At 44.9% G+C, this 144,179-nt stretch overlaps 2 protein-coding genes across 8 annotated transcripts; one reads left to right on the top strand and one right to left on the bottom strand.

Annotated features, from left to right (window-relative positions):
• Positions 1–30,501: 30,501 nt before the first annotated feature.
• Positions 30,502–78,642, bottom strand: Rprd1b (regulation of nuclear pre-mRNA domain containing 1B). Of its 4 annotated transcripts, XM_052726187.1 has the most exons (8): positions 78,378–78,642; positions 71,218–71,347; positions 62,469–62,602; positions 56,858–56,970; positions 54,882–55,008; positions 49,668–49,843; positions 37,790–37,885; positions 32,861–32,956 (listed from the first exon to the last, which is right to left on the bottom strand). In XM_052726187.1, the coding sequence occupies exons 1-7, from the start codon at positions 78,526–78,528 to the stop codon at positions 37,832–37,834; spliced, it is 885 nt and encodes a 294-aa protein (XP_052582147.1). In that variant the 5' UTR covers positions 78,529–78,642; the 3' UTR covers positions 32,861–32,956; positions 37,790–37,831. The 4 variants fall into 4 exon arrangements, with proteins under 4 accessions (XP_052582145.1, XP_052582146.1, XP_052582148.1 ...); XM_052726185.1 differs by lacking the exon at positions 37,790–37,885 and having other exon boundaries at positions 30,502–32,956; XM_052726186.1 differs by lacking the exon at positions 37,790–37,885 and having other exon boundaries at positions 30,502–32,956; positions 56,858–56,964.
• A 304-nt stretch (positions 78,643–78,946) lies between these two features.
• Tti1 (TELO2 interacting protein 1) lies at positions 78,947–131,347 on the top strand. 4 transcript variants are annotated; one of them, XM_052726184.1, is made up of 9 exons: positions 84,070–84,148; positions 86,511–86,553; positions 102,364–104,706; positions 109,647–109,835; positions 113,152–113,300; positions 116,514–116,654; positions 118,737–118,941; positions 119,238–119,325; positions 119,439–119,568. In XM_052726184.1, the coding sequence occupies exons 3-9, from the start codon at positions 102,405–102,407 to the stop codon at positions 119,446–119,448; spliced, it is 3,084 nt and encodes a 1,027-aa protein (XP_052582144.1). In that variant the 5' UTR covers positions 84,070–84,148; positions 86,511–86,553; positions 102,364–102,404; the 3' UTR covers positions 119,449–119,568. The 4 variants fall into 4 exon arrangements, with proteins under 4 accessions (XP_052582141.1, XP_052582143.1, XP_052582144.1 ...); XM_052726180.1 differs by lacking the exon at positions 119,439–119,568 and adding an exon at positions 130,697–131,347 and having other exon boundaries at positions 84,072–84,148; XM_052726181.1 differs by lacking the exons at positions 84,070–84,148; positions 86,511–86,553; positions 119,439–119,568 and adding exons at positions 78,947–79,061; positions 130,697–131,347.
• Positions 131,348–144,179: the final 12,832 nt, after the last annotated feature.

The following is a 144,179-nucleotide window of genomic DNA, read 5'->3' as shown; positions in this document are numbered from 1 at the left end:
GTCACAGAGATTGGAGGCAGATTCACCTTCATGGCACTCTCCAGAGAGCCAGGCATTGAACCCCAGGATCTGCAGGTCCAGCTCTCCCTAAACCTTGCTGACCTCACAGTGCATGACTTTTTCCCACTGTGTAAGACAATATGGCCTTTTGGAACCTTAACTTAGCCTTGTACCCTCCTGATCCAGGCTTGCCCACATTGTTCCTCCTTTGGGATGGCTTTTCTTGTCCTACCCAACCCCTAATTGCCCTTTAGACCCGAGCTTGAGTCACTTCCTCGGAGGAGCTGTCCCTATCCAGCCAGTTTTGAGTCCCTGTGAACACATCTTTCTGTTGTCACAGAACCTTCTGTAGGTACACTTTCTTTTGTCTCTCTTTGTCCTCTGGTTCTCTCCTTCCCTCCCTCCACCCCCTCTCTCCAGGGTTTATCTATGTAGCCTTGGCTGTCCTTTGTAGACCGGACTGGCTTTGAACTCACTGAGATCTGCCTGCCTCTGCCTCCCGAGTGCTGGGTCTAAAGGCGTGCACCACCACGCCAGGCTAGCACTCTTTCTTTTGGAGACTGGTCGTCACATCTGCCTCAAGACTGCTAATACCAGATGAACATGGACCGTGGGTTTTTCCTTGTTTGATTTCATGGAGTCCAGGCTCATCTCAAACTTACCATGTAGCCAAGGATGAACTTCAACTTCTGATCCTTCTGCCTCTACCTCCTGAGTGCTGGGGTTCTAGGTATGCACCACCAGTTTCTGTTTACAGGGTGCCAGGCAACACTCTGCTAACTGCACATCTCAACTCCAACTGTGTTTAGTTTTGCTAACTGTACCCATCATGCCACCTGCCTAGTGGCTGTTTAAGAAACATGGATGTGGTGGTATTGTGTTCCCCAAAATATTGTGCACCCTAATAAACTTATCTGGGGTCAGAGACAGAACAGCCACAATATTAAACATGAGGATAGGCAGTGGTAGCACACGCCTTTAATCCTAGCATTCCAGAGGCAGAAATCCATCTGTTCAAGGATACAGCCAAGCATGGTGACTCACACCTTAAATCCCAGAAATCGAGCCTTTAATCCCAGGGAGTGATGGTAGAAAGCAGAAAGGTATATAAGGTGTGAGGGCCAGAAACTAGAAGCATTTGGCTAGTTAAGCTTTTAGGCTTTCAAGCAGCAGTTCAGCTGAGATTCATTCTGGATGAGGACTCAGAGACATCCAGTCTGAGGAAACAGGATCAGCTGAGGAATTGGCAAGGTGAGGTAGCTGTGGCTTGTTCTGCTTCTCTGATCTTCCAGCATTCACCCCAATAATTGGCCTCAGGTTTGATTTTATTAATAAGAACTTTTAAGATTCCTGCTACATCTGGCGCCCAATGTTTGTGGTATGAATTCATGAAAAAGCAGCTTGTCTGTGGCCTTGTGGGCCCTAGCTCAGGCCCGAGCTACACTCGCCTGGTTGTGGTGGAACACACTGGTTGGATTTACTGAAGAAGGTAGAGGCAGGAGGATCTGGAGTTTGAGGCCAACCTAGGAGAAGCTTCTGCCGGGGCCCAGCCACAAACAGTGGTGGGCCCATGGAGGCAGTGGCTGCTGCTCCAAGTTGCTGGCTTCTTCTCATCGTGTTGGTGACTGCGGTGATGCTGCTACCTGGGACAAAGGGTTTACTGTTGCTTGTTCAGAGAAGAATTGCCAGGACCATCGTGTTACAAGAAAGCATTGGCAAAGGTCAGTTTGGAAAAGTTTGGCAAGACAAATGGTGGGGAGAAATTGCTGTGAAGATATTCTCTTCCAGGGAAAAACATTCATGGTTTCGAGAGACAGACATTTATCAGACTGTGATTACTCCAAACCACAGAGGAGGTACAAAAAAAAAAAAAAAAAAAAAAAAAAAAAAAAAAAAAAAAAAACAACCCTGCAGGGAACCAGGACTACGCCTAACAGCAAGTTTAAAATCTTCAAAAGCATGACAGGACCCCACAACGATGATTCCACATGGACTATGGTAAAGCCATTAAGCTGATTAACACCATGGAAAGATTGACTTTGGACTACAAACTGTTTAGGACAATTTCGAGATGGCTAGCTGAGATGATCCAGCCTAACAGACAACTTGAACAAGGACTTGAGACAAGCCCTGCACTTTCCCATTATGCAAAGACTGGACAAATGATACAGGACTTGACAATTAATCCCAAAATTTTCTTTTCAGGATCCCCTAAAGATGCCTTCATCCCCAGAAAGCAGGAAGTAATTTTAAGAAAACGACGCCCACATTCCCAAGAGGTGGGGGTTTTTGGTCGTTTAATGAGTTTTGGATATTGTCATTGTTTACAATGGATGGTTACAAGTTGTTAATTGTTAACGGTCAAGAAAAAAGCTGAACATGGAGATTAGATTCAGAGGTTTTGTTTAAAAAAAAAAGGAAAAAGAAAGAAGAGAATATAGATATGAGGTAGATCATTGACTCTACTCTGAAAAAAAAAAGATAAAGAAATAATAGGATAAATGGGTAGATCACTGAATCTACACTAAAAAGAAAAAGGGGAAGATATAAAAATGACAAAAGGAGCCGGGCGGTGGTGGCGCACGCCTTTAATCCCAGCACTCGGGAGGCAGAGCCAGGCGGATCTCTGTGAGTTCGAGGCCAGCCTGGTCTCCAAAGCGAGTTCCAGGAAAGGTGCAAAGCTACACAGAGAAACCCTGTCTCGAAAAACCAAAAAAAAAAAAATGACAAAAGGTAGATTACCGAATCTATTATGAAAAGAAAAAATACTTTTAAAAAGGAACTACTTGTTTTAAATAGGGTAAGTAATGAAATTTTTTTGAGTTTATCAAATGTTACTGTACTGGACATTGTTAATATATATAATGGAGTTTTTTTGTCTGAATCTGTCAAATGTTAATGGACTAGACATCGTTAATGTAATCTTGACTGTGTATATTGTATATAAGTATTGTATATACTTATTGGATATAATTTTTCTTGTATTAGTTATAAGCTTTTTAAAATTTTAGACAAAATGGGGAAATGTGGTGGTATTGTGTTCCCCAAAATATTGTGCACCCTAATAAACTTATCTGGGGTCAGAGACAGAACAGTCACAATATTAAACATGAGGATAGGCAGTGGTAGCACACGCCTTTAATCCTAGCATTCCAGAGGCAGAAATCCATCTGTTCAAGGATACAGCCAAGCATGGTGACTCACACCTTAAATCCCAGAAATCGAGCCTTTAATCCCAGAGAGTGATGGTAGAAAGCAGAAAGGTATATAAGGTGTGAGGGCCAGAAACTAGAAGCTTTTGGCTGGTTAAGCATTTGGTTGGTTAAGCTTTCAGGTTTCTAGCAGCAGTTCAGCTGAGATTCATTCTGGATGAGGACTCAGAGACATCCAGTCTGAGGAAACAGGATCAGCTGAGGAATTGGCAAGGTGAGGTAGCTGTGGCTTGTTCTGCTTCTCTGATCTTCCAGCATTCACCCCAATAATTGGCCTCAGGTTTGATTTTATTAATAAGACCATTTAAGATTCCTGCTACACATGGACAATAAATTTAATTTAAAAATGAGTACAGCGGCACATGCCTGAAATTGCTGCACTTGGAAAGCTGGAGTGTGTAGCTGAAGTTTTCCTGTGTCCTGGCCGTCCGGCAGTCAGTCAGGACAAATCTCTCTCACCTGCCAGTCCCACAGCTGCTCAGACCCAAATAAACACACAGAGGCTTATATTAATTAAAACTGCTTGGCCATTAGCTCAGGCTAACTACTGACTAGCTCTTACACTTAAACTTAGCCCATTTCTGTTAATCTATATGCTGCCATGTGTTCCGTGACTTTACCTGTGTGCCATTACATTCTGCTCTCTGGATGGCAGGCTGGAGTCTCCTCCTCAGTTCTGTTTTTCCTTGTCTGCTTATTCCGCTGATACTTCCTGCCTGGCCACTGGACAATCAGCATTTTATTTATCAACCAATCAGAGCAACACATTCACAGCATACAGAACATCCCACAGCAGAAGTGGAAGGGCCACAAGATCCAGGCCAAGTGGGTTCCATAGGGAGATGCTGTCTCAAACAAACAAATCAAACAGGCCTCAGAGGATACCTCAGTTGCTAAAACTCTTGTATTACAAGCACGATGACTTGACTCTAACCCCTAGGCTGGTAGGTCAATAGTAATCTCAGGTCTAGGGAGGCAGAAAACAGGCCGATCTCTGCAGCTCGGTGGCCAGCCAACTAAGTCTTCTGGGAAAGCTTCAGCCAGTGAGAGACCCTGTCTCAAAAAAAAACAAAACTGGTGGATGGTACCTGAGGAATGACATCTGAGGCTACCCTGTGGCCTTCACATACATCCGTGTGCATCCATTCACGCAAGCATACTCACACACCACTAACATGCTCTCTCTTACACACATGCACAGTTGAAGTCATTCTGAAGACAAAGAACAATTTGGAAGATATAAGTCCACTAGAATGACACAACTTTGGGGTGAAGAAAGGATTCAGAAACCGGCTGTCTCTTCATGTTTAGGAGAGGAAACAGACCAGAGACAGGATGGGGCCACCAGTGCCACGGTCACTACGGCTCTTGACAAGAAGCCAGGCCACTGGTGTGATCAGCTCCCCTGCTAATTTCCATGTCACAATACCCACTGTATCCACTGCTCCCCAGCCTTCACTGTGGGCATCTGACAAACGCCAGCAGATCACTCTGTCAGCCTTCAGCCTCTGGCACAACGTCTCCGCGAGCCACTGACAGAGTCTCCTCCCGGTAAATTCTCTCTGTAGTGTTGGCAGTACCTAAAGGCATGCAGCCAATCAGGAAACAGTTGTTTTTACCCCAATCAAGAACCAGCTCTATGTTTATAAATGCCACCCTTTGAGTTCCCTCCAGGAAGGTTCTAGACCTGTAGAGTTGGTTGGGGCCTGGGATATTCTAGGCCAGCTCCACAGGGAACCATGATCTCTGAAAGCAGGGCTGTGCTCCAAGCCTGGCCCCTCGCATTCAGGAAGGACGGGACTCAGCTCTGCTTAAAGGCTAGCGGGTTGTTCCTAGAACAGGGTCCTTCCCAGAGCACAGTCCGTTGTATGGATCTCTGTCACTGACCCCCAGACGAGGGGACCCACTTCTAGGAAGAGTGGAGAACTAGTATTCTGAAAGTGTTTTCACATGCAACCCAGGGTTCCAGCTTCCCTTAGAAAAATGAGACCATCTTGAAATGTAATCAGGCTTGCCGACACTTGGCTGAACCGAGCATGCCTGGCTATCCAGGCAGCCACACACTGTCCTTGTTCTCCAACTTGCTTGCTTCCTTCTTTCGTCTGTTTATTATCATGGAGGAAATGGATGTTGTTTAAACGCTCATACAAAGTAACGGGTTTTGTTAGGACACCCTCACACAGGCACGTCAGCTCCTTGGCTCACATCTACTCCCGTTATCCATTCTTGCTCAACCCCGTTTTCCCTCCTTCTCCCCGAAACGGGCCCTCTTCTGCCTCTGTCATGCATACACAGACATCTAGATTCTATGTACAAGAGAAAACACTCTTTGTCTTGTGGAGTGGGTGTGTTTCACCTAAGAGCACACCCACTCCCCTGCAAGTCCCATAATCTTGTTTTTCTTTATGGCAGAATAAACTCCATCTTGTGCGAGTACCACATTCTCCCCATCCATTCCTTATCCTCTCTTTGGCCTCCCCGGCTCCAGGGCATTTACAGCCTCTCTCCCACCACAGCTGAGACTCTTTTTCTTCCTCTGAACCTTCTTCTTGAGTTTGCATTGGCTTCAGTGGATGCCCCTAGTAACACGGAGGTCATTACCACTTTGTCCCCTGGTAATGGTGTATATAATTGTATATAATGGTAATCGTTGGAGGGTGTGGGGAAGGAGGGAGAACATGGCTTATCTGAAACGGGTCACGGCGAATGTCGTTCCAGGCCTCATAAACTTTGATTGCCTCATTGCCAGTGTCTCTTGCTCATGTAGACTGAGGCAGATAAGAAAGCCAGCACTGGGGATGACTTAGACTATGACAATGAAGTCCAGATGCAGCTGCGCTCTGGATACACCAGGGCCACGTCTGGATGGCCCTTCTGAAGTTCTGCAGGCAACCTCAGCAAATATCAAAGTGTTTGGAGGGCCTCCTTTGGATTCTTGAGCAATGACCAAGTTTCCCATATGGTGCCGATCTGGGCTGATTCTCAACCTTGCCAAAAATGGACAGATCCTGAGCAATGTCAGGGCACTGAGCATTTCATCAGGGGGCAGCCTGGGAAATCTGTGTGGACACCCTTTACCAAGTTCTTGGTGAGCATCTACCTTTAAAATGGAAGTGGTTTTGTCCCTACCATGCTTACCAGTCATCCCTATCTCAACGGAATCGTTAGGAACCTGGACTGTTAGATCTGGAAGGGGCTGGTGTATTGCTGTCTGTTTAACTCCCTGTGAAGAAGAGGCTCCATCAGAGGCCCTGGCTGAGGGCTCAGCAGCTCTTCTCCCTAGAACTTGAGCTCTTGGTTCCAGTTTTATCTTCCAGGTAAGAGCCACCTGCCCTCTGTGACATACACACACGCACACCCCACTTGCTTTCTCTTCCTCTGCAGGCTATGACCTTCCAGGTCCTCCAGTCCTTCCTTGGAGGTCTGGCCACCCTCCAATGACTGGCTGGGATCCCTTTCAGCATCTTGTCACAACAGCTGTGACCTTAAAATATGGAGTTCTTACAGCAGTCTCTCTAGAGGAGAAAGGCTACATCCAGCCAGAGCTCATCCCAGGCTATTCTGCCCCAGAATTCTGTATCAGCAAATAGTTCCCTCAAAATCTATGTAGCTCAGCTTACGTGAGCAGTGCGAATCCAAATGCCTGCCACATACACCTATGTGATTGAATTGATCATCATTTTTATCGTTTGGATAACAAAACCCACACAGAAGCCAGTTAAATGATGAGGTTTGGATTTGAACCCACTGGGATCTCAAGTCAACGAACACTTGCTTGTAACTCCCTGTGAACTGCCTCTCTGCACAATGTACAGTGCTCACCTCCAGAGAGGGCTTCCAGGGAGGTCTGAAAATACTTAGTATCAGTTCTGGAGTCATTCAGTTGTGACTTCCACTGGAGTCCAAGTTTAAGGCTCTTTGCCTTAGCCTGAAGCATTCTGAGTGGACTAATCTGGTTTAAGTGAAGTGGAAACAAATCCCTCAGGGAGGCAATGTTACTGAGATCCTTTCTAGGGAAATGAAATACATTTGAGCCTAGTTTTGAGCCCAGTGCATATCTAGAGGCTGTTTACACAGTAGGTCCTTGGGCCACTGCTTTACACAGTAGGTCCCTAAGCCAGAGAACAGAGACATGCCTGCTGTAAGTACCTGAGAGTCTGAAAGTGCATGTGTTGGAAACACATGAAGACCTCATTAATTAATAGCAGATTACTCAGGACCATCGGAGTCTCTGCTGGCTTGAAGAGCCTGTCACTTGAAGCCAGAGTTTGCAAAGCCTGCCCTGTGAAGGGCCCCTTCAGAGGGGACTGTGCCATGCTGTAATTCACTGCCCAGAACTGGTCCCAGCCAAAAGGTCGTAGGGGAGCAATGTTCATCACAGAAGCTGAGCTGACTGTTCTCCTGTAAAATACTGTTCCACTCAGTACTTTTGTGTGGTGGTTTGAATAAAAATGGCCCCCATAGGCTCATAGCGAGTGGCACTATTAGGAGGTGTGACCTTGTTTGAGTAGGTAAGGCTTTGTTGGAGGAAGTGCATCGCTGGAGGGTGGGCTTTGAGGTCTCAGAAGCTCAAGCCAGGTCTAGCAGCATTCACTTCCTGCTGTCTGCGGATCCAGATGTAGAACTCTCCGCTGCCTCTCCAGCACCATGTCTGCCTGCATACCGCCATGCTTCCCACCATGACGATAATGAACCAAGCCTCTGAACTGTAAACGAGCCACAGTTAAATGCTTTCCCTTACTAAGAGTTGCCTTGGCCATGGTGTCTCTTCGCAGAAGTAAAACCCTAACTAAGACACCGTGCGGGGTGTGTTTCTTGGCATCCACACCGAGGCTGATATTCTCAGATCACTGGTCTTCATGGCACACACAGTGCTAACTGCTGTCATCCACCCTGGGACGTGGCAACAGGACTCTTACGCTTGATAAAGTATTTTAGAGTATGTGGGCCATACGCTGTCTGCCTCAACAGTCCAGCTAGCCCATAGGGCAAAACAGCTGTAGCCACATGTCAGTGAACAAGTGGGCCAGGTGAGGGCAGCTGGCTGGTCCCTGTGCTGTGCTATGGAAAAGGCATCGTTGAGCAAGTCAGGTCTCATACGGGCTGGGCCACCTCGGAGGAATTCCACAGCAATACCCATAACTGCCATGAAGTTAAGAGTCATCACACACACACACACACACACACACACACACACACACACACACACACACACACCACAGCACCAGAAAGAGGATTACAGCCTGAGCCCTCTTACCATAAAACCATGTCTACATCTACCTCATTCCACCATTTTGAAAGTGTCCTGGCCTCTCTGATCTTGCTTTGAGAAGTGAGCAGGTCACAGCCCTTTCATGGGAGAGACAAGGGCTCTGGGGGCACAGCAAGGGCACCAGACATAACCTAGGCCCCAGAATCGATTGATAACTGTCAGCTGGACTGGGGATGTGCCTCAGTGGCACAGCACTTGACTGTCAAGAGTGAAACGCTGAGTTCCGTGACCAACATATCACACATGTGCACACCTATACATCCCTTCACACACACACACACACACAAATACATACACATACTCATACACCCCTACATACACATACATACACACATATTCCCCTATACATGCACCTCTACACACACATACACATCCCTACATCATACACACACTTGCACACACACACACATATACATCTACACACAAAAATTATACCTATATGCACACCCCTACACACATACATATATGTGCACACACACACACACACACACACACACACACACACACACACACACACACACACCTGCACACACACTGTGTTGCTCAGCAGCTGGCTTTTCCCTCACAACACTAACAGAAATACAATGGTCTCTTTTAGAACAGTGGCCACCCACGTTACACGAACATTACACTAGATAAGTCGTGTTTTATCACACCACTTACCTCCAGCTGGCTGTAACAACAGGGAAATAAATCTGGAGGCAAGAATCAGCTACGGGAACTCAGAAAAAGATTTCTTTTCTTTGAACCTCACTTCCTCCTTCTGTAAAACAAAAGGTTGTGTGTTTTTCAAGTCTAGTCTCCAACTATCTACAGAGTAAGACAAAAGGAAAGCTGGAGACAGGCGGGGCTGGGTGCTGAGTTTCATCCTTCACACTCTTGGGTGAGTGATGACCTCTCAGGGCCTCTGTTTCCCCATCTGTAAAATGGGACTGTTGTGCCATCACTGCAACACCCACCTCCCCAGTGCAGAGGTGCCCAGCACTCATCTGTGCCTCATTTAAGCCTGATCACCTTCTTTCTGGTGTCTCTTGAGAACTTTATAGTTGGCATTTGTGTGTTTGTGTGTGTGTGTGTTTGGGTGTGTGTCAAGGGGTATATGTGTGTATGTATAGGGGTGCATATGTGTGTGTGTGTGTTTCAGTGTGTGGGGGTATAGGGGTGCATGTGTGTGTGTAGGGGTGCATGTATGTGTGTGTGTGTGTGTGTGTGTGTGTGTGTGTGTGTGTGCAGTGTGTGCAGTGTGCTTGCCCATATATGTGCATGTCGAGGCCAGAGGTCAGTGTTGAGTGTCTTCCTCTGTTGTTCTCCACCTTTAAAATTTCTTTACTACATTTTATTTACTTGTGTGCATGCCTCACCCACGGCGCTATCTCCTGAGCCAACCTCTTGGTTGGTGAGGCAGGGTCTTTCACCGGGAGCTCACGGTCTTGCCTAGACTGGCTGTCATGGAGCCTCTAGGGCCTGACTGTCCCCCAGGGCTAGGGTTAGAGGCATACACTGCCTCATCTGGCTTTTACATGGGTGCTGCTAGTCCCAACTTAGGTCCTTATACTTATGCAGCAGGCTGTTTACTATCTCCCCAGCACTGGCAGCTGGTGACTTTGACAGAGTCTGAGCAGTCTCTATTTGGTTTTGTTGCTTTCGCTCATTACATCTAGAAAGGCTTTACCTGAAGCAAGGACACTAAGATTTACTCACCTTTTTTTTTTAAACTAATGGTTTCATAGTTTGAACTGTTTAGCTCTGCATCTGAGTAAGTTTGTATGTGTGGTGTGGAGAGCTCTCACTTCACTCCTTGGCCTGCGCATATCCAGTTATTTGCTGAAGAAACTCTGCTTTCCCATCCAGTGGTCCCGACCCTGTAGCTGCCAATCAACTGATCACAAAGCACAAAGCGTAGGTTAGTTTTGGGATCCGATGGATCCATCAAACCTAGGACAGTACCTTGGAGTAAGTTATAAATTGGGGAGTGGCCTGTTGTGGGATGGTCTGTATGTCAAATGTGTTGTTGATTGGTCAATGAATAAATCACTGATTGGCAGTGGCCAGGCAGGAAGTATAGGCGGGACTAACAGAGAAAAAAATTGAGAGAACAGGAAGCTGGAGGGGGAGACACTGCCAGCCGCCATCAGGATAAAGAAGATGTAAAGTACCGGTAAGCCACAAGCCACGTGGCAAGGTATAGATTAATAGAAATGGATTAATTTAAGCTGTAAGAACAGTTAGCAAGAAGCCTGCCACGGCCATACAGTTTGAAACCAATATAAGTCTCTGTGTTTATTTGATCGGGTTTAAGCGGCTTGGGACTGGCGGGTGAGAGAGATTTGTCCTGACTGTGGGCCAGGCAGGAAAACTCTAGCAACAAATGGCGCCCAACGTGGGGCACGAACCCACGACCCTGGGATTAAGAGTCCCATGTGCCATTTACCTATGCTCTATACTTCTCTGGATTATAGTATGTGTTTCTTGCTTGATATTGTTTCCATTGGTTGTAGTTCCATCTTATCTAGGTCATTATCCCTCATTATTCCTGGACTATATTTGATAACCATTCCTTTGTATATAGTCTTGTATTAGGTTAAAACTTTCTTATTTAGACAAAAAGGGGGAGATGTAGTGGGTAGCCATTCCAGCTTTGATCTGGAAGTTCCAACCCCCATTGAGACTTCGGCAACTGTCACGCCTACAAGGCGGGGTGAAAGGAGGCGCCTGGGGACCTGAGATCTGGATCGGCGGGCTCTCTCTCTGTTGCGGGACCCCGGACTGGAGAGGTGTACCAAGCAGAGCTCCAGAGAACACCGCTGGACTGCGATACACCTTCCCCAGACTCCGCGACCTACCTATCCCTTAATTTGTAAGTTACGCCATTAAATAAATCTCCTTTTAACTACGTGGAGTGGCCTTAATAATTTCACCAATATCTGGCGCCCAACGTGGGGCAAGAGTTTCCACCTAAAACCTGAGAAAAAAGATTCTAAAACGGAGCTAAAAACAGCTTCCTAATTGTCTCTTTCAAATGAGCGGCAGCTGCCGGTTTGAGCTACTGGCGGGTTGCGGGCGTGCGAGCTCGACCTGCAGTATGGCGGGAATGAGGCCTCTACAAGTGACACATTAAACTACATTGTGGATTTAGCCTTTGCTAGTACAAAACAAAAAAAGAGGTTTCTGGGCTACACGCTGCTTGGATAAAAGCATAGACCCACGATAGCTCCCAGAGCTGGTGGTAAAGTACCACGCCATGTTGGGAAGCTGCGGTGGGCGGAGCCAGCAGCCACAGCTGCTGCAGCTTAAAACAATAGATTCACAATAAGACAGATTCAGCTGTAATAGTTTAAAATGTGTGTAAAATATACGTAGGCTTGAAAGAGACAAAAAAAAGGTGATATATACAATATAAAAACAAATACATGGTTTTAAAAAATAAAGTCTTTAAAGAGACAATAAAATTAATATAAAAAATAAGCCATGTAGAGATGACTATTACACAGAGAGTCTGGATTGTGTTGTCTTTAGGATTCTTAACTACAGAGAGATGTTTGATTGTAAAGGAAGCTGAGTTAAACCAGTACGTATATTTTAAAGATACTTTGACTTCAAAATTTGAATGTAAGGATATGTTGCTTTGAAAAAGAGTCTCTTTCATTTCCACAGAAAGCAAGAGGCTATGGATTTGTTCCAGAGTAAGATACATCAGGTTTGACTAGCCAAGACCCCCTAAAAGGTCTCCGATGACACCATGGCCCAGATGATCCAACATCCAGAACCGTTTCAAGACAACTGGCTCAGACGATACAGCCTCACGGACTACTCCATGATCCTAAAATTTTCTTTGTTTCCCCAGAAGATACAGCGCCCCCCTCCAGCAGGAAGTAATAAGAGAAGCTATGCCCAAATTCCCAAATATACCAAACTAACTTTAGAGATGTATAAAGGTTAAAACCTTCCTTTTTAAGAAAAGAAAAGGGGAGGTGCTGTGGGATGGTCTGTATGTCAAATGTGTTGTTGATTGGTCAATGAATAAATCACTGATTGGCAGTGGCCAGGCAGGAAGTATAGGCGGGACTAACAGAGAAAAAAATTGAGAGAACAGGAAGCTGGAGGGGGAGACACTGCCAGCCGCCATCAGGATAAGGAAGATGTAAAGTACCGGTAAGCCACAAGCCACGTGGCAAGGTATAGATTAATAGAAATGGATTAATTTAAGCTGTAAGAACAGTTAGCAAGAAGCCTGCCACGGCCATACAGTTTGAAACCAATATAAGTCTCTGTGTTTATTTGATCGGGTTTAAGCGGCTTGGGACTGGCGGGTGAGAGAGATTTGTCCTGACTGTGGGCCAGGCAGGAAAACTCTAGCAACAGTGGCCAGCTGTGGTGATACACACCTTTAATTCCAGCACTGGGGAGGCAGAAGCAGGCTGATCTCCGTGAGTTTGAGGCCAACCTGGTCTACAGAGCAAGTTCCAAGACAGTCAGAGCTATGTAGAGAAATCCTGTCTCAAAAACAAACAAACAAAAAGCAACCAAATAAATAAGTAATAAATAACTTGATAGTGTTACTGAAAAAGAATTACTTAAAAAAATTACAAATCCAGCTGAGATCCCCATAAGGAGCCCATGGGATCTGTGGGTCACTTTGGGAAGTACTGGCATCTAGACAGTAATGTCTTTCAATTCGTTTTCTTGTGACAGTGTTTGTTATTTCCAGAGAAGAAGCTTTATGCTCCTGTGGGATTTATTTGACTTCATGCTTCTTTAAGTGGAACTGTTTTCAGATTGTTCATTATTAACAATGAAAACACACTGATATTTGTGTGCTGCAGGATTGTTTACCCTGATGTCATTGTTTATTAACTTTTTGAAATGTTTTATTAGTATGGGGCGAGTTTGCATGTCAGCTGTCTCCTTTCACCTTTGCGTAGGTTCTAGAGATAGAACTCCAACGACCAGGCCTCCCTCTCCTGCTGAGCCATCTTGCTGGCCCCTGGTTATTAAGCCTTACAGATAAGTTGGTGGGTTATCCAGGATTTGGATGCATGTCATCAACAAGTATTCATTGTTTTACTTTTTTCCTTTCCTTTTATTTCAGTTTTGTCCCACGAATGTTTAGTACAACACTGGTACATGTGAGAGAGGACATCTTTGTCTCATCCCTAATCTTCTCCTCCAGTCACTCTTTACCTTTCCTTCCCGAGACAGATCTCTCACTGAGCCTGGAGTTCGTTGATTCAGCTATGTTGGCGCTGGCCAATGAGCTTCAGTGATCTGCCTGTTTCCAAGCCCATCCACCTCATCCCAGCACTGGGCCTTTTGCATCACAGGCTTTTTTATGTGGGTTTTGGGGATATGAGTTCAGGTCCTCAATGCCTGTAAACTGAATTTTCTGATGTGGGTTTTTAGGCTGGAGACCTGCTTTTCTATTCACAGTATGTGGAATGTTCCTGAGAGTTTGACAGCTTGCGCTTTCATTTTCATGTGAATACTTTCTAGTTTACCGTTTGATTTCCTTTTAATGCATGTGTTTCCAGATATTGAAGGAGGAATTTCTTTTTAGTGTTAATTTCTAATTTAGATCCCTGTGGTGGTTTGAAAGAAAATGGCCCCCAAAGGGAGTGGCACTATTGGGAGGTGTGGCTTTGTTGAAGTAGGCATGGCCTTGTTGGAGGAAGTGTGTCACTGTGGAGGTGGGCTTTGAGGTCTTTTGCTTAAGCTTTGTGTTACAGTCAACTTCCTGTTGCCTGCAAGATGTAGGACTCTCAGCTACTACTCCAGCACCACATCTCCATGCTGCCATGCTCCCCACCATGAACCTCTGAAACTTCAAGCAAGCTACCCCAATTAAATGTTTCCTTTATAAAACTTGCCATGGCCATGGTGTCTTTCCACAGCAATAGAAACCCTAACTAAGATAGAAGATGGTACCAGGAGTGGGGTATTGCTATGACAGGCCTGATCATGTCTTTGTTTGGAATAATATGGACTTTGGGAGCTTGGGTTAGGAAAGCAATGGAAAACTTTAAGCACTGCTTAACGGGCCATACTAGCAAGAGCAGGAAGACAATGGTGTTGAATGTGATTTGATGAACTGTGGGGATCAAGAAGTTTCAGAGAATGTTAAGTATGTGACCTTGAGACTGGTCTTACTATATTTTGGTGAAGAAAGTAACTGCTTTTGGTCATTGTCCCAAGAGTCTGAATGAGACTAAAGTGAAGAGTTTTGGATTAATTCCATTGGCAGAGGAAATCTCAAAACAGCCTAGTATAGACTCTGTGGTTATTAATGGTAACTCTAATGAAAATTCATAATGAAAAGGAGCAAGCTGAGCAGGGTAAATTACAAAATGTAAATTTTGAGGAGAAAAAGAGCACCAGGAAGTGGAATGAAGCTAGATCCTCTGTTCAAAGAGATAAATGAACTAAGAAATTGAAAAAAGGGAGTAGTGACCCCAGGAAAAGATCCCACCCAGCTAAGTTTCCAACTTGTGAAAAGGAACTAAAGAAAAGCTTAGAGTTGGTATGGTGGTGCATGGTTTTAATCTCAGCACTGGGAAGGCAGAGGCTGGTAGATCTCTGGGTTTGAGGCCAGCCTGGTCTATGGAGCACGTTTCAGGAGAGCCAAGCTGTGAAAGACAGAGCTGATGAAGATGTAATTGATTGAGGGGGCCATGCAGCCCCAGCAAACAGCAGAACTTGTCAGCTTCAGCCACATGGTTCTGGCTTTAGAGTTAAGGATAGAAGAAAGGGGTTATGGAAATCGCCTCTGCACCTAAAGAAAGCTGCTGAGGCCAGGCATGTGTCGGGGTGTCCCTGAATGGAGAGGCCCAGAGAGGCCATTGCATGAAGCTCTGAAGTTGAAGCCTGGATTGTCTTGGAGACCCCAAGATGTTAGAGATGCCAGAGTCATGGGATACCTGTTGAGGAAAGCTGCTAACAGGGAGTGGAACCAGCTCATGAGAGAGAAGTGTGTTGCAGTCAACAAAGATGAAAGATCTGAGGAGCACTTTGACATCAGACATGGAGATGCAGAGTTTGGAGTTTACCCAGCTAGTTTTTGGTCTTGCTTTGGTTCAGTATTTCCTCACTATGCTCCCTTCCCTATGCTTTAGAACAGTAATGTATATCCTGTGCCATTTTATGTTGGAAGTATGTGATCTGCTTTTTTATTTTAATTTTATAGGGGATTAGTTAAGAGATTGCCATGAATCTCAGAAAATACTTTGGACTTTGAAACAAGTTTGAGACTGTTATAGACTATGGGGACTTTTGAAGTTGGACTGAATGGATTTTTGCATTATGATATGGCTACAAGCCTTTGGGGGCCAGGGAGTGGAATGTGATGATCTGAAATAGAGTGCCCTCCAAAGGGAGTGACACTATTGGGAGGTGTGGCTTTGTTGAAATAGGTGTGGCCTTGTTGGAGGAAGTGTGTCACTGTGGAGATGGGCTTTGAGGTTTTTCCTTAAACTTCACTCAGTGTCACAGTCTCTTTCCTGTTGTCTGCAAGATGTAGAACTCTCAGCTACTAATCCAGCCCCACATATGCATCACGCTGCCATGCTCCCCATCATGATGATAATGGACTGAACCTCTGAAACTGCAAGTGAGCCACCCCAATTAAATGTTTCCTTTATAGGAGATGCCATGGTCATGGTGTCTTTTCACAGCAATAGAAACCCTAAGACATTCCCCAATAAGAGAACATGCTTCCTATTGCTTTTAAATATTATTAAATTTTCAGGGCCTAATAATACATACCTTTAATCCCAGCACTCAGAAAGTAGAGGCAGGTGGATCTACATGAGTTCAAGGTCTACATAGTGAACTCCACGACATCCAAAGCTACATAGTAAGACCCTGTCTCAAAAAAACAAAAACAAACAAACCAACAAAAAGATTGTATTTGTTTTACGGCTTTAACTGTTACTTTGAGAGTTTGTATTCTGCAAGTTGTTGGGCAAAAGCCCTGGAGAAATGACATTGAGTCAAACCAGTCAATGATACAGTTTGCCTCCTTGCATAGGTCCACTCAGGCTGCCATAGCGAACACCATAGACAGTGTGGCTTGAACAACAGAAATGTATTACTCTTAGTTTTGGAGGCTGGAAATCCAAACATCAGGGCTGCAGTGTGGCTGGGTTCTGGAGAGAGATCTCTGCTAGGCTTGTAGATAGTACCTTGTGTTATGCCCTCACCTGGGAGGCCAGAGAGAGGACACAAACTCTGTTTAAAAATGAAAATATTTCCAGCACAAGGTTATCTTGGCAATCGGGAGCCAAGGAATACAACAAAGTCACAGCATGCAACAAACCTCACACAAGCAATTTATTGGGGGAACAACACGGAATGGGAATTGAATGGGAAGAGAGACAACAAAGGACTGGGCGAAGGGGAGGGCTTTTATAGGGTTTTTGGAGCTAATGGAAAAGTATAGCATAGTGGGGAAATATTGCTTGGCTGTTAACTCTGAAACACTGTTTGGCCATTAATGCTGAGTCATGGGGGCAGGGATTTCCAAATCACAGAAGTTCTGAGTCAAGCCAAGGGCAGGGTGTTTTTTTCTTGGCCCTTTTACCCTGCATCCCTCCCTTTTTGTTTACTATTTATAACTAATCAGAAATCAGGAAAGAGGGCAACATTATCATTAGACTACTTCCTGTTGTATGGGGGATGTCAAAGTCCTTGGGGCAAGATTGATCTTCAATATCAGGGCATAATCGGGGGTCGTAGGCCTCCGATTCCATAGGTAGGGACGATGTATTTCCTTCTGTAACTACTTCCTACTGAAACTAGGATGTCGTTGTCAGGGCCGAGGAAGGCTGGAATGCTAGTCAAAGGCGGGGAGGGGATTCAGGCAATGGGGCATTCATCAGAAGCATCTGGTTAGCTGATGTAGCTGAAGATGGAAATATGCTGAGACAGATATAGACTAGGGACAGAAGTTAAACTTTAGGAACATAAAGGAAAATCATCATATATTTGGAACTTTCAGGCCCATAGTACTGGTAGTTGGGGTAGGGGAAATCTCAAGACCAGGGAGAGAGATCTCACTCTCAGGAATAGGCAGATGGAGAAACTTAGGTTGTACTTATCTGATGTCCAGTTGACCTGTGAGAAGTGGATCCAAGTCTCATGACTCCCCCGATTCTCTGAAGCTTATGTGAATTTTTTGTTTACTAGTATTACCACTGTTTGTAATCTGCATTGAAATCCACATTGTAGAAAAAGCAGCTAACAAGTGTTGGTAAAACAGCTGGAGTAGACTCAGGCCTTCAAGTCATAACAGAAGCTTTGACTTAAAAAGCATGAATATGCTAGGTGGTGGTGCATGCCTTTAATGCAGGCACTCAGGAGGCAGAGGCAGGCAGATCTCAGTGAGTTCAAGGCTAGCCTGGTCTACAAAGTGAGTTCCAAGACAGCCAGGGCTGTTACACAGAGAAACTCTGTCTGGGGGGGGGGGGGGGGCGCGGAGCACTAACAATTTCCTCTCTCCAGAGGGCTGGACATATAGATGGGATAGAGATGTTTTTAGCCAAATGAGAAGCATCTTTAAGTCTATACTTAGGAGGCAACTGTCTTAGTTAGGGTTTTTATTGCTGTGAAGAGACACCGTGACCATGGCAAAGCTTATAAATGAAAACATTTAATTGGGATAGCTCGCTTAAAGTTTCAGAGTTCAATCCATTATCATCATGGCAGGGAGCAAGGTAGCGTGCAGGCAGACATGGTGCTGGAGTAGTAGCTGAGAGTCCTATATCTTCCAAGCAACAGGAAGTTGACTGAGACACTGGGCGGTATCCTGAGCATAGGAAACCTCAAAGCCCTCCTCCTCAGTAACACACTTCCTCCAACAAGGCCATACCCACTCCAACCAAGCCACACCTCTTAATAGTGCCACTCCCTATGAGATTATGGGGGCCAATTACATTCAAACTACCACAGCAAATAAAGGAAATTTATAATCTCGAGCTTGTGACTAACAATAGCAGTCAGTGTTTTATCAGCTTATCAGAACTCAGTTGATGAATATTAAAACTCTGGACCTTCAAACCAGAGGGGACAGTAATCTGAAACATTTTTCATTATCTTAGATCACTTTCTAGTATCTTTACAACTTGCATTACATACCTTAAGACACTAGCTTGTACATCCTCAGATACATTCTCAGACCCTGAGAGCTTACTTAAGCTTTTATATCCTTAGACCTTTATTATACTTTCTCAGGCCCCTACTGCTTACTTATAACACTTTCTTAGACCATCATTGTTTACTTAAGCTTTCACATCCTCCATCTAACCATTTACCAGAGACATGGATAGTTATTACTGAGAGCAGTCACTGCAAAGCAAGCTCCTTTAAATCCTTCTGTTTTGTTTTGCTCTCTTTCTCTGTCACAGTCAGGTGGCTCCTCTGTCACAGTCAGGTGGCTCGCCTGACACAGGACAGAAATTGTGGAGGAAACCTTGGGTCTAGAGGTGCGGGGGGAGGCCACAACCCAACTCCAGAGCCAGCTTTCCAATAAAGCAGAGCAACTTTACTATTATCCACACTCAAAAGGCATTCGAATCTCTGCTAAATTGAATCCAGTGACCAGAAAACTCAGAGATAAATTCTGAGCCCTGGACCTCAAAAGCGCCCAAGGCAAGTGGTGACTGGTAACAAAAACACAAAACACAAAACACAGAAAGCTCACACATGCAAAGACCAGTCATAAACAAAACATGCTGTAGTCACCATCATTTATACATTCAACTGAGCCTGGCCCATTTTTGTTCGGTTCTCATGTTTAACACAAGACTTATGAACACACTGGAAAACAGACCCATCTGCACACACAAAACAGACAGATGAACCTTTCCAAGCAACAAGAACTGGGTGGGTGGGCGACATCTCACGTTTTTCCCTGGACAGGAGTGAAAGGGTTTTATAGTTGGTGATGAGATGGGAATGTTTGGCGATAGAGGGGTTTTGGGTGTCTCATACTTGGGGATACACCTGGGAGACTAGCAAGGGAAAAGGTGTGTCAGATTGTGTGATTTGGAGGAGAAGGAGAGGGGAGGGGAATGGCTGGCGAGCCTGGGGTCAAGCAGAATGGGAAACAAAGGAAACAGAGGCTCCCACTTGAGCTAGGAGGTCTCTCCCCAGCAAGGGACAGATTGGTACCACCAGGAAGGAATTGGTAAGGGGAATACCCCTAAAGATACAACTGAGTGGTGGAGTTTGGTGAGGTTGGTAAAGCTGTCCCCCCTACCCTGATAATAGGGGAACAAGAAGGGGAGGTGGGCTCCCAAAACTCCGTCAGGATGGAGTAAGTGGCCCTGGTGTCCAGAAGGAAGGAGATTCATTGCCCTGATACCACGATGACTAGCCATCATGGAGTTGGCAGTGGTTGGGCCAAGGGAGCCCAGGCGCCCTCAGTTGTCCATGCCCCGGCCTAAGAGGTTGGCTAGAGGGCGATCTGGGCCTGGTGTCCCGGCACTGTGAGGGACTTGAGGGCAGTCAACATGATGGCATCTTGGACATAGTTGAGGTGTGAGGGCTTGGGCAGGACCAGGCCTAGTGACCCCCCACCCCAACTACATTTGAAGCAGGGACCCTGAGGTTCTCGTGCTTTGAGAGGCAAGGGAGCCTGGACAGTTGCTATGGGCCGCTGAAAGACCTCAGCCAACATCAAGGTTTTTTTTTTTTTTTTTTTTTTTGGTTTTTTGAGACAGGGTTTCTCTGTGTAGTTTTTGTGCCTGTCCTGGATCTTGCTCTGTAGACCAGGCTGGCCTCAAATTCACAGAGATCCACCTGGCTCTGCCTCCTGAGTGCTGGGATTAAAGACGTATGACACCACCGCCCGGCAACATCAGGTGTTTTTGTTTTGGGCTTTTTTCATCTCTCCCATGATACACCTTGAAGGCCACCACTAAGACCTCTGCCTTTGAGGTCAGGAGCCCCTATCTAGGCATTTAAGTTTGGTCTTAATGTCAAGCAAACTCTGAAGAAGAAGTAGGTCATAAGGAATTGTTTCCAATCTGGGATCTTGGGATCCAGATTGGTATATTGTAGGAGGGTCTTTGTAAGGTGGTCCAGGAATTGAGACAGGTTTTCTTGTTTGTCCTGGATGACCTCTTGGACTTTTTCACAATTTACCACTTTTAGGACAGCTTTATGGAGCCCAGTCAGGAGGCAAGTTATGAACTGATCTGTAGCTAAACTGCCCCCTCTCCCCCTGTTATCGTAATTCTATTCAGGATCCCGGTCAGGGACTGCCTCAGCCCTGGCTGGGTGGGTGATGCTAGTTTAACGGATTTGTCTGCATGCACCCTAGCACATTCCCAGACTTGCCAGCACTCCTCAGGCAGAAGGCTGTTGGTGAGAATCATATAACCATCATGGAAGGTGAGGTTGGAAGACTGGGTAATATACTGGAATTCTTTAATAGAGGTGGAAGAATTAGCAGTATAGGACCCCAATACTTTTCCTATCTGAGAGAGTTTGCTTATTGAGAAGGGGACATATACCTTGACTAAGCTATCCACCCGGGGAACTTCCTGCAAAGGAAAAACCATGGCCAGGTTAAGCCCAGTAGGAGGAGGTAGAGAGGGCTCCATGGTGGAGCCGGAATGAGCAGTGGAAGGAGTAAGGGCTGCCAGTGGGGCTGAAAGTGAATGCCAGGGAAACATGGTTAGAGTGGCATGTCACTGGAGAGGGGCCATAGGAGGAGAAGGAGCTGTGGGTTGAGGTCGGTAGTACAGAGGCTTGTTAACTGGATTGAAAGTGGGGGAGGAATCATCTGGTTCAGGCTTCATGGCTAGGAGGAGCTGGGTAAGGGAAACAGAGAGAACAGAGAAAGGGTTGGGAATGGAGATAAGAGAAAACTTGGACATAGGGAAACTCTTTCCATTTCTCTGATTGCCCACAGTAGTTGTAAAGGTCCCAAATATTGGGATCTAGGGTGCCGTTAGACAGCCATTTGGATTGGCTATCTCAGGGATATTGAGGCCAAATTTGATGGCAAAAGTGAATAAGTTTAGGGCCTTTCAGGTTGGGTGTCAGGTGGAGAGGCTGGAGGTTTTCTACGAGGCACCCAAGGGGGAATGAGAGGGTATGGATGTCACCGTTCCCATGGATGACCCTTAACACTGAGTCATGGGGGCAGGGATTTCCAAGTCTCTGAGCTCAGGGTCAAGTCAGGGCCAGGATGTTTTTCTCTTGGTCCTCTTACCCTACACGGTGGTCAGCTTCTTACAAAGTTATTAATCCCACCATGAGCTAATGACCTCTGTCGGGAGCAGAATAAAATTCTGAGTAAATGTGTATTGTTGACAAGGGCACACCCATGCGGAAGACTTCAAGGCCTCAGTTCCATGGGTTCCCCACATGCCCAGGCTCAAGAGGAGCAAAGGTTTCCTGGGGGAGCGGGGGTCTGAGTATGTGTGTTTGTGAAAAAATGATCAGTGTGTGCAAAGACTGCAACTGCATGCAGCTCCCTCCTCTAGGTCGTTTACAGCGGAGACTGCTCCCTCCAGAAACACCCCACTGAGACTAGCTGCCCCTTCCCTCCCCCTCCCCTCCCACCCCCACATCCCTCTTCCTGCCCCTCCCCACGCTGCACCAAATAAATGCACCAAGGTTCCAGGTAGTGACACCTGACCCCAGCTTCCCTGTAACTGTGTCTGTGTGTCTGTCCTTTCTTCATTCCCCTAGCTGTGTGTTTGTCCTTTCTTTATTCACTAGCTGACCCTAGTCAGGGTTCCAGGACCCAAGCTGCTTGGATTGCAGCACACTTCCCTTGACCTTATTTTCAGATATCATCACTCTGGGGACCAGGGTTTTAACATCCGAGATGGATGAGTACACAAATATGTATTCCCTACTCATTCCATCAATCACTGAGAGTAGGTATTGACATCTCCATTATAATAGTATATTCGTCTATTTGCAATTTCATCAGCTTTTGCATTATCCATTTTCAAGCTGTTATTAAATGCACAAATGCTTAGGATTACATCTCCTTTATCCTTAGTTTTTTACCATTACAAATGAACTGTTCTAACAATAGTAATATTCTTTTCTTTGATGCCATTTCCCCAATGTTATTACCCAGATTTGCTCAGTATAAGCATGATATATATATTCTTACTCCTTTAAAAACAACCAGAAAAAGACAGTCTCATGGATCTCAGACTTCCCTGGAAATCAGCAAAAAACAAAAAACAAAACAAAACAAAAAAAACAACCAATCGAACAACAAAAACAAAAAAAATCATCTGAGAATGATGTTGAATTTCTGATTCCTCTGCCTCTGTCTTCCCAGTACTGGGACTACAGACATGTGGAGGTTGAACTCATGGCTTCACACATGCTAGGTAAGCAGTCTACCTACTTATTTACATTCCTGGTCCCTGTTCTTTACTTTGAAACTACTTGTGTCTTTATAGTTAAAGTTTGTTTCTTCCAGGCAGCACATAGTTGGGTCTTGCTTCTGTCCTTGGAGATGCTCAGACTGCTTGCATTATCTGTGATTACTGACATGATTGAGGGTATCACATAACAGTTAATCCTTAATAGATTAGTTATTTTTCATTATTAATTTTTATTTAAAATGTCATTTAACTAATAGGTAGCACCCTTACTGAAGGTTGGTAGAGATAAGTTTTTAAAGTGTGTTTGGAGTTAGTTCATGAATATTCTTGAGTTTTACATTATACCAGGAAGCCAGGCTCCATGAACATTTTTATGAAGTACTGAGTTGGGAAGAAGATCTTTGATCTTTAAGATTAATCTGGGTTGACTAAATCATCACATGACCAAGTAAACTTTTAAATTCCCACTTCAAAGTATTCAAGACTTTAGCACCAGATGTGGTGGTACACATCTATAATTCTAGAACTCAGAAGGCAAAGACAAGGGAATTAGAGGCCAGCCTGGACTACATAGTAAGACCTTGTCTCCAGAGTCCAATATTGGGGCATAGCTCTCAGAAAAAAGGTCAAGAGTTTGAAAAGAAAGCCAAACCATTCAAGGGGAAAGAATAGTGTCTTCCACAAATACCACTAGGACCGGGAAACAAAAATAAAAATTGACCAATGGGATTATATCAAACTTAAAAACAATCAACAAAAGACAGCCTAGAGATTGGGAAAAAATATTTGCAAACTATTCATCCAGCAAGGGATTAATGTCCAGAACAAACAAGTTCAACAACAAAACAGTAATAATCCAATTAAAATTTGACAAGTGTTCTGGCTAGAAATCTCTCAAAAAACAAAGCCAAAAAAAGAAAACAGACTCTAAAGTAGTTCACAAACATATGAAAAAAATATTCAACACCATGTGTCATGAGGGTATTGTAGATGAAACCCACGAGATGCCACTTTGCCCAGTCAGAATGGCTCTTACAGAAGAGAAAAACATAATACATGCTGACGAGACGTGGAGAAAGGGGAGCTCTCGTACACCGTTGGTGGGAACACAAAAATTAATACACTCATCATGGGAAACACCGTGGAGGATTCTCAAGATAGGGCTGGCAAGACAGCTCAGCATGTAAGGGTGCTTGCCACCCAGGCCTGGAGATCCAAGTTCAAGTCCCAGAACCCACAGAGAACCAACTTCACAGAATTGTCTTCTGACCTCCACACGTCCGCCATTGCACATGCTGCTCACAATACACACATACACATACACAACAATAAATACAGTTATTTAAAAGAAACTAAGGGACTGGAGAGATGTCTTAGTGGTTAAGAGCATTGGCTACTTGTCTGAAGGACCTGGGTTCAATCCCTAGCATCCACATAGTGGTTCACAACTATCACAAATGGATGAAATGTGTGTGTGTGTGTGTGTGTGTGTATGTATGATGTGTTCACATGAAAAAACAACTATTGCATGTTCTCATTCATATGTGGATGGCAAACCACTGATCTCACAGATGTAGAGAACAGAATAGTGGCAGGAGGTCTGGAGACAAATGACTGACAGGTTTGGGAGCTCAGTCAGAACAGAGAATAACCGCTCATGCTCAGTGTCATAATACGATGACTATAACGGACAACATTTAATGGCATGCCTCAAAATAGCTAGAAGAGGATTTTTAATGTTTTAAAACACACACACACACACACACACACACACACACACAATATTTGAGGTCATGAACACACTCACATTGCTGGGAGTGGTGGCACACATCTTTAATCCCTGCACTTAGGAGACAGGCAACCTACACAACCATCTGTAGTTCCAGTTCCTGGAGGTCTGATGCCCTCTTCTGACCTCAGAGGGCACCAGGCACACATGTTCTGCACAGACACACATGCAGGCAAGGCACTCATAAACATAAAGAGACAAATAAATACATACATAAATAAAATATTAAAAACTTTTAAAAAATGTGTCAACTTGGTTAGGCTGCAGTACTGATACCTAGACACTGTTCTGGATAGTTCTGTGAAGGTATTTTTTAGTTAAGATTATACTTGAAACCAGAGTTTGGGCAAGTAGAGTAGGCTGCCTTCCAAAATAGGTGTGGGCCTCACACGGTCCACTGCAGGCCTTAGCAAAGGACTGATGGTCTCTGTGCACAAGAAGGAACCATCTATTAAAAAACAAAAGCCACCCCTTCAGCCACCTCTCTCCTCTATCTCACATGTATATGCATTTATAATGGTCATTTACTATTTATAAAGATGATATTAAATCTTAGGAGAACACAGAGGTAAGTCTTCATGCTCATGGGTTGGCTAGTACATGTAACAGGGAGACTGCGGAAAATCGCTGGTTCAGGTGGAAACAGTCAGATGCTGTGGAAAGCTACTCAAGTTGACTAATCTTGTCACCTTGACTGGCTGGAAAGCAGCCTGCATTCTCGATTCTGAGAGCCTTTCAAGAGACCGCTGGCTTGTGTGAGGGCGAGCAAAGAGTAAAGACCCAGCCTGAATGTGGATGGTTCCACTCAACAGACCCAGATGGGACCAAAAAGGTAGGAAGGAAGCCGCACATGCGCACTATACTCTTTCTGAGCGAGTGCATCTACTGTGGCTACATCACCTATGGATGTCTGACTCCTTTAGCTTTTGAAGTGATTCAAACCAGTGACTCTGGGGAGCCTCCGGATCTTCAGCTTCCTTCTGGGACCGTGTCAACTTGGTCCCTCTTTTTCTGAGGCTTCCAGCTTCTTGGGGGTGAGTAGATCCTGAGTCTTCTGGCTTTCCAGCATACATATAGGCACAGGCCAGCCAGCCTCCCACTGTGTAAGCCAATTTAAAAGGTTCCTTTTACATTCAATCTACTTTTACAGATTCTAGTCCTCAGAGAACTCGACTAACACATTCCACAAGAAGTTAAGCAAACAATTACCCTGTGGCCTGGCCATTGCACTCAGAGGCACATACCTTAAAGAATTGAGAACAGGTGTGCAAACCAAAACATGAGTTCACAGCAGCTCAATCAACAAAGCCAAGAAGTAGAAAAAAGAAAAACAAAAACCCAAAGGTCCACAACAATGTGGCATGTCTGTACAACAGAATGTCACTCCACTCTAGAAAGGGAATGAAACCTGGCACCTGCTACAAATGCAGGTAAAACAACCAGGAAGTACTGAGCCAAGTGAAAAGAGCCACACAAAAGGCCACATTTGTATAATTCTATTTATTTTAAGTATCCAGATTAAGGCATTTCATAGAAATAGAAAGCAGACTGTTTGCCAGGGGCTGGGATTGAGGGGTAGTGGGAGTGGCTGCTTCATGGGTATCTGCTTTCCTAAAGTGGGGTGAGAATGTTCTGGAACTGCATAGTAAAGCTGGCTGCACAACATCACAAATGCAGCAAATAGCATTGAAAATGGGCCGGGTGATTAATCATGCTTTGTGTATCTTACACAATTAAAAGAAGTATTCACATTTACACAGAGAAGGGTAGTTTGTGAGCTTACTAACAGCTTAATGTTGTCGAAATGAAATTGAGTAACAGAAACAGAACAGTGAACGGACAATTGAAGGCCCTAAAATAAACCACCAACATGGTAAACCAAAGGTTGGTAGGACTCCAATGACAGTGGCATTGTAACCAATGAGTGGGCAAGTGTAACCAGAGGCTTTCCTCTGTCCCCGTTCTGCAGCTGCTTCCAAATAATCACTCAGAGGCTTATATTAATTATAAGTGTTTGGATGATGGTTCAGGCTTATTATTAGCTGGCTCTTACATTTAAATTAACCCATTTCTAATAATCTATTTATTGCCACATGGTCCATGGCTTACCAGTTCTCTGGCATCTCATTCCTTGGATGGATGGATGGCATCTCTCGACTCCACCCTTCTTCATCTCCCTCTTCAGTTTGAATGTACAGCCTAACCTTATTCTGCCTGGCTATTGGCCAAAAGAGCTTTATTTATCAACCAATGAGAGTTACACATATTCATAGCATACAGAGAGACCATCCCACAGCAGGCAAGTGCCTCCAACCAAAGGAAAACTCAGGCCTCCACACTTCACTGGGGAGTAGTAACGAAGATGTGAGCTGTCCCAGCTCAGCTATTGACATGCACAGAGCTAAGGGGCAGTGCAAGAGGTAAGGCTGCCCCAGGTCTGCTGCAGGTGAGACACGAGCATAGGGCAGGGAGACCCTTCCAGGGACTGAGTGGTGTCAGGGAAGGGAGAAGCAAGAGACAGCCCTTTCTGAGGGGTTGTGACATGACCTGGGTTGGCCAAGGCTCCACAACTTCCTCTGGAGTGTTCTCACACTCTTCTCCCAGTCCCCCATGTTCACCCCATTGCAGGCTCTCTCAGAGTGATGCCCTCTCCCTGGCTCTTAGTTCATGCATGGTCCTTGTCCAGTATGTCCTGACAGAACATGCTAGATTGTGACCACTGCTCTCCTCCACTTTGCCCTCACAGACTCCAGGAGTGGAGGCCTCACCAGGCTGGGGCACATCTTTTTTTTTGATCCTCATCTGTGCACCTAGGCTGTTGTGGAATATTAGTTGAAGATGTGTTACACTTACTTATGCGTGGAACATTCGTTTAATGATGCAAAGATGTGTTGCATTCTTTTATGTTGCATTTGTTCAACTCTGTGAAGTTGTGTTACTTTGCCTGTCTAAAACACCTGATGGTCTAATAAAGAGCTGAATGGAAAAGAGTCAGGCAGGAGAAAGGATAGGTGGGGCTGGCAGGCAGAGAGAATAGAAGGAGAAATCTGGGAAGAGAAGGTCAAGGAGCCAGAACAGGAGAGGAGGACATCAGGGGCTAGCCACCCAGCTACACAAACAGCCACAGAGTAAGAAGTAAAGAAAGGGATATAGAATAGAGAAAGATAAAAGTCCAGAAGCAAGAGGTAGATGGAATAATTGAAGTTAGAAAAGCTGGCTAGAAACAAGACAAGCTAAAACCGGGCATTCACAAAAAAGAATAAGCCTCCATGTGATTTATTTGGGAACTAGATGGCGGCCCCCCAGAGTAAAGAGTAAAAACAACCTACTACACTAGCTAGCTACTAGCACCACATAATTTAGTTTTTGCCAGGCAGGAGTGAGTCATCATAGTCCACTAGACTGCCACCCTACAGGGCCCACTCAGCTCATGGAGGCTTCATATCTCAGTCTTGGGGGAAGAGGCTGTTGGCACGCACTGCTCCCTGGTGGGAGACTCCACACACTGACCAGCGGTGCTCTTTGAAGGAATCCTCACCCTGATATACTCCTTTGGTTCTAATGCCTCACCCCTGGGGGGGGGGGGTAGAGGGGTATGGGGTTTTGACCCCTTCCTCCATAAGTACCACCTATGGTATATAGCCTCCCAACACACCTTACTTGTAACCTCTCATCACACATGCATGTAAATACATATATTATTTTACAGTCACTGAGCTCATGTGTCCCAGACCCTGGCACTAATCCCATTTGACATTGTGCTTAACGTTATCAATAGGTATATTTGTAACTGCCTTATCTAGTTCATAACTAAGAACTCATGCAGATAACCAGCATTTAAAAACCTATGGAGGGCATTATGCAGGCACTGAGTTCACTAGGAAGATTCTCAGTAGGCAAAAATGCTCTGAAAGCCCAGGCATTGAACTTCAGACCTTGAAAGGACCTTAGCAGTTACCTGGGCAACCTACTCGTTTGCTGTGAAAAGCAGCCAAGGGCCTAAGTGACTGGGAGACCTACCCAAGGTCATCACAGCGAGAGACAAGATAGTTAGCACTTTTCAAAGCCACCTCTTTGTTAAAAAAAAAGATGAATTGATTCATAATGCTAATTTTAATATTTATCAAACCAGTGGTAGGAATGAATTTTTAATACAAAATAACTATTTTGGTCTAAAAAATTGAACAAACTGGGCTTTCAACACTACATAAAGCTGTATGAATCCAACCTACTGTGCAGGGGAATAATGGGTTCTTAATTGAATCTGTGCCTGAGAGTGGAAGAATGATTTTTAAGTGGAAAACCTCACAGAGGCGGAGAGAAATAAGTTTAGTCAGATAAATTATTCTAGGAGAAAGAGCAAAACCAGGCCAGAAAATGGCTTTTTCTAAAAGACCCAAATAAACCCAATGCAGCTGACAGCTGGCAAGTCACAAGCACTCACCCACCTTCCTGGCCTCGGCAATGTCATTTGGTCCTCATTCCTGTAGATCCAAATCTCCAAGGTGTCTGTCATGGAAGCCTGTCTAGCAGGTCTGAGACTCTACTCACTTATTTCATTTATATTACCAGCATCCCAGGACATCCTACCCAGAGTTCTCAAAAGCGATGCAGGCAACAACTACCCTCAGCTTTCAGGGCTAGCAGAGAGCTTGGGAATGATCTAGTACCATACAGCTCAGAGACAAGAAAACGGAGGCCCTGGGAGGAAGGTACCCAGCCCAGATAGGTCACATGGACTTAATGGCTCTAATCACCCAAGGTAAGTGTTTTGGCAGATTCGTCAACTCCATCTCCAGCTGTGAGGACCTGAGAGCCATGTTGTAGTCTCAAGTACTAATTAAAATCAACAGAGAATTATGGACATACTATTTATAGGTAGGAGTGAAGGAATTAACAAGATCATAAAAGCTGGGACACAGAAGACCCTGTCTACTGAGATTCACATTTTACACTCAACTTTTATTAAGACAGAACATAGGGTGAGGGTTGGCGAAGAGCTAGATTGATGGCTCGGCAGTCACGAGTCATTGGAGCTCTTGCAGAGGACCCAGGTTTGATTCCCAGGACACAAAGGATCCAATGCCTTCTTCTGGGCTCTACAATCACCAGGCATGCACATGGTGCACATACATACATATAAGCAAAATTCACATACATTAAAAAAAAAAATCTAAGGGGGGAAAAAGGACGCAGGTAATATGTAGTCTCAACTTTCCTGGCAATGAATAGAACTTTAGCTGTAGTTAGTCTTGATGGACCATAGTTACTAAAGTCTCTTGCATCATGACAGAAACGTAAGCCCACACCTGGGAGGTAACACCGCCATCACTTAGGAAGATCATAACCATCTTCCAAACACATCGGCTGCTTCAGAGCACCCTGTTTCCAAGGCCTTCTTTATTATTTTGAGTTTTAACCAATAATACCCAGTCACCAGGTCTTCCACTGGGTGTCAGCACTGGAACGGAAACCCATGAAAACCTTTTAAAAAGATGGTGTTTTGATTATTTGCACGTTTCCTACAGCAGCTCCACCATACTGCAAATCAAACAGCTCCCATGAGGCCTGGCAGTGTGAATGAAAATGGTGCAGCCAAAGACCTCCCAAGCTGCTGGTGTGCTGGGGGTAGTCACTAGCTGCTCTCTGCCAGTCTCCACTCCTGCACAAGGATGAAATGTAGTTGGCTCTCTCTGCAGTGTGGACTGCTAATCCACTGGTCAATCAAGCTCCAAGAAAGAACTGAAAAGAAGTTCATCTTGTTATTTTATGTTTGTGCCACTAACAGCCCCAAGGGGGAGAGTCTGTGTAGACAGAGCGTTCTCCATGGATGATCACTAACCACTACACAAGGCAGGGAAAAGAAACATCACATAATGTTGTTCAACAACACCATCTTTATTCAAAAATATATATCTATGAGACATTTCAGAATATACTGCTGTCACCAATGGCAGCCTATACTTCTAAATAAAGTCCTAAATTAATATACAAATTTAAGCTTTAAAAATATCCTTTAAGAAAAACAAAAACAAAGAAAGACTGAAGACTTTCTGAGGAACATGACCCTAAAGGAAAGATCCTTGAGGCCTATGGATGTCCTAAATAAACACAAAACCAGAAGTCACCCATCCCACCCTCCAGATCAACTCTCAGGGACAAGAAGTTTCATTTAAATTAAACAAGGGAAGTAAGCACACAGCTGGGAGACCGGGGGTGAGGGTGCGGGTATGACAAGGAAGATTAAAAAACTGAAGCATTTCATTAAAACGAAACCAACTTCCTCACAGTTAGTCTGCTAGGAACAGGTGTTAGGAGGCCAACACATTCATTTACATAATCGCTACAGGTTCACTTCTTGATCTTGCTGTAAGAATTATGCACTGCTTGCTGGTCAGAGATGCCAAAGGATAAAACACAGCAGTGAGCTAAATCCATTATGTTGTCATCTTTCCTCCTAGTGAGCAGAGAAGAGCTGCTACAGTCTTTTGGTCTGGGGCTGTGGGAAAGCAGTGTCTGAGGAAGGTGTTGAGAAACGGTGTGGCCACGTGACATTTCAGTGGCACCCCGTGTGGGGAGGTGTCCCACAGCAGAGACTGGGATTTCACTGAGTCAGTGCTGTCCTGTAGCCTTGGGGAAAACAATGTGGACAGACCAACGGGCAGAGGGAACGAGGGAACGAACGGCAGCCTGCACTCAGTGAGAACAATGGCTCCAACAAGACCAGGCTCTGACGGGAACTCAGTACCACCACTGTCACCTTACAGCAGAGGACGGCTTCTCAGACTGCGGGCTGCCCAGACTGCCGGCTGCCGACTTGGTGACACACAGGCTTGTTTTAACATGTAAAACGAAGTGTGCCTGTTTTGGTGATCCTGAAAACAGCAACTCCAAACAATGAAGCTTCTCAGGCCCCCTTCACTGAATTCCTTCTTATGGCCTTTGGACTTCAGCTTCGGGTTAATTCCTATTACACTTGTAGGGCAAAATGGCTTCTGCCCTTTCCACTGTCAAAAACAAGCCTGCCAGATTAGAATGATTTTTCAGGTCCAAGCCTGATCTTTACTAACGTAAGATAAAAATCCTAACTACATCATTCAGTCATAATGTCAGCTGGCATGATAATGGAATTAGAACCCCAAATTAGCCTCCCTATGTTCCCTTCCTCTGCTGGAGGTGAGCTGTTTGTATGAATACTCCTCTCCTTGCATGGGAACATGGACACACAGAGTGGCATGAAGTGCCTGGTGTGCTCAGTGTCCTATCTGCAAACTGATCAAGTTTAGTCACCATACAGTGGATGAATGCCCACATGGTGGAGTCAGTGTATACTCCAGTCCCCAAAAGAAGGGTAAAAGCCCAGACTCCACCTGTGGAACATCCATCGGTGAGGGCATGCCAACCCAGACAGCTGCCTTCACAGCACCAGGGGCCAGAGGGCCCTGCTTTAGGGAGGTGCTCTGATACTGGGGACCCTTGAGAAGTGTGGCATGGGAAGGCTGTGGGGAAAACCAGGCAAATGACTTGTGATCCCTGTCACTCTGTACCTGTACTGTGACTTTATGTCCCAGGTCAGCTTTGAATCTTATTACTAGATTCTCTAGATTGCTCGAAAAACAAACACACCTAACCTTGACAACACTTCTCTAGTAGTTGGGTCAGGAAGGGTCAGCAATTTGGCAAACTTCTTGTGGCAAACTGCCTAACGGCTGTGCTGCCAACCTCATGGGCAGATGGTAGCCAGGAGAGCCAACGCCTGAAGCCTGAGTCCCTCACTGGGAGCCTGTTCTGAACCTGGCCAAGCCCAGCTCAGAAAGAGGCTACCTCCATGACATGTGCTGTCACTTGGGGCAAGATTCTCTTGAAAGCTTCCGGAAATACACATGATTTTCATGGCTTATGGGTGTAAGAGAGAGCTAAGAATGGAAACGCAACAGGGGCATGAGAACATGAGTGGAGGGAGAATCAGTATTCTTAGCAAACACGAGTCAAAACTGAGTCCATCTGCACGGTTCTGAACTGTGCTCAGGAGGGAGCTGGAGAATGAGAAGTCAGGGTTCCCTGCTTCATTCCTGAGGCGGATGCTGGCTGAAGAGATGGAGCCAGGGCCAAAAGGCTGTCTCCAACAGTGACTTGCTTCTTTTCTCTGGCAAACACGGGAACCTGGAGCATGATACCTGTCCTAGTCAGTTGAGAAGAGGTCACCAGCAGAGGGCAGAGGTGCCAAGCCCCCTGTTACATTGGGCAGCAGCGAGAGGTCTGGCAAACTCTGAATGTGGGACTTGAGTTCCTTGCGGACCTGGGTTACTCGTGCGAGCTTCTGTTTATACTCCTAGAAGACAAGGGAGACACTGGGTTATACTGTGCAGGCAGCTGGGCTAGCCAACAGGCCAAATCAGCTAGCCCACCCACTGCTCTGCAGTCCCCAAACAGACAGGCCCTGCTCCTCCGGTCTATCACCACACTGCAGCTGCCAACCACCCAAAGGTCCAGCTTATTAAAGAAAGAACCAGTTTGCCAACCTGCTGAGAACCTGTGGAAGAACATCCAGCCTAGCACATGAAGTTGGGAAGTAAAAAGCAGTGACATATTTGTATTCTTTTAACTGGTCCTCAACAGTTGTATAAAAATACAGGTGCTCACATGTTCTTGAGATTTGAGGGCTTCATCTACACCAGTGGTTCTCAACATGTGGATCACAACTCCTATCTCCAAAAATATTTTCATTAAGATTCTTAACAGTAGAAATGAAAATAACTGTATGGTTGGGGGTTACCACAACCGCATTGAAGGATCACAGCATTAGGAAGGTTGAGAATCACTGCTCTTAACAAAGCTAGACAAATCATTATAAAATATTTACATTACACAATTTTTGTGTTAAAAGCTTATAGACCACAACAGACTGATCACTCATAAACAAACTCCCCACATGATCAAAATACCCACCTGTCACCACCTGGATCCAAGACCCCTTTACTGCCATAATCCTTGAAAGGGCCTCCTAGGAGTCTGTGCTAGTTTCTCTAGGAATGCTGCCAGTCTTACCTCCAGAGTCTAGTCCTCCCATACCCTCCCACTGAGAAGGTACAATGCTGTGGGATGGTCTTTCTGTATGTTGTGAATATGTGTTACTACTATTGGTTAATGAAGAAGCTGCTTTGGCCGATGGCAAGACAGGTTATAGTCGGGTGGGAAATCCAAGCAAAGATACAGAGAGAAGAAAAGCAGAGTCAGGGGAGACGCTGCTAGCTACCAGAGGAACAAGATGTAATAGAACACAGGTAAAGCCACAAGACATGTGGTGATACACAGATTAACAGAAATGGGTTAATTTAAGATGTAACAGCTAGCTAGCTAGCAATAAGCCTGAGCCATAGACCAAACAGTTTGTAATTAATATCAAGCCTCTGAGTGATTATTTTATAAGCTGCTGTGGGGCCAGGCGGGACACAGAAAAGCTTCCGGTTACAGTACAATGTGCCCCACCATCCCCACAACTGCTCAGTGCCCAAAGCATTTGATTGTCACTGATTCCAAACTCACCCTCCCCTCCCTGCCCCCTCTGCACAGACCACTGTCCATATAGTCTATTCACTCAGGACTCCCCCCCCCCCCCAAGGCTTGTAGGGCTCTCCTGCTTCTCTTGGTCCTAGCAAAGGCTGCTTCTGTCCCTCTACCTACTGGCTGAGCTCCACCTGCCTCAGAAAATCCACTCAGTGCCTAGAGAAGAGGTGTCCCACCCATACCTTTGCTCTACAGACCTCCTGTGCTGGGTGAGCACTAGAGAGCCCAGAAGCTGTTGCATGTTCACTCACCTCAGTCACATCAGACTTCCACAGTCCTCTACACTATGATCCCCAGTGAGAGAAACAGGACAGTTTTTTCTGTCCTCCACTCACAAATACCTCTGATACATCTATATGGGAAACCAATGGGCTATGTGAGGTCTGAGGCTTAGAGACTCCTAGAGGCTTATTTTTCCCCCACAATGCATTTTATAAGAATAAGGAAGTTCCTGAGGCCGGGCCCATGCTGCTTGAAGACTTCCTTAGAGAAGCCTCACACACAGTACTGGTTAAGACTCAGGGCCAGGGGTTAGCATGCGTTTGCCTGTACTATCCTGTTTAAGACATGTTTCCTTCTTCCCTGCCCAAAGTGCAGACATAGCCTTTACCACCAAGCTCTTCCTTTAATTCTCAGTTCTTTGGGGGGCGGGGGTAGGTGAGTTCAAGACAGAGTCTCACTATATAGCCCTTGCTTTCCTGGAACTCACTATGTAGACCAGGCCAGCCTCAAACTCAGAGATCCACCTGCCTCCGCCTTCTGAGTGCTGGGATTAAAAGCATGCACCACCACAGCCAGCAGTAATTCTCAGATCTTCAATGCCAAATACCTAGGTACACTAGGGAGGCAAGCTTAAGGGCTTACGTAAACTATTAATGAAGACTCTTCCATCAAATCAGAAAGCTCTGGACCTATATGCCTCTCACTCCACACCCACCACACCCCACAGTGCCCAGTACAGTAACAAACATGGGTATAGAAATCTTCTTCAAACTTGACTTCAGGTAGCACTTTCACTCCTGCAATGGAAGCTACCTTCAAACATGGGCTCTCCAAGGCCAAGGTCCCCTCCCTTTGCTTGCACCAACATTTAAGGGACATTTGCCAAAGGCATCAAGCCAATGGTCTTTTTCTGGACATGATGCATTACTAATCACAGCACTCAGAAGGCTGAGGCAAGAGGATCACAAATTTAAGGCCAATCTGGGCAACAGAGAGATCCTGTCTCAAAAGCAGAACAAATCAAAGACCTAGCAGGTCAAGAGGTTTAAATAATCAACAGGGTGAGCAGGGATAGCCTCTGAGTTCCCAAACACAAGTCAAGACTGCTGACTGCCTTAGAACAAGGGCCCCACAGAAGGATCCAGCTTAGTGACTGACAGGTGACCAGGTCAAGCTGTAGCTGTTGTCTTATAGGTCACTGGGCAGATTTGAAGAGTCAGGCTTTCCAAATAAAGTCAACTATAAATGCTATCATGTACTAACAAAACATTCAAGAACAAGCCCAAGCAGGACAGTGCCGCGCACCCCCCACCCCCGCCACTAGCTGCCTTCTCAGTTTTCTCTGGTTCTGAGCAGGGACAACAAGTGCTCAGGAAATCTAAGAATCTCATTTCACAACGTACCAGCCAGCCTTTCCTCCTGGCAGTGTGTGGTCCTTAAGCTGCTGCTAAAAGACTTCCTTGGAAAAAAGTGCCCCTGGCAACTCCTGCCCACTTCCACAATGCCACCTGTGGTGATTTGAGTAAGAATGGCCCCACAGGCTCATATATTTGAATGCTTGGTCACCAAGGAGTGGCACTACTTGAGAAGGACTAGGAAATGTGGCCTTGTTGGAGTAGGTGTGGCCTTTTGGGGGAAGTGTGTCACTGGGGGTAGGCTTTGAGGTTTAAAAAGCCCATGCCAGGCCCAGTTCTCTCTCTGCCTGCAGATTAGGAGATAGCGCTCAGCTACTGCTCCAGTGTCATGTGCCCCCATGCTCCCTGATAAGATGACAATGGACTAAGCTTCTGAAAATGTAAGCAAGTCTCCAATTAATGCTTTCTCTTTTAAGAGCTGCCTTGGTCATGTGTCTCTTCACAGCCACAGCACAGTGGCTAAGACAGCACTCAGACCAGCTTCCTATGAAGAGGCCCACTCAAGTGAAATGACTCCCAAAAGGTAGAGCTTTTCTCTTCTCTTTAGCACAAGAGCCACTCAAACAGGGCACAGACAGAAGCACAGGCTATTTGTTTAGAGGCTCCTGTGCTTGTGTGTGATCCTGACCTACCACCCATGCCTCCCTGCTTGGTCCAGGCTCTTGAGAAATTAGGAGCCACACCATGCATACCCCAGGATGCTGCTTCTGCAGTGCCCTGACAGCTGTGTTCTCTCCTGCAGTTGCTACCCTCTTCCTTTACAAGTAGCCCCCCGACCCCAAGAAGCCAAGGCAAACCCCAAAGCCCTACCCCTGTCCTTCCCACTTGGGCATACTTCAGCCCCGGCTATTGCAGCCAGCCTGTTCACCAAACATCAGTGCAGAGACCTGAAACAAGTCAAGTCACACCTGACCTACTGCCACCACCCGAGTCAAAACCCAGGGGCTATGATAAGCTTCCAGGGTTTCTGTGGCTGCCAAGAAATGTTTCACATGTAGGCAGCCTAAGGTGTGTTCTGAGATAATGCCTAGGATTTATGCTCCTGGCAAAGCTTTGGAGTCTTGCCTCACAGCCACAAACTCCAGGAGAAAGTGCATTAACATCCCTGGCTGACACTGTGAACTCAAGCACATGGCACATGGGATGAAGTACTGAGGGAGCAGGGCTTTCCACATTCTTTGCCTTTTATGGCCAGGGCAGTAAGCCAGACCTGACATACTGCAGATGAGCTCTGGGATAAGGGGGTTAAAAATGACAGGGCTGACAGCTCAGTGACCTTTCTACAGGAATTTCATTTTTGAAACAAACAGAATTATAAGCGTTTCCTCTAGCAACTCATGTAAGAAATGCAGATCAGAATGTGAGCATTCTCAAGCTCATTCTCTCCCTGGCTGCACTATTTACATTAGTATGAAGATTGGGCAGGCCTGAGTTGCTGAAAAGTAGCAATGAGGCCCCATGACTGTCTCCTTTATCACATTCGGCTGTGCTATGGGACAGAAGACACGGTTCCTCTAAGGTAAGAATCATGAAGGAATATCACGCACAACACAGTTCATGAAGGGCCTTGCTTTAAATAAATGAGGCACCAGACCAAGCTTAACTCCAAGAGCCACTTTGTTACAGGAGAAACTGGCCTTCGAGGCTCTGTGGTAGAATACTTGCTTAGCATGCACAAGGCCTTGGCTCTAATCCCAGCACCAGGAAATGGAAAAAGAAAAAAGGAAGTAAACTTTTACCTGGATATGATTTAACCTAACCCATGTCCCCCCATGGCACCAGAAGGCTTAGCCTCCATTATGGCTCACATGACCTGCACTTACACTCACAGTCTTAGTAAGCAGCTCCATTCAACCATCCATCTGGCCATGTATATAGCATGTATGTCTTTATATTAGACATAAGAATGCTGCTTTAAATTTTCTGTCAAAGATCCATGTGGAACAAAAATCATCACTAACCTGTACCTCTCTCCCAGCCAGCTCCAGGGCAGTCACCACATTTCAAAACGATGCCCTCTGGGAGCCACAGCAGAGCTGGAGCTGCTGAGTAAGATGCTGGGGAAGACACAAGGAAAAGGGGAAATGTGGCTGCACCCCCCGAGCCTGGGGCCTGGTCAGCTTCATTACTAAAGCCAATGATAAAAGTGCACGCAAAACCTTCCAAGAGGACAAATGGCAAGACGGCCGGCCACCAGGGGAACACCTTTGAACCCCCATCCATCCATCCATGCATCCATGCATCCATGCATCCATGCATCCATCCATCCATCCATGCATCCATCCATCCATCCATCCATCCATCCATCCATCCATCCGAGCATCTTTCTGTCACATGGCAGGGAGTTTCTTAAACACTGGAACATACAAACTTTGTCTGGGTGCTTCTTTTCCCCCTGGCAACCCTCAAGTTTCTACTGTCACCATAAAACCCCCAGTCTTGGGGCAAGAGAGAGGCTTGGAGGTGAGAGCACTTGCTGCTCTTTCAGAGGACCTGGATTCAATTCCTAGCACCAACATTGTGGCTCACAACCATCTGTAACTATTTCAGAGAATCTGACACCCTCTTCTGGCCACTGTGGGCACCAGGCATGCACATGATGCACAGACATACATGCAGACAAAACATGCATACCCATAAAAAAGAAAATAATGAAAAAAAAGTCAGACAGGGATTTGCACGAACAAAGGACGAATACAAAGTTATATGCCTACACATACATTAAGAACACTGTAAAGGACAAAAATAAAATTAATTTTAGGATAAGGCAATTCTTCCTCATTTTAATGTGGTGATAAAACTAAACATTCGCAATTTAAAGTCACACTTAGTAGTGTTAGGCCTTTAATCCCAGATACTTGGGAGGCTGAAACAACAGGATCACAAATCCAAGGCTAGCTTGAACTACAAATTAAGTTCAAGGTCAGTCTGAGTAACTTACTAAAACCCTGTCTCAAAATTAAAAAGATATTAAGAGGGCTGGAGACACAGCTCAACGGCTGAGTGCCTCATGTTCAAGGTCCCACATTTAACCTCCAATAACTTAATAGAAATCTGTAAAAAATATTGATGACTCCTGGGTCCTTCAAAATGCAGGTGGTTGTGCAATGGGACCCCTCATAATATATAATACCAGTAAAATACCAGTAAAATCAAAATGCTAAAACAGTTTTTTTTTTTTTGAAGATAGAGCTCTAGGTAGCTCAGGTTAGCCCTTGCTATATATCTAAGGATGACTTTGAACTCCTGATGCTCCTGCCTCCATCTTCCAATTCCTGTGATTATAAGCCTTTAATAGGAATGGGAACTGTGGGTGGCTAGGAGGCTTGGACAAAACTAGTATGAATTAACCGATCTGAGGAGAAAAGAATAACTAGCCCTCCTAGTTTCCATTTATGAGCAATATTTAATCTTTCTGATTTATATGTTAAGAGACATGTAGATTTGAAGAAAAAGAATTATTAATGAAATACAAAATCTTCTTCTCACAAACCATTCAACTGTCCTTACAGTCAAGCAAATTTACCAGACACTGTCTTGAGAGTATGAAAGGCCATTTGACCAGAGGCATCCTTTCTTCTCTAAAGGCCTACCTCTAAAACTGGGGGGGGGGGGGGGGGGGGATTTTTTTTTTTTTTTTTTTCAGCTAAGTGACATCACACCCAGATCCATGCATCTACAAGCCCGGAGAGAGGAAGGAACTGGTCTACAAAGTAAGCCCAGACCTCATAGGAACACCCTCAGAATAGAGAAAGTTTCCTGCCAAAGATAAGGCTCTTCAGCATGCTTAGAAATTCATCAAGCTATGACCAGCCCTGATTGCTGAGCTAAAGGGAGCTAGAGGTATGAGAATGGTGATACAGACAGGATTTAGACACACAGGGGAATAACTATGAGTCCACAAGGGATGGAGAGCTCTGAAGGATAAAGTGGAAGCAGAGGCAACATGCACAGGGAGGGCACTTGGCTTTACAGGGTGGGGTCTGAAGGCATGCTGCCCAAAGAGGCAGTGAGGTACAGATAGATGAAGTCTTAGTTAGGGTTTCTATTGCTTTGAAGAGACACCATGACCATGGCAACTCTTATAAAGGAAAACATTTAATGGGGTGGCTTATAGTTCAGAGGGTTAGTCCACTGTCATCATGGTGGGACATAGCAGCATGCAGGCAGACATGGTGCAGGAGAGGAGCTGAAATTCTACATTCTGATCGAGAAGCGACAGGAAGTGAACTGATACTGGGTGTAGCTTGAGCATAGGAGACCTCAAAGCCCACCCCCAGAGTAACACACTTTTTCCATCAAGGCTCCATCTTCTAATAGTGCTACTCCCTATGAGCTTATGGGAGCCAATGACATTTAAACTACCACAGATGATGAGCAGAGACTAACAGGTAAGGGGAAATAGTGCAAAGTAAAGGAGAAGTATCCCAAGCAGGTGGAGGAAATAACCTGCAGAAAACCAGAGATGAGAGATCAGCATGGGCAAGAATTAGGCTGGTGGGGAAGGGGGAAGGCAAGCCATGAGTGATGGGGGGGGGGGGGGGCAGGCCATGGCAGGGGTTGGGGGAAATTGTGATTTGGATCATTTTAGAGGCAACAAGAAGCCACTTAAATGATTAGATAGGGAATGGTCTGCTTAGAGCTGCATTTTGAAAACATGAGAGGGTTGCTGTATGAATAACAGATTATAGGGCCACAGCAAGTAATCAGCAAGTCAGGCTACAGCAGGGAGGTGACAGCAGAGGTGGAGACAGCCAGTCAGGGAAGGCCTGGAAGAGGCCATGCAGCTCCTAGCACAGGAGCACTGTGGGGCAGGCAGAGTCTCTACAGAAACAGCTCCCAGCCAGACTCTGCCCCCCCCCCCCCCCCAAATCGAACTCGGTGAAGAAAGCAGCCACCAGGGACAGCGTAGAGAACTGGACCAGCTCACTCATGACCACTGTGCTGGTCTCAGGGGCGCTCAGAGGCCTTCCTTGCTGCTTAATTTTGTTGTGTTGAAATTTACAAAGTTACTGTATATGCTAAATTAAGAAAAGAGAGCTAACCACACTTTCTCCAAAGAGAGCTTTAAGATAAAGGACCTAAAACAGGAAATGAGCAAACAAGGAGGTAGACAAAGCCACAGTGACCTGGCTAGTACCTGATGGTACACGGAGCCATCCTGAGTTTCATTTTTACTCCTTGGAGTAACCAGGAAGCTGTTGCCCTACACAAAAAGACTGTTTCTGACTTTGTTTTAAGCCCCACCTTCTGTTGTGAACACGTTTATTTATTTTTAAAAGTGTGTGTGTGTGTGTGCATGTATATGAATGCTGTTGCCAAGTAGGCCCAAAGAAGGTGTCAGATCCCCTGGAGCTGGAGCTACAGGCAGGTTATTTTTTTAATTTTTAAATTTAATTATTAAATTATATGTATATGGGGGGGTACACATGAATGCAGGTGCCCTGGGAAGCTAGACCGAGTGTCTGCTGGAACTGGCATTACAGACAGTTATGAGCTGCCAGGACCTGCTTGGGTCCTCTCAAAGAACAGGAAGTGTTCTTAACTGCTGAGCCATCTCTCCAGCCACTTACAGGTGGTTTTGAGGACCCAATGTAGGTGCTGGGACACAAACTTGGGTCCTCTGCAAGGGCAGTCCACACTCTGACCAGTGAGTCATCTGTTCCTTCCCTTACTTTAAAAAAAAAAAAAAAAAAAAAAAAAAAAGGTAAGTCATTATGTAGTGCAGGCTGGCCTTGAACTCATATCACAATCCTCCTGCCTTAGCCTTTTGAATACTGGTATTCTAGCCATGTACACTTGTCATTACAGAGACATAACTTCTGAGATTACAGAGCATACAACCATCCTCCAGTTTTCCCCTTTCCAAAGCACCAGTCTGAAGTGGGGAGTAGAGGTCCAGCTTAGCAGCAGCAGGACATTCACCAAAACTAAAATAGCACACACTCACTGGGGCAGTTAGCTACCATAGCTCAAATGTCTGTCATCTGAACCCTGCTCTTAAAATTCTGCTCACTCAAGTCAATGTTACAAGTATCTGTCATTTTCCCACAGCTGTCGCAAATGTAAACAAGTTCATTTAAAAGCCAGAAGACAGCCCACTTTGTCTAATTAAACGCCTTCACAAACAAAGACTCCCCTTACTTGGGGAGAGCTGTACCTGGAGGTTTTGGAAGAGAACGAGAGCTCCTAAGACAGGAGTGCAGTTGGGGGAAGACACTGAAACAAACACTCTTCAGTGTGCACAAAGACACAGACACCACACGCTTCCACACAGACACCTCTAGAAATCTAGAGGACAACCATCAAACACCGAGTCGGCAGAGAAGGTGCAGGCTGAAATGGAGAGGCATTGAGGAGAACAGTGCTCACAAGGGACCACAGGTATCCAAACTGCTCACAGCTTCTGTTAGCAAGGAAAGTAATTATGCAAAGTAAAAAACAAGATTAAAAAACTCTAAACATCACCCCTTATTTCAAAGGTTTCTCTTAGGGAGAAATGCCTCCCCATGTACAACCCAGGCTGGCACGGACCTGCAACTTAAGATTCTCCTGCCTCAACCTTCTCTCACTGTTGGAATTACAGGTGTGTTCCACCATGCTTGGCTCTCCATTTTAACTTTCACAAAAAAGAAAAATAAAGCAACTAGACAAAAATTAACACAAATTCTTTGTAGATTATAAACTAACGAGATTATGATTCTTTCCTTACATGCATTATCTGTTTCCTCTGATTTACTATTTTTACAATCAGAAAAAAAAAGAAAAAACAGAGTATTTGGAGTGTAAGAAGGGCTGAGTACCAGGCAGGAACTGGGGGAGCGACAGAGCCAGTCTGCACCTACACACACCTATGTGCCATCTACACCAGCAGAAACTCACCAAGGCTGCTCAGAAGGCAGCTCCAACAACGGGCTAGGGGGTGCAGCTCAGGGCCCAGCACTTGCCTAGCGTAAGTGAGGTCCTGGGCTCACTCCGAGCAACACATATACTCGCACTCACACACACACTACTCACATCCTGCTAGACAGCTGCTCTGTATATAAATCTGGCCTACACTATAAGGGCTAGCCAAGTGAAAGGATTAAGAGGAATCCAATACCCCAATGTCTAGTTCCATGTCACTCATGGAACCCCAAATATCAACTCAACAGGAGTCCACAGAGATTGGAGGGAACCATGAAGAGAGGAGGGGGGAAAAAGGGCCCCTAACAAGGCAGGAAGCAAGCCACGGCCTACTACAGAAAGAATCTAGGTACCAGGCCCCGTGATCACCCTTCAGTAACTGTTCTAACTGCCCTTAGAGCCGATAATGCTGGCCTAGTGAGGACAGAGCTGTGTGCTACAAGGACAGACAGGTGGGGCCAGCTTGAGTCTATCTCAGGCAACTTGGCTATTCTGACATGCTCTATGTGGGCCAGCTCTAGTCATGTTCACTAGGATCAGGAGATCATGTACTGACACTATGACCTCCTCATATAAACCTCAAGCTTAATTCTTTTATGAAAAACAAGGATTAGACTGCCTGCATTTACTGTGAGGTACAGTGAGATAAGATAGTGACTTTGATCCCGTGGGAAGGAGAAGAATGTATTTCAAAGCTGACAAAGGGGAGCTCTCTATCTCCACCTACTGTTTGTCCCATGGTTGAAACAAATGTTTCTAAACATCTGCACCCTGAAGAGGAGGAAGAGAGGCTGCCAAAACCAACAGGCCATCAGTGTGGTTTAGAAGCCCCTAGGCTGGAGCCAAAGAATTTCTCGAGTTGTTAAAACCTGCAGTACACAGAAATACAAAGAGTCACATGGCAATGCTGGATTCTACATATTCTGCCCTCCCAGCTGTGTTGTCTGAAGTCAAATTCTTAAGGATTCATTACAGGCCAGAAGAGGTGTGGAGAAACAGTAATACCCTAAGTTCATTTCTCCCCTGCCACCAGACCGTGCGCATAGGCACACGGAGGGCAACAGGGAGCAGAGTGGATTCTCAAATACTCACAGATCACTCTAGGAATGCTTGCCCGCCATCACAGCCACTTCCCTGCATAAGGTATCACTGCTCCACAACAAGATGTTTTGGAGATTGTCTAAATGACTCAACTCTAGCTGCTCTTGTAGAAGAGTAAGATATCTTCCTGTTGTTTTTCTCTTGGAATGAAGACTCAAAAACCAAACATTACAAACCTGAATGGAAAGTTATGAGATGTGTGTGTCCTGGGTTCTATTCCTGCCCTGTGGCTAGTTCCCTCCAGGTCTGAGTTTCTTCACCAATTCAAAATCATACCACATCCTGTTAAATAGACACCCACAGCCCTGGGAGCTTTGCTGAGGGTACATATGCAAGCCTTCTAGAGATGAGGAGTGACATTTCTACCCTCAGTGTGTGCCAAGGAGACTTATGGTGCCTAGGCAGGGCTTTCAAAGTGCCAACCACATCAGTAAGTGACACTCTGGTATGCTTATTAAAATTCTGCAGCAGAGATTACAGCAGGCTTAATGCAAGGCCATCTAGCTCTTGTTTACAGACCAAAAAAGAAGGTCCCACCACCAATAAGGATTAAATGCCGTAAAATTCAAATGGCTCTTTTTTTCTTTTGCAGAAATTGAAATGATGATGGGAAATTCTTAAATTCATATGGAATTTTAAGAGGTTTTACATAAAACAACACGGGAAAAAAAAAGAAAACAGGCCAGGTGTGGTGGCACATGCCTTTAATCTCAGCACTTAGGAGGCAGAGGCAGGTGGATCTCTGTGAGTTAGAGGCCAGCCTGGTCTACAAAGCGAGATCCAGGACAGCCAGAACTGTTATACACAGAGAAGCCCTGTCTCGAAAAGCCAAAAAAGAAAGAAAGAAGGAAAGAAAGAAAAGAAAACAGATTGAAGACTTATGCTTCTCACTTTCAAACTTCCTACAGAGCTACATGCCAAAAGTGAGGTACCATCATGGGACATACAGAGTTCATCTATGGCCAATGGTGTTTTGACAAGGGTGTCACACATTCAATTGCAGGAAGGAACAGTCACTTCAACAAATGCTGCTGGGCAAATGGACATCTACACGCAACAGGAATTGGTTCCCTACCTCACACCACATACATAACTAACTCAGAATCGATGACAACCTGAATGTAAGAGTTCAAGACACCAAAACTCCTAAAAACCAAAGGAGAAACCTTCATGTCTTGGCATTGGGCAATGAGTTCTTAGATACAACACCCAAAACAAGAGCAACAAGGAAAAATGAAGAGTACAATTAGAACTCATTAAAATACAAACAACTTTCAGAACAGGAGAAGATATTTGCAAATCTTATCTGGTAAGAACACACCTATCCAAATACATAAACAACGCCGGAGACTCAAACTGCAAACAGCCCAACTTGAAAGTGGACAAAGGGACCTGAACAGACACACTTCCAACACTGACAACAAACGGTCATGGAGCAAGGAAGGTCATGCTCACTGCCACTGCTACTCTGGGAAACACAAATCAATCACCACAGGTACAAGCTCACATTCTCTAAGTTGGATAGAAGCAAGAAGCGGTAAGTATTGTCAAGGATGCGAAGAAACTGAGGCCTGTACATTAGTGGTGGCAGCAGAAAATGGAGCAGCTGACACCAGGTAGTGGTGGCACACATTTTCAATCCTAGCATTTGAGAGGTAGAGGCAGGTGGATCTCAAAGCCTGGTCTACAAAACAAGTTCAAGGACAGCCAGGGCTACACAGAAAAACCTTGTCTTGGAAAAAAAAAAAATGAAAGAAGAGAGAGAGAGAGAGAGAGAGAGAGAGAGAGAGAGAGAGAGAGAATGTGGCAGCTGTTGAGGGAAACAGTTTGATGTGTGTCAAAGATTAAACGCGGAATCACCATTTGATCTAGCAACCTCAATCCTCATATAACACACACCCAAGAGAAATGAAAAGATGTCTACAAAAACTTGTACATCACTGTCTACAGCAGCATTATTCATTACTCATAGTAACAGAAAAGTAGATGTAATTCAAATGCCCATCAATAAAAAAGAACAGACAAATTGTGGCAGATCCATATAATAGCTAATGGCTATTACTGTTGCACTAATTACCAATATTTGCACTAATATTCATCCTCAGTAAGAATGAAGTACTGGTACATGGTACTTTGTGGATAAACCTCCATTTATTACCTAATTAAAAGAAGAGGGCACCAGTATATAAAACCCCCAGGGGCAGAGAGGGTAAGGGCAGTGATGGAAATGTTAGGATAGCTGCTCTATACTATGAAATACTAAATGTCACTGAAATGCAGGCTCTTTAAAATGGTTAACTTTATGTTATATACATTTCATCTCAACTTACAATTAACCCTGTAGCTAGGGGTGCATCTGGAGCCCTCTCGTGTCTGTCAGTCTGTGTACCATAGCCACCTCTGTCAGCCTAGGTCACGGGCACACACGTGACTCGGTGCACCAAGCTGCTGTGCCAGGAGGTGAGTGAGACTGCAGGCACCTGGCCATTTCATTTTTTCTTTCTTTAAAGCTTGTACCCGTGGCTTCTCTCCTCAGCCTCCTTCCCCTCCTTATCCTGGTGGCTCTGATGAACATATGCGCACACTTTTCACCCAAAATGACAAGACAGGAACTCTGAACAACCTGTTCAGACTAAAGCTTGGGAGCTTTAAGCAGTTGCTTGGCCTAAGAGTCACCTCTGTCAGCAAGAAACAAAGTCCCCTTTGTTCTGAGAAGTGATGTCTAGAGCTGTTCTGGTGCGCCTTTGGCTCTCACCTTTTTGAGCCAGCCTAGCTTTAGGCTCCACACTATAGCTTGGCTTCTGAACTGTTAGTAACACTGGTCCCTTCCACAGCCTTCTTTCCCATGTCTAGGTTTTCTCTGTTTACAACACAAAGCATTACAGATTTTCATCAGCTTTTCCTTTAACCTTGCTTGGAGTTTAAGGGAAAAGTGGTACAGCAGTGTCAACCATGACACTCAGAAGCGTTAAAATGTATCATCTCTAAATGAACCCTAATTCTGCTTAAAGGAGAAAGGACAGGTGCACAAGAGCAACAGTAGGCTGTTCTACCACGGTCACCTTTACCAAGTTTCTCTGCAGCTGGACAGTACATCAAATCTGTTAAACCACTTAATGGAACCTAGCGAGAACTCTCTTTCTAGGAAAAGGTGACTTCCACTGAGGAATCTGAGTCAAAGAACAAATATATCCCTAGTGCCGTGACAGCAGCCAAAGAGCATAGTGTCCACCAAACTTCAGGAGACCAGCTGGAGGTGTCTGGTGTTCCAAAACAGCTCCTGCATTTGATAGTTTGTGTACATCCTTAATAAACATCTGATGGAATTAATATTACTAATAACAAGATTTTTCTTGGTCTGTTTGTGTGATGTGATGAGCTGGAAGATTCTCCTTCCTCTAAGCTTTCTCACACTCCCCTTTAACCCCTTGCTTCTACAGTTCTCTCGCTGGAGGGCAAGTCATTGAGGAGAGTAAGCAGGCTTCTGGACATCAGGGAAACCCTTTGCTCCTGAGAAGCCTCTGGCTGCTCCCTTTTTATAAACATGTTTCTTTCCTTTAATTACCATTTCCTTTTACAAAAAGGCTTTATTTCCTACCAGGGAGTATCTTAAACCACAACCAGAACTGTCAACTGTCTTAACTCATTTGGTTTACCTATGCTGCTGACACCAGACTGATGTCCTTGAAATGCAATTTCCTTCTGTGAGCCAGAATGGGTCCTCCTCCCCTCTAGACTCTGACCCAGAAGCTACTAGACACTCACCATAAAGTTCTCAATGAAAGAGAAGAAAGATGCTTGCTATCTAGAGGAAAATACAAAATTAACAAATAACATACAAAAAAACCCTTAAGTGTTAACAAATTTGAGCTGTGGGGAAAGACTCCCAAGAAAACACCTATACACCCACAAGTCTATCAACTGTAGCCTTTACACACTGAAGGCAATGGAAGGTTTCCAACAAGATTTAACAGCCTTCTGATTCGGCAGTGTTGAGGACCAACCAATACAAGAGGAAGGTGGAGGGGCTGCAGCACTGAGGCTTCGCTCCAGCTGCACACTGGCTATTACCGTCACCACCAGGACAGAATGAAGATCTGCCTATTACAAGGGGTGAGAGAAAACTGTAGATTCAGAAGAGCAGACTGTTCATGTGTTTAACAAGCACAAATAAAGAGCTAATACCATTCATCAGCCTCTTACATTTTATCTAGTCATCTGCTTTTTAAAATGTAGCAAACTTCATTTTATTTTCACAGTGAATGTTCTTGTCCAGTTGGCTTGTTGACATGGTTTGTGACAGGAACTCTCAGTTCTGACTGCCTTGCAGCACAGCACCGGGTTCTTCCTACTGCCTCCTCAAGTGCTGGGTTCCAATGCCATGCCATTCTGTCAAAGAGCAACAGTGGGGCTGCAAAGCTACAGAATGGACTGACCTCTGACCTTCTGTGCCTCATAACCTCCTGGGGCATCCAGCAAGCTACATGTTGTGCAGACGGCCCCCTATGAAACAGACAGCTAACTGCAGCTGGGGAAGAGACAGAACAAAGAGTTAACAGGCTCTCCCAACAGTCTCCTTCTCAAAGACTGTCCTCTATGGTGGCTTGCCGCGTTCCACCCAACAACAGCTGCTCATGATAATCAATGTCTGACAGATCAGAGAAAGCCCTTAATGTGTCGCCAAGGGGCAGTTCAACAGATGGCATGATGACTTACAACCAGAATCATTAATTACAATCTCTTATTAGTCCCAAGGTACAGTGCTGAAATGCTTCCTCAGTGAAAGATGAGCGCTTCAGATAAATGGCCGTCTGCTATTGCTGATGGAGTTGCCTTTAGGAGTTCTGGTCAGTGCTGAATCTACAAGAAAGCCACACTACTGCTCAGCTCTCCTACCTTCCACTCAAGCTGGCTAGGCTTTTGAAGTCCCCAGCACCTCTAGCTATTATAGTTCCCATAATCATTGCAGGTAAGGACACGGCATTCCTTCTCTAGTCAGCTGACCAGAGAATGATAAAAGCGACAATCATTAGAGCTAGCTCAGTGCTCCCTCCCTAGTGGAAGAAGGGTGGTCTTCCACTTCCTTATTTACGGAGGGGCTTCGCGAGGTGTTTCTTGTGATCATTATGACTTATTCTCTAACTCAGACCCCTCTTCCCATCCTAGAAACACAGAGAGGAGAAACTCCAAAGAAACAAAATCTAACAATGGAAGGCAGACAGAACCCCAACAGCCACACCCCTGTCTCTGCTCCCCAGGAACAAGGAGCTAAACTGAGTTAAGAAGCAGATGGTGAGGGGATGATTCTAAATCCTTTCTTGCTGGAGACACTGAGACGCATGCTCTCAATGCTGGAAAAAGGGGTTCCTGCCCACAGTTTGAATCAGGCTACATAAACATGACTGAACTTGTAGAGTATGTACAGGAAGAGCTAGTAGGCAGGTGACTTACTGGCAAGCACGTGTATATGTCAGAAATAAACCTTGAAAACAACTCAGATTCTCAAATATAACCAATTAAGTACCCTTTAGTTTTGCTGACCCTTCTGCAGCTCAACTTACAATTTTTCAACTGTAACACTAAACTGAAGCAACCTTAAGATCCTAAATGCTGTGACTAAGAGGCCACTGTTTTCACAATGTGAGTTTTTCTTTCCTGGACATGTAAAAACGTGACTTCAACCCTTAACTAGGCTCCAGTAATTACAGTTATCTGATGGATGCTGCTATCTCATTTGCTTTCAAAAGATTCAAAAAAAGGTTAATCTAGGAATAAAATGGGGTGTAGGAAGGGCAATCCAGGCAGTTGGGGTCTGCTCTGCAATGTACTCACTTCTAGCTTTTTCTCTTTTTCTGACAAAACCTCCTTCTGGTTCTGGGTGTACTCCACCAGCATCCGAGCCAGCTGGCGCCGGTCTTCCAGTTCTGCTGCCAGGCGCCCGTTATATTCCGCTAGTAACAGACATGCTTCATCTACCGTTTTTGAAAGACGTTCAGCAGCCTCTTTGTCTGAGTACAAATAAGAGCAGAAAACAGACAACATACAAATCACATAGGTATGATTGTAAACATTCCTGAGAGAAGGTTCACAGAGTCCCAAAATAAACCAGAACCTGTGAACCAACAATGCTGGCTAGCCAAGAATCCAAAGGTGCCAACTCTGTCAACAAGACACATTTCTGAATTGCCTGAAGTGAGGCAACGGGATGGGGCAGGAAAGCTGGCAGGCTGAAAAGCACTTCCAGCAGAAAGCTCTCCAAACCAAACCAGCATACAGATATTTAGGGTCATCTGTGAAATGATTTCCCTAGCCTCTGAGACGATGTGCTTTTTCTTCTGTTACCGCATTAAGAACACTCTGTCCACTGCTCTGAAATGACAGAGCAGGCACTCACATCTTGGGTGTGGAGAGACTGAGAGAAAACAGAAGTTGTCTGAGAGGCTCAGAACGTGGTCTCAGAAGCTGATCTGCCAGGCCTCTGTTCACTAGAGAAAGAGCCTGGCACCTGAGAATGAGCTTTTCTCCTACACTTGCAAAATACAGGGTCTGAAAAGGAGGAAAGGCCTTTCGAATGTATCTGGAACATGATCCTCAGGGGAAAGTTCATAAAAATACAAATAAGAAGCCATGTATGGTAGGTCACACTTGTAGGAGGACTGAAGAAATTCCAAGTAAGCTGGGTTACACAGCAAGATTCTAAAAGAAAAAGGAAAAAGGAAGGGAAGGAAGAGGGAAACATCTTTTTCTTACATGTGCAAAAAATTTTGTGTTGTATTTTTAAAGTGTGGGTCATCATTGACCAGACTGATTTCATGTCCTAATAATGGCCTGTCACCCATGCTTTGGGGAGAGAAGAGCAAGCCCTGAATTCTAAGGAAGGGGATTCTTAGAAAGTAGTGCTAAACAAAGGCTGGTGTAGCAAATGAGCAGAGACAAAAGGATTCAGATGCACAAAGAACTGCAGCAATTGTGTGGTGGGGGCATATGCATCTTGCTTTAAAAGGTCTTTTGGGGGCTGGAGAGATGGCTCAGTAGTTAAGAGCACTTATTGCTGTCGTAGAGAACTTGATTTGGTTCCCAACACCCATATCAAGTAGCTCACGATCACCTCTAACTCCACTTCTGGAGGATCCAAAGCAATCTCGGCATCTGTATACATATGGTGCACATAAATCCATGCAGGCACACACATACACATAAATAAAAAATAAATATTAAAAATAAATAAAAGCAAAAAGGTCTTTTGGATGAAAATAGCAGGTTGATGCTTTGAAGCAAAGGACACCAGAGCTGACAGCCAGCAGTTACATAGACAACCCAATGACACAAATCTGGGGCTCTCGGCATTCTTCGAGGCAATGGAATTAAGGACTTTCTAGCACAGAACAGCTATCTGGTCTTACTTGCCTCTGTGAACACCAAGAAACGAGCTGCTGAGGGCTCCCCAACTGGGTCTGATGGCCAAGACCAGGCTTTCCTCCCTCCTTGGGTTAGAGAAAACATACTTAGGAAAGAGTGAGCAAAACAAGGTGGGAAGAGGGCCTACGACAGGGAGCAGGGGATCAACGCAGTCTCGACTGGAGATGCAGCCTGGGAACAAGCCTGAGTGACTGCGTACAGCTGTCAGTCCTTGACTACTGATCTCTTTATAACAGTAATTGCTAGAGTACCTGGGGCAAAAAATGTCAAGGAAACACTAATTTTTAAGATTTAAGATAAAAAAGAATCAATTCTCACCCTCAAGAACTTATATAAGAAAAGCAGATCATTTACACAAGTAATTGGAACCCAGAAACAGCTTTTTAATCACTCAAGAGTTACACAAAGCCACACTGGCTGGGAATCAGGTCAGTGTCTTGCTCAACCATCATCAGTGAAACTTCCTCCTGCAGAACTAATAGAGAACCACAACTGGACAGTGTACTGAGAGAGCTTTGGAACACCCAGGCCTAAATGGGATGTCTTCATCAAACCCCTTCCTTTAGGGCTCAGGGAACCCTGAGGTTATAAGAGTCAGTGGTGATGGAAGACACCAAGGAAACAGTGTCTTCCAAACACAACAGGACTGATGCACAAATGAACCCAGAGACTGTGGTAGCATGCACTGGACCTGCACAGGTCCAAGCCAGATGGGGTCTCAGTGCTGAGAGTGAAAGTGGACAGGAGGCCCCATTCCTAACTATCTCCAAGTGTCAAATGCTTGAAAAGGAAAGATCAGTTTTTTCCAATTAGAGTCTCACTGGACATACAAACCACATTTAAAGACAGGACTCATGCCCAGCAGCAGAAAGCCAACACAAGATGAACGCAATGGTACTTTAGATGTTTTGTCCTGTAATGCTTTGTTTGGCATAAATATACATAGACGCACATGGTTTCTGATTTTCTGTTTTTATATGTTTTGTTTATGTGTGTGTCTGTGTGTATGTGTGTTTCTTAGGCTTTTTTCCTTTTTAAATTGTGGTTTATTTGTTCTTTTATTTGCCTATTTGCTTTCTGAAGAGAAAAAGAAGGTGTGGAATTGATGGGTGGAGAAATGGGGAAGATCTGAGAAGAGGTAAGAGAGGGGAAACTGTGATCAGAATATATCATAAAAAATATTTTCATTTAAAAGGGGGGGTTTACACAAAAACTGCAGTCCAAATGCAGAAGCAGATCTTGCCTGGGGCTGACTGTGGCTGTGCTCTGGCCCGCCCTCCCTATGCCATGGTGAGCCTCCTGAGGCCAGTCCTCCACCTGGGCTCAGGAATCCTGCATTCCCGGGTGACTCACTCAAACACTCAGTTTCTGGTAGTCCCCAAGTTTCCCCTATCTCCTCCATTTCTCTCCTTTCTTAAGCACACCACCAGCACAGGAGGGAACCTGTAGCTGTCTCCCTACGAGCTATTACCTCACTTCCCTGCTCCCCTCAACAGCAAACTCAAGAGGCCCTTACAGTCCCTGTAGGCCCTCTCTCCTATGTCAAGAAGTTCACCCCAATCAGCAATCAGCCTTCCAAATTCTCAGTGCACAACCTTCTAATCACTGTGTGAAAATATATTGCTGTGATTGGTGTAATAAAAAGCTGAACAGTCAATAGCTAGGAAGAGGTTAGGCGGGACTTCCAGGGACAGAAAGGACTCTGGGAAAAAGAAGGGTGGAGTCAACAATGAGACTTGGAGGAAGCAGCATTAACAGGATGGAGAGAAGAGGTAACAAGACACGCAACAGAACGTAGATTAAAATAAATGTGTTAATTTAAGTTATAAGAGCTAGTGGGACAAGCCTAAGCTAAGGCTGAACTTTCACAATTAATAATAAGTCTCCAGATCATTATTTGTAAGCTGGCAGCCCAAAGCAAAGTCTGACTACAAATCACCTAGAAAATATCTGAGCTCCTCCCACGTGCCTTGGTTTTCAGACAGCAGGGGACAAAAGACAAGAAACACTCTCTGCCTTCAAGTCCGGGCTCCTATGGGAAGGGAAGTCATGCACAGTACTGTATTGTTCATCAGCTGAAGATCAGAACTACAGAGGAGTAGGGCAATGGGAGTGAGAGGACCAGCATTTTCAATAAGGGCTTGGGAGAGGCTTCATAGAGGTGGTAGGAAAATACAGACCCAAAAGAGGGGAGGCTCAAAGATTCCCATAGCAGAAAGCTTTCCCTGATCACCTTTATCTCTTTCAGTGATTCACTGCCCACCAACTCTGTCTCCTCCTTCTTAACATTTTATCCTTGACAGGCTATGGATATGACACCAGGAACATCTGCTATACAGTGAACCTCAAAGATATCCCAACTGAAGGAAGTTATTGCCTCAGTAACTTTGACTTCCTTCACATGAACATGGACAAAGCCAGAGAAGCAGCCAGCTCAAGGGGCTGGAGGGGAAATGACCTGGAGAGAATGGGATCAAAGTATTGGGCTTTTGCAGTGAGAAGACCATTCAATATGCAGCCTAGGTTGGAATCCCCAAATCCACTGCATGTGTGATCTTGGCCAAGATATCTAACGTCTCAATCCTTTCTTATATATGAGAATACACTTCTTCAAAGACTATCACGAGGCATAGAGTGCCAGGCACAGAACATGCTTTTTAAAAAATTTGTTCATACTTTACTCCCTTCTTCAACTGTTTATGGAGAAAGCAAGAACAGTGTCCATTCCTCTATTTAACCAAAGGTGATTGTGATGAGCTCAACAGCACACCAAGAATTCTTAGCACTGAATCACCTTCAAGCTTGTCAGTGTGCAGTGCAGTAAACAGCACACCTATATACCATACCCTTTTTTTCCTCTTAGCAAAGGGTTCATCCCTTCCTGGCCTCCAGTGTGCTATACATTTGCACCATGTTGTCTTATTTAGAGGGTGGCCGATTATGACACCGCAGCATTTCTGCTGTAACTATTCAGATCACTACTCATTCTGTTTCAAAGGCTTCCTTTGTTGTAGTTTACTTTTATCTATTTATTTAAGATTTTTGTTTGCTTGTTTTTTATTTGTAAATGCTTACATGTAAGTGCTTGTCTGCATGCCTGTAAGTACATCACTTGTGTGTCTGATGCCCAAAGAGGTCAGAAGACAGCATCAGATGCCCTGGAACTGGAGTTATGGGCTACCATGTGGGTGCTGGGAACCACACCCAGGTCCTATGAAAGGGCAGTAAGAGCTCTTAACCACTGAGCCATCTCTCCAGCCCCAAGATTTATTTGTATTATTTTTATTTATATGAATGAGTGCATATAAGTACGTCATATGTGTGTAAGTGTCCATGGAGGCCAAAAGAGTACATCAGATTCCCTGAGCTGGAGTTGAAGGTATTGTTAGCTGCCCAATGTAGGTGTCTGAAATGGAACCCAGGTCCCCTGCAGGAGCAGGAAGTACTCTTAATGTGGAGCTACCTGTCCAGTCCCTCCAAGAACTTTCTTGTTCAGCATGCTGAATGGCTTCACATGCCAAGATGGCAGAGCACCCATCATCACACAGAAAGTCTCTCTCTGCCTAGGATATAGCATGACTACAAATGGCTCCTTCTTTCCTATCTTTCACCTAACAACCTTCTTACCTGTTATTTTTTCTAGCAGTGACACATCCTGTACTTCTTGGGGCAGGGAAGCAATCTTCTGTCGAACAGTAGCATCCCCTGATGCAGCATTTTCCAGATCCTGCAATGCTTTGATTAACTCCTCAGTCTATAAAAGGCAAAGAAAATATATAATCCATTAAGACATAATGGGGTTAAAGAAAATTAGCTAGAGGCAAATTATAAAAACAGCCATTCTTAGTATTAAAAACAGGTCAAAAGTCACACAAACAACTGTTGTTAGGAGCAGGACTTTGTGGATGGAAATGATATGGATTCGAAAGGACAAAAAGTTAATTGTTCTAAGTCTACACACATAAATAAACCTCTATAGAACTCTATTTTTTTTTTTAATTAAAGGGCATATTTTTGGCAACTTAAGAATATGGACTCTAGTTCATGCCGCTTAATTTCAAGTGAAGCATTGTTACAGTATGAAACAGTCTATAATAAAGAAAAAAGACATAAATACCAGATGTTGAACAGGTGGGTGTTGGCTGATTAAATTCTTTCTAGAGTTTGCTTTACGAAGTAAAGATCACCACTAATATTAAAATGTCAAATGAATTAACTCATTAGGAGTTAAAACAAGAAAAACATATTCTGTGTCTATCAAAGGGGCTTCATCAAACCCTGAGAAAGCACAGAGTGCTGCTAAGTGGCAGATCACAGTGACCCAAGAACAGCCGGCTGTGGCAACAGTCAGATCACCCTAAAAGTTGACAATCCAAACTCCTCTCCTTTAAAGGTGTTAGATGCAAAGATAGGGCCTAACATTGCTATTACTTAATCCTGTCTAAACACTATACAACACACACACACACACACACACACACACACACACACACACACACACACACGCACACTTCCTAGTTACCACATCCTGACAATATCTACGTAGAATACAGTGAGGTTGACAGGAGGTAAGTCTCATCCAACAAACAGGACATGGACAGCCAAGTATGATGGCATGCACTTGTCATCCCAGCACTGGGGAAACTGAGGCAGGAATATTGGTTTTTTGTTTTGGTTTTTCGAGACAGGGTTTCTCTGTATAGCTTTGCGTCTTTCCTGGAACTCACTTGGTAGCCCAGGCTGGCCTCGAACTCACAGAGATCCGCCTGGCTCTGCCTCCCGAGTGCTAGGATTAAAGGCGTGCGCCACCACCACCCAGCTGGTTTTTTTTTTTTTTTTAAATAGGGTCTCATTATATAGCCAGGCTGACCTTAAACCTGTGATCCTCCTGCCTCAGCCTCCCCAGGGTTAGTATTACAGATATAATGTGCTATAACAGGAAGATATCAAGTTTAACGCCAGCAGGCATTACATAGTAAAACTCTTACCTCAAAATATTAAAAACAAAACAAACAAAAAAGCATGGACTCTGAATTGTGACAGATCTGAATTCAAATTAAGATACTTGGCAAATTACTTAAATGCTATTTAATCTCTTTTGTGTGGCTCATTTTCTTTGATGGTAAACAGATGAACCAAACCAAACTTGTTTCATAAGAGGTTATCTAAGGCAAATGCATCCTTAAATGCTAACTCCCTGTTGTAATTCCTGTAACAGAGGCTATCATGCAGTAAATTCACTATTGGCAGTTACAAAACTGTCCTTAGATAGTAGTAAGCTGTTTGCTTAAACAAGAATGCTATTAGCAACAGGCACAGCAAAGTACTTCAGAATATCTTTATCATGCCATATAAATCTGCTTTTAAAGAATATTTTTCATTTTTAGGAGACAAAACCAATTCCAAATATTTTATAAAACATAAACCCATTGTAAAGTCGTGGTGTGAAAGGCAGGGTGAAGTCTGATGTCTGAGAAGCTCTGGGTGGGCTATTGTATCTTCAGCCCTTTGACAAATCACACTACTAGTAACAAGCGCCACCTCGTGGTCATGATCTTTCAATTAGAGGTCACCTGGAGTCACTTTGTGCTGGGGTCACATACCAAGAGGGGGCCTGCGGAAGGATCTTGGGGAGAGTAACTTCCAGGGTAGTCATCATCTTCTTCCTCTTGGATCTGCTGAAAAGTTCGTTTCAGAGACTTCTTCTCTTCTGTTGCTAGGAAAATGTGACAAATGTGAGCTGCATGTCCTGCCCAAACATCCAGTGTTCTGTACAATGACCACAGGTAAATCGAGGGTGGGGGTGTGCACTTTCAGAGATGGCTTCATGCTAACTTTCTTGCTAGTTATTTTAAATGGGTGTAACTCCTTATGTTATTGAAGAGACAAAAAGTTCCCAGTATGTCATCTAAGATTGACTCTTTGAATCCAAGAAAATGCTCCTGGAAAGCATCTAAAACTGGTATGTCCCAAGCTACCATAGTTAGAAACTTCCTTCCTTCCTTCAAAAGAAGTAAACAGTAAAATGGTACGAAGCAGGAGGCGATACAATGAAGTAAACCAACATGTATGAGGGGCACAGAGAACACACTGCATATTAAACAGCTTTATTCTTTCCAAGGATCATTTTGGAAAAAAATAGGAGGGACAAAACTGTCAAAGATTTCAAGTACAAATACTCTTTGAAATTTTTCTTTAAAACCAGAATAAATCTAATTTTACTGTACAATAAAAAAAAACCATTACTGAGAAACGTGATTGATATTACTGGAAGAAATTACTTAAGTTCTCATTCTAGAATTAACTACTTTTGAGGCTGGCAAGGTACATTCTTTATTATCTGTCCCCTGTGCTTTTACATGATTATGACAGATGTGTTAATTCTAAAATCATTCCTATTGCATCACATCGGGCAACACAAACCAAGCACAAACAACTGGGGGAAATAAGTCTAAATGATAAATCTGTGTAGAAAAGAAATATTGGACACCAAGTATGTGCAGAGCATTGCAATGGTTTCTTTACCTTCATCTTTCCAACAACTCTGACAGAACATTCCATTACAAGCAGAAAAAGACCTAGGGAGGTTAAACAACTCCCTGGCACAACACTCAAGTCCGTACTCTTCTTGCAAACAACTAAGCACAAACACCTTTATCTGTCAAAAAGAGAGTACCAGGCACCCGCCTCAGAACCTGTTGCACGTACAGGGTAACTCACAAGGAAGGTGTGCACATGTTCACTTAAGTCTCTTCTGGAACCAAGGATGCAGTTCCTGTTTTCTATCTTATACATGAATTGGCTATGTTAGACAGGAAGGCCAGTCAATAGCATAAACTGTTTTGTTTTGTTTTCTTACAATTTGTTTGTGGGAAGGAAGGGAGAAAATAACCAGCCACAGTAATGACAGAGGCTGTCCCTGTTTCACACAATGCTACTATGGAGAACAGCTCTCACAGTTTAGTGAAATGACACCAGTCCTCAGCAGTGCACTTCAGGTCTCACTGCCAGGCGTATCAACTCTAAGTCCTGGGATGAAATCATTTCTCTAATGGTTCAGCACCCAAATCACAATCAATAACCAATCATTTCCTTTCTGCAATGTCTGTCAATGACAGTCACTGTGCACTGGTTCCTCAGCCCACAAGGATGGGAGAGTAGATAATTGTGTCATCCCATTTCTCAGTGATAGATACCATATCACATTTCATAAAAATAATAAGTAGAGAATAAAAATGAAAGCACAACAAAGCAGCTGCAACAAAAGCCATGGTGAAACTGAATCTGAATGGCATTAAGAGGAGCTGAGAAGTAAGCACTTACTCAAGTGCTTACTTTTACCCTGCAGAGGAGCCTAGAGATGCTGTGAGGCTAACACTGCACAGAGGGACCCAGAGATGCTGTGAGGCTAACACTGCACAGAGGGACCCAGAGATGCTGTGAGGCTAACACTGCACAGAGGGACCTAGAGATGCTGTGAGGCTAACACTGCACAGAGGGACCTAGAGATGCTGTGAGGCTAACACTGCACAGAGGGACCTAGGGATGCTGTGAGGCTAACACTGCACAGAGGGACCCAGAGATGCTGTGAGGCTAACACTGCACAGAGGGACCTAGAGATGCTGTGAGGCTAACACTGCACAGAGGGACCCAGAGATGCTGTGAGGCTAACACTGCACAGAGGGACCTAGAGATGCTGTGAGGCTAACACTGCACAGAGGGACCCAGAGATGCTGTGAGGCTAACACTGCACAGAGGGACCCAGGGATGCTGTGAGGCTAACACTGCACAGAGGGACCCAGAGATGCTGTGAGGCTAACACTGCACAGAGGGACCTAGAGATGCTGTGAGGCTAACACTGCACAGAGGGACCTAGGGATGCTGTGAGGCTAACACTGCACAGAGGGACCTAGAGATGCTGTAAGGCTAACACTGCAGAGAAGCTTAGGGATGCTGTGAGGCTAACGCTGCAGAAGGACCTAGTGATGCCAAGTTAGCCGCAAAAGTGAGGAAAGAGGATGTCGGTGGAAGAAGTAACTCCACAGAAACACGTCACACTAAAGCAACTTTCAGAGTGTATCGAGTGACAAACGCCTGCAGTCTCAGCCACACAGAGGCTGAGACATCGATTCAGAGTTCAAAGCTAGGACTATACAGCAAGACCCTGTCTCAAAATAAAGTAAAAAGGGCAGAGGATGTCAACTCACTGGCAGAACACTTACCCGACACACATGAAGCCCTCTGTCTAATCCCCACCCTTCAAAAAACATTAAAATTAAAAAGGATGTCTCCCCGTTTTAAAACACAGAAGGCAAGGCTGTTCGAACCACTCTTGACACATTGGTTACAATGAAAGTTACTTTATTTCAGTATTTCTACTTTCTGTGTTTCTCCAGCTCTAAGAACCGAACTCAGGGTCTTGCCCTTGGAGGCAGGCCCTCTGTTGTTCAGCTTCATCCTAGACAATGGTTTACTGAGACAGGATCTCGTTGTGCAGCTCAAGCTGGCCTTCAAGTCCCATCGTAGCCCAGGCTGGTCTCAAACTAGCAATCCTCCTGCCTCTGTCTCCTGAGTCCTGGAACTGTAGGAATGTGCCACTGTGCCTATCGAAAGCAACTGTTAGTTCTACTGTCTTTTTCTTTTCACTATACATTTGTAGTCAGTGTTTTTTTTTAAAAAAAAGGCACAGAATTGTTATTTTCTACACGTATTATTAAAGTTCTTTTTGCATAGTTTCAATTTACATGATCACTTTATAGTTGTGCCGCTATACGATAATCCTTCTGTACACTGTGAATATGTATTACTCTCATTGGTTAATAATAAAGCTGGTTGGCCTATAGCAAGGCAGGATAAAGTTAGGTGGGACAATCAAACTGAGGACTGGGATGAAGGGTGAAGTTGGGGGAGATGCCAGCAAGCTGCCCAAGAAGCAAGATGCTAGAGGACAGGTAAAGCCACGAGTCATGTGGCAATACATAGATTAATAGAAATGGGTGAATTTAAATGTAAGAGCTAGTTAACAATAAGCCTGAGCTATCGGCCAAGCATTCTGCAATTAATATAAGATTTTATGCATTTATCTGGGACCGGGTGGTCAGGACAGAAGGGCTCTGCCTCTGTTTATATCTTGCAAAGCAATGATTGATACACTGTTAAGTGGCAAGTCCACTAGCATATGGTTTACATATGAAATACCCAATAGTACTCAATGCACAGCAACTACTTAACGTATGGCGTGTGGTATGACCTCCACACACTCAGCCATCACAGCATAAAAGTGTCATGTAAAAGGAGTGGCCACCAGAATATGAATATAAGATCAAAAGAAAAATCATAATGTGGTGGCACTGAAGAGGTGGCTCAGTAGTTAAGAGCATTGGCTGTTCTTGCAGAGGACCCAAGTTCTGTTCTCTTTACAAACATGGCAGCTCACAGCTGTAACTCCAGTTCACATATACATAATTAAAAATTCAATAAATAAAATAAATAAAAATAAACCAATAAAAATCTTTTTAAAAAAGTTCCAAAAGAAATCTTTTATTGTAAAGTCAAACTCTATGAGTTGCCTGAAGATAATGAATTACCCATGAATCAATACTGCAATATGAACTAACTATTCAAATTTGGAAATGAGCCTCTAGGGAGGTCAAGAGTGTTTGAAAGGATGGTAGTAAATGACTTTGATCATCCAGGTCCTGGGAACACAAGAGTGAGCTGCCATGACCATCACACCCAGGGAACCTACTGAGTGTCTGTCTTTAAAGGATGAAGGAGAAGGAGAACCAACCTTTAGACAATGAACCAGCACATGTCACTGCTAGCCTGTAAAAAAAAAAAGCCACACCCCAAAGGAGCCATTCCCAACACTGCCACATCTGTGACTACTCCCTGTGGTGTACAATTGTACTCCTCTGTGCTCCTTTCCAAAGCACCTAGCACAGCCCAACATGTGTGTGTAGCCATGCCTGAATGGCCATTCCAACATCGGCTTCAAGCTTCCTTTAAGGCAAGAGCTCTCCTGCTTGTCCCAGGCACTATCTACCGAATGAACTGTAAGGCAGGGTACAGGCAAAAAACACTGGATATTTTCCCCAAACTACATTAGAGTGAAACTACCAAAGTCCACAATGCTGTCACTACTGGAACCCAAGGCAGCAAATGCCTTGCTTTTCAGAAGCATTTTTTAACGGTTCTAAGTAAATCCTTTCACAATGGCCCAAAGCCTGAAAGCACTTTCTTAGAAAGCCTCTTTCAGTTTACTGTAAAGTACATGCCATTAGCAGAGTTGTGCACACAGCACCAGAGAACAAGGAGGGGATGGCTACATAGCCCACAGCAAGGAAGCCATGGGAGCCAGGGTGGCATTCCTGGAGAATGCACTGTCACAGGGAAAGGGATGGAAAGATGTGTTGTAAGGTGCAGCAGGTACAGAGAAAAGGGCACTCGGAAACTCAGCCTGCAGTTTCCAGGAGCATTGCGAGGGCATGGAAGAAGAATCTGCACGTGGATTAGTCCATATCAGAAAACCTCCTCAATGTGGTGAGTACTTGGACTTGACCCTCAGCAGTAAGCTTAAATGGAGTCAGATCAGAGTGACTCCTGCTTAGGAGCTTGTCATGCCAACTAGAAGTAACCTACAACTAACCAAAGACTGAAAACCCAAACATCTGAATTTATTCTTTACAGAAAGAAGTAACAAACTCTTAAGAACTTTAAAATTTACATACATACTTCCCAAGGATACCCTGGGCTCAGTAAAGATCAAAATCAACATAGACAATAAACTGTCAATCATAAAAGTATACAAAACCAGATTTATTATCAATAAAGCCAAGTTCTAAACGGGCAAGGAACTTAAATGAGGCCCTGCTGTAGACAATGTCAGGGCCAGGACGAGGTATTCCTTAGTCAACCACAATTCTAAAGAAGGTGGTTGTTCTTTCCCTGTGTGAGGGCAGTTCCTGAAGGAGCAAGGCGGGCCAAAGGAGCACACAGGAGTGAGGAGTGAGAGCATGGCAGCAGGACACAAGGCCAGGCCTGCCCACTGCCAGCACTGCATGAATTCTCACCATCGCTCAGGATCATCTTGCTCTGAAGAGTCAGAAAGCGGCTGGTGGATCCCAGCAGCCACAGCAGCCCCCACTGCAGCTTTTCATGTGGGGTTGGGAGTAGCAAAGACCAAGAGCTGTAAACATGTGGTGATGGTTCTACCTTTGGGGGGAGGGCTCTTGGAGTCCTCCATAGACAGCTTCAGCTGCTGTATGAACTCGCCGCCATACACACTTCGTTCTTGCCAGATGTTCAGCAATCTTTCTAAAGGTTTTTTACAACCTTCATCTGCCTCTCTGCCCAGAAAAGATGAAAAGATATATATATAAGCTTAAGTTTTTGTTTTTAATTAGGACAGATCTACTTAAAAAGAAAAATCAACAACGGCCAAAATGATTTACATACTTAAAACAAGAATGTGGTACACCCTGTGCTACTTGGACTCCCAAATCTTGACAGAAACTGCATTCCTCCCATGGTGATGGGGAAGAGGCACCCCATAACCCAAGGAATCTTTTTTCCCCTTAGAAAGGTAGAGAGAATAGGAAAAAAGCCTATTTGACTGGTTTTAACAGACAGAAAATAAAATTGACCATATCAATTGTGACAACTTGCCTTTTCAGAAAACATCAATTCAAATTAAATCCTAGACACAGACTGGAAATTAAAATTAGCCAAACTTTTAAGATTTTAAAAGCACAAATGTTTAAATTTACATTAACACAGCAACATCTCTACACACATACACATATGTGCTAAAAGTATCTCAACCTTAACTACTTCATAATGACTTTAACACTGGGATGAGCCTGAGTTCCATGTTCATACTAATATATCTAGTAGATAATCTTGGAACACACTGGAAATAATGTAGTCCTTTTTAATTTACATCTGAAAGAAAAAGTTAGGCAATTTTTCCTGGTATGTTGACACAGCATTAACCTCTTACCTACTCAACGTCTGAGATGGCAGCAGACAAGCAGGAGACTTTCTGAAAAGACCCAGGCCCTGCCTGCCCGCTGGGCTCCTGTGCACTCTGTTCAGTGAGAATGCATAAAAGCCACATCTTAACCCTGAGCACCATAAGAAGGGTCACCGCAGGGCTCACAAGATGGCTCAGCAAGTAGGTATGCTTGCCTCCAAGCCTGACAGCCTGACCTCCATACCCAGGACCACACACTAAAAGAAGAGAAACAATTCAGGCAAGTTTTCCTGTCTCCCATGAGTGGGTCATGCCTCTCTCCAAATAATTAGTTAATTAAAATGTAACTGTTAAAAAAGGGAGACCCTGAGTTGGAGATGTAGCTCAGTTGACGTGCTTGTCCAGCCGTGGGTTCAATCCCCAACACTGAAAAAGCTGAGCATGGTTGGCAATGTCTGTGATCCCAGCACTGGGGAGTGGAAGGCAAGAGGATCAGAAGTTCAAGGTCATCTATCCATCCTCAGCTACACAGTGAGTTTGAGGCCAGACTCGGATATATGAAACGATGCCAAAATGGGGAGGGGAAGTCCTCCACATCTTAGGTGCAAAGTCAAATGTCTTCACTGAGTACCTCAAGAACACCAAATTCAACTGAGATGGGAGCTCTACCCACCCTCAGCACTGACAGCACTTCTGCGATGCTATCCTAATGCTCAGCCTGGTCTGGTCAGATAGCCTACTTACAAATTACTAGTAGCAAGTCAACTAAACTGAGATCAAAGTACTAAGTCAGGAAACATATAAATTAATGTTTTGTAATTTTTTTCAAGTCAGAGGTAAGCACTAGGAAAACAGGGAAATGCTTCTGCTACATCTTAAAGACCTCAACTATAAGCAAGCTCTCTGGTGTTTATGCTGAGACATCTATTTTCAAAATATATGCAGAAGAGTTACTCTCACCCCTTCCTTCCTCTGCCAACAACCTGGCCCAAGCAGCAGCCATTTCCGTCCAGCAGGCCTTCTCCGATAGCCTCATTACTGCTCTTCCTGCTTCCAGCCTTGTCCTCCTCCAGCCTACTCAGGTTTTAATAATGTAATTCTAGCTGCTGTGGGAAGGCACTTCTTGTTTCTTTCCACTCTCCTCAGAGCAGACAGAGTCCTCACAAAGCCCTCAAGGCTTTCCAACCTCGCCTACCTACTCTGGTCCTCAGGCCTAGACCCTGCAGTCAGCTCTCCTGCGGTGACTCTCAGTCCCACCCTCCTCTTCAGTAGCACTTCCTAGTCCCCACAGTGACTTACACTTCTTGACCCACCTTCATTGTGTTCCATATAATTAGCTCTCACATGCTGTACAAAACAGTTGTTTACTTGTTCCGTATAATATAATGCAATTTCTGGACAGAGGGGGTTGTATGTGTCTCCCCCCTACCCAAGGACCATATTGGCTGAATCAGTCTTTTTTGAAATTTTAAAATCTTTTTTGAATTCTTTATAAAGCATGTGATTTCCAACTTTTCTGCAAAGTCATTCAAGTCAAAAATTAACTGAACTAACCGGTTTTGAAATAAGTCATTCCAGCGAAACAGAAATCACTTTAGCACCCAGAATCAGACGGAGCTAGAGTAAAAAAGCAGTTTGACAAAAAAAGGGGCACTACCTTTGCAAGTTACACAGATTTCATTCTAAATTGAGAATTCTTGAGGCTGGAAACGTAGCTCATTTGGCACTGCTTGCCTACCATGGACAAAGACCTGAGTTCAATCCCACCCCTGCATAAACTGGGCATGGTGATGAGTGCCTATAACCCCAGAACTCAAGGGGAGAAGGCAGGAGGATCAGTTCAAAGTCATCTCTGGCTACACAAATACTCTGAGGCCAGCCTGGGCTACATGAAGACCTGTCTCCAAACAAAACAAATAAATGATGTGTATATGAGAAATAGCTAAGTGAAAATATTTTAAAAATATTTGCTATTGAACTATGGAAAAAAAGAAATAATTACTTACACACTGAGTATGTATGTTGAATGTTTAATATATATTTAATTCTAATTATGAATTCAACCTATGCTCACCTTTCTAATACAGACGTCCAAAACTGACCAAGTCATAGTGTGTAGCACACACACAGCACTGTTTCTTCAAGTGTCAGATGGATCCCTAAGCCCTTGCCAAGCTAGCCTTAGGGACTTTCCTTCCTGTGCTTCCTTGGTATTTCTTTGAAAACACACACGCACACACACACACGTTTCATGTGTGTATTTTATATGCGTTTTTAATTTGTACATCAGTCTTACCCATATATAACAAGTCTGTGGTAGACCCAGTAGAAGTAGAATCCTTTCTTCTAAGATGTCAGCTTTTCCCACAATACCTCATGCAAAGCTCGAACAAAAAACCCCTTCATAATTGTTCAGAAAGAATTGATGGGGCTGGAGAAGTGGATCAGCAGTTAAGAGCATAGTCACAACCACCTCCAACTCTAGCTCCAGGGAGACGCTGTTGCTTCTGGCCTCCATAAGCACCTGAACTCATGTGCACATGCACCCCCATGTAGATGTAACCAACCGTCTTTTTAAATAAGAAACACAGAACCAATGCAAAGAAGAAAGCCAAGAGGTCAGAGCTAAGAGCTAAAACCTTACCCTTCCTCCTGAGGTGGTCCTACCTCTCCGAACCAGAGATACTTTCTGTGTTAAAGTCTTTATATAGTGTTTCTGTTCTGCCTTCTCATTGGTTGTAAACCCAACCACAAGACCGCCTCGTCACGGCCTGTCTGTAAAGGCCTCCAGGTTTTCTATGATTGGTATTGAGATTAAAGGCATGTGTAACCAATACTGGCTGTATCTCTGAACACACAGAGACTTACCTAGCTCTGCCTACCAAGTGCTGGGATTACAAGCGTACGCCACTACTGCCCTGCTTTCCTATGGCTTGCTAATAGCTCTGACCCCAGGCAACTTTATTTATTAACATACAAATAACATTTTAATACAAATAAAATATCACCATACCAGCCGGGCGGTGGTGGCGCACGCCTTTAATCCCAGCACTCGGGAGGCAGAGCCAGGCAGATCTCTGTGAGTTCGAGGCCAGCCTGGGCTACCAAGTGAGTTCCAGGAAAAGGCGCAAAGCTACACAGAGAAACCCTGTCTCGAAAAACCAAAAAAAAAAAAAAAAAAAAAATCACCATACCCCCATAAACACACAAACTAAAAATAAACCTGAAGAAAAAGAATCAGAGCCATGAGCCCTCCTAGGAAGTTACCCACCTGGGAGAAGTACACAGACCCACAAACAACAAAGAAGTCTCATGTGTTTGGCAATAACTACTGATTTATCTCTCAAGACGTTAAGTCTAGGATCAGAAAAGATGGCTCAGTGGGTAAAGGTATGTGCCACCAAGGCTGACAACTCGAGTCCAATCCCTGGGATTGAGTGGAAGAAATGAACTGACTTCCGAAAATTGTCCTCTGCCCTCCACATTTGCTATAGCACATGCACAGACACATGAGTATATATACACACACAAATGTAATTTAAAAAAAAATTAAGAAATTGGAGGCGCAGAGGGCGGGGGCGCTGAAGAAGTAGTTCAGCAGTTAACAGCACTTGCTACTCTTTCAGAGGACCCAGATTTGATTCTCAGCACCCACATGGCAGCTCACAACTGCTTATAACTCCAGTTTCAGAGATCTGATGCTCTGTGTGATCTGTGTGGGTACTAGGCACACATGTGGCACACAGACATGCATGCAGACAAAATGCCCATATATATAAAATAATAAAAAATTTAAAATTCTATGAATTTTAAACTACTTTACCCATGTGTCTATCCATAATTACCCCTTGGAACACCTAACTAGTCATTTCAAACTTAGCATGGCCAAAATAAAACAAAAATCATTTCCTCCGTCAAATCTTCTCCTCCCATCTTCAGTAAACAGTACCATCAACCATTCACTTACACTAAACATTTTTCTCTTCCCTCACCACCAGCTCCCACCTAATTCCAACACATTGTACAAATTTTACAGGAGAGAAGACTCTATCTACAGAACAAGCATTCAATAAATGGAGACAGCCTTCTCATCAGCAAATGCCTTAACTGATCTCACCTTAGCCAACACTACAGCAATACCTTCCAAACTCAAGCTTTCTTGCCCTTCATAACCCATTCTCCACACAAGCCTTTTACACACACACATGCATGCACACACATGCATGTGCGAGCAATCTGAGTGCCTATGTGTGTTCACATCTGTGTGTATACGCATGTAGAGGCTCGAGGTTGACATTAGGTGCTTCCCTCAATTGTTCCCCACTTTACATGTTGAGATGGGGTCAACTGTACCCAGAGCTTGCCAATTCAGCTAGGCTGGCTTTTATCCCAACTCATCTATTCAAAACAATACAAGCCTTTAAAAATGTAAAATAATTTTCTCTACATTGTAATGAGAAGATGTATACATATGCCTTATCAACATTCGAGTAGCTGAATAAAAAGAGAGAACTCTTCTAGTATACTGAACTTTATTTTTTAGGTACAACTTTTGCCTTAAGTGCTTACTCATTATGTTACAAATGGTTAAACTTTTCATGAACCAATGGCAGCACAATTAACAAATGGATTGACAGGAAAAAAAATCCTAGATATACGCTTAGGTTTCTTTTTCTCTTTAATTTTACCGGGGCTTTAGATATTTCCTCTTTTTATTTTTATTTTTTGAAATTATAATTATGTCTTTTTGTAGCTAAAGTTTTCCTGCCTGGCCCACAGTCAGGACAAATCTCTCTCACCTGTCAGTCCCACAGCCGCTCAGACCCGACCAAGTAAACACAGAGACTTATATTGCTTACAAACTGTATGGCCATGGCAGGCTTCTTGCTAACTGTTCTAACAGCTTAAATTAATCCATTTCCATTAATCTATACCTTGCCACATGGCTCGTGGCTTACCGGCATCTTCACATGCTGTTTGTCATCCTGGCGGCTGGCAGTGTCTCTCTGACTCAGCCTTCCACTTCCCAGTTTTATTCTCCTCCTTGTCCCGCCTATACTTCCTGCCTAGCCAATGGCCAATCAGTGTTTTATTTATTGACCAATCAGAGCAACACATTTGCCATACAGAACATCCCACAGCATCTTTTCCCTTCCCTCTCTCCAAACCCTCCCATATACCCATTCCAACCCCCTTTCAAATTCACAGCCTCTTTTTAGCTGTTAGACACATATGTGTATAAGTACAAGATTTTTAAAAGAAGGATAATTTACAATGTCTATGGGAATTGTTTCATTCCCTGGCTTAAAATCTTGACTGACATCCTATCAGAAAAGACTCTCAGGGAGTATGTAACTGGTTCCTTTCTACCTCTCTCTCTCTGATCTCATCTGGGGCTACATCTCACTTTGCTCACCATATCCACTGGCTTACATCCTGTTCCTCTTAAGATACCATGATTAGTTCTACCTTAGGTTCTCAAATGTCACTTCCTTAACCAACAATGCCTAGAAGAGATCCCACCCCAGAACACTATTCTACTTAACTGTGTCCATATCATTTCAAGATGTCTTGTTCTCTTCACTGTCTTGTCTGCCTTCTTCCCTAATACTCCCCAGGCTCTGGATCAGCATGTGACATATAAAAAACACTCATATATGTTGAATGACGAATGTGTAACTACCTTCAAACTTAAAGAAAACAGGGTACTTGTAACCATACATGCTCATAGTCTGGCTAATTAAACTGCTACTTAAATCAAATCTACCCTATGAACACTGTGCTTTCTCTGAATTCAAGTTTTTTTTTGCTTAGGGATAGAAGCATCATAAAAAAGATTGCTAATCAATTTGAGGATTAATGGGTCAGCCACTTTTGTTGACCGTTTGGCCACAGCAAAAGCACACCATGAGCACATACTAAATTACTTTTGGTTGATAATGTCTATTAGTATTAAAGTAACTATTGTACTTTCTGTTCTAATGATGGGGTAAAGAACATAGGCCTAGAAACATGGTTCAAACTGGACCTTAAACAGACTGAAGTGCAGACAGGAGCTGGGAAGTCAGGTAGAATATACCAGGATATTTTTCCAGTGCCTTCTGATTCCATTTCTTTGTGACAAGATCTCACTACATAGCCCAGCCTGGCTTCTGAGTGCTGGAATTACAGGAACGTGTTGCCATACCTAGCTTCTATATAGTTTTAGATGTGTCCACATACTAGACAAGCCCTCTGAATCTTGGTACCCACCTTCTAGTCCTTTCTACTTGTCCTTTCCTTATTTAAGACAGTAAAAATAATGCCAGGCGGTGGTGGTGCACCCCTTTAATCCCAGCACTCAGGAGGGAGAGCCAGGCAGATCTCTGTCAGTTTGAGGCCAGCCTGGTCTACAGAGCGAGATCCAGGACAGGTACCAAAACATCACAGAGAAACCCAAAAAAAAAATAAAATAAAATAAAAATAAAAAAAGACAGTAAAAAATATTATCATTTTAAAATAAAAATGTTAGTTTACTACCCCTGTAGGGTAATTCCTTAAACCAGATCTTGTCCCTAATTAGTCACTATTATCTTAATTCAATCAACAAATATTTACTAAATCCCTGCTCAGCACCAGGACAGACCCCAGTGCTGCTGGGTCTTGGAAAGCCCTGTGAAAGGCTATGTAAATGCATTCCCTGAACTGGAGGCTGTGCTGCGCTAGGCACTACAAGGTGTGCAGCCTGGGAGCTAGGAAAAGAAACAGTCCTTCCCTATTGGAGTGTAGTGCATGAAAACGGTTGGGTAAAACGTGGACCAGGTTTCACAAAACTTCTCACTCTACTAGGAGTCACAATAACTAAGAGATAAGAAGTTTCCATGCCTTTTAACTAGGTAAGAAACTTGAGCTCAGAAACTTAACTTACATACCCAAGGCCACTCACATGGCGTCTGAGACAGAGCAGGATCTAAGGCACCTAACTAAACTTTATCAAAACAAATCCCTGTCTCCAGCGGTCTACTGTAAGCCTACCAGCTGTTCGAAGACTCGGTAATTTTCTTCAAGTTACTAATACGTTCTGCTACTTCCATGCCCACATTCATCAGAAGCCAGCACCACAGGTAGAAGCAAAAATCCTTTCCAGCTTTAGAAAGCTAGATGTGGTTTTTAAATTTCTGGACTAATTTTATTCCTCTGAACATTTCAAATCCTTCAAGAAATACAGACTTAAATTCACATTTAAGACCTTTTACTCATATCTTCTTAGACCCCAGAACATTTTTTGTTTCACCCACTAGTCTTATTTTCACTCTTGGTTTCTTTTTGCAAAGATCTGTATATTTTTTGTGCACCCTTACAAACACAACAGTCTATCAATTAAACAAAACCCACAATTTTCCTCCTGGGAACCTAACTCATACCCACAACAAGATGTGAAAATGAGCACAAGTGATGTAAAGTTTTAACCGGTGTGAGCTTCCTCCCAGCTGCCTGAGTGCTCCACAGTCCCGCACTCACTGCAATTCCAGAAGCAGACTCACTACAATCGGCTCAAGCAGCTCCTTCTCCACACTTTGGATGACTAGTTTTGTAGTGACAGTAATGACTACTATTTTTAGCAAACTAGAAATCGAGAAGGAAATAAAAAAGTCTCAGGAGCCAATTTCTGCTATTGAAGAGACATTACTAAAAGGCTCTTTCATCCTGCTACCTCTGGGTTTTGATCATAAACTAATGAGACAACTTAGCCATGGAAAACATACTCAAGAAAGAAATCCAGGAGGTGAATTCAGGGGAAAAGATGTGTTTCTGGTACCAGAATAAATCTCTTCAGTGTTTCAAAATGTTTATATGTCTGAGATGATAGTTAAGGGCCCAGAAAAACATAAAACCATAATTTGCCCTTCGAAACACTCTGTAAAGTACAAAGTTGCCAATTTACAAAGGATATCACAAAAATAGAACAAAAAGGTGCAAAATTTAAAAGCCCCCAAGTAGAAAACATACCTGGCAACGTGAGAAAAAGCATCCACAAGGACAGATTCAAATTCTCTTGTGAACTCAGGTCCTTTCCTTTTACTGTTTTGGATGACATCATTTGCTAAGTACAGAAAAGTAAGCTTTCTATTTGATTTGGCTGGAAAAAAAAAGAAGAAAAAAAGGACAATTTAACTTATGCCAAAGAAATTCGAATTAATGATTGTTAGGATATCCCTAAAGAACGTCACAACTGAGGAGATAGTTCACCAGGGAAGGCACTTGTCGCACAAACATGACGACTGGAATTTGGATCTCAGCACCCAAATAAAAGGCCAGGTGGAGGCTGGTTCTCTGGGGCTGGCAGCTAACTAGGCCAATTGGTGAGCTCTGGGTTTAAGTGAGAGATTCTACCCTACTCTATAAGGTGGGTAGTGGTTAAGCGGGACACATCAACCTCTGGGCTACACACACACACACACACACACACACACACACACACACACACGCACACAAAAAAAAAAAAAAAAAAAAAAACACCACTAAGGTTAGTTCTACCTCTCAGAGTCAAGTAAGTGTCTGGATAAAACAATGGGATAAAATACCCTTGAGGTCTCTAACATGCATATCTGGGAATACAATTTTGGGAGAAGAATGAAAAACATCAGCTTCATTTTTGTGTTACTTGAACCAGGGTAATTAACTGGCAGCAAAAATGAAGATAATTCAAGGAAAATTCTTAAAGATAAGCTGTCAATCTTAATGCTAAGCCAAGGTGTTCATTCACTGTACTGTGAGGATGTCTACTTCGAATACAATCTTCATTACCAAATGTTCTAGAGTGAAACACTGAGTTACGATTCAACTTTGAAAGATAATCTTGTAATTGATGCTCTCAACTGAGAATTTTTCTTTGAGATGCCAATAACCATAGTCAGCCAACGACACTGACTCTACAGTCCAGAAGATTCTCTAGATACACCAATGAACGTTAATCTCAAACACAAACATGCAGAAATGCTGTATTATTGTTGAAAATTTACACACATCTCAAATCTGAATATGCAAAATTATGGCTCCCACAAAAACCATAATTCTTCCCTGTTACACATACAAAATGTACTATTTTCTATTACTCTATATGGAATCATATATTAAACCATAAAAGCTTCATGCAATACACCTGAGTTACAGCTGCTTGGGGGAACATTACTGAATTTTCTGGCTTCTATGCACATAAGTTCTCAACCCTAAAGTTATATCACTAACAATTTTGGTCCCGGTTTTCTTTTAAAAGAAATAAATATGAATATAATAAGATGTTTCAAAACAGTTTTCTTAAATGCTAAAGAGAAAACTCTAGCAGTATTTTTGCCAACTTTTACACAACTGTGTTCCTAGCCATTACTCCAGTGCTCTCAAAGAACACTTCTGAAAAGCACAGCAGGCAGATCTGACATTTTAAAACTCAGCTATAGAATAAGTAAATTAAAAACAGGGTTTTAAAAGCACATTATAGTTGTTCTGATTGTTTTTTCTTTCTTTCTTTTTTTAAAATAATTTATTTTTATTTTATGTGCATTGGTGTTTTGCCTGAATGTATGTCTGTGTGAGGATGCCAGATGCTTTGGAACTGGAGTTACAAACAGTCGTGAGCTGCCATAGAGGTGCTAGGAATTGAACCCGGGTCCTCTGGAAGAGCAGCCAGTGCTCTCAACTGCCAAGCCATCTCTCCAGCCCCTTATTTATTTTCTTAAGACAGAGTCTCAATATGCCTGGCTGCACATTAAAGTTTAAACTATATCCTAAAATGCTCACAAAATTAGACAGGAAGATATTGAACTACATTAGCCATCTAGTAATAACCTAATTTAGATAATTAACTGAGGAGACTGTAGGAAACCTATACCTGTCATAACAATTATTCAAAAGCCAAGCCAAGCCAGGCATATTTTTAATGTAGTACATGCCTTTAACCCCAATACTAGGAAAAGAGAGGCAGAAAAATCTTCATGAGTTTGAGCCCAGCCTAGACTACCTAGAGTTAGCAAATTCCAAGGTAGTCAGAACTACACACTGAGACTATTAAAAAAAAAAAAAAAAGTCAAGATAAAAGTAATCAGAGTTGATACAGTGTCTCACTGCTGCTACATACAAAGGTGGGATTACAGCAAGACTGGAGAGACAGCTCAGCAGTTAAGAACACTCCTGTAGCTGCACATCCTTCTCCAGGGCCTCCGAAGTCTAGTCCTAATCCCCATCAAAGAAACTCTTCTTTGCAATAGATGAAGACCATTACAGAAAACCACAACCAATCAAAATGCAGTTGCAGAGCCCAGTCTCATCTACAAAAAACAAAACAAAACAAAACAGAAAACCTGCACCTAAGGCTCAGGAATCAGGAGAGGAGGTAGAAAGATATTCCAAGTCAGAGGCTACACCCACAAAGTCTCACCAACGTGACTGCCTAAACTTAACTTATGAGCTGAACAAGGACAACAGCAGACATGCTAACATGGACAGGGAAAGACCCTGAGGCCTCAGCCCTACACAAAGAACTACAGGCAACTAAGGAATGCTGAGAGACGGAGAGATAGTCTTTCTCAGGGAAGAACAGAGCAACTGGTTATCCAACACCAAAAAGTCAGCCCTGAAACCATACATATGAGTAACATTATACTGACTGAGCTGGTTATATTTAAAAATATATATGTATATACATGTAAGTACGTAACAACAATTAATAAAAAGAAAAAAGAGGCTGTGTGAGTGTTGTGGCGCACTCCTTTAAACCCAGCACTTGGGAGGCAGAGGCAGGCAGATCTCTGTGAGCTCAAGGCCAGTTGAATCTACAAAGGGAATTCCAGGACAGCCAGAGCTGTTACACAGAGAAACCCTGTCTCAAAAAAACAAAAACAAAAACAAAGAGGCTATAAATTTGAGAGAGCAAGGGGTATATGGGAAGGTTTGGAGGGAGGAAAGGGAAGGGGGAAATGATGTGATTATATTATAACCTCAAAAAAAAAAAACACTAATCTTAAAAATGATGCAATTAAAATGTCACATAAGTTAAACAAAATAAAGTCAAGAGTGAAAATAGAAAAAAGGAATATAACACTCTACTCAAACATATTGAAGTTCTCAGTTCTGATAAGCATCTAATTCTATAACCCAAAACTCAGTATATATGCTTTGGTCACTCAGATCAGGGTTAGCACAGCTTTCCTTTTATAATGTTTTAAGAAATAATAACAAACTATTATTTTGATTTAAGGGGGAAAAAAATCAAGCTGTGTATGACTTTTGCCTTTGATCATAGCACCTGAGAGACAGAGAAAGACAGATCTCTGTAAGTTCCTAGGCAGCCAGGGCTACATAGTGAGACCCCATCTCAAAAAAAAAGGCAGACTCACTACTCTTCCAGAGGGCCCAAGTTTGGTTCCCAGAACCCACATGACAGCTCAAACTGCCTATAACTACAGTTCCAGGGGACCCAATGCCTCTTTCAGCCTTAATCACATTGGGCCACCCTAAAAGACAAGTACCCTGTGTGTAGCAGCACTGTGACACAGCAAAACACACAGTACATACATCTCACTACTCCAACTCTAGGTGACAATATGACAAAATGTATCTTCCCACCTCCTACCAAAGCCCATTAAAAACCAGTAGAACTAGTTGCTGAGTAAAGTTTAAAGGACTGGCTAATCAAAAAATTTTGATGTATAGAGAAAGGTTACAAAGTATTCTAGAAAAAAAGGAACTACTTACCTACATTGTGGCCACAGTTAAAAAAAAAAACCCAACATAAAAATAATTCATCTTAGCCAGGTGTGGTAGCACACACACCTTTAATCCTAGCACTTGGGAGGACAGGCAGGTCTCTGGAGTTTGAAGCCAGCCTGGTCCACATGGCATGTTCCAGGCTAGCCACGGCTACATAGTAAGAGAGAAAAAAAATAATTTTTTTCTGTCTCAAACAAAACAAAACAAAACAAAAAAACAAAAAAAACAAAATCAACAAACAGCCTCGTAATACCAAAATATTCCATAAAGGAGAGAAGTTCTACTTACAATCTAAAAGGACCGATTAGTAATTCCTAGAAAGTGGAAATAACATATTAAAAACAAAAGCAATTCCTAAGCAAGAGGAAATCATTTTTGTAACGCTCAAAGTACTTTTGATGACAACTCAAAGATGGTGGCAATGTCTTAGACAGGGAAAACAATCCATAAACACAAACGGCCATTTGTAAAAGCTCAGGGGGAGCTAGAATACCAGGAGCTAGTCGGTTTCAACATCAGAGCACAAACTCTTTTCTACTGTAATATGGGGACATTTTCAGTTCACAAGAGAAACTGGCTAGCAGATGAACACACACCTCAATGCTTGGGGAAGAACTCTAGTTCTACAAGATCCAATCTGGTAGCCATCAGCCACGGGGGGCCAGTCAACCCATAACTAAGCTAATAAAACTGGAGAACTGGCCGGGCGGTGGTGGCGCACGCCTTTAATCCCAGCACTCGGGAGGCAGAGGCAGGCGGATCTCTGTGAGTTCGAGGCCAGCCTGGTCTCCAAAGCGAGTTCCAGGAAAGGCGCAAAGCTACACAGAGAAACCCTGTCTCGAAAAACCGAAAAAAAAAAAAAAAAAAAAACTGGAGAACTGAATCTTCAATCATATTTATTCAAAGGTGTAGTTCCTTTGTCACCATTTTAAATGGCCAACAGTCACATGGAGTAAGTGGCTACCCTGTGGACAACACACCACAACACTGAGACTGCCGCAGACAGCTGAACCAGTGCTGTTTAGATCCTTTACTCAAATATGAAAACATTATCAGAAGCACAACTAAACTGCTAAACTAATTTTTAACTAGGTAACAGACACAATTCTAAGCGCATTAGAGGGAGGGCCCTGGTCAAAACACCCCCAGTGAAGAAGACATACTAAGAGTGATGGGATGGGGGAGAACTTTCAGTAGAGGAGAGCTAGCTGCACTCAGACCACACCTTCACTCGTTAAGATCACCGAGGCACTAGGTACTTGAAAAAGCACAAGTCTTGGAGGTCAGTCCTCCCTGGGCCCATGTCCTAGCTAGGGACCCCTGAGCAAGCCACTGATCTTCCTGTATCTATAAAATGGGGACAGGAATGCCAGCCTACTTGCTACATAAGACTCTATCAGCTAAGATCAGAGATAAAGGAGCTTCAGCCATGAAAGTATCCTCTACATTGCTATTCTCTAGCATAACCCAAATAGGGTACGGTAAGGAACTGAGAAGGTGTCAGAAAAGAAGTTTGAGACGGGCTGACAATTCCAAGATGATCAAGAGATTCTACCAAACAGAATTCTGCAGGTCACTGGCAGTTTTCTCATGTCTCCACAGATGTTGTAGATATTTGACTGGCACAGCAGACTGGGAATCCCAGGCTCTACCTAACTGTCCCAGAGGGCTGAAGGGATTCCTATCGAAGCATAGCAAATCACAACTGGGATGCTCTGCAAGAAGCCTAGAGTACAGTCTCCTAAAAAAAAAAAAAAGAAATCTCTCTCTCTCTCTGTCTCTGTCTCTCTCTCTCTCCTGGAATGTGGTCCCTGCATAGCCTCACCAGTTCAAAGACCTCAAATCTACCATTATCCACGTCAGTTTCCTCATCTACAACAAAGGGTGATACCTCAGAGAGTAAAGACACACGTGGAGCTACTTTCCACTAAGCTTCAATTCTTCAGCCTTCTGCTAAGGAACCCAGCACAGTGTGAGTTGGCATTGTATGTTCCTGTCCACAGCTCCACACCAAGTGTAGCAGCCTGAAGGCAAAAACCAAGCCGCACACTGGGCAATCAACAGGCCTACCTCACCACTTCTCCTCAAGGCTGCACTGTGCCTACAGCACACTAAAATGTTGACTGGATTGTCCTGGCTTCCTACCACAGTCGGCTTCGTTCAACCCTGGGTTTCCCCCATCTGCAAAGTTCCTACTTCAAAAGGCCCTGAGAACTAACAAAACAAACAGCACGGTGGCACCTGCTGTTAGTCCCAGTATTTGGGAGGCAGAAGCAGGTGGATCTCTGAGGCCAGCCTGGTCTACAGAGGAAGTTCCAGGCCAGGACAAGCTAAATAGTGAGACCCTGTCCTAAAACAAAAACAAAGCAACCTACCTATAGTGGCACATGATAAAGCCAAGGCAATATAAGTTATCACCATCTCCATTTTCTTTTTGTTTGTTTGTTTGGGTTTTGTTTTTGTTTTTTGTTTTTTTTTTTTGAGACAGGGTTTCTCTATATAGTTTTTGGTGCCTGTCCTGGATCTGGCTCTGTAGACCAGGCTGGCCTTGAACTCACAGAGATCCGCCTGCCTCTGCCTCCCGAGTGCTGGGATTAAAGGCGAGCGCCGCCGCCGCCGCCGCCACCACCACCTGGCACCATCTCCATTTTCTCTACAAGGAAACACAAAGGACACAGAGGTTAAGCTGTTGAGGTAAGTGGCAAAGACAGGCTTAACTTCCACACAGATGCCAGAGACAACTTGCTATTAAGTGTCCAACACAGGGCTTGAAAAGTAACAGGCAGGGCTCAATGAACGTCAGACTCTGAGAGTCTGAATTTATGGCAAGTGCGGAAGGCTACCCAATTGACAGGGCTGTTCTGAAGTCTATGAACAGTGACTGACATGGAGTAAAGTTTGTAAGTACAGCTAACTTTGTGTCCGTCTTACAGATAGATAAGAATACACAGACACAGGGATATGAAGAATCATGCCCAATATTACTTAGCTAGGAAGTGTTTGCACCAGGTCTCAATGTAGAGTGTCTGACCAGGGACCGCTGGATCTCATTCCAAATGCCCCAAACAGGGTCTGGTGCATAATGCTTACAGCTCTAAGCACAGCCAAGATTTAAAAACAAAACAAACAAACAAAAAAAAAAAAACTGTCGCCAAGTGTGAGGGGGAGCCTGAGGAGGACAGCAGTTTAGTAACTCCACGTCTGGGCATCTGAGCCCTTGGAACCTCAGATGAACATCTTATACCTCACTGGGCCTCAGTTTCCCTCTCTGAGAAACGTAATAACACTGTCTCCAATCTCAGAAGCTCCATCAGAGACCCAGGCCTGCAAAGGCAGGCTTAGTTAAGAAGGCAGAGGGGTCTGTGAACAGACCCATGGGAGAGCCCGGGGGTGGGGGTGATCACCTTTGCGGAGCTCCCGGTGCCACACGGAGACGATGGGTCCGGCATGCTTGCGGTGGTGGATGAGCCACAGGGACAGGGTCTGCACGCTCTGCTGAGAGTTGCTCAGCTCTGAAAGCTTCTTTTCCAGCGCCGACTCTGAGAAGGAGGACATGGTGGCGACGGTGAGGAGCGGCCTGGGCCGCCCGGTGAGACGGAGAGAGCGACCGCACTCGGCCCAGGCCTCCCCTGACAGGATGCAGGGTTCTCCGCCGACTGACAGACAGCTAAGGGGTATCAGGCTGGGGGAGGGGACAGGTCTCCGCAGTAACAGCCGCCCGCGCCGCCGCCACAAGATGGCCACCCGACCTCTCACCCCGCCGCCACGGGGTCAAAGGGCAAGGGCCAGAGCCGGGCGCCGAGAGGCCTCGGAGCCGGAGGGAAACGATCCTTGGAAGGCGGCAGTCTCTTTGGGCCTCGCTCAGGGGACTTCGAACGGGGCAGGCCGAAGGAACAAGTCCAGGTCCTCGGACACCGAAAGGCGCTTTAACCGCTCGCGCCCGCGCGCCGGCGCAGTGAGCCTCACCGACACCCTTTCTCCCGCTCCGGCAGGACTTTTCTGGCGCGGCGCGGTGCGGCGCGCTACTTGTTCGTCACTTCCGGCTAGGTGCAGGAGGCGGGAGAGTGAGGGAAAGACTGGAAGACGAGGTAAGAGTGGCGGGAGCGAGAGGGAGTTCGGCCGCTTAGGAGCGTCCAGAAGCAGATGAGGGAACACTGAGGCAGAAAGCGCGGGACCTGGGTGTGGGAAGGGCCGCGTCGCTCAGGTGGCTGGCCCAGGCCACACTGTCCCTCCGTGCCTGGTGCTCACACACACCCTCCCCCACCCCCGCCCTCCTCTGGTTCCATCAAGACACGTACCCCTTGAAGGCCTTCACACCTCGGCTCTTGTTCTGTCTTCAGAAGTGACGTCCCTTCCCTCACCTGGTGGAACTGCGCAGCCTCCAGGACCACCTTTTCACGTCCAGTGCTTCACCTCCTGAAGCACGGCTTTGTGTGCTAGACTCTGACTCAATTGCTTGCTTAAATCATGGAATTACGTCCTCTGTTGTACTGACTTTTTTTTTTTTTTTGAGGGGTGTGGAGAAGTGGCTCAAGGGTAGAGTGCTTTCTCTGCAAGAATGAGGGCCTGAGTTCCCATCCCAGCCCTCATTAAAAAGCCCAAGTTGTTGGGCCAGGTCTGTAACTCCAGTGCTGTGGGGCTGAGGCAGGCGGCGGATCGCTGGAGTTTTCTAGTTGCCAGCTTAACTCCAGGTTCAGTGAAAGACCCAGTTTCAAAGGAATAAGATGGAGAGTGAGCAGGACACCTGACATTCTCCTCTGGCCTTGCACGCGCGCGTACACACACACACACACACACACACACACACACACACACACCCCCCTACAACTTTCCTGATTGTTGTTGAACTTCTTAGTTGTAGGCCCATCCATCCCAGCCTAGAAGACATTCCTACAGTTGATGCCTGGTTTTCTTAACTGTTCTGTTCTTCGTACACATACTTGGACCCTTCACTTGGACTACATCATGATCATAGCTAGCACAGTGAGAAACTGCTACTTTTCAAAGCTGTGAAGTAGGTTATTATAGTTAAAGAAGTATAGGGATCACATAAGTTTCAAGATCACATAGCCGAGTCCTGAATGAAGAGAGTATATCTTAGTGTGTCCCAGCATCTGGGATCAAAGCTGAATTCCTAGCTGATTGAATGAGTTAACATAAAAGTCAGCACCTACTCATAATCAGAAGCTGGAGCTTTTGAGCTAGGTGTGATGGTGCATACACCTTTTTTGTTTGTTTGTTTGTTTGTTTGTTTTTTCGAGACAGGGTTTCTCTGTGTAGCTTTGCACTTTTCCTGGAAATCACTCTGTAGCCCAGACTGGCCTCGAACTCCCAGAGATCTGCCCGGCTCTGCCTCTGGGAGTTTGAGGCCAGCCTGGTCTGTATAGTGAGTTCCAGTCCAGCTAGAACTACAAAGTGAGACCCTGCCTTTAAAAAAAAAAAAAGAAAGAAAGAAAGAGGCTAGGGCTTTTGAGATCACATCTAAACAATGGCTGAGTATCTAGTAACTGTCATGTACTGAGTACCCTTGTACTGAGTCTATGTATCCAGCACATTACTACTTCTAAATCTCAATCCTTGACAACATTACTCTGGAGTGGGGATTGCCATCACCATTTGATAATGAGAACACATAAAACGTGGGTAGGTAACCTATCTGAAGTTGCTCGGGCATAGCAAGAAAATGGCAAAACTAGAATTCAATCAAGGTCGCCTCATCCCAAATTCTTCACATTAGCCAAAGATTCTTTCATTCAGTGAATAATTTTTGAGCACCTGTGTATGAAGCACTGTTCCTATGCAAACAAAACACCCATGTCCTTGAGAGCTTACCTTCTGCTAGAGAAGATAGGAAATCAGGCATGCAAGTATAACATGAGTCAATGACCAGGGCTTTGCATAAAAATCCAGAAAGCCAAGGGGAGTAGAGACTACATGGGGGTTGAGAAATCTGTTAGTCTCATAGGAGTCTGTTATATATGCCCTTCAGAAAGGATAAAGTAAATATTTGGTCAGCTTGCAAAGAACTAACCATACGCTGTCTTTCCAGGTAGAGAGAAAATGAACTTCAAACCCTTGTTGGCAGTTTTGAGGAGTAGAAAAGATGGTATAACCAAAGTGATAAAAATCAGAAGAGTAGCTAGACATGAAGCCAGAAAAGTATGGAGGGACCATGTCCCATGGGCACATGTCAGGATTTATCGTTTCTCTGAATGGACAGTAGCAATGGAAGGCAGAGCATTTTATTCTTATTGCACTGTGCTGTCATTACATTTGGATAGAGGATTTGCTTGCATAAGCAAGGCTGTTATGTAGCAAACAGTCATGGTACAAGAAAGACAGGAAGACCAGTTTGCCAGCTGTTACAATAACCCAGGTAAAAGGATGACTCAGACCAAGATTGTATCAGTGGAAGAAGGAGGAAAAGGATGGAATATGGAGATGTTTTAAAGGAAGAGATAACAGGATTTGCTGATAGACTGGGTTTAGATAGGAAAGAAGACAAGGGGGGTCCAGGTGGCCCCAGGAATACTGACCTAAGCAACTAGAAGGATGAGATTTCTGTTTACTGAGCTTAAGAAAGAAAGAAAGAAAGAAAGAAAGAAAGAAAGAAAGAAAGAAAGAAAGAAAGAAAGAAAGAAAGAAAGAAAGAAAGAAGAAGGAAGGAAGGAAGAAAGAAAGAAAAAAAGAAAGAAAGAAAGAAAGAAAGAAAGAAAGAAAAAGAAAGAAAGAAAGAGAAGCAGATTTGGGGACTGAACAGTACAGGGTGGACATGTTTGATTGAAAATGCTTATCTAGGAACAGTCACCAATCACTGCTCAGTGTCTAAAGAGTTGGCTCTAGGATACATGCACCATCACTCAGGTGCCACATCATCTCTAATTCATATGTAGTACAGTGTAAATGATTTGTAAAAGTTGTTACACAGGCCCAGGTGGCAACACTTCGGAGGCAGAGGCAGGTGGAGCTCTGTGAGTTTGATGCCAGCCTGATCTACAGAGTGAGTTCCAGGACAACCAGAGCTACACAGAGAAACCCTATCTCGAAAAACAAACAAAAAAGTTGTTACACAGTTTTTTAAAGAATTAAAAGCAAGCACTAAGGAGCAGAGTACATGTTCAATAACAATCATAGGCTTTTTTACCAAATATTTTTGGTCTGCTTGGTTGAATTGCTAGTTTAGGACTCACAGGTACAGAGGGCTACTTACCTATACAAATACATAGGTAATTGGTCTTATCAGTCTGGAGTTCAAGGGCAAGTTCTGGGCTACAGCTAAAAATGTAAGAGTCCTAAGGGAGAAGGTGCAGAAAGAGGCTGAGGCTTAGGACATGTTACCCTTGAGAGGTCTAGAAGATGGGAGTGATTTGATTATGCAATTTAGCCTCTTCAATCTTTTAATATTAATTTGAGGGGTTTTCAAGTCCTGAGCCAGCCTTGAATCTCCAGAACAACTTTACTTTGTTGTATCCTATAGCTTTTTACATACTGCTAAAGTGGATGTCCTGTTATTTAGTTTAGAATTTGTGTGTTGGTAGACATGAAGGAAATCAGTCTTTAGGTTTTTGTTGTTGTTCACATTAATTAGTTGTGTGTGTGCGCGCGCGAGCATTCACACATGCGTGCCTAGCACTCCTGTCAATGTCAGGACAGTTTGCAGGAGTTGGTTCTCTCCTTCCAACGTGTGGGTCCCATTCCGGAATTTAGGGTGTCAGACTTGGTGGTTAAGCACCTTTACCCACTGAGCCATTTCTTCAGTAACCCTCCCCCTTTAAACACCTTAAAATGTTTTTGTTAGTGTTTGTTTATTTTGTGTGTTCATGGGTATGTGTGTGTACGTGCATGTCCATGTTGGGGTCAGAAGACAGCTTTTCAGAGTAAGCTTGTTCCTTCCACCATGTGGGGCTGAGGGATTGAGCTTGTGTTCAGGCTTGACAGAAGTGCTTTTGCCTGCTGAGCCGTCTTACCATTTCTAGTCTTTTTTGGGGGGAGAGAGGAAACAGGGTCTCTACATACTCTTGGCTGTCCTAGAATTCACTATGTAGACCAGACGGGCCTCAGATTCACAGAGATCCTCCTACCTCTGCCTCCCAAGTACTGGGATTAAAGCCTGGCCCTGGCCTTAGTCTTTAGTTGTGTGCCACCATCCTACTGACTTCAGAAAATGGTGTTTCTTCCTCCTCTCTTTCTGTATTGTGCAGAATTGGTGTTCATTCATCTCTAAATGTTGGTTAGAATTTGCCAGTGAATTCTTTTGGTGAATTTTTTAGTAACAAACTTGTTTTCCACAAAAGTTGCAAAGCTTCTTCGGCAATCTTTCCTAATATGTAATTGCAGTGATTTGATTTAAACCACTTTGTCTCTGCTGTGGTGGGGATATGGTTTGAGAGTCCTCTAGTGCTTCGTGTATTGAAAGTTAATCTCCATTGTGGAGCATTGAGAGAGTGGGCACTTCGGCATTGAAAGGTATGGCCCTTGGGAAGCAACTGGTATTATTAACAATTAAGGATGTTAAAGTGGAGCTCCCCTGATTGAAGAAGCTTTATATGATAAGGAGAATACCAGACAAGTACACACATGCACTCCCTGTCTCTTGTCATATGATGCCCTGTGCCACTTCAGGGATTCTTCTAACAAGAAGACCATCACCTAACACAGCCCTTAGACCTTCTACCTCTAGAACTATGAGCCAGAGCAACGTAGTCTGCCTCTCAGTGTGTGTGTGTGTTTTAGTTGTATAGTCTTTTATTAGAAACAAATTATGCATCTGTAGAACAACATGAATGGTTAATTGTCTATAACTGCAGACTTGCTGTATTTTAATACAGATCATTTATAAATGCAATTTTTAATCTTTGTGTATGATGTATATGGATGTTCCTGTGAATGAATTTGGGGGTCAGGTGCCACAGCATGCATGTGGAAGTCAGAGGACCCCCTCAGGTGGCAGCCTTTGTCTTCCACCTTGAGGTGGGAGTCTCTTGTGTTTGCAGCAGGGTCTCTTAGTTGTTTGCCACTGTATGGACCAGGCTAGCTGGCCTGAGAGTTCCAGAGAGTCTCCTGTCTCTGCCTCCTGTCTCCCTGTAGGAGTACTGAGATTACATACAGATGCTGCTCCTGTACCCAGCTTTACATGGCTGCTGGAGAGTCAAACTCAGGGTCTCCTGTTTGCACAGTAAGTGCCTTACTCGTGGGGCTATCTCCCTGTTCTTAATGCAGTTTCTTTCTAAAAGCTTCTGCCTGTTTTTGTCTGTGTACAATTTTCACAACTTTCCTGAAAGTGGAATTTATGTACACAAGTCTGAAAAGAGTACAAATTTATGGTGTGATAAATGCTTTCTGAGTTACTATTTAAAAAAAAAAAACTGTCTGCCGTGACTGAACCTTTACATTATTACCTTTTTTTTTTTTTTTTGGTTTTTCGAGACAAGGTTTCTCTGTGTAGCTTTGCGCCTTTCCTGGATCTCACTCTGTAGACCAGACTGGCCTCGAACTCACAAAGATCCGCCTGCCTCTGCCTCACATTATTACCTTTTTAAAAAAGATGTTTGGTTTTTGGTTTTTTGGGTTTTTTTATTTCTGTGTATTTGGGAGGGGGGAGTATACATACATAAGTGCAGGTATCTGCAGAAGCTAGAAGTGTTGACTCCCCTGGAGCTGGAGTTAGAGGTGTTTGTGAGCTCTCTGATGTGGGTGCTGGGAACTGAACTCCGGTCCTCTGCAAGAACAGCAAGTGCTCTTAACTGCTGAACTATCTCTCCAGTCTTCACTGTCTTTTTTAGTTAAAACGTTTTTATGCCAGCCTTCCTTCCACTGTCCCAAACTATGTGACATTTTAATGAGTTGAAATTACAGAGGACTGTACTGACTGAAAAAGAAGAGAGTTCTATTAGGCTGAGCTTTCCCCCAGACCCAAACTATCATCTTGGAAAGGCTGGGCTGGGACCTTGGACAGATACTGAATCTGTGAAGGGGCATCTCTGAGGATTGGGGCTTCTTTGAGCCCTGAGTGCTCTGGCTGCATTGCTCACTGTCCTGTCTTGCTAAGTTCTACACTGGCTCAACGGGACTTACACTCATGCATTCTTCTGTGAAAGTGTTTACAATGAATGCCCCAATGAGATGTCTTCCTCCTACAGTATTACAGTACTTCTTCAAATAACTACTAAAAGATACAGATTCAAACTGTTTCTAATACTCCCATTTTACTTTTGAAGGTTCAGGGGTGGGGTGGGTCTGGGATTCGTCATAGTAACTGTAATAGAATCTTGGCCCCCAAGGGCAGAAACCCGGGAGAGAGAGAGAGACAGAGAGACACAGACACAGACACAGACAGACAGAAGGAGGAAGAGAGAGGGAGAAAGAGAGAGGGAGGGAGGAAGAGAGGGAAAGTTTGGAGAGATTTTAATAAATAGATCTGTTAGCTATTGGATAAGAGTTTTCCATGTTCAAACTCCAGCTGGCACAAAAATAATAGTAAATGTATCCTTATGGGTACCCATGGATAAGGTAAATGAATTCCAGTACTGTGATCATTTGTCTTCAGGGATATGTCAGACATGCCCATCTTCCATAGCTCTCTGCAAAATTCTCTGTCAATATGAAGGTCATACAGAGGTGTCCTGTATATGTCCACACTGGAAAGTGCACAATGAGAGAAGGATAGAACACCCCTAGTGATAGTCAGAGTCATTTGTTCCTAAGCAGAGGTAGCACAGGACCCACAGTGAGCGAACCTGTGTGGATTGTTGACTCCAGAAGGTCTTTCTGTAAAGAGTGTTGGTGAAAGCCAACCTTCAGTGGTAAGGAGCCTGGGTGATCTTGAAACAGCAGAATCACTGCAAAGTCACACCCCATCATGGATGACAGCCTCATTGGAACTGCAGCTGGGAGTTTTTTTGCCTTCTGAGATTTTGTTGTAGTAACAAAAATCAGACAAATACTGTCTGAATTATCTGATTAATTTGAAAAGTTATTTACGGTGTTCTTGTGGTGTTCTTATGATGTCTGCAACACCTGCCCTGCTATTCATTTCATCATTATTATTAATGTGATGTTCCTCTCTCCTTTTCTCACTGTCTTACCTTTTGGCCTTGCTAGAAGTTTGTTTTGTTGATCTTTTCAAAGAACCAGTCTTCGTTGATTTTCTTTTCTTCTCATTAGTTTTTGTTTTGGATCTTTATGGTTTTCTTCTTTCTGCTTGTTTTAAGGTTAGTTTAACTTTACCCCCCACCCCAGGTTCTTGGGAAACGAGAGTTTAAATTTGTTGTTGTTGTTTGAAACCTTTCCTTTTTTTCTAATATATAACAGTATTATAAATTTACCTCTGGGGTGGGAATATATAGTTCAGTGGCAGAGTACTTGTCTAGCATGTGTGAAGCCCTGAGTTCATTCTCCAGCCCCACAAAAATACATAAATAAATAATTACCTCTCAGTGGTTATGGGTGTTATTTTCATTTTTATTAACTGGGTGTTCTCGTTCTCTCTCTCTCTCTCTCTCTCTCTCTCTCTCTCTCTCTCTCTCTCTCTCTCTGAGCCCAAGCCTCAGAAAGATGAAGTGAGGCCCACACAGAGAACAGGTATTAGACAAAGGATTTGCCTCAAGCACCCATTCAACTTTTATGCGAATGAATGTTTTGCCTGCGTATATGTATGTATGTGTATCACATGTGTGCCTGGTACCCACAGAGGTCAGAAGAGGGTGTTGAATTTCTTGAAACTGGAATTGCGGTTGGTTCTCAATCACCATATGGATTCAGGGACCTGAATGTAGGTCCTCTGCAAGAGTAACAAGTGCTTTTAACTGCTAAACCTTCTCTCTAGCCCCATGACCTATCTTAGTATTGTTCTATGGGCTCTTGAAAAGAATGTATAGTATGCTGTTGTGGGGTGGAGTGTTGTATACAGAGCACAGATCTTGAGGGTGGTAGTGGTGTGACTTCTTCAGTGCCTTTGTCAATTTTCTGCCTGGTTATTAGTCGTTAACTGAGGAGTGGAGATACCTCCACCTATGCTTATGGATTTGTCTACTTTGTAGCTTTTTATTTTTCACACATTTGTCAGCTGTTGTTTTGTGTATGTAATTTGGAAGTATTTTTTCTTAGTAGAGTTACTCCTTAACTATTATATGATGTTCCTCTCTGTGTCAGGCAACCTTGATCTGAAGTCTGTATCTAGTACAGCTCCTATTGCTTTAATTAACATTCGCATGGTAATATAGTCTCTGTCCTTTGACTCTCATCCTACCTGATTGTTACATTAAGTGAATTTCTTGTGAACAGTCTTGTAATTAGATCATGATTTTAAATCCATTCTGGCAGTCTCTACCTTTTAATTAGTATATTTAGGCCCTTTATATTTAGCATAATTATTGATATGGTAGAGCTCAAGCATACCTTTGGTTCTTTTTTATTTCTGTTATCTTTTTTCAGCCTTTCCACTGGTTGCTTGAATAAACTCTTAGAATTCCATTTGATTTACTTATGATGTTTTTATATCTGTGTGTGTATCCTTTTCAATGGTTATTGTACCTTATAGGTTTGTAATTTACCAGTTCTAGGTAGGAGGAAGGCCAAGCAGGAAGCAATAGAACTTCAGTGTGCTGAGAGTTTGATATCTATCTTCTTTTGTTCATTTATTGAGTGAAGGGACCACAGGTAAAGCTGCAACTCTAAATGAGTACGTCCTTTACTGGGGAGACAGACAAATATGCTGTTGTTTGAACTCAAGACAGGGATAAAGGGAGAAATCCACAGAGTCTATTTAATGAGCAAAGGGAATTTATTTGGAGGTGAACTCACTACCATGGGAGATTTATCAAAGGGTTCTGGGAAAGCTGAGCTATGTCCCATGCTGATTTGCCTGGTCCAAGATGTAAGCGTCCAATACCACAAGGAGGCAAAGAGAGAGCCACATACATGCATCCCAGGTCTTAAGGGTCCCCAGCAGTCACACACCACAGGCATGTACTTCAAGGTCATAGGTAGATGTAACAGTTACCTGTTACCTCACTAGGGGCGGTGCTTCAAGGTCATAGCTAGAACAGCTACCCACTACATAGCCTTCCTCCAAACACCTTGAATATGACTGTCAATGGAGTGTTGAAACCTCTATCATTGCAGAACTCCTGTTTTTCAGGAGATCCTGCATAGACTACATGTTGCAGGGTTCCTACTCTTGGCTGACTTTGTGAACTCTTTTTTTTTTTGGTTTTTTTTTTTTTTTTTTTTTTTTTTTTGGTTTTTCGAGACAGAGTTTCTCTGTGTAGCTTTGTGCCTTTCCTGGAACTCACTTGGTAGCCCAGGCCGGCCTCAAACTCACAGAGATCCGCCTGCCTCTGCCTCCCGAGTGCTGGGATTAAAGGCGTGTGCCACCAACGCCCGGCCAACTTTGTGAACTCTTAAAGCCATAGATTCCTAAGCATTCTGGTCCCCTCAGAATAGATTGCAATTCAGTAGATCTGGTGTGGAGCCCAGGAAGTTGAACTTAAACTGTAGCCCCTTAATTCTGATGAGCAGCCAGACTGGCAGGCCCTAGTATAGTACAAAGAATATACTAGCCTTTGGGGTCAGTCTTTAGACAAATCCTGTTCCCCTACGTGGGCCTCACTTCATCTTTCTGAGGCTTGGGCTCCTTAGTTTGTGGATGAGGAATTTATGGACATAAAGGATCTAGCATGGCCAGGTACAAAGGTGCATGCCTTTAATCCCACACTCGAGAGCCAGAGACAAGTGGATTTCTGTGAGTTTGAAGCCAGCCTGGTCTACGTAGTAAGTTCTAGGCCAGCCATGACTACATAGTGAGACCCTGTCTCAAACAAACAAGCAAACCAAACCTAGCATAGGGGCTAGGGAAATGGCTAAGTAGGTAAGATGCCTGATACAGAAGCATAGGGACCTGGGTTCCAATCCCCATTACCCACGTGAAAACCCAGGAACAGTGGTGTGTACCTATGGTCCTAGCACTGGGAGTGTTTTGTTTTCTTTCACAGCACTTAGCACCACCTGTCAAACCAGATTACCTTCCTACCTTGGATTGTGGCCATCAGCAGCATAAAATAACCACTTGGTGCCAAGAATAAGAAACAAGCTAGGCAAAAATCAAACTTTCTAAAGCCTGAATTTGAGTGAGTGGTGGGGGAGAGACTAAGGGGTTCCTCAGACTCATTGGCCATCCAGTGTAGCAGAGGTTGATGAGCTACAGATACAGTGAGAGGCCCTATTTTCAAAAAATAAAAGTGAATGCAGTTAAGGAAAGACATCTGATGTTGATCTCTGGCCTCCATCCACATAAACATGTACACATCCACACTACAAGTCCAACACACAAATGCCTAGTACAGTGCCTAGCATAGGGTGGTTTTTGCTTTTTTTTTTTTTTTTTTTTTAAAGATTTATTTATTTATTATGTATACAGCATATATGACTGCAGGCCAGAAGAGGGCACCAGATCTCATTACAGGTGGTTGTGAGCCACCATGTGGTTGCTGGGAATTGAACTCAGGACCTCTGGAAGAGCAGTCAGTGCTCTTAACCTCTGAGCCATCTCTCCAGCCCTTGTTTTTTTTTTTTTTAAGATTATTTCTTTTTATTTTTGTTCATATGAGTGTTTGCCTATGTGTATGTCTGTGTACCATATGCATGTCTGGTGCCTGTGAACGTCAGAAGAAGGCATCAGATCCCCTGGAACTAAAGTCCCACATGTTGTGAGCCACCATGTAGCATCTCACACCCAGATCCTCTGCAAGAGCAGCAAGCACTCTTGAACAGTGAGGACTTAATCCAGCCCCCATATGGGTGACAATCTTAATTTTCTTCTTCTTCAGGAATTGTATTAGAACTTCTTATGTTTGAACTCCCATCTCTTGGTCCAAACCTAGTCTTCCTTTCCAACAGCAATTATTAGAGATTGAAGTGTTGCAGACCATATTACCCATCAAACTTTAATTTTTTTTAAGTAGGCTAAAACTTATGGAAACCACATAGCCAGGACTGGGAGAATCAGGACTGAAACCCACATCAGAAAAGCCCTGTTTGGGCTTAAAGTCTAAAAGTGGTCTAAGGTACAGACACAATATAAAACTGGCTGCCTCAAAAAAACAGGTACAGCAAGGTCATCTGGGGTTAATAAGATCAGCTGCCTAGAGGGATAACTCCTCCCAAGAGAAGAATTTGATGATTCTTATCCAGAATCTAGTTCACATACAGCTTCATCAGAGTTCCACCAATGAGAGAACCAGACCTTGGGTTACAGCCATTGACAACATTAAATACTTAGTGCCAGGAGTGAGAAACAAGCTAGGCAAAGATCACAATTCTTAGAACCTATATTTGAGTGAATGGAGACAATCCTGGGTATGATCCAAAACTATAGTAAACAAGTAGGTAGGTAATCTGGTTTGACAGGTGGTGCTAAGTGCTGTGAAGGAAAATTAAAGACAGAGAAAGGAGGTTGTGAGGACCAAGGTGAGGAGGAGTAAGGATGAGTTGCAGTTTCAGATGGGGTAATGAGAAGCCCTCACTTAGAAGTCACATCTAGCAGAGGCCTGGAAGAGGCCAAGAGGGAGCAAGCTGTAACATATTCAGGGACAGTCAGTGGGAAAGCCTAAGCATATGATCTCGTCAGTATCACCACAGGGTGAAGCCTGGCATACACCACTGTGGCCTCTTGTTAGGTGTTCGTCTCTGCTTCCATCAGGTCTGTTCTCGTGACAGGATTTTTAGGTATGGTCCTCCTTCCTCAATATAAATCCCTCTGTGAGCACTTCTCTGTTGGCATCCAGTTTCTGAGCTCCTTTTACCTGCTTTCCTCTCTCTTTTCATTGTTTGCTTGTATAATACAGTAAGTGCTTGCCTTGTGATCTGCCCTCTTACCTTCCTGTGTTAGTAAAGAAGCTGGGCGTGGTCGTGCATGCCTTTAACCAGCACTTGGGAGGCAGAGGCAGGTGGATCTCTGTGAGTTCGAGGACAGTCTGGTCCACATAGTGAGTTCCGGGACAGCAAGGGCTATGTAGAGAGACCCTGTCTCAAAACAAACAAACAAACAAGCAAGCAAGCAAGCAAACAAGATAACAGGGCATCCTGTACAGAGTGCGCCTTTGGATTCACCCACTGTTGGTATGGCACATCTCTGAATGAGGCAGAAAAGCTTGCAGAGGCAGGACATGATTCATACTCTCCAGCTGCAAATCTTCTGCCACCTCTACAGTGGTCCTTCTAAGACCACACAGGACACATTAGCTAGGAAAGCTTTAGATGGCCTCTAGCAGTCATGGCTGTCCACTCCTGCTTACATTTATTAGCTACTATCTGAATCCTAGTTGTTCACTTGTTCTGCTTGCCTTAGCCATCTCAGCGTCACTTTTTGGGCCCCTGTTATGTAAACTGCAGCAGCAGCCCTACATTAAATAATCAGGGCTGTGGTTTAAAGGAGTAGAAGCCAGGACTCTACAGCTCTAAGTCTCTAAACAATTCCTTCTGTAATTGACATATTGTCACACAAGCACAATTTCATGGCCACCCCATAAAGCTGTATGATTGCCTTTTATAGTCATATCAAAGTAGCAATGTGTTATACTATCTTCCTTACAAAAATCTGCTTTATATTTCTGATCCTTAGCCCATTCTTTAGATGTCTAGCTGTGATAAACTTTAATCTGGATGGTATTCCATTGAGAGATGATAACACTGTTTATTCATAGGTGGACATTTGGGTAGCTTCCATGCCAGGATGACAGTGGGTGGTATATTCCTGAACACATTATATGTGCATTTCTGCTGGGTGTATATCAGTGTGGAATATCTAGATCATGGAGCACACCTGCTCTCCTGGAGAATTAGCTACAGCCAAAGAGTTTTCCTGAGTAATTGTGTTGCTTCCTATCTTTGCCAGCATCTAGTATTTTCTTTTCCTGATGGATGTGCAGTGATGATGGTAGTTGTGGTTATTTAAGACAGTCTCACTATGTAGTTCTGGCTGGCCTGGAATTTTGCTTTGTAGACCAGGTTAGCCTCAAACTCATGGAGATTCTCTTTCCTCTGTCTCCTGAGTACTGGGATTAAAGGTGTACACTACCTCAAGCAGTTTTTATTGTTATTCATTTTATGGTATGTGTATGAGAGTTTCAGCTGCATGTTGCTAGAACTGGAGTTACAGGTGGTTGGGAACCACCATTTGGTACTAGGACTTGAACCCAGGTCCTTTGCAAAAGCTGCACTATCTCCCCCAACCTCCCAGCTTTTAATAGTATCTCTTGACAAATATTTCTTACTTGTAATGGTCAACACATCAGGGTGTTTTGCTTTGTTTTTCTTTTATGTATCCTGTTTTTATATTCTGGTGTTTGGGGAATCACCTTATTCTGTTTTGTTATATGACAGTCTTTTTTTTTTTTTTTTTTTTTTTTTTTTTGGTTTTTCGAGACAGGGTTTTCTCTGTGTAGCTTTGCGCCTTTCCTGGTACTCACGTTGGAGACCAGGCTGGCCTCGAACTCACAGAGATCCGCCTGCCTCTGCCTCCCGAGTGCTGGGATTAAAGGCGTGCGCCACCACCGCCCAGCTTGTTATATGACAGTCTTAATGCTGTAGCCCAGGCTAGCCTTAAACTCACTATTGAGCTCATACTGGCATTGAGCTTGGTGCAGTCTTCCTGCCTCAGCCTCCCAAGTACTGGGATTATAAATGTGAGCCACCGTGTTAGGCTTTTAGGTATTGTTTAAGAAATTTTTGCTAGTTGGGTGTTATGCCTATAATCCCAGCACTCTGGAAGCTGAGGCAGGAAGACTAAAGCCAGTCAGGCTACATAGTAAGTAAGAAAGAGTTGGAGTCCCCATTGTTTACCCACTGCAAAGTCACAGAAGTGTTGGTCTTTGGAGAGTTTTCCTTGTTTTACATTCTACATTTAAATTAGTATGAGAGGGAGGAAGCCCCTCATGTATTGTTCTGACTTCCGGGGTTCAAAAATATGTCTTAGTTTCATTTGTGTTGCCAATAAGATACCCTGACAAAAAGCAATTTAGGGAAAAAAGAGTTTATTCCAGCTCACAATTCCACGTTATAGTCCATCACTTCAGAGAAGTCACAGAGGCAGGAACTTGAAGCAGCTAGTCACAAACATCTACAGTCAAAAAAGAACAGGTAGAAATTAAATGAATGTATGCATACTTAGTGCTCAGCCAGCTCTCTACTCTTAACAAGTTCAGGGCCCAGCTAGACTGTGGTGGTACATGCCTTTAATCCTAGCACTCAGAGGCAGGGGGATCTCTCTGAGTTCGAGGCCAGCCTGATCTACAGAGCAAGTTCCAGGACAACCAGGACTAGGACTGTTAATATAGGGAAACCTTGTCTTAGAAAAACAAACAAATAAATAAATAAATAAGTCCAGAGCCCAAAACTAGGGAATGATGCTACCCACTCGTAGGCTGTGTTTTCCCACATCGCTTAAGACAATCAAGACTGTCCCCCACAGACATTCCTACACTACAGGCCAACTTGATCTAAACATCTCTCGTTGAGACTTTACCCAGGTGGTTCTAGGTAGTGTTAAGTTGGTGATCACAAATGTGATCTTGACATGAGAACACATTCATAGACTTAGTCACTTATTATAGACTACATTCTCATTTTTATTATTACTGTTATTAATCTGGTTTTGGGTGTTTTTTTTCTACTTTACTAATTAAACCTGCTGAGAGTAAACACTTGTAGGAAAAAAGCAGAGTATGTATAGAATTTGGCAAAAGTTTGGTCTTAGGAACCTATTGGGGTCTTACAACACATTCCCCATAGATAAGTGGAAATGACTATACTTTTTTTTCATATGTAGAGCCAAGTGATGTGGCATCTTTAATTGAAAAGGCCATTCTTGAGCCAGGCATGGTGATGCCTCAGCACTCTTAAGTACTAGGGAGACAGAGGCAGGCAGATCTCTGAGTTTGAGGCCAGCCTGGTCTACAAAGCAGGTTCCAGGACAGCCAGGGCTACACACAAACCCTGCTTCAAAGAAAAGAAAAAGGAAAAACAAAAAACAAAAAAAAAAGACAAAGAAAAGATCATTCTTCCACTGCATTTCACTATCACCTTTGTATGTACAGCTAAATTCGGGCAGTGTTCTACCTAAGATACAAGATACTCATTCTGAACTTTATTTCAGAGAGAGAGAGAGAGAGAGTGTGTGTGTGTGTGTGTGTATGTGTGTCTTTCTTTATGCCATTATGCAGCGATTGTACCATTCCAGATACCTTTATCTTTAATCAGATAAGGTGAGTTCTCCAGTTTCATTCTTCAAGATTGCTTTTGATAGTCTAGGTCTTTTGCATTCCTGTACCCATTTTAGAAGCATGTTCCTTTCTTGTTTGTTCGTGTGTATTTGTTTACTTGGTTTAAGGCAGAGTCTCACTGTGTAATCCAAGCTAGCCTCAAACTCAAAATACTGTTGCCTCAGCCTCTTTAGTACACAGATTCAGGCATGCACCACCATGACTGACATTACTTTCTAGAAAAGTTCTGTTGCGGGGGCTAGAGAGATGACTCAGAGGTTAAGAGCTCTGGCTGTTCTTCCAGAGGTCCTGAGTTCAGTTCCCAGCAACCACATGGTGGCTCATAACCATCTGTAATGAGATTTGACTCCCTCTTCTGTCCTGAAGGGATACACGTAAGCAGAACACTGTATACATAATAAATAAATAAATCTTTAAAAAAAGAAAAAGAAAAAAGAGAAGTTCTGTTGGGGTTTTGATTGGAATCATGTGGACTTTCCCAGTGGTTCTCATCCAAGTGTGATTTTTTTGGCCTCCACAGGACAGTTGACAATAGCTAGAGACATTTTTGGTTGTCATAGCAGTGAGAATGCTAATGGCATCTAAAATCAAAAGGCCAAGAAAACTGCTAGGTACCCAGCAATGCTCAGGGCAGCCCTCCATCAACGAGTTATCAGCTACCTAAAATGTTGGTAGCGCTGCTGTAAGAAACTCTGAATTAGTGTGCACTACTTGTCTTGGCCTTGTCTGCCATCTTACTATTTGTTTTCTAAGTGGTTCATTTGGTCGGTTGTTTTTTTTTTTTTCTTTTTCGGTGGTGGCGCACACCTTTAATCCCAGCACTCGGGAGGCAGAGGCAGGTGGATCTCTGTGAGTTCGAGGCCAGCCTGGGCTACCAAGTGAGTTCCAGGAAAGGCGCAAAGCTACACAGAGAAACCCTGTCTCAAAAAACCAAAAAAAAAAAAAAAAAAAAAAAAAAAAAAGAATACATCATCCAGGGATTTATTGGGGATTTAGCTCAGTGGTAGAGCACTTGCCTAGCAAGCGCAAGGCCCTGGGTTTGGTCCTCAGCTCTGGAAAAATAAAAAAAAAAAAATTAAAAAAAAAAGAATACATCATTCCAGCCAGGCGATGGTGGTGCAAGACTTTAATTCCAGCACTCGGAAGGCAGAGCCAGGCGGATCTTTGAGTTCGAGGCCAGCCTGGTCTACAGAGCAAGTTCCAGGACAGGCTCCAAACAAAGCTACGCAGAGAAACCCTGTCGCCCCCCTCCCCCCAAAATAATACATCGTCCAGATTTTAACATGCATTTGACATCTTGATACAGTTCATCTGATACAAATGATCTACCACTTCCTGGCTCTTGTAGATTCCCCAAACACTTAATTTCACCCCTGTTTTATTTTTATAGCCATATAAACTATTAAAGACTTGATGCTGACTGACGTGAACACTTAACATTGTTTGTGCTAGCCGGCTCCATTCTACCTCTTCATTCTACCTACTTTTCCATGCTTCTTCGTAGGTTAATTTTCTTACTCTACTTTTTCCTTTAGTGCATCCCTGACAGCAATAAATTCCCTCAATTTTTGCTCTAAAACTCAGGGCTTTGAGCCTGCCTAGCAGGCACTCTGCCACTGAGCTAAACCCCAAACCATACCTTCATTTTTAAAAACATTTTTGTATGCATGAAATTCAAGGTTGGTAGTTGTCTTCTGGCCCATTAAAGAGATTGCCCTGGTCACTTCTAGTTTTTGTCATGCTGTTGAGAAGCCACCTGTCAATCTTATTCTACTGCTTTTAAGATTTTCCTTGTTGGCTGGGCATGGTGGTACACACCTGTGACCCCAGCACTAGGAGGAAGGAGGGGGAGGGTCACAAGTGTGAGGCCAGACTAATCTTTTAAAGGGAGACTGTCTCTTGTCCCCACCCCACTACAAGAAAAAGTTTCTCTTTATTTGCCTTTGGTTTTTAGCAGAATGACTGTGATAGGTTTGTGTATGCCTCTTTCGCCTTGGTCAACTTGGGATTTGCTGAGTTTCTTGAGTCTGTGGTTGATTTCTTTGTTTTGGATATTTCAGTCTTGCTTTGTTTTATGCCCTTTCTTCTGGGACTTATTCCCATATGAGACCTTTCAGTATATCCCGGGTGCCTTTATCACATTGCTTACCATTCTTTTTTCTCTCTTGGCTTGAGCTGGGGCAGTTTTTATTGATTTATCTTCCATATCATTAATCTTGTCTTCTGCTAAATCCATTTGCAGCTAAACCTTACAATGTGTTCTTAATGATAGGTACTGTATTTCTTAGCTCTATGTGTCCATTTGTGGGGAGGGGGGTGCTTTTACTCAGAAAAGAAAGATTTTCAAATTTTAAGTTAAAGTTTTAGTTATATTTGTAAGGTCTTACTGTGTGGCCCAGGCTAGACTTGTACTCATAATTTTCCTACCTCATCATCGCAAGTACTAGGATTGCAGTCCTATAAGGATATGCCAACAAAATCATTTCAGGTAAAAGCAATATTATTTTAGTTGGCTATAGTAGCACACATTTTAATCCCAGCACTTGGGAGGCAGAGGCAAGTAGATCTCTGTGAGTTTGAGGCCAATTTGGTCTACATAGTGAGTTCTAAGACAGCCAGAGCTACATAGTGAGACCCTTTCTCAAAACAAACAAACAAATAATATTTGTATTTTGAGGACATTTTATATAAAATAAAATGGAGTCAAGATGTGTACCGTCATCAAAAAATTCTTGATTAAGTTTGTTTATAAGTCTACCTAAAATAAAGTCTAATCCTGGGATTCAGTAACTGCAATCAACTTTTAAGTATAATTAAATAAGTTCAGTTTAGCTTCTGTTAAACAAAATGGCTTGAATTCATAGAATTTTTTTTAAAAGATTTATTTATTTATTATATATACAGTATTCTGCCTACATGTATGCCTACAGGCCAGAAGAGGGCACCAGATCTTAGTACGTATGGTTGTGAGCCATCATGTGGTTGCTGGGAATTGAACTTGGGACCTCTGGAAGAGCAGCCAGTGCTCTTAACCACTGAGCCATCTCTCCAGCCCCCCCCCCCCAGAACTTTCTTAATTCTAACTTTAGCTTAATATCTTCAAATCACTTATTTAAAAAGAAAACAGCAATAAGTAAATAATACCTTAAGATAAACAGAGGAGCTACCTCAAGAAAAATAGGTCCAGCAAGATAGCTTAGCAGGTAAAGGTGCTTGCCATGAGAGGTAGAAGGAAGGAATGAGCTCTTCCTGGTTGTCCTCTGACCTACACACACACACACACACACACACACACACACACACACACACACTCACTCACTCACTCACTCTCTTTCTCTCTCTCTCTCTCTCTCTCTCTCTCTCTCTCTGTACCTATCTTATCTTTTTTAATTAAAAAAGGGAGAAAAAGAGTGTTCCTTGACTGTGTTAATCTTTTTTTTCTTCCCCAAGACAGGGTTTCTCTGAATAGCCCTGGCTGTCCTGGAACTCAAGATGTAGACCAGGCTAGCCTGTCTCTTTGCCTCCCAAGTGCTGAAAAATAAGGTACACATGTGCCACCACTGCCTGGCTAATCTTGTTTTTTTAAAGACCTTGGCTATTAGGTTGCCTATGGGTCTGGTTGTATTGTCTTTCCTGTGGAGTTTCAGTTATATGGTCTTGTTTCTTCACATGTTCAGAAGCATCTTATTGTATGTGAGAGTATATAAAATGACTATTAGTGACTCATTATGATACTATCTTCTCAGAGGTCTCTACTTTTCTGTTAGGCTCATCACAAACAGGAACCAAGACTGAATTAAAGAGGGACTGAGCTGAGTCACCAACCAAGTGTTTAAAGTTTGAGAGCAAACCTCCAGTTTTGTTACTCTAGCTTTAAGGAACACTAAAATATCTCTTGGTTTCTGTCTCAGCAGAAGCCTTCTTTCCAAAATCTTGTATTTTGAAGTTTCTCAAAACTAGGTTCATCTTTCCAGCCCCATGAGGCATTGTGTAGTCAGAAGTTTTCCTGTGCTCACCTGGCACCAAGGTCCCACAGCCACTTATAAAATTCCTGTGTCCCGCCTGGTCCTACAACCGCTCTGACTCAAGTAAACACAAAGAGGCTTATATTATTTTTAAACTATGGCCATGGCAGGCTTTTCTCTAGCTAGCTCTTACATCTTAAATTAACCCATTTCTATAAATCTATACTTTGCCGCATGGCTTTTGGCTTACCAGTACCTTTACATCTTGCTTCTCCTGGCAGTGGCTAGCAGCGTCTGTCTGCTTTGCCTCTCCTTTCTCTTCCTGTCTATCTGTTTGGATTTCCTGCCTGCCTCTAAGCTGCCTTGCCATAGGCCAAATGGCTTTATTTATCAACCAATAAGAGCAACATATATTCACAGCGTATAGAAAGACATTTCCCCATCAGCATTGTGTTCTCTCTTTCACCACTGACAGCTCTGCCCTGTGCAGATCCCCAAGGTGTACCAAGTTGGGGTGGGGAGCATCTCCCTTCCCTGCACTGTTAGGCTACTTGTCTTCATTGTTCCCTTGCGGGTTGGGTACTGTAAGAAATGATTTTGGGGTGTATGTCATTGACTCTTCTCCGTAATCCAAACACTTGAGAGGCGGAGGCAGAAGGTTTGCTGTGAGTTAGAGTGTGTCTTGGGCTGTTGTTCACACACATACACACATACAGGAATTTTTGACTTTTCAGCCATCAATAAGAGTGTTAGTCTGCCATACCCTACTCTACCTTGCTTTAGAGCAGGATTTATAAGGATCTGTGGAAATGGTGAATGTCTACCAGAGGCTTTTCTTACTTCTAGGTACAGAGTTGCCTCTGCCCTCCCAAGAGGCTTGGTCTAAAGTAGTTAGATACACATGTTCAAATGTAGCTTTTTGGTGCTGTAGTTGAAGGATGTGCTGGAGGTGTAGGAAAGGGGAGAGAAATATGAAGTAGTACATCTGTTTAGAAAGTGGCAAGTTTTCGTTTTTGGCTTTTGAGACAGGATTTCTCTGTGGACCTGGCTGTCCTGGAATTCACTCTGTAGACCAAGCTAGCCTCAAACTCACAGAGATCCATCTGCTTCTGCCTCCCAAATGTTGGGATTAAAGATGTGCACTACCACCTCCCAGCTGGAAAGGAGCAAGTTTTATAATTGTGTATGGTTACCACATTGAGCAATGAGGTTGATACAGTGAGCAGATGCCTAGGAAGAACTCTGCAAGACTTAGTAGAAGCTTAGGTGGCTGTGGAAAACAGTGAGAGAACTTTAAACAATGAGAAGAGGGGTGAGATTTTATTTTTGAAAGATTGCTTTAGTGTCAGTTTGAAATGTGGATTCAAGAAGGGCCAGCACACAGGACAAGGGGTGGGGGGCTGTTATAACTGGCACAACGTGAAGTTTGTGAGCATCTTCCTTGGTTTAGGGAGGCATTGATAGAGTGGAGTGGTGAAATTGAAAAAATGGTAGGATTAAGAGGAAAATGAAAGAAAGCAGAGATCTCAAGGCTTCTAGCCTGAGTGAGGGTCATAAAGAACAAAGGAAAGCCATTCTGGACATGCCATGTCCTCTGTTTCATTAGGCCTGTGTCCATACACAATCTGAGCTTTGGAGCTGCTACCCTGAGGGACTCCCAGCTCCCTAGTTATTTTCATGAAATTCTTAAGGTGAATAAGAGAGATGCAGAAGTCCCAGGCAGTTGCCCTCACCTCAGCCTTTTCTGAGTTTTATGTGTTATATACTAGTCATCAACTTAAGCGTTCTATTTGAAGAAAGTTTTCCACGCTATAAGAAAAAGAAATGCCATTGTTTTTTTCTTTTACTGCTCTTCCTTTCTTAGGTCTCTATTGTGTTTTTTGTTTGTTTGTTTGTTTTTATATGTGCATATGTTTTGTGATTGTATGTACATGGTAGAGTATAGATGGGTATAGGGTATACATGTAAATATGATGTATACATGTAGATTGTGTATATATGCTCATGCGTGTGTATGGAGGCAGAGGTTGTAGCCTTGGATATTGTTCCTCAGGAACCATCTACCTTGTTTTGTTGCTTTCAACAGAAGCTCTCACTAGGACCTGGAGCTCACCGATTAGGCTAGACTGACTAGTCAGCCAGTCCCAGGAATCCTGTCTCTACTACCCCAAGTGTATGCCACCTGGCTTTTTTCATGTGGGTTCTCAGAGAAGATTGAACTGAGGTCATTGTGGTTGTACAGCAAGCACCTTACCAACAGAGCCCCTTGCTCAGGTTTAAGCTAGCTCTGCTTGACCTTTCAGGCCATTCACTGGTCTCAGCAATTAGCCATCATCCACTCATTATTACATCATCAAGTGGACTTTTGGGGCATGGAAAATCACATTTTTAATGCTGAGAAATATCTTTCATTGTGTACTTGAACTTCTTTGATTCAGATTCTCATCTGCCTCTAGTAGTACTTCTGCTGCAGGTAAGATTCACCACCTCCAGGAGTCTGAAATGCATTTCCTGCCTCTGACTGTGGGGTCCCGGTTAGCTTTCTTCCCTATTCATTAATCCAGCAACCGTTACCTCAGGCAGGAGATGCCACAGATAGTCAGTGTGTGAGCCAGTACCCAGGGGGTATCATTTGTCCTCAGTCAAGCTTATGCCATTCACACTTGGCATTTTCCTAACCTAGATGAGGAGGCTTAAAATCCTTTCCTTGGCCTCATGAGGGCCATAGATGCCAGCAATACCCTTCCTCACAGGGTCTGTGGAGCTCCGGAGGCCAAACTCTCTCTAGGGTATCTTTTTGTGCATTGGAGCCCTCTTTTAGTTCGCAGGCACAATCCAACACAACTCTCTGGAATGACCAGGTCTTGGTCCATACACACACCAGGCTCCTCTGGCCTACCAGTCCTGTGGCCACTGGATTTAGGAATTCTCGCTCAGTGAGATAGAGATGGACAGCTGAGGAGGAAAAGTGCAAGCCCACCAGACTGGATGATCACTAATCCAGCCATGGGTGAGCACTCCATCCAATGTCAGCATTTTACAATGTTACACATTTGTATCTCCAGCTTTGACTCAATCCTTAGTACCCTTGGGCCACAGTTTTTGTCTTCCCAGCATACTCTGTTTTCCTAAAGGGAATGTTTGAGACTTTATTTCTCTCCTCAAGCTCTGTGTTTATCTTTTTTTGTTCACTGTCAGTCTCTGAGTTTGAATTTCTCCTCACAGAAGAGAAAGGCTTTCAGGCATTAAGCTGCTCAGCCTCTTCGTTCCCTCTAAACCTGTCTCCTTTGTTTTCCTGCCTGCCATCCAGCTTTCTGTGCCGCTGAAATCTCTTCCCCCATGATGTCTATGGCAGTATTCACTCCTGGTTTTCCATCTCTGGACATACCCTTCTGCCTTTTGTGTTTCTGTCAGTCTCGCCCAGCTCTGATCCTTCCTCCATATTACCATCCACATAAAGATCATAGCCTCCCAACCCCCCGACCCCACCCCCACACACACTTAAAACCTCTGAGTGACAAGAACAGGCAAAAGGAATCCTGAGAGAGAAGTCAGAATTATAGGGGAAGAAGAATCAATTGTAAAGGACATGAGAGAGCCTTCTCGGGTGCTAGAAACACTTTCTGTCTGGCTGTGGGTAGTGCTTATGCAGGTCTGTACCTATGTGAAAACTCACTGGCCTGTACACCAAGACTGTGTTTTCCTCTGTATGCCCCTCTTCTTTCAGCAGCTCAGTCAGGAGTTAGAACCCGAACTCTAGCCTAGCCCAGAACCTTGTGCATTTGCCCCTAGGTAATGGTTCAGGCATGCTATTGTGAAACTCAATTCTAGCTTTCCTAGGGATGTGACTCCTCCCTGCTCACTTAGAACCTAAGCTTAGGTCTATCCTAAAACCTAGAGACTGTGGTGTATGCTTACATCCCTCACTAAACTGAGGAAACGCCAAGAATAGGAGCCAGTTCTTTGCAGTTTCCTTGCTCCTCTTAGGGCTCCATAATGTTGGACGGATGGACGGACGGATGGGTGGATGGATGGATGGATGGATGGATGGATGGATGGATGGATGGATGGACAGACGGATGGATGGACCTTCACTTTGTATTTGCTTTGAGCTTGACCCTCTTTACTGAGAAGCTTCCCTCTTCCAGCCTGCAGGATGTCTCCTCGGTGAGGGGAAGGCAGTTGTGCAATGGCAGTGTTTGACACTCCTGAGGAGGCCTTTGGTGTCTTACGTCCAGTCTGTGTTCAGCTCACAAAGGCCCAGACAGTGGAGAATGTGGAGCATCTGCAGACACAGTTACAGGCCGTGAGTGATGCTGCCCTTCAGGAACTACAGCAGTACGTCCTCTTTCCTTTGCGATTTGCCCTGAAGACCCCAGGGCCCAAAAGAGAGCGCCTGATCCAGAGTGTGGTGGAGTGCCTCACCTTTGTCCTCTCTTCAACATGTGTGAGAGAGCAAGAGCTTCTCCAGGAACTCTTCTCAGAACTCTCAGCCTGTCTGTACTCTCCCAGCTCCCAAAAACCCGCAGCTATGTCAGAGGAGTTGAAATTGGCTGTGATCCAGGGACTTAGCACCTTAATGCACTCAGCTTACAGGGACATCATTCTGACTTTTTATGAGCCCTCCATCCTGCCTCGTTTAGGATTTGCTGTGTCTTTACTGTTGGGCTTGGCAGAGCAGGAGAAGTCAAAACAGATTAAAATTGCTGCCTTACAGTGTCTACAGGTTCTTCTCCTTCAGTGCGATTGTCAGGACCATCCGAGGCCTGTGGGTGAATTGGAGCAGCAGCAGCAGCTGGGGGACTTGTTGGCCTCTTTCTTACCTGGAATCTCAACTGCACTGACCAGAGTCATCACAGGAGACTTTAAACAAGGTCACAGCATTGTTGTGTCTTCCCTGAAGGTCTTTTATAAGACAGTGGGCTTCATCATGGCTGATGAACAGCTCACAAGGATCCCAAAGGCCCGAGCAAAGCCTGCAGTTGAGCACAGAGTGGCAGCCCTGATGATTCACAGGGAAGCAGACTGGGTCAAAAGCACTGGTGACAAGTTGGCAATCCTTATTAAAAAGATAATCGAGTGTGTCTCTGTTCACCCGCACTGGAAGGTGAGGCTGGAACTGGTAGAGCTTGTGGAGGTCCTGCTTCTGAAGTGCAGTCAGTCCCTGGTGGAATGTACAGGACCCCTCTTGAAGGTGTTAGTTGGCCTAGTAAACGACGAAAGTCCTGAAGTCCAGGCGCAGTGCAATACGGTGCTAAGGCGTTTTGCAGATCAGAAAGTAGTGGTGGGCAGCAGAGCCTTGGCTGACATCTTGTCAGAAAGCCTGCATGCACTTGCCACATCTCTTCCCCGCCTAATGAACACACAAGACGACCAGGGCAAGTTCTCTACTCTTTCCTTGTTATTGGGCTATCTAAAACTTTTGGGCCCCAAAGTGCATGTGATTCTCAATTCTGTGGCCCATGTGCAGCGCCTTTCCAGAGCACTTGTTCAAGTACTGGAGCTAGAGGTGACTGACGTCAAGATGGTAGAGGAGCGACGCTGGAACTCTGACACCCTGAGTGCTTCTCCAGAGGCCTCCGATGCACGACCATGGAACCGAGTCCAGAGGAGATATTTCCGCTGCTTCACTGATGAGAGGGTCTTCCTGCTCCTGCGGCAGATCTGTCAGCTCCTTGGTTACTATGGGGACCTGTATTTGCTTGTGGATCACTTTATGGAACTGTACCATGCGTCTGTAGTTTACCGAAAGCAAGCTGCCATGATCCTTAATGAACTGGTTGTAGGGGCTGCTGGTCTGGATATAGAAGATATTCATAACAAATGTACAAGCATAGGCCCAGAGGAACTGAGAGAGATTGTGAAATCTATACTGGAGGAATACACAAGCCAAGAAAACTGGTACTTGATTACCTGTATTGAAGCTGAGGAGGGGGAGGAGATGACAGTGAAACAGCATGGCCTCCAGGCCATCACATCTGGTGCACACACCTGCCACGGTGTATCTTTTCCAGCCTTGGCGAAGCCGAGCCCCACTATCTGCTCCTTGAACAGTAACATCTGGCAGATATGCATTCAGTTGGAAGGGGTTGGCCAGTTTGCTTATGCAATAGGAAAAGACTTTCGCTTGCTTTTGATGTCAGCTCTCTATCCAGTACTGGAGAAGGCTGGAGACCAAACCTTGCTCATTAGTCAAGTGGCTACTAGCACCATGGTAGACATTTGCCATGCTTGTGGCTATGACTCTGTTCAGCACCTCATCAATCAAAATTCAGACTATTTGGTGAATGGCATCTCTTTAAATCTGCGTCACCTCGCTCTGCACCCACATACCCCAAAAGTCTTGGAAGTCATGCTTCGAAACTCAGATGCTAGCCTACTTCCTTTGGTAGCAGATGTGGTTCAAGATGTCTTGGCTACGCTGGACCAATTTTATGATAAGAGAGCTGCTTCCTTTGTCAGCGTTCTGCATGCTCTGCTGGCAGCATTAGGTACATTGAAAGCCCTTTTTGATGCTAGTTGAGGAGATAGGAGCCAGGATCCTGGTCTGCCTAGTCTCATTTTATTCTGTGTTCAGGAATGTGCTGTGGAGGACATTGGAAAGGTTGTCTCTCCAACCCCACGGGATTGTCAGGCTCCAGTGTTTATTGTTTATACTTTGAATATCTCTGCAATTTATTGAGCCTTGCTCTATGGCAGGGATATAAACCACACAGACTAGGTAGAAACAGCATTTTTTATTTTACAAATAAGAAAAACCAAGGCTCAGTGATATCCTGCTCAGCCAGGGTCACACTATTAATAAGGGATAAAGTTGGATTTGTGGCTAGTTTATTCTTCCCAATATAATATGCTGCTACCAGTGCTTCTTAGAGCTGGCAGTATCTGTACTGGGAGAGAGCAGGAGCAGCGGAAGTGCTCAGCCACAGAGAGCTGGAGCAGAGAAAGTACTCAGCCACAGAGAGCTGGAGCAGCGGAAGTGCTCAGCCACAGAGAGCTGGAGCAGCGGAAGTAGCCACAGAGAGCTGGAGCAGTAGATAGAACCTTTCTTTTCTTTCTTTGATTGAGGTTGGCTCTGAGAATTGAACTCAGGGCCTACATATGCTAAGGTATTCTACCACTGAACTACATCCTCAACCCTCTAGAATTTCCTGATGATAGTAATTCATTCTCATTCTCTCTCTCTCTCTCTCTCTCTCTCTCTCTCTCTCTCTCTCTCTCTCTCTCTCTCTCTCCCAGTGCAATAGCCAGTAGCCCCATGTGGCTAAAACTACTGGGGAATTGAATTTTTTGGTTTTGTTTTTTAAGAGACAGTCTCACTCTGTAACCCAGACTGCCCTGGAACTTACTATATAGCCTAAACTTTGAACTTGCAGCCTTCCTTCTGCCTTAGCCTCCCAAGTGCTGAGATTACAGATGTGAACCATTATGTCCAGCAGGAAATTGAAGTTTTAATTTTGTTTCATTCTTTAGCCATATAGACCATACTGGCTAATACACAGCAACTTAAGAACATTTATTTTGTGTGTATGAGTGTTTTGCCTGTATGCATGTATATGCCTACATGTGTATGCTTGGTGCCTGCAAAGGCCAGAAGAAGGCACTATATCTCCCAGCACTGGAGTTACAGTTCGTTATGAGCCACCATGTGGGTACTGGGAATTGGAACTGGTCCTTCTGAAAGAACAACCAGTGGTCTTAACTGCTGTACCATCTCTTCAGCCCCTTGCTCTTCCTTTTAACCTTCTTTTTTAAAGATTTATTTATTTGTTTGTTTTATGTGTATGGCTGTTGTACCTGCTCGTGTGTCTGTGCCCCACTTGCATTCAGTGCCCTTGGAGGCCAGAAGAGGGTGTCAGATCCCCTGGAACTGGAATTACAAATACCTCTTAGCTGCTCTGTCGGTGCTAGGAATTGAACCCAGGTCCCCTGGAAGAGCAGCCAGTGTTCTTAACCACTGAGCCATCTCTCCAGCCCTTCCTTTTAACCTTTCAATTGTACCAGTTGACTTAATTGTCTCATTTATATTTTGATCCTGTTGGGTGCCTGCTAGGGATGTTAGCCACCATTAGCACGGCACAATTTTGTACTATGAAAAAAAGCCAGGCTTGATAGGATTATACCTGTAATCCCAGCTGCCGGGAAACTCAAGCAGGAGGAACATGAGTTCAAGGCCAGTCTGAGCTACATAGCAAGACTGTGTCTAATAAATAAATCCCTGGACTGAACAGTTAGTCATTGAATGAAAAACAGTGAGTTATATCTTGGAGCCTTTATCCAAAGAACATATCTCTCCAATGCTGCCAGTAACCTCTGAGGCAGAGGAAAAGGTCCTTGGCCTCGTTCTGTCAGGTGAAAAGGCCAAGACCCTGTGAGAAACTTTCTCGGGAGAGGAGACTGGGGCAGGGACTGTGCCCCCCTGCTCTGAGGTGACACTTGCGGTGTTCACTCCTTCTTCCATGACCATTCACATACAGCGTGAATGCTTTCTTCACTCATAAAGAGTGCCTGCTGTATGTCAGACGCTACACTAAGTGGTGAGGATACCACAGTGAACAAGATAAACTCGGAGCATTCCTGCTGCTGAGAGAAATGACAGACAAGTAACAAGAGCATTAAGCAAGCTCAGGGAGCCGCTGATAAGCACTTGGAAGGACGTGAAAACCTCTTGCTAGGGAGGAACAGGGATAGGCTACTCAAAGTTGCATTGTCAGGGAAGACCCCTCTGGGAAATTCAACTAAGGCTGAGACCGGAAGGAGGAGCAGGAGGCTGCCAGCGTACAGGGCTGTGGCACTGTTTCTGTGATTCGAAGAGCACTATCAGCAGAGGGAATAGTGGTGTGAATACCCCAAGGACACAACAGGAGTGAAGTGTTTGGAAAAAACGTAGAGAGTGTAAAGCAGGATTAAATAGGAAATAGGACAGGTCCTTACGGGCATATAGGTCAAGGAAAGAAGTAGAAAAGCTTTTGGTGTCATGGCAGTCAGGACACAGGCAGAGAGGAAAAGGGGGTAGGTAACAAGATACACCCTTCCTGGGTGTACCTATAGTGATTACCTCTTCCACCCAGGTCCCAGCTCTTAGAGTCACCACTAGCTAAGAGACATGGCCTTTGGGAGGCATTTCAGATCCTAACCATAACACCTATCTGTGGCTAATAGTCGCTGGAAAAGCAGCTGTGAACAAAACCCACCCAGGCCTGGCCTGACCTGGACTTCCTACTAAGAAAGCTAAGTGCTTAGACATTGCAGACTGGGACCAGCTTCTGTGGCCAAATGTCCCACCTCTGCTACACTGGGGAACTAGATTATATTTCAGCTTGAAATTTGAACATTTTATGAAAAGACCTAGGGAGCTGGAGAGATGGCTCAATGATTAAGAGCACTTGTTCTGCAGGGGGCCCGGTTTCAATTCCCAGCACCAACATGGTGGGTCACAAACATCTGTAACTCTGTTCCCAGGTATCCAGTGCCCTCTTCTGACTAGTGCAGGCACCAGGTACACACATGGTGCACAGACACATACATACAAGGCTCGTACAACACTCATACACATAAAATAATTTACTGACGTGTAGGAGATGTGTCTTTTCCGGAGACAGCTGATTAGATTTGAAAATTGAGTTTCCTTAGATTTCTGATGTCTTTGGGCATCTGAAGGAGGAAAGGCAAAACATCCTGCATAACACTTTAATACTGAAGTAGAGGAGTGGAGTCTCCATTGCAAAAAGGGAAATAAGGACACTTAAGACTAACTGGAACATGGGGGGGAGGGGGGAAGTAAAGCAAAATTGGAAACAGATTTTCCACAAGTTTTGAAACAACCCGGTATATAATTGCATTTTGAACAGTACCTAATGAAATTAGTAGTCACAGATCAAAGCAGCACTTGAGCTGACCTTTCTGTTTGTCATCAAATTGCCTAACAGATGGCCTTTCTTTTAAGATAAGAGTGAAAGTTTGCCTTCAAGGAACTTCTGAAAAGTCTTGAAAGAACCAGATACATGTTTTAGGGCACTAAGTTAACCAAACATGCATGCTTTGTATGCATTGACCAAGAAGCAACAGGTGCCCACTAAGGACAGACCCACCAGGCACATCACTGCTCAGCACCAACCACTGATTGACCAATTGTTGGTCACAAGGAAAAACCAGGAAGTCGTCCTGTCACACTCCACACTGGGGGAGTATGCCCCATGCACACAGGGCTGTGATCTTACAGCTGCATCACATCCACTGTGTCATGGCACTGATTTTAACCAGACCTTTCTTGCTTGACATTTCAGTCCTTTCTCATCCTTTGCCACCACCACAAAACAATTTAAGAATTCCCACACTATCTTTTGCCTTCAACATATCAGTAGCATAAATTCCTAACAAATGCTTGTTCAAAGAGTTTTACATTTAAATTTTTGATTGAGAGTATCAAATTGCTTTCCTAAGAGGTTGTACCAATTTAAGCTCCATCAGCAATGTAAAAGTGCCAATTTTGCCACACCCTCTCCCATACTGTCTTATTACTGAGCCTTTGATCTTTACCAATCCAATAGGAGAAAAATCACACCTTATTATAGTTGTAATTTGCATTAATAGTGAGGTTGAGCTTCTTTTCATACGTTTAAAACCCATTTGTGAGCAAAGACATTTTCCAATCTGACACTAGCTTTGAATGTAGAAATAATCTGCAGTGTGGACTCCCAGCAGTGAAAATGCTGGGGCTAGGCTTTACCCATCTGGGGACCAGCACCTTAGAGTGTACCCAGAGCCTAATACACATCTGGAAATGGGGCACTGAAGAAATGGCATACTTAGCTGCGGGCATATTAGAGTCAAGAGTTCCCTGGTACCGAAGAGATGGCTCAGTGGGTAAGGGCGCTGACTGCTCTTCCAGAGGACCCAGGTTCAACTCCCAGCACCCACATGGCAGTTAACGACTGTCTCTAACTCCCAAGACCTGACACCCTTACACAGATATACATGCAGGCAAAATACCAATACAAATAAAAAATAAATTTAAAAAGTTCCCCGATGAAGATTCACATGCCGATCAGTACACATAAACTAAATACAGTTAGAACATGCAAAAGGAAAGAGCATTGTGCTTTGTAAGGAATGGCTTTACTGGGAAAGTGATTGTTCTGAAATGTGCAGTAATTTGGAATTAACCAGATGTAAAGTAGGAAAAGCATTCTGGACATTTGAGAGCAGCATATGTAAGAGTTCTGAAGCAGAAAAATGCCTCACATACTGGAGCCACTGGAAGATGGCAGGCAGCTGACATCTGGTGGAAGGTAGGGTTGCAGGACACAGACAGTGTCTGGATGGTTCAGAGGGCTGTGCCAGCCTCGCCAAAGAGCTTGTTCTGCTTATAAAGTGCTGGTGCCTGTCACTCACTGATCACCAGAGTCATCATGATAACGTTTTCTTACAGCCCACTGGTTCCCAGACGCAGGTTCTACTAGGCAGCTCCAGCAGCGCAGTTTAGAAGAGGAGGGAAGGCAAATACCAACTGCTCATGGGGCTAGTACCACAGCTGAGGACATCGAGCAGTTTGTGCTGAGCTACCTCAAAGAGAAGGATGTGGCAGAAGGGAATGTTTCTGACCTGGAAACTGAGGAAGGTAATTGCTATTTGGTTTCACTAGTTCCTTCTTTTTCAAATAGATCATTGTGAAAACAACAAAATGTCATTCCAGAAAGTGGAAGAAAAGTTGCCCCAAACCTCATGTGCTCACAGCTGTTTATGTGTGTGTGTGTGTGAACTTATCCCATTCCTTTTATTTTTTCTTTAAACTGTTTTTACATGGTTACAGCCATAGTTTTTGTTTTGTGCTGATGAGGATTGAACTAGGCTCACTACCACTAGGCTACACCTAGTGCCTTCTGCTCCAGAGTCTAAATGTACCACATCCTTTCTGTGCTTAGTTATAAAGGACTCTCCAAGTTTTCAGACTCATTTGTTGGAATGGCAGCTACCAAGTGCCCATCCCCCCATGTGAAGTTGAGCTTGCCTGCAGCCTTGCTGTGATATACAATGTGCAAGGGATGATATCTGTGTGTGTGATCTTTTCTTCCTACGTGTATATCTCTATAAATTCTCACAGGTAGGGTTTCTCGGTCCAAGATACAAGCATCATCTAGTGCTGACCAGATTGCTTTCCAGACAGTTATATCAATCTGTACCTTCCCAACAATGACAATTACCTACTCACTTTTTCCAATGTTAACAAGTTAAAAATGGCTCATTATTTTACTTTGCATGTCTTTGATTAGTGCCCAAGTTGGACATATTTCTTTATGCTTCTTCCTATCATTTTTTTCTTCCTTAGGCCTGTTGTCTATTCCTGGGCTTCATCTATTTCTTTACTGAGAGAACGATTGCAGTGTTTTTCTTACCTATTTATATGATAGAGGAAAAAGAGAGTTCAAGCCAGCAGCAGCTCTGGCCTCTTGTTTTATTCACAAACTCAATCTGGAGCTTTAGGTCATGGAAGAATTAATAAATTATTAGAATCGCCTCTGCAGATATAAAATGCCAAGTCATAATGAGCTTGTGGTCCCAGAACTATCCTAAATCGAACTGAGTCCCAAATTAGTTTGTTAGGTTGGAAATGAGCAGATTTCTTTTTTTCTTTTTTCATTTTTCCCATCTGTGCTCTCATTCTGGTTTGCTGGAGCCAACATGTCCAGGGTAACAGGAAAGTATAGCTCGCTGCAGTGAATGCAACAGATTTCCTTGTGAGCAATGGCAAGCAGCACAGGTCCAAACAGGGCTCTTGCAGAGTTGAGCTGGTACAGTTCCCACAGCCAGTGCTCTGGTTATAACCTTCAGGCTTTGTCTTCTGTTTCTCTGCTGAGCCAGCCCAAACCTTCCTGTGAGCCACACTCCACCCAAACCTACACCTCTGAAGAGGCAGGTGACTTGGCCTTTCATGATCCAAGGTCCAAACCCCACCAATAAATCTGCTGTTCTGTGACTAAGGTCTTCTAGTTCTGGTGAGGTAACTCAGTCAATAAAGTGCTTGCTGTGCAAGCGTAAGGACGCAAGTGGGATCCCTAGAAGTCATGTAAGAAGCCTGGCATGGTAGCATGGGCTTATAACCCCAATACTCAGGTTGTGAAGATGGACAGGTCCCCCAGATCTCTGGCCAGGTAGCCTAGCCTACTCAGTGAGCTCCAGACCAAATGAGAAACCCTATTTCAAAAAATAAGGTGAATAGCTGGAGGAACAAAACATAAGTTTGACTTGTAGCTTTTACATGTGCGTGCACACACACATGCACACACCCACACAGATCTACACAAACACACAAAGATCTGGTTCTAGTGGAAAGTTGCTAGGATCAGATGGAATGCATCAAACCTTCTTCTAAAACCAGAAGCTCACACCCTGACACAGCACTCCACAACAGGCAGATTCAGACAACAGACCCTCCTCTGAGGAGAAGCAGCTCCAGCCCTGTTGCTCTTGCAGTTGTCATTCTTTATGAGCATTTGACTTCCCTGACTTTATAAAGATTATTTGGCTTGATACAGGTTTGGCATGAGTGTTCTGTTTAACTGTGTAAAGGCACCTATACATCCAAGGTCCCTTTCTGTGAGAAAGTCAAACATTCCGCAGATACCTCTCCCTTCATCCTCTCAGCATCTAGTAGAGACTAGTACAGCCCCTATTATAAGGTTCCAGTTTTCCAGCAGAAGAATCTGAACTCATAAAAAGTTAAGGGAGCAGTGCAGGAAAGTCCTTCAGGACAGGGATGAGGCCTGGAGTTCAGGCAGCTGGCAAGTCTTTTTGTTGTTCAGTTTCCATCTTCTACCTCTCAAGCAGACTAGGCAGGGAGAGATGATGAGAGCTGTGTCATCCTCCTCACTCACTCTCCTTGTAGCAAATGACATGCCTTATCCCTTTGGTGCAGGTGACATAGTGTGCAGTAGGAGGGGTGTTAACAGGTTGTAGAGTCTCCCTGGCCCAAGGCCTACATCTGTGCATTGCACCAGGCTGCCCTAGAATGTCACCTCTCAAACAATAAGTTTTTGGTGTTGGCCATCCAACATCTTACGAGCTAGTAGAGATGATAAGCATTGGCCTTCTGTGGTCAAGGGATGAATCAAAAAGAAAGAAAAGAAGAGAAAACAGAAAAGGCCTCCCGGGGCATTGCCCAGCCTGGGGCTCCAAATCAGAACTTCCCTAAAAAAGTTTTAAGTTGTCTATTATCCCATGACCTACCCTTCCCAATACATTGTTATTCTTCCTCCCCTGCAAACATTCCTATCATAGAGCCTGGGCTGCATCTGCAAATGTGGGGGAGTGGAGCAGGAAGGGAAGAGGGGTGCCACTCACTGTGTGGCCTTGGCTGACCTCAGACTCTGATATCTGCCTGCCTCTGTCTCACAAGCACTAGGATTAGAGGCACGCCCACCACTCCTGGTGAACTTCCTGACTTGTGCAGTTTGGCCTAAATTCCTTACGATGCATCTCTACACATTTTCCTCTAAGTCCTTGTCTCAGTTAGGGTTCTATTGCTGTGAAGAGATGCCATGACCATGGCAGATCTTATAAAGGAAAACATTTAATTAGGGCTGGCTTACAATTCAGAGGTTAGTCTATTATCATGTTGAGAAGCATGGCAGCATGCAGGCAGACATGGTGCTAGAGAGGGAGCTGAGAGTTCTACATCTGGATCGGCAGGCAGCAGGAAGAGAGAATCACACTGGGCTTGGCTTGAGCATCTGAAACCTCAAAACCTGCCCCTAGTGACACATTTTCTCTAATAAGACTATATCTACTCCAACAAGGCCACACCCCCTGATAGTGCCATTCCCTAGGAGCCTATGGGGGTTATTTTCTTTCAAACCACCACAATCCTATTGCGGAGTCTGAAGCTGGCAGTCATGCTGGGTTTTCCTAAAGCATTGTAACTAATTCTGTTCTTTCAGAGGAGCAGTCATCCCCCTCCAAAGTGGGCGAGAATGACACCCCTCCAGATGTGGAGCCACCACTGCCAGTGCACATCCAGATAGCCAAGGATGTGATGGAACGCTGCATTCATTTATCATCAGATAAAAATCTGAAAATCCGCCTGAAGGTTAGTGTGCAGCCCTTTTCTTCATTCATAGAGCAGCAGATCTGAGATGTGTTGTGGTCAGTGGAAACTGAATAAACCAGCAGGTTTCCTCACCTGGTCCATGTGTGATGTCTAGGAGAAAGAAGCATTGAGAGGAGTCTTTCTGTGGGTTCACTGAGTCTCCAAGACAAGGACTACCATGTGCTTTGAAAGGCTGTCATTTTTGTGCTAACTTGATGCAGGATGCAGCTTTTAATGCTTTAAGGTGGTTGTTCTTCTGAGCCCTTATCTTTGTTTTTGTTTCTATTTTCATCATAGAAAAATCTAACACTTTCTATGATTTCACCTCCTCATATGTTAACAGTTCCCAGGCAAGCCCCCATCACAAGGACTGAGCCACATGAGTAACTCAGTAAAGGACCATGGGGAGGGGGAGATCTCATAATCACTTCAAAAAAGTTCTTAAGCCAAAGAGAAGCATCACTTCTCCATACCCCAAGCAGGAAGGAGAACAATTGCCTTAGTTGTTCCACATCAGTAGCCTTGTTAAAGGATGGGAACCCTGATCTGCAAGTTATCCCCAGTCTGTGTTATAGAGCTTTTTCTGTCTTTCTGAGACATCTGCATATTACACATTCCACCAGCATTGGGGAAGAGGGTACATGTGACATGCAAGGCTTCAATTTTAGTGCCTAGTCACTATTGGGCAGCCTTCTGAATACTCTTCATCTTTGTGACAGATATATATATATATATATATATATATATATATATATATATATATATACACACACACACACACACACACACACACACACACACACAGTGCACTTATTAAGAGTATCAGTTGGTACCCAGCATGGTGGCACATACCTTTAATCCTAGCACTTGGGAGGCAGGCAGGTCTGTATGATTTCTAGGACAGCCTGGTCTACAAAGTGAGTTCCAAGACAGCCAGGGCTACACAGTGAAACCTTGTCTTGAAAAAAAAAAAAAACAGAGTGTCAGTTGGACTAGCAAGATGGCTCAGCAGGTAAAACTTGCCACACATTAGAACCAGCTCCCAGGACCTCTACAGTAATGCTGTGGCACACATACTCTGGTATACAGATGCACACACAGACATGCCATGCACATAATATTAATAAATAAATCTTTTTTTTCTTAATTTATTTTTATTTTATGTGCAATGGTATTTTGCCATGGGTGTCAGGTCCCCTGGAAGTGGAATTGTAGACAGTTTGTGAGCTGCCATGTGGGTGCTGGGAATTGAACCTGGGTCCTCTGGAAGAACAGTCAGTACTCTTAACCACTGAGCCATCTCTCTAGCCCCTAAATAAATCTTTTAGAAGTGTAGGACCCACATAGCTGAGTTAAGGTGATGCCTCTGCTCTTTACTAGCCATGTGACCTTGAGTGAGTTAATTTACAGCTTTGAGCCTTTACATCAGCATGAGGAAAATGGGAACAAGGATGTCACCCTCACAGGATTATTCATATAAAAATACAAGAGCCTGGCATATGGTGTATACATTCATTCATTCCCTCTCTCATTGAGCCCTTATGTAGGGCATACAGAAGACAGTGGTACAGATGTGAGCCCTGTCTCCCTGGAGCTTTCTATCTATTGTGGGGAGGGAGCAATATACACACATCCAAGTTTTGGAGGTTCTAACGAGATAATGAACAGGCACCATGATAGAGAAGGGTAATCCATCCACAAAGCAGAGCTTGCTTTCTGATTCCAACTAGCCAGCTAAGCAGGCCTCTGAGGTGACAGCATCTCTAAAGGTTGAAGAGCTGGCTATGCAAAGGGGCCAAGGCAAAGAGAACTTTCCAGGCAGAAAGGGGAAGTGGGTATTTTTGAGTCCCTGAAATGAGATGCAGCCTGTCCAGACAGTGACGCCAAAGCCGTTGGTGCTGCACTCTTGCTCTCCTGTCTCACTAAGCTTGCTTCTCCACCTGCTGACTGTGTCCTCCAGAGGTGTGGCCTCTGCTCTTCTGTGCCTTTGGTGTGGGGTCAGCTGGTTGTAGAAGACTCCTGGTAAGACTCCCATTGGCCAGCTCCACTCTGCCTTTCTGACTTTTGCGGGGCACTCATCCTTGCAGAGCCCGTGTAGGCTGCTGTACTGACCACTACCTGTGATTGATGCCAGCTGTCAGTGTTGAGTAGTAGTCTAAAAGGTCAGTGCATCTAGGCTAGCCCAGCCCTTGCTGGTAAGATTGACTGGCCCTCAACTCCCTGCCTGCTTCTCCTGATAGCAGCAATAAGACTCGACCCCACCTACTTCTCAGCCTGCTCCTCCTCCCTGTTTTCTGTTTCCTTCAGTGGCACTGCTGCTCATTTCCTACACCTGACTCTGAGCAGCTCTGTTGAAGTCATACAGTCCTGCTGAAGTCAGACAGGGTTCAAATCCTTTCATGGTTCTGCTGAGATCATGTGATCACATGTCTTTGCTGTGGACTCCTTAAGGGCCTTATCACTTCTTCCCAACCTCCTTCAAATGCCTTCTTCACTCAGCAACTAGGATGACCTTCAAAAAACACGAATATGTCCTGTCATTTCCCTGCTAAAACACTTGGAAATGCCCCAGTATACATAGCACAAAATGGAAGATTCTTAATATGACCTTTTATGGTCCAGCTCCATCTCAGTCTGCTATTTTGGCTGCTCTCTTTGGGTGTTTTTGATGTTAGGGATTGAACCCAGGATATTGCACATGCTCAGCAAGCACTCTACCACCAAGGTGCATCTCAGCTTCAGGGTCTTCTTTGTTGTAGTCCAGCTGTAAGAACCCTCACCGTGCACTGAACTAGTTCCTGCTCATGATTTGTGTCTCCTTTTAGAAGCCATTCTTGAAAGATACCTTCCCAAGTCTGTGCTTTAGAGATGTCTCATTTCTTTGCATTAAATACTTTATGGTCTTTCTTGGCACAGTGACTATTCTTTTCTCTATTGAATGGTATGATCCTGTACTCCATAAAGGCAAGGAAGTATATATATTTTGTCCTTGTGTGTTTGTGTGCCCCTAGTACCTGGCCTGGACTGAAGGTCAACAGGAATGGCCAAATCTCCAGGAAATTAGGTTAATGTTATTTTGGAACCAAAAGGTATATCAAGTTTCTATTACTATCTTAATGCATGTCTCAGGCTCACTCTGTTGAACAAGGACTTGGTCCCAGGCATCTGATTTTAAGCCCCTACTGCCTATTGAAGTTCTGTCTTTTCTTTCAGGTCTTGGATGTGCTGGGTTTGTGTGTGGTGGTTCTACAATTCCACAAGAATCAGCTCCTCCCCCTGGCTCATCGGGCCTGGCCTTCACTTGTGCACCGACTCACTTGTGATGACCCTCTGGCAGTGCTCAGAGCCTTCAAGGTACTGACCCCTCAGTCTTCTGAATTACTTCTCATTATCTGACCTCTGGGCACAGACTTTGAAGAAAGTAAAGAAAAATAAAAGAACAGAAAAAAGCTGGGTGATGGTGGTGCATGCCTTTAATCCCAGCACTCAGGAGGCAGTAGCAGGCAGATCTCTGTGAGTTCGAGGCCAGCCTGGTCTACAGAGCTAGCTCTAGAACAGCCAGAGCTGCACAGAGAAACCCTGTCTCAGAAAAAGAAAAAGAAAAGCACAGAACAGACTAAACGACACTTTCTTCAGAATTTAAAGCTGAGTGATCTCATAAAGCAAAGGCCACCAATATTCACTGAGCATCTCTTGTGTGCCAGGCAGTAAGCTTGACATTGTCCACATGGAAGTTCACGTCATAGTAACCTGCAAGGTGCTTTTTACCTCTGTTTTTGGCCAAGAAGGAAACAAATTCAGAGATGATAACATACCTTGGAACTCTACAGCTAGTAAGGGATAGAACCCAGGTCAGACTCAAGCTTAGTGAACCATATGAGAGTCCAGATGACAGCCACTTCTGCCCAGCTGAAGCCCACAGTCACCCATTTTCAGAGGGGATTTAGGTACAGTTTTGTCAAGGATGAAATAGAACTCTGGTAAAGGCCTTTGAAAAGCTACAGCCCTGTAGAGATGTCATTCTCCCTGGTTAGTTTGGCTTATATTAGCACATGAATTTTCACTTATTTATTTATATCCTTCCTTGTTCTAAAAAGCACTTAACGGCGTCCTACAGAGATACGTTTGCCATGCAAGACAGCATAAATTAGAAGTGGATGAGCAAGATGAAGCAGAGGGAAGAGATGTGGAGGGGCGGCAGATGGGAGCTGGAAATGCAGTCAGTATGCCTGGGAGAAGTAGTCTGGTTTCCTGTAAGATTCTCCAGTAGATACTAAGCCAGAATACCAGCTTATTTGAAGGACATAATTGTTAATGTTAATTCCAAAGCAAAATGCATGAAATGGGTGTGTGTGTGTGTGTGTGTGTTAAGAGGGAAGGAGGAGAGAGAGAAGGTATGTGTGTAGAGAAAGAGGAGAAAGCCTGGGGGAGGCAGAGAGGGAAGGCCGTATTACTAAATCTTATTCAGATGTACTGTTTCCCTTTATGAAAATTAATAGGTTATTTGAAATGACAGCCAGCCAGTGTAGAAAAATGAAAACATACTAAGATATCTGAACTGCAAGTGGGGCTGCTTTTTCCACATGCAGACACATTAATAGTGCTTTACCTGAGGTCATGTGATACAGATAAGGGCCCTTGAGATGAGAACCTTACTCTGCAGACCAGACAGACACTGTGTACCCATTATGCCTTGCTTACCAATTCTTAAAGAAATTCCTGTCCTCCTGTTCACTCAGTCTTGTGCAGCAGGGCAAAACATTTCAATATGGTCTGCTACAGAAAGTTTAAACGACACATGCAAAGAGACTGCCTGTTGTGAAAGATAGAAAAAGGGTGATGTACATGAGAGATTATACAGTCGAACAGACGGAACGCAGATATGGCTCCAGCCACAGGGACCAGCCTTAGCTTAGCCAGGGACCATAGTCTGGTCACCATCCTGATGCCTGTACATGGAAGCTGCTCAGCCTCAGAGTTTGTGTTTGCTCAGCTAGCAAGAGTTAAAAGCCCAAGTCTTCTCAAGGGATGTTAGAAAGATTCCAGAGATGATCTATGTAAACTGCTTTAAGTGCTTGCTCGCTTTCTCTCTCTCTCTCTCTCTCTCTCTCTCTCTCTCTCTCTCTCTCTCTCTCTCTCTCATCAAAAACAGGAAAGGAAATCAAGGTATTAATCATATTATTCCTCCAACTCAAGCTCCCTCTGAATTACTCTCCATGTAATCTGTATTTATGGATAGATGCATCCATACCTTGGAAGCAGAGACCTCCAGATTCATAACTGTCAGAATCACAAACCATGGGCAAGGAATTAACAGCAATAATTCCATTCTTTTTTCTAAGTAGAGCCCTAGATAGAATTGAATTAGCAACCATGTCCCAGCCTTCTTGCTGCTTTAGCAGTGTGCAGTCAACAGGCTGGGGGCTGTTTCTGCAGGTTTTACAGACACTTGGAAGCAGATGTGGCGATTTTCTCCGGAGCCGGTTCTGCAAAGATGTCCTGCCAAAATTGGCCAGCTCCTTAATCACCCAGGCCCCCATCAGTGCCCGGGCTGGACCAATTTATTCTCACACACTGGCCTTCAAGCTGCAGCTGGCTGTTTTGCAGGGACTGGGTCCCCTCTGTGAGAGTCTGGACTTAGGTAGGTATCACATGGGTCTTCCAGCCTCAGAGCCGGCACAGGACTCGATGCCCCCTACTTTGCATCCTCTGCCTAGTAGTGCATGCGTCCCTCACCTCCCTTCTTATATACTTCCTTCAGTCTACCCTGGCCCCCCATCTGTCCTTTTACCTTTGGTAGTCCTGGCTTGCTGGACAGAGTAAAGCACCTGGGGAATCTTGCATGGCTAATCTTAGGTCCCCAGACAGTGATTGGTTATTGCTTGTCCCAAATGCAGTCTGAGGGCCTGAGGCTTGTTTTGTTTTTCTGCCCTGCAGGTGAGGGTGACCTGAATAAAGTGGCTGATGCCTGCTTGATTTACCTCAGCACCAAACAGCCCGTGAAATTACAAGAGGCTGCCAGGAGGTACGTCTGCTTCATCACCCGCATCTCTTTACGTTTGTTCTAAATTATAGATGATTTGCTAATGGCAAGCAGAGTTGAGGCAATCTCTGCTCTCTTTTCTTTCTCCTTGCCAGGTTAAGATGATTTCTTTAGCTGTGCCAACTCCAAAGATGGTATTTTGACTAGATGCTTTTTGCACGTGACCTTTTCCTGTGCTGCAATGTCAGCAACAATTCCAGAGGGCCACAAAGCAGAAAGACTGGGTGCTGGAGGGAACCCAAGCCTCCCTGGCTGGAGGGTTTCCATCTCTATTCTGTTCCTTGTGATCAGTGATCCGGCACCTTTCTATGCCTCTGCTCCCTCCAGAGCGAAGCCAAAGGAAAGCACCAGGTGTGCCATGACTAACTACAGAAAAGTCATAGACGGAAGAAGATTCTGTGCAGAACTGGGTGCAGTGCAGACAGATGTGTGCCTGTCTCTAGTGTTCATACCACCCAACTGCTTCTGGCAGTAAGCTGACCCAAAGGGCAACTTGATAGACCTTTTGATTCCAAAATTACATGAGCCTAATTTCCCAGGGTTTGGCCATGCCTGTTAGAAAATAGCTGTGCCTCTAACACAAGCTATTTCAGTTCCACAAGGACTGAGTGATTTTTCTCATAAGCTGAAACTGAGCACAGCAGCATCCTTAACTTGAGACCCAGAGTGCACCCTGGCCTCCTTTCCCCAGTACTCCTGCCTGCTGGGAACAGCCTGTGCTCTGCAGCTGCCTGCCCCTGGACACCTGCTGCCTGGCCTGCCAACTTCATGCAGGCATAGCCCCTCCTCCTCAGGTATCTGGAGTTAGCCCTCATCATCCTTCCTGGGGTGGGAGTCAGGCGACTCCTCATTCCCCCTAGGAGCTGGGAAGGCTGCTCTGACTGTGGAATGAGGAGAGCAGCGTGCTCCCTTATCCATTCCCTACAAGTGAGGGGAATATCTTTTGGAATTGATTTATTGTCTTTGCAATTCTTTGCTCTTGATTTCCTTCGTAGCTTTGTTTCCTTCTGTCCCTTTCCTGTCAAATCTCTTAGACCCAAAATCAGTCCTGGTTTCTGGAGCATAGGGGTACATCCCAAAGAGCTTCTTATCCTCAGGCACTCCTGTTCCTTAAAGAACCAGCATAAGGTGAAAGTGGTCCTTCCTGGGCCAAGCTATAGCTGGTTGTGCTGTGACTTAAGGTGCAACCCAAGGACATGATGACATTATCTTAGAATAAATTCTTTTGAGTTATAGAAATCTGATTTTCACACTTCCTATCCCAGTCTGCTTTTCTTAAATTCACTGCATCCCATCCTTCAAGTTTAGAACCATCAAGCTAATAGTCACAATACATTTATCTTTTCATTTCTAATTCTCTTTTGCCACTGAAAGTAATTAAGCCCAGAATTGGACCTTGCTGAATCTTAAGTTGGTGTTGAAGGTGGCTGGAGGAGGAGAGCGCAGTCAGACCACTTGGTTGTGGCCCCTGCTTTGCTCCAGGACCTTCCCTTCCACCAGAGGGTTGAGTCACGTGACTGTGTTTACCTTGTGGGAGCCAGGGGAAGTACAAAGCTGATCGCTTCACCCACACCTCATCTGCAAACTTATTTTGAAGAAGGTGGGCTTGAGAATCAGTGTTGTCCTTGATCAGGAGCTGATTTAGCATCTTGATTCAGACATTAATGAGCTCTCTAAACTGGAGGAGTCACACAAGACAATAGACGGGCCTGGTGTCCTGAGCCACCACATGGAGTGAGGGCCCTGGTGAGGCTGATTGCATTGAAGCAGTCATGGTAGTCCTGAGGAGAGAGTAGGCCCAGGCCCAGCCTGTTTGTCCTTAGTTCTCTTTCTTAACCCCTGGGTCCCTTCCTAAGAGAACGCCTATCTGCCACTTGGAAGATTGTCTGCTCTCTTCCATTCCAAGTACCAATAGTCAAGCCACCGTAACCTGTGACCTGAGCCACCACAGAAGCCTCTGTACCAGCTACTGCCTCCACCTCTGCCCCCGAGGGTTCACCACATGGCCCGAGTAACACAACACACACTCATGGGAGACAGGAAAGCTCTTGTGTTTGGAGAGTTTGTAGCAGGTTTTATAAAAAGACAAACCTCACCAGGCGGTGGTGGCACACACCTTTAATCCCAGCACTTGGGAGGCAGAGCCAGGCGGATCTCTGTGAGTTCAAGGCCAGCCTGGTCTACAGAGCAAGATTCAGGACAAGCACCAAAACTACACAGAGAAACCCTGTCTCAAAAACAAACAAGCAAACAAAAGACAAACCTTAGCATAATCTCTAATAGTAACAGGAAAAGTCAGAAGGGCCCACAGATGGCCTAGCTCCCTTCAGAACAGGTGAGCTCCCCACCCTGCTCTTCTGTCTGCCAAAGAGCTGGTAAGGGAAGCTTTGAGGGCCGGGGGCTACTCTGAGGCCCTGCCTCCTACAAGATGGTGAGCCTCATGCCCAGGAGTAGGTGCTTCTGTGGGCCTCGGAGCCATCGTGATGTGAAAGACAGGCAAAGCTGGCAACTGGTGAGCACACCTTTCATCCACACCAGGGCTGTTTTCATTCCCCCATTTGCTTTTCCTGCTCCAAAGAATGTCCAGGCCTCTGTTTGCTTTTTTAATCTGTCCTATTAAATATAGCCTTCATGGCAGGCTTTTACATCCAGATTGTAAACTCTGGGAATGGAAATTGATCAGGGGGTGGTTGATATAACCAAGGCTGTAAATGCTAAGAGTGGAGCTGCCATTCCAGTTTAATGCTTTTATCTGGTAAATGTGCCTTGTGAGGAGGGGGCATAAATCTTATAACTTGGGGGAGCGGTGGGGGTAGGAGATAACCTTGCTGCTTTTTACCACAAGGTGTCACTGTTAACTGGTTATGGGGGGAGGGGGAGCTCCTTCAAATCCCATGTATTTAAGTAACTTTAATGGATGACAGATAAGTAAATCATATTCAGGGTGTGGGAAGAGCGGCCAACAAACCAGGGCTACAAAGAAGGCAGTGAGCCTTGAATCAGCCCTGCCCCACCTAAGCCAGAGGCAGAGTCGATTGTAACGGTTTTAAATTCCCACGGGACCCAGGAGCCTCCAGGATATCTCCCAGCATGTAGTTCTGTGCCCTTCTGACCATTGAGGCCTTGCCATTTCATACCTGAAAAGAATTCCAGAGGAGAGCAACTCCCCCACTCTTGTAGCCCCATCCCAATTTCCTTTTTCCTTGAATACGAGCACTCAGTGGGCCAATCTCCGGCTAGCCTCTGAGGCTTGTCCTCCAGCAAGGTCTTCTATCATATGCAGCTTCACTCTGGGCCAAAAGCAAATAAAAACTAGGCAATATCTTCTGGTAAAACATGAAGTCCATCCCCAAGGAGTTTCATGATAAAACAGAGCTCCAAGGCTGCTTGGTCTCTATCAACTCCTGCCCCCAGCCAACCCCAGAACCTAGCTAGGGATGCAGGTAGCCACCAGCTAGCATACCTTCTGGCCATGCAGGTCCTGATGCTGTTATTGCTTAGTCTTGCGGGTGGGGGGTTGAGGGTACACAGTCTCATTTACCTTCCTTCACCTGATATTGCGTGAAAGCAAGTAGCACCAGTTGGACAAACTAGGTTTAGGCCCTACATCCTGTGATATGTGGCCACATGGGATCCGTTGTTTTTCAGTTCCTCCCTCTATGAAGAGATGGTGGTGATGCCTTCCCCGTAAGGTCTTTATACAGATGCGTTGTTTTTATGTGATCAGAAAGTCAACTCGGAAAATTGTGTGGTGAACTCCCATGTGCCAAGCACTGTTTTGGGTACTGAAAATAGAAGAGAAGACAGGAGCCTCTGCCCTCATAGTGCATGTGTTTCTGTTGTATGTACACATTAGGAAATGCATGTGTGCATACACTAACTGAATGATGTGTTGTCATACGTATAGACACCTGGATGCAGCCTTCCTTCTAAATCTTCTTGTTACTGAAATCTGAACAGGTCTTTCTTCTCAAAAGGGTTTTTTTTTTTTCACGTTAATTGGGGCACCCCTTTTCATCCCATTTGTCGGGGAAGTCGGGAGCAGGTTTGAAGGTTCATTTATTGACTGACTTCCCAGCTCTCTTTCTAGCAGTAGGATCCCAGCCCATCAAAGAACCAGCTGGTGCCTTCAAACCCTGGGCAACCCAGACTAGCACAGGCTCCTTCATTTCATCCCCACCAGAGCCCGACTCCTCTCTGTGCCACCCACTGGCCTGTCTGAACAGATCAGGAGCCACTGAGGTGACCCACTAGTTCAGCTAGCTCAAAATGAATAGCCTGTCCCCTGAATGGGGTGGGCAGCTCGCTTGAGGCCTGAATGCAAAGCTGTTTCCCCTGGGTTGCACCTGGCGTGGAAATGAGGGCGCTCCTCCTCTTTTCCCTTCTGACATTTGATTAATAGTTGACCCAAGTAGTTAGCTTTCCTATTATCCATCTTTTGACAGGCACTGCTGCTTTCTTTTCAAGGCCCATTGTTCTAAAAATACACTCAGATCTGAAGCTGTTCACTGTGCACATCGAGGCATGATTTCATGGTGTCAGAGATAAGAGACATCTGCCATGCAGATTATAAACAGATCAGGTGCTGGGTTTCGGATATGAAGGCAGAGATCTCGGCACTACTTAAACCATGTGTTGCCAGTATTTTCCTGAGGCTGTAGTGTGTTGTGGGATTGCTAACCTGCTAGAGTTTGCAGCTGGTGTGTGTATGGGGGGCGGGGTAAGCTTGCCTATACATGTGCATGCAGAGGCCAACTGCCAAGATCAAAAGCACGCAACATCATACCCCAGCAGAAGTACATTTCTAAGAAACACTTCTCACTGCACCTGTCATGGGAGCTGCTGACTTAGTACCAAAGCATGGGTCACAGAAAAAGAATTGGAGTAGGAGAGGGCAAGACACTTAGATTGTCATAGAAGTGTCATTTTTCTTGTAGGGGCAGGAAGCACTGCACATGGCCTCTTAGGATACCAGCCAGTGCTGAGACCAGAGGCTGCTTTGAAGCCAGTGGCAAGCAGCACTGTCATGGAACCTTAGCCTGGGGGCCTGGAAGTAGAAGAGCTAGCCAGATGGAAGGGGCTGCATTTAAAACCCACCCAGTAGGACTTCAGCCCTGCTAGGTTCTGGCTTCCTCTTGAATTATCTCTAACAGATTGGGCCTCTCCGTGTCATGTCCTTTTAAATATGCATGAAGCAATGGAGGCATTCTACTGCATTTATGATACTCTATCTTGTGGTACTTTAGGGGCATGATTAGCATCATGCGCTGCTACTGGTGTTTATGGTTTTAAATCCTTTCCTCTCTGCATTTAAATATTTTTAATGGGAGTCTGAGTGTGCATGTTGGAGGTCGATCGATGGATGAATGGTTTTGAACAGGTAAATATAGTTAGGTCTAACAAGTAAGTGTAGCAGCAAAGGTAATTGGTAGCATGTATTTGGAGAGTAAATTGTTGCTTCCAGTCATAATCCCCCATTCCCAACATTTAGAAACAAAAAAACAGCCTCGGTGCATAGGAAGATAGCTAAATTGAATAGCAAGAAAGGACAGGCTTGAAATACTGGTCAACCAATGAACCGAGACCCATTAGAGTAAATTACCAAGTGTGGAAACATAGCCCCACTGCTTGCTGGCTGGGACAAGTCAACACCCTGGGCATCCATTTGTTTAAAAGGCAGCACACAGCCTCATTTGCAGTATTGGCATGCACGGAGTAATGGAGGGAGAGATGGCCAGAGAAAGGGGTGTGGAGGCTGTTCTGCCAGAGAGGGGAACAGAGCCTGCTTCCCAGTAAGTGATGTGCCTTCAGTCACATTTGCTCAGGCCCCTGTGGAAAGAGTATGTGCCATGCTCCTAGGGAGATACCCCAGAACCACTTTCTTAGACGCTCCAAATAGACAAACAGATCACAAAGCCACAAGTTCTTTACCTCTGGCATTTGCCCTGACAGCTCCTGGGAGCATTTTATAAATCCAGAAAGAGACAAGGAACACCAGATCCCTCAAGCAAGTAATTGACAGAAAAAGAATAGCCTGTCACCCAGGAGAGCTGGGAGCCTTGCACTTCAGTTACAGTTTATTTAGCAATGCTAGACCCTGATTGGTTTAGAGTTTTCTAGAGTGGCCTTTGAGCAGATGCTGTCTAGACAGAGGTGGTGAAGACATACTCTGCTCCTGCAACACAGGGCTCTTGTTTTGGTTTTGCCACTGGGAGGGGGGTGGTGGCGGTGGCGGTGGTGGTGGTGGTGGTGGTGGTGGTGGTGGTGGTGGTGGTGGTGGTGGTGGTGGTGGTGGTGGTGGGTAATCCAGTGCTCATGCTGCAGAGCCTGTGGAAGCCAGACAGCACCTTAGAACCATCTATCTGCCCCTGGAGTCTCCACTGGCCGTGCGCACTCCTTGGGAATCCTGGTTGCACCCACAGAGGGCCTCTAGGATGGCTTATCCATACTACACTATGATGTCTGCCTTTTCCAGCAGATGGGTCCCTAAACCATAGCCTTCATCAACCACCTTTGCAGCATCTCAGAGACCCAGCACAGTGTCTGAACTGACTGGACGATTGTGAGTGTCTGAACCACAAAGATGAAGCCCTGATTCTGCTAGCTAGATTCTGTTAGCACACTTCTTGTCTCCCCAGGCCACCACACCCCATCTGGCTCATTGGAGCAGCCCAGCACTGATCCTGAAGGAATGCTCTCCTTCTGTTGGTTTGGCCTCTGGAGTTTATTAGGTACTTACTGATACCCGTCAACTGTAGATAGGGCTGAAGTGCAGGGAAATGGCTGCCTGCATGAAGTGAAATTCAATAAAACCGCATTTTAAGTGAAAAATCAGTATAAACACCAGGCTTCTTTGCCATGGAAACAGAGGTTGCTTAGAAACTGCCTAACGGCGAGTTCTAAATTTTTTAAAGTCAAGTTATCATTTAAGCTACACGGCCCTACAGGTTATTGAGAGATAATCACCTGCCTCGGGACATGTGGAGGCATGAGGCACAGCTGAGTGCCTCCTGTGCTCTGGGGACCAGGTCATCTCTTGATAACTGTGCTCCCCGGAGCCACCAATTTGGGCCTGGGAGAAGGAGAAAGGAGTTTTGTTCAGAAGTTAAATAGTGTACGTTCTCTTTGGGTTTGAAAAAAGAGGAAACTGGCCATTTGGCATGTTCAACAACCATCCCTGCCATGTCTGGAGATAGACTGGGGACATGTTCCAGGCAGCTGCCCTGGTCACTCAAAGCAGAGGGCTTACCTTTGTCTTCTGGCTTGATTATGCAGAAAGGCTGGGTGAGAAGTGGCCCCAAGCAAAGTGCTCCGAGTAGAATCAAAGCCAGGCCTCTGGAGCCCTCCGAACCCAGCCTGCCAGACCTCAGGCTCAGCCAGCAGGGCCAAGCCAACAGGGCCCCTGAAGAATTGGTCAGTGTTTAGGGTTCAGCAGACCACATGCCTCCTGCCCAGCAAGTGTGCAGCTGCTCCTGCCAGCCACCTGCCTTCATGGCGCGGGTTCACTCCCCACCTCAGGCATGCAGACAGTGAAATACACTGCATTCTGTTGTCCCTAAAATAACAGACAAAATTAGAGCCCTGTGGCTGAGAATTGGGCCCCACCTAGGCACTGTGGAGTTGCATGAGACAAAAGACAGATGTTTTGCCCTTTTCAGACTGAGCATTATCCATAGCAGGTGATGCTGCTGGAGGTGGTGGTAATAATCATTCCTCAGGCTCATGGTCCCCACCCCACCCCCGTGTCTCTCTCCCTCTCTTTATGTCTGCCTCTCTCTTTTTCTTCCTCCTTCTGTCTCCCCCCCACACCCTTCTCATCTCTCTCTGTATCTCTATCTCTCTCTGTCTCTGGAACAGTGCTTTCATTAGGCACTCGGTACTTCCCTGCCCCTCTCCTCCTGTCTCTTCCCCTGAGAACAATGCTTGGGGAGGCTAAACTTCCTGACCATCCTTGGGAGGAATGGAAGCAGGCTCTGGAGGCAGGATCTTTGCTTCCAGCGGCTGAGGCAGGAGGAGGAACTTGCTTGCTTGAGCGTCTACCCTTTCAGGAGCAAAGCACTGACGTCTAAAATGATTTCTTAGAGCTTGGCTCTGCTTAATAAAAGCGGATGAACTCTGCACATGCTTTCTTTGCTTCCCTGTTAGCATATTATTTGGAGATCCTGGAGGGTCAATGCAGCATCCTATTCAGCCTGCTAAAGGGGTCTCAGGAAATGAGTGTTGCTATGCTCCCAACCTGTGAGCAGAGCAGAGCTGTGGCTGAGCTGGGCCTTGGCACCTTCTGCTGACTGCTGCCCAAATAAAAATATTCCTTGAAGGAAGAGCAGCTGCAACTTGAGAAATTGTTCCAGTTCTTAAAGTGGAGGGGAAAAAAATCAAATGAAATCATTTGCATTCTAACAGTCTTTGGCACCAAGGGAAACTGTCAACAGTGTCACGTGTAAACAGAAATGTGCTTCCCGGGTATTTTTTTTTTTTTGGTATGTTTTTTATCATTTCCCTCACCACTCTAATTATCAAAGATATTTTTGTTTTTAAACAAAAATTGTCTCCCACGCAGGCGCCATCTCTTTTCTGCAGTGAAGTGGAAACGGTGAATTAGAATAGTATAATCACTTCTTCAGCAACCACTGTGTAGGTCATAAACAAGATTATTCTAAGCTAACACACACACATGCACACACACTCACAGATGCACACACATGCACTCACACACATACGCACACACTGTCTCCACCCCCAGGATATGTCTAACACACACAAGGAAGAAAGCAAAACTGGCTTCATAGGGTAAGGCCCAGCTCCCCCAAGGGCACAGGTTTTTCGGATTAATGAAATTAAAAACCAAAAATTAAGTTTTATTTAGCAATCCTTTTATTCCCATTTGGCACTCAAAAGCATACTAGAGGCCCCTAAAAAAAATTAGCAAGAGCCGGGCGGTGGTGGCGCACGCCTTTAATCCCAGCACTTGGGAGGCAGAGGCAGGCGGATCACTGTGAGTTTGAGGCCAGCCTGGACTACAAAGTGAGTTCCAGGAAAGGCACAAAACTACAGAGAGAAACCCTGTCTCGAAAAACCAAAAAAAAAAAAAAAAAAAAGGCAAGAATGAGATAATTGTTCCTATCTATATAGTTGTTCCTCGGTACCCAGGAGGGGTTGACTCCAGGCCTCATAGGTACCAAGTCCCTTTATGAAATGACAGCATGTCTGCACAACGTGGGCACGTGGTGATCATCTTACCCGGTGTAACCCTGAATGCTGGTTACACTGTGATGACAGGGAAAGCCTGTGTTATGTTCAGTACAAGTGGAATTTGGCTTCCAAGTGTTTTACTCCATCACTAGTCGAGTCTGGTTCGTCCACTAATCCTGGGGGCTGATGGTATTTTTAGCTGGTAAATGAGCGGGGGAGTGTCACTTGGAGATGGGCAAGAACAACATAGAATGGCACATGTGTGAAAATTGTAACAAAACCCATTACTTTGTATGCTAACTTCAAAAATAAATTTAAAATATACTTGGGGGCTGGTGAGACAGACAGTAAAGGCACTTGCTATGGAGCCTGATGCCCTGAGTCCCATCCCAGGACCCACATGGTAGAAATCGAGAACCTGCTCCTGCATGTTGTCCCTTGCCTCCACACATGGCATGCACATATCCAACACACACACACACACACAATAAATAAATGTTTTGTTTTGTTTTTTAAAGAGTTTAAATGGAGTTAGTAAGGACTGATCTGTATTTTAAACCTTGGCTAAAACCTGTAAAATGAGAAAACTGAAAAACAGGTGTGGTTGTACTAAAGGAATTCACCAGCACTTGGTAAATGGAGGCAGAAAATCAAGAGTTCAAGGCCAACCTTGGCTACATAGCAAATTTGAAACTAGCCTGGGTTACATGAGACCTTGTCTCAAAGAAAAAAAAGGGGGGGAAGCATTGGGGAAACTGAGGCCAAACCATGTGTATAGTTTCCACGGCTCCATAGCTAGTGATAATTGATAACACATTTTGTTCACCCTGTTCCTGTTCTTCCTTGATGATGACCTCGTAACCTTTCCCAGACCCTTTCCAAAATGTTTTGTTTGGTTTTTTTGTTTTTGTTTTTTGAGACAGGGTTTCTCTGTGTAGCTTTGCGCCTTTCCTGGAACTCACTCTGTAGCCCAGGCTGGCCTTGAACTCACAGAGATCCGCCTGCCTCTGCCTCCCGAGTGCTGGGATTAAAGGCGTGTGCCACCACCGAGTTACATTTTTTAAGATTGATTTGTGTATACAGTGTTCTGCCTGCATGTATGCCTGGAGGCCAGAAGAGGGCACCAGATCTCATTACAGATGGTTGTGAGCCACCATGTGGTTGCTGGGAATTGAACTCAGGACCTCTGGAAGAGCAGGCAGTGCTTCTTAACCTCTGAGCCACCTCCCCGGCCCTTTCCAAACTGTAAAGACTCTAGGAAGGGGTATCCCTCAAAGTCCTTAGTCAGTCGGGAGCCTGTTGGTCAGCAGGTATTCACTGACTGTTTACAGTGTGCTGAGCCGAGGGAACCCCAGCAGCCACAGTCCATGCCACTGTGAGACGGCTAAGGGCAGAAAGAGTCCTGAGAGAGGGAGAGAGGGGAGACCACTCGGACGGAGTGGGAAAGCAGTCTCTCCAGCAGTGGGTGGGCTGACGGGTCAGCACAGGGAGGGCATCACTTGCCCTGGGATTGAACAGCCAGGTGTGGGAGGTTGACACGGGACTGTCTAGTCTGGTGGCCCCAGGCACATGACTGGTGGTTCAGAAATAGGAGTTGAACAGATAATAGCCAAAGTTGGGGTCAAGGGGAAGGATTTCATCCCTGGTAATACTGTGGCCTTGGCCTTTGAGCTCCAGGTTGTATTTGTACAGAACATTAGAGCCCTGGGCTAGCCTGCAATGAGCACTTAGTCTGTTGGCCTTGTACTCAGACCTCCAAGAAGCCATGGCTCTGAGTGGCCATAGTGGGTCCATCCAGGGGCACAGGAGGACCTTGAAGAACAGTGGTTAAGGGGCTTGCCCAGGTCCCCAGGCATTCCTTCAGACTCCAGCTTTACACAGAAGAGCTTCTTTGTGTCAATATTGCTTCCCTTGGACTAATTACTATTTTACTCCATGTCAATGGATCGGAAGCTGTTCTCCGCTCTTTCTGTTAGGCTTTGGACCGTCCTAATGGTCCTGTCTTAGGATCTAAGTGGGTTCCCTCTGCTCTTTGAAGTGACTTGATATTGTCATAATTCCTTCTCAGAGAGCCCAGTAAACAGCCTCTGGGATGAACAGTAGCCCGCCCTCCTTCCTCCTCCCCTCCATCTCCCCTACTGATGCCATCCTCTCTCCACAGTGTCTTCCTCCACCTGGCGAAAGTAGACCCCGACTCTACCTGGCTTCTCCTGCATGAGCTGTACTGCCCTGTGCAGCAGTTCACAGCCCCCCACCCCAGCCTTCACCCAGTGCAGCTGCGGGGGGGCCCTGAGCAACAGAACCCCTATGCCACCAATGTGCTCCACCTGCTCCAGCAGCTACAGTGACCCTGCCGGACCCTGCCAGCCGGAAGCCGAGCTGAGGCACCCCTGATGGAGGTGGTTGCAGCAGCACAGAGGTGGTGAAGGTGGATTAGACAGCCAATCGATGTATAAATTGATCGATCACACAACTGCTTAGAAATTGGATTAAAGGAAAGTAGCTGACTGTTGTTTATATTTCACTCTTCGTGTTTCAGGTGACATTGTCGGGCGGCGCAAAGAGCTTAACTCCTCCTTAGCCTACAGTCTGCACAGCCCATCTGCCTCATGGGTCCCTACACACACACACACACACACACACACACACACACACACACACACACACACTCACACTCACTCACTCACTCACTCACACATATCCCTGTGCTCCAGTTCCAAGGGATCCAACACCCTCTTCTGACCTCCACAGGCACCAGACTTGCACATGTGAGCAAAACACTCATAAGATAAATAAATCTTTTTAAAAAATTTTTAATGAGATATTGATTTATTCCTCACATTTCTTTATGGGGTATATGCGGCATGCCATATCAGTCATGTCGCTCGTCAGAGGACAACTTGCAGGAGTCACTTCTCCTTCCTGTGTGGTTCCCAGGGGTTAAACTCGGGTCAGCAGGCTTGGCAGGTGTACCTTTACCTGTTGAGCCGTCTTCCCAGCTCCCCCACCCCACTTTTTTAAGACACAGAGTAACACTGTAGCCTTGGCTCTTCTGGAACTCACTAGGTAGCCCAGGCTGGCCTTGAACTCATGACAATTCTCCTTCCTCAAGTTCCTGAGTACTGGGATTACAGACATGAACCATCATACCCAGCTTGATTTCATATTTGTTTGTTTGTTTGATGTGTGTGTTTTGCCTCATGTATGTATGTATATAACCATGTGTGTGCTGGGTGCTGAAGGATGTCAGAAGAAAGTGTCGGATCCCCTAGAACCAGAGTTATGGATAGTTTGAGCCACCATGTGGGTACTGCAAACCAAACCTGGGTCCTCTGGAATAGTAGCCAAGTGCTCTTCCCTGCTGAGCCATCTCTCCAGTCCTGTCATCTTGATTTCCTAATTTTTACTGTTGGTACCGGCATACTAGCCCTTGTAAAGGCTGAGACAGGTGTAGCTGAGCCATGAAGTGTGTCCAAGGCCGTGGGTTTGATCCTAGCACCACACTCAGCCCTGCCCACTTGTCTAGTTCACTGACCTGGGGCTTATTCTCAAGCAGATCCTAGATGTCTTATACAAGCTTTTCAATGTGTAAGTGTAATGCCTGTGTGGCTGCATCTAAAAAGCCCAGCAGGGACCCTGTGATGTTAGCCGTTCTGTGTCTTCATTTTCCCATCACATTTGAATCAGAATTAAAGTGTATACATTGGGGTACTCTAATACTTCTAATTTAAGCTGCCCCCTGCACCTCTCTTTCCTTGGAAGGTTTGCTGGAAGGATATATAGACTGTCTATTCCTGGCCTCATAGTTCTGCTAAATGGATTTACTAATTGCATCCATGCATCAAGCTCTTCTGGAATTTCCATAAACTGGGAAACAGCAGGAGTCCTGGGTCAGGTGTGGCATTTTTTTTTCCTTCCAGATTCCTGGCTTAGCATTATCCCCCTATAGGTGCCTCAGTCAGGAGCTACAACTTTCCTTGTATTGGCAGCCATCGGTGTGCCCACCTGTTACCACTCACTCATTAAGGTTGCCAAATACGGCTTTGCTAAGTCTCCCATGCAGATTTGCCTTTGCCTGGGGTATCTGTGAGCCAGGAATCTTCCCTTTCTCAGGTATGTGTAGCGCAGCTACCATTTATTAGAAAAGGCAGGAAAAAAAATACTTGATTTTCTTCCTAGCTGAGGAATTTAGCACAGTACACATTTGAGTGTGTGGTCAGAGGATGGATTGACAAAGACCCTTCCGGGCACCAGCCAACTAACTCCCGGAATGATGTGGATGACCCCCAAGCTCCAGCACTTCACTGGCATGGGGGGGACACTGGATTGAGGGACTGCAGCTAGTTCCACTGGTCACTGTCTGCTCTGCGAGGGCAGTGGAATGTCCAGCTCCCTCAGGTCTTGATGGCCACCACTCGAGGTGGGTCCCCGTGGGCTTCCTCTCTGGCCTCAATGCTCCATCGCAAGGGTGAAGGGGTCAGGCCAGAGGAAGGCTCTGAGTCTTCTGTTCTGGCCTCTCCAGGCATCTGATGAAATGAAGACTGGCCCTCCAGAGATATGCCCCTGCTCATCCCCTGCCACCCTGGGGGGGCACTGCATCATCTCACATGTCATTTAACTGATGTTACAGAACTCTGTACAACTCCTGAGATTTCACCTGGGACCCGGAGCTAAGAGTCCGTGGCAGGACATGGTATCATTTGTCTCTCTTCTAGTCGTGAAGTTCTGGGATGGCTTTGTCCCCAGCTCTACCAGGACAAAGTGATTGGCTGATTCAGTCTCTAGCCTCTGACAGATGAGAAAACAGGTTGGCAAGGTGGCATGCCTTACAGAGCATTACATAGCTGTTAATGTTGGGGGGAGGGGTGACAGGGAACACAGGAGGGATTGCACTGTGCTCCAAACTCACTCCTGCCCCACAAAGAGTTAAAATAGGCTGAGGTGCTTTCTGATTCCAGTGGGCAGATTGTTACACTTGATTAAAAAAAAAAAAAAAAAAAAAAAAAAAAAACTAATTAGTGTGCCGCTGTTAGTATATTCAGGCAACTTTAATTTTGAACCTGCCCAGCTGACTCAGGGTAGTCCTTGTTAGCATGGGTGTCCAACAGTGGTCCTCCCCTCTTCCAGCTTGCTGAGGTGGGAAGAGCTCCTTTCCTTCATCGTGTATCAGCACCGGGACACTGTGCACAGACAGAGTGATGCCAGGCTTCAGGCAGGGGAGGGGGGCAGGATCAGGAGTGCAAGGCCATCCTCAGCTCCACTGAGGTTTTAGGCACATAAGACCCTATCTAAAATAAAATAAAATAAATAACAGGAAAAGGAGTAATGAGGTGAGCCAGCTGATAAAGGTGCTCACCACACAAGTCTGACAACTTAAATTCAATCCCAGATCCTGTGTAAAGATAAAAGGAGAGAACAGACCACACAGCTGTCCTCTGACACCTCCCCATGCACTCACACAGCAACACACAACAACACACTGAAGGATGAGAATGAGAGATTGGGTAGACAGTTCAGCTAATAAGACACTTGCCTTCGGAGTGTAAGGACCTGAGTTCAATCCCCAGAACCCACAGAGAAGCCAGGTGTGATGGCACTGTGCAGTTGGGGACGAGCCAGCTAGCCTGGCCTGCTTGGGAAGTTCCACCAGGCCTGTGTCAAAAACGGCAAGGTGGAGGCTGAAGTGGAGGCTCACCACGGAAGGGCGTGTGTTTCTCTTGCAGAAGACGCATGTGGCAGCTCACTACCACCAGTAACTAGTTCCAGACCCCCGATGTCCTTTGACCCCCACGGGGGCCACATAGTGCACATACATACATGCAGGCAAAACACTTAACACACAAAAATATTTATTTAATTTTAATTTTTTAAAAAGGTGGATGGCTCCTGAGGAAAAACACCAGAGATTGACTTCTGGCCTCCACGTTGCACCTGCCCACATGAACATACATGAAGAAAAATTGAGTAGGTGAAGACGAAAAGAATTTGAGTAGAAGGTTCTGGAAAGGGCAGGGAAATACAGATCTGGATGAAGGGCATCCGGTGAAGGTGGCTGGAGGTGCCACGTTGTGGAAAGAATGTGGATGCTTAGGCTCATCGGAGCTGGGGTGGATTCCTGCCTCTGAGTGACTGCATGACCTTGGACTGGTCATTGTCACTTTTGAGTTTCATTTCCCATCACTCCTGCAGTTGCTGCCTTGGCCTCTTCCAGCAGCTGTGTGGGGAGGAATCGGCTCTGTAAACTCTAGTGTCAGTGACAGTGACTCAGCCTCCACCAGTGTCCACCTGCTGTCCAACTTGCTGCCCGTGGCTGCTTATGCAGTTCTGGCTGAGAAAGCCGCTGGTTAGCCCTCAGCATGCCCCACGTTTGAACTGAAGGGAACTGCAGGTTGGAGCTAGACCAAAGACTGACGCAAGAGTGCCAATACCAGGACTTCAGCCGGATCTGCAGTGAGACACGCAATACCCTGGGTGCACCGAACTGGGAAAGCTCCTGCCTGGGAAGGCTGCTGGCGGCTACCTGCCTGGGAAGGCTGCTGGCGGCTGTTTTTGATTCTGTACAGAGGGAAGCTGAAGAGGAAGGCTGGGGAAAGGTCTCAGCCAGGGCCTGGAAAATGTGAGGACTTCTCAGAAGGGGGATGTCTATGCTTGCAGGCCTAGGCACCCCGCCAGTGTCTGCACCCATGCTACTTGCTATTGGAGTGATAAGAGAGTCACACCAGCGTGAACACCAAGAGGCCAGAACAGGCCACATTCCTTCTCCAACCTTGGACTCCTGTTTCCCTGGCGTGACCTTCATTCTCCTGTAACCTCCGTCCAGTCAGAGATGGCCACCTGCAGCCTTTTCAGGCGGCCATTGTTTCACTCTCACACTCTTGGAGAGTCACCTCCTTCAGCCAGAGCCAGATGCAGTCCAGGGTTCCTGCTCCTTAGTTTAGTTGGCTGTCCTACTCCAAACCAGCCATCAGCCACCTACAGTAGGTGGCAGGGATCCACCTAGGTAAAGGCAATGAGGCCCTTGGGCCTATAAGGCCAGAAGACTCTTCACCTTTGACTTTTATTTGGGGGGGGGGGGGTTGTTGAGACAGGGTTTCTCTGTGTAACAGGCCTGGCGGTCATGGAACTCACTCTGTAGACCAGGCTGGCCTCAAACTCACAGAAATCCACCTGCCTCTGCCTCCCAAGAGTTGGGATTAAAGGCGTGCGCTACCACCACCACCCAGCTCACCTTTGATTTTTTTAAATACCCTTTTAAAATGTTAATTTGTGTGTGTGTGTGTGTGTGTGTGCATGTGTGTTAAGTGTGGGTGCATGTATGTGTGGGAGGAAAGCACGTGTGTGCAGGTGTACATGTACATGTGTGTGGTTGTGTGGAGGACAGAGGTCAACTGTGGGCGTCCTTCCTTAGGAACCACCCCTTTTGTTTTCAAACAGGGTCTCTTCACCTGGCCTGGAGCTCACCTAGCAAGCATGGCCAGCTGGACAGTGAGTCCCAGGGGTCTACCTCCCCGGCTCCAGGAGAGGAAGTGTGCACCAGCACACCATCAGTGCTGGGGATTGAACTTGGGTCCTTGTGCTTACAAGGCGAGCACTTCACCCTGTTGTTCTAGTCCCTGTAATTCTTTTAGAAAATAGGAAAGTCATTTTGGCTCAAAGGTTTAGTAAAAATAGAGATGGGTTGTCTCTTTCTTTCTCCCCCCAACCGCATTTGACAGTCCCTGATCTACATCTTCACGGACAGGCCTGGAGGCACAGGTCCAGGTCAGCTCACCCTACCAGGTGGAGAAGGAATTGGGGTGCAGTGCAGTTTCCCTCTAAAGGAAGAGCTGTGTTTAGCTGCCTGCAGATACCGAGGTGGGGAGGAGGAAAATGACAGCCATTTATCACCCTGAGTTTGCAGCCTGTCAGTAACATACTGCTGGGAGGGGGTGGTAAGGGGCTTGGGGAAACGCTGAGGCCACACCTACAGAGAGCTTTGAATGCCAAGCCTCGGGGTCCCAGCCTTGAGGGATCAACCCGGTCGTCTTGGAAGGTTCTTGAACAGGATGTGTTGAGAGCATTTTAGGAATATTCATCTGGCAGCATAGGAAGAAATGAGAAGAAAGAGAGGCCGGCAATGAAACTGTTTCTAAAAGTCCCAGGACATGTCCCTCTTCCATCAGCCCAGAACTGTTTGACATGCGGTGGTTCACGAGCGACTTGAGGCACATAAATATGTGCTTTAAAGTTTAAAGTACGGAGTGAGATGAATGGGGCCTCTGATGAGGCCTCCTCGGGCTCCATCCCGAGCAGTGAGAGGAGCCCTGGAAATGATTTCCCTCAGCTCCAGCTGTGCGGAACAATGCAGGAGCCCCTCTCCCTTTGTGTGGCTCACCCCAGTCCTCCTCATCCGCTTGATTGGAAGCCGAGAGCCTGGATGGCCTTTCCTCCAGAGTGAGGAACAGAGGCCAGATTTCAGAAAATAATTCTGAGTGATGGGGGACTCTGGCGAAGCGCTGATTGCTTTACAAATGGCATTCTCCCCACACCGGCACCCCCACCCCACCACGGCTGACTTTGGGAGGCGGCGGCTTTTCAAATCATGCCTGAAACGCGGCCTGATTTCCCACAGGAATCATCTCCGACATTAGGAGCTCGGCTACCTTTTCCTACAGTTTTACCCTGAGCCAGAGCCTGTCTGCAAAGCGGGAAGAGGGAGCAGGCCTCCTCACTTCAAAATCTTCAGCACCTACCGTTTGTGGAAGTGTTCCTCCCAGCAGCCGTGGCCTGGTACCCAGGGCTGCCTGTTCTTGCCGCAGGAAAGGGTTAAAGGCACTGATGAATGGCTGCCTGCACCACCCCCGTCTGGCTCCAGTCCTTAGGTAATTTGCCATTCTTCCTGCACAACAGCTCCAGGTCTCAACCTCCTCTCTCAATCAGTGCCCCCACGTCCTCAGCTTCCTCCCACACAGGGTTCAGAAGTGAGGAAACACCTTTCAGAATCTAAGGCCGTTTCCAAGGGAAAAGATGGGAGGTGGGGGGCAAGAAGAGGGGAAGGGAGTGGAGAGAAAAGCCAGAAGTTTCGTCTGGAAATATAAAATCTGTCACTTCCCCCAAGGTGCAGGTGTGCAGCAGAGAGAAACCTCAGAGCGCCCCCATGGGACTCATCTTCTCCCTTGGGGACCCCACCCAGTGTTCTCATTCTCCCCAGATGCTGTCCCCCTTCTCTGGAGGACACCAGAGACACCAGAGGTAGGAACCAAACTGGTACCATCCAGAGTGACCTTGGGTGTTCCTCCCGTCTTCATGAGCCTCAGTTGTCACATCTGCTCCATGAAGAAGGGCTTGGACCAGTCTCCAGGCATAATCCCACCTCCTAAAACATCTGTGATTTGAGACCATGTTGACAATATGGAAGATGGGTATGTAATTGGTACAAGCTCCTTCAAGGTTGCCTGGACAGTACACCGGTCCATGAAAATGTGTGTGCACAGGCCATTCACTGGCTGTGTTACTTTTAGAGGTTCTACAAGGCTTATTGACTAGCTAGAACCTACATGGTTGTGGAGAGTTGGAATGTTGCTGGTCTGGAGCCAAGTTATCTTGGGCTATTTTTAGCTCCTTAATAGCTGTTCTTTGCCTACCTCTGTTTCTGAGTTGACACCCTTGTGACTAACAGACCCCCAGCTTCCTCCAGCCCAAGGGCTAAGTGCATCATCAGAGACTATGTGAGGCCCACACCAAAGGTTTCCCTGCTTGGCTGTAACCTGCCTGTGCAGCGCTGAAGTACTCAGGAAACAGACCACATTGGAAGATGGTATTTGGGGCGACGCAAATCTGTGTTCCCCAGCCGCGGGCACTCATATTTGGCTCAAGAATCAACTATCGTTTATCTCCTCCTTTGAGGTGAGAGTTGTGTCTGTGTGTTGACTTTCCTTGTTTACAAAAGCAATCATGTATCAGATGTCCTGTATGTTGAAGCAAAAGACAAAAAGTGACAGAGTCATGGGATCACACAGTCTGGAGCAGATGAGACACTCCACATCCCTGCCCAACAGGAGTCTCCAGAGCATCTATGCCGATGTGCTGTGGGTTATTTCCTAAAAACGAATATTAAAGAGGAAGAGGGAGGGCTGAGCAGTGCAGAGCACTTACTGCTCCTTAGAGGACCTGGGTTCAGCGTCCAGGACCCACATGGAAGCTCACACTGTGAGTAACTCCACTTAAAAGGATCCGATGCTCTCTTCTGGCCTCGGTGGGCACTGTACACATGTGTTACAAATATACACGGGACAGTACACACCTTTAGGACAATGCTGGGCCATGTGTTTAAAAAACCTGTAGAAGTTCTTTTTAGACTTGTTTTCAATTATGTGTGTGTGTGTGTGTGTGTGTGTGTGTGCACATGAGTGTTGGTGCATGCACACACACACGTTGGACCATCTAGACTAGAGGTATAGGCGGTTGTGAGCCACACAATGTGGTGGATGCTGGGACTTGAGCCCTGATTTTCTAAAAAAGCCATACATGCTCTTAACTGCTGAGCCATCCCTCCAGCCCCTAAAACCTGTCAAGTTGTAAGCATATGTGCACTTTGATTTAGCAATCCTGTTCTTCAGAATCCTTGTATACATTTTTTAGATTGATTTTATGCGTTTGAGTGTTTTTCCTGCATGTACATATGTATTTACATTGTGTGCATGCCTGGTGCTCACAGAGCTCAGGAGAAGGCTTTGGGCCCCCTGGGACTGGAGGTATGGACAGTTGTGAGCTGCCACGTGGGTGCTGGGAATCAAACCCAGGTCTCCACAGGAGCAACAACTGCTCTTAACTATTGAGCCATCTCTCCATCCCTTAGAATTTTCCTACCCCATGTTCAGGATGACGAGTGGCATGTTTACTGGTACATGTTTACATTAATAAAGATTCACAGTAACCTAAAACTCTAGCCAGAGTCACTGGCTAATGAGTGCCTGGTGAATGTGTGTGGTGTGTCGCACAGCCTTCCAGAACAAGATTGTTCATGTATTGCTCCAAGATGTAGTATTGAAGAGCAGGGCTCTTAGTAGGGGAGATTCTGGCTTAAGGAGGCTCTCTTTAAAGGATGCCCAAGTGGCAGTCTATAGGAAGGGGAACAGGGTGGCTGATGTCTTCAGAAAATGCTCTTTACACTATTTCTTTTTTTTTTTTTAATGTGCATGTGTAACCCACAAAAAACAGTTATCATTAAAATAGAAGGCTCAGGGGCTGGAGAGCTTGCTGCTCGTCCAGAGGACCCGAGTTCAGCTCCCAGCACCCACTTTGGGTGGTTCACAATCATGTGTAATCCCACCTCCAGGGGATTCAGTATCTTCTTCTGGCCTCCCCGAGCAACTGCATACATGTGATGTATCCGCACACACGCATACATAAAGATAAAATACTTTTTAACTGGAGACCTGTGGGTTTATAGTTCTATAGTTAGCTCACGCTGACATGGGGGTGTGGTGGTGGGGTTCCCCATCATGTGGACCCCTCTCCCCAGGCAGGGAGATTATCTCAGCATACCTAGTGCTCTGTGCACTCTACAGGCAGATCAGGCCTCTTAGTCTTCCTGACTGCCCAGGCTGAATTCAGGGCTCTTGGCTACTGTTCTTGGGACACTGTCGCCCTCACCCTCTGCCCTCTGTATGCTGATCTTTCCCAGAAGCTCTGTCCATCTTCCACCCTTTCCTCTCTGAGGGGTTGAGTTATAGTTGGGACGCCTCTTCAGCACCATGAACAGAAACACAAACAGCTCCATACTACAGTTAACATAAGTGAACAAAAATTAGCTCAAAGGCACAGAGAGCCGCCACTGGTTTTGAACCCAAAGCTGCTAATGTCACATGATCAGATACATCAGGGCTCGTGTAACAGGACCCTAACCCTGCTGATTGGTAGCATCAATAAGCATTGTTTTAAGGTCCAGAAGACATAGATTCAAAATGCTGCCTCCCAGGAACTAGGCCCAGAGGAGAACTAACCAGACAAGCTAGTGTGGGAAGACACAGGAAGTCAGCAGCAAGCAGTGGGGAGCATCTCCCAGGAAGGCTCTGGAGAAGGCACAAAGAACACTTGTGCCGGGATGCCTAAGTGGAAGCAAGGGCAGGGGCTGAAGGGGACTGGAGGTCTGGAGAAACCATCCAGACGGGAGGCAAGGGAAGCCTCAGGCAGAGGGCAGCAAAGCCTTCAACAGTCAGTAGATGGTTCCAACTGTGAGATGGGCAGGAGAGCAGCAGGCAGTGAAAGTGTAGACAAGACCTGAAAGAGGCTGGCAGCTACTGCCCCCTCTTAAAACAATCTTATATTTTATTTTTTAACAGTTTCATACATGTAAACACTGTATCTTAATCATATCTGGCCCCAGCTCTCCTTTACCTTTGTGTTCCCCTCAGATATCCTTCTGACCATGTCCCCTTTCCACTTCCGTGAGTGTGTGCGTGTGTACATGTGTATGGTATAGATGCGTGCATGTGTGTGTGTGTGCGTGTGTGTGTGTGGGGGGTATAGATGTGTGTGTATGTGTGTGTGCATGTGTGTGGTATAGATGCATGCATGCGTGTGTGTGTGTGTGTGTGTGTGTGGTATAGATGTGTATGTGTGTGTGTGTGGTGTGTGTGTGTGCGTGTGTGTGTGTGTGTGTGGTATAGATGTGTGTGTGGTATAGATGCATGCATGCGTGTGTGTGCGTGTGTGTGTGTGTGTGTGTGTGTGTGTGTGTGTGTGTGTGTGTGTGTTATAGATGCCCCATTTAGGGCTGAGCTTTCGACGACAGTCACTTATCATCAGCACTCTGGCCAGTTAAGGGTCTCCAGCAGTGTAACCTTGACAAATCAGCTTTCTCCTTGATCCTCAGTGACTTGATTTTTTTTTTTTTTTTTTTTGATGTTTTAGGACAGAGTCTTTCTCTATAGTCTGGAACTCACTGTGTAGAACAAACTGGCCTTGAACTCACAAAGATCGGCTTGCCCCTGCCTCTCAAATGCTTGGATTAAAGGACCGGACCTCAATGACTTGGTTTAATGTATGCCAAGTCTGAGGCCAGTAGCGTTCTGCAATAGCCTAAGGTCCCCGGGAGCAGGACGGTATGTGACCCAGGAAGGGTGTCCCCTCACCTGATGGTGCTCAGCTTGCAGGAGGCAAGCAAGAGACAGACAGCTTCCTGGACATGGCTCAGCATGGGGAGGCATGAGGCAACGGAGAATGGCTGGGGAACTGGGCAGGCAGGAAGACTCAGTGGGTAAAGGCACTTGCCACCAAAACTGACAACCTGAGTTCAGTTGCCAGGAACCACACGGTGGAAGGAGAGGACCACCTCCCCGAAAGTATCATCTAACCTCCCCGTGTGTGTAACCGGGCCTGCAAACACATGGGGGCGGGAAGAAGGGGGAGAGAGTAAATATAAACAGATTAATAATTTCTTTTTAAAAGACGAACAATTGGGCCAGGTGGTGGTGGCAGCGCAAGCCTTTAATCCCAGCACTCGGGAGGAAGAGCCAGGCAGATCTCTGTGAGTTCGAGGCCAGCCTGGTCTACAAATCGAGTTCCAGGACAACCAGGGCTACACAGAGGAACCCTGTCTCAAAAAATAAATAAATAAATAAAATTTTAAATGAACAATTAAGGCAACACAGGAAAAGCCTCCTCACCCCTTGAAGTCCCTCGGCAGCTATGAGTCAAGAGTCCCCACACAATTAACAACTTTTGCTGTGGAGGTTGCAGATATGGAGACTGTATTCTGTCGAGGGAAGTTTCTCTGTGTCCTGCCCAGCCCTGCGGTTGTGATGAATCTCTCCCACCGTGGTCCTGCAGCTGCTTATAAAATAATTACACAGAGGCTTATAGTAATTACAAATTGTCTGACCTATGGCTTCAGCTTCTTGCTGGCTAGCTCTTTCATCTTAAATTAGCCCATTCCCATTCATCTGTTGCCATCTGTTGCCACGTGGCGGTGGCGTTACCGGTGGCAGGCTGATGTCGCCCCTGACTCCACCCTTCTTCTCTCTGTATCTCTGCTTGGATTTCCCACCTGGCTGAAAGCTTTCTTGCCATAGGCCAAAACAGCTTTGTTTATTATCCAATGGGAGTCACACATATTCACAGAGTACAGAAAGACATCCCACAGCAGTATTCTTTTAAAATGTTAAGACAAATGTTAAGACAGAAGTGAACCTCAAGCTTGGTGATACACACCTTTATTTTATTTTTATTTTTTTTTTTTTTTTGGTTTTTCGAGACAGGGTTTCTCTGTGTAGCTTTGCACCTTTCCTGGAACTCACTCTGTAGCCCAGGCTGGCCTTGAACTCACAGAGATCTGCCTGCCTCTGCCTCCCGAGTGCTGGGATTAAAGGTGTACGCCACCACCGGCTGGTACACACCTTTAATCCCAGCAGGTGGATCATTATGAATTTGAAGCCAGCTTGGTCCGGAACAGCCAGGGCTACATAATGAAACCCTGTCCCCCCCTACCCCCCAAAAAGCACACTTAGGGCCCGAGAATATGCAACCAAGCATGGCCTCTCTTTCTGGCAATCCTGGCCTCACAGTGTCCTCTGATGAGATAGGATTCTGGGCTCCTTTTGCAGAGTAGAAGGAGCAGCATCCTGGTATCCCCCTGTGGGAGAACCCTGAGGAATCCAGGGGTCAGCTTAGGTGTTTCCTGCAGGTAGCAGCTGCTTTGCTGAATCCTGGGAGTCTATGCAAGAGGGGTACAGCCTTGAGATTATGCTTCAGTGCGGGAGGCCAGACTTCCTTAGAAACATTTTCACTTACTAATGGGTTTAATGAGTGCAGAACTTCCTATTTTAAACAAACAAGTCATTAGCATTGACTATAGACTTGGAAATGGATCCTAATGAATTGCTAATTAGCCTCCTCCTCTTCCCAGGCTCTTTAGCTGGTAGAGTCTGTCTCTGGCCATTGGAGGCTTTATTCAGCTAGACCAGGATTTGCTCATGCACATATTTACTCATTCACCCAGTCAGTGTACATTTCTTGAACACCTACTATGTGTTACTGAACATGACAACCGAGCTTTTTTCCTCACAGCTTGATGGGGAAGACAGCACTAATCAACTAGCCTCAGAGAGATGACCCACTGTGGGACAGGGCTGCGGCAGTGTACATTAGGAGGACTTGATCTTGTCCTGGGCTGATATGGGGACATCGTGGAATAGTCCTTTACACTGTGTGAATATACGTCACTGTGATTGGTCTAATAAAGAAGCTGATTGGCCTATAGCTTAGGCAGGATAAGGTGAGACAGGAGAACCAGCCTAAAAGGATGCTGGGAAGAAGAAAGGCAGAGTCCTAGGAGATGCCATGAGACCCAGAGTGAGCAGGATGGGAAGTGCGCGTACATGAGGTAAACAAGCCTTGGGGCAGTACACAGATTAATAGAAATGGATTAGTTTAAATCGTAAGAGCTAGCTAAAAAGGAGCCTATGCTATCGGCCAAACATTTATAATTAATAATAATAAGTGTTAGTGTGGTTATTTGGGGAGTGGCTGGTTGGTGGTCTAGAGGGAAAATTCTGTCTACAGGACTTCCCTCAGAGGAGCCTATAGGGGAAGGTACAGGGAATAACTGAGCCAGTATCTAAAGAATGTGTGGATGCACTAGATGTCAGGAGGGGTGTTAATCC

Source organism: Peromyscus californicus, unplaced genomic scaffold (assembly GCF_007827085.1).
Source record: "Peromyscus californicus insignis strain IS unplaced genomic scaffold, ASM782708v3 Scaffold_7__1_contigs__length_154581171, whole genome shotgun sequence".
In the NCBI taxonomy this organism is placed as follows: Eukaryota; Metazoa; Chordata; class Mammalia; order Rodentia; family Cricetidae; genus Peromyscus; species Peromyscus californicus.
Note: the sequence above shows the minus strand (reverse complement) of the source record. Positions and strands in the feature narration are given on the sequence as shown.

Excerpts from the sequence above, each read along its gene's own strand:
- Rprd1b (XM_052726185.1), bottom strand. The coding sequence starts at position 78,528 with ATGTCCTCCTTCTCAGAGTCGGCGCTGGAAAAGAAGCTTTCAGAGCTG. Across the intron at positions 56,971-62,468 it reads CAAGAGCCCTCCCCCCAAAG|CAACAGAAGAGAAGAAGTCT; the intron begins GTAGAACCATCA and ends ACATTTTCCTAG. Across the intron at positions 32,957-49,667 it reads AAAAAGAGAAAAAGCTAGAA|GAGTATAAACAGAAGCTCGC; the intron begins GTGAGTACATTG and ends CTTGTCTTCTAG.
- Tti1 (XM_052726181.1), top strand. The coding sequence starts at position 102,405 with ATGGCAGTGTTTGACACTCCTGAGGAGGCCTTTGGTGTCTTACGTCCA. Across the intron at positions 104,707-109,646 it reads TGCTCTGCTGGCAGCATTAG|CCCACTGGTTCCCAGACGCA; the intron begins GTACATTGAAAG and ends GTTTTCTTACAG. Across the intron at positions 119,326-130,696 it reads TTACAAGAGGCTGCCAGGAG|TGTCTTCCTCCACCTGGCGA; the intron begins GTACGTCTGCTT and ends CTCTCTCCACAG.